This window comes from Mustelus asterias, chromosome 11 (assembly GCF_964213995.1).
Source record: "Mustelus asterias chromosome 11, sMusAst1.hap1.1, whole genome shotgun sequence".
In the NCBI taxonomy this organism is placed as follows: Eukaryota; Metazoa; Chordata; class Chondrichthyes; order Carcharhiniformes; family Triakidae; genus Mustelus; species Mustelus asterias.
In genome coordinates, this window is record NC_135811.1 from 31,731,772 (window position 1) to 31,871,018 (window position 139,247).

At 44.3% G+C, this 139,247-nt stretch overlaps 1 protein-coding gene across 1 annotated transcript; it reads left to right on the top strand.

The window, feature by feature from the left end:
* The first annotated feature begins 58,520 nt into the window (after nt 1-58,520).
* LOC144500829 (G-protein coupled receptor 26-like) lies at nt 58,521-101,324 on the top strand. The gene is made up of 4 exons (XM_078224306.1): nt 58,521-59,188; nt 67,874-67,987; nt 100,509-100,699; nt 101,137-101,324. Exons 1-4 carry the CDS (start codon nt 58,521-58,523, stop codon nt 101,322-101,324), a joined length of 1,161 nt encoding a protein of 386 aa, XP_078080432.1.
* Nucleotides 101,325-139,247: the final 37,923 nt, after the last annotated feature.

Below are 139,247 nucleotides of genomic sequence, written 5' to 3' on the forward strand. Positions count from 1 at the left end.
TAGCGGTAGGCAAAAATTGGGCAGTATCTAACTGGCCACCTGTTTTACACCCTGCTCAATTTCCTTGAAAACTGGTGGGATATAATATGGGAAGCTGATTTGCTGTTGCCCGTTTATTTCCCAACAATAACTGCCTCATTCCCTACTGTCAGGCTGCCTTTGCAAGCCCTGTGTGTTCTATTGGTGTTATGGGAAAAATGATGAGGGGCTGGAGTTCTAGCCTGTCTTAATGTTTTAACTACATTAACTTATCACTTATGACAACATCCCTGTTGTTTGTTTTTCATCAAAAAAACTCAGTTGTAATGATTTAGTGCAAGTTTTTCTCCAAAGTCATTCCCTATACTAAAAAAAACGAATAATTCAGCATTTTGAATTATTCAACACAAAACACAAAGTGAAAATTTAATGCTCAGATGAGAAATATCAGAGAATTTAAATTAAACAAATACAAAACAAAATGAGCAGATGGTGTGTGCATTCGGTTCGTGATAAATTGCTAATGTTTGAACAGCGGGTTAATAGAAAATAACAATTTTAGAGATAAATAACTGAACATGTAAGCTCTGGTTAGAAGGAAATACAATTTATATGGGTAGATTTTAAGTCCATGGTTTCTCAGACATTTGTATTGATTTGCAAACAGTGGATGAATATTTGAGGTGAACTGATTATTGCACATCCGTAGCTTTAAAGCGTTTGCTTATGGCTTGTATAATGATACTGTTTCTAAACAGTATCATTATACAAGCACAGGGTGGCACAGTGGTTAGCACTGCTGCCTCACAGCGCCAGGGACCTGGATTCAATTCCTGGCTTGGGTCACTGTCTGTGTGGAGTTTACACATTCTCCCCATGTCTGCGTGGGTTTCCTCTGAGTGCTCCAGTTTCCTCCCGCAGTCCAAAGATGTGCGGGTTAGGTGGATTGGCCATGCTAAGTTCTCCCTCAGTGTACACGAACAGGTGCCGGAGTGTGGCAACTTGGGGATTTTCACAGTAATTTCATTGCAGTGTTAATGAAAGACTACTTGTGACTAATAAATAAACTTTAACTTTCAACAGTGGAGGAGTTTATTTTTGTCAAATGCCCGCAGATAAAATTGTGGGCAGAAAAATGAAAATGGTAAAGGAACGTGACAGCAAACAAGAACTTCATGTTTCAAATTTTTGACTTCAGGAATAAATTGCCGCTGACTCATAGAATGTAAATAATACATTTAAAAATGAGATCAGTAAATAACAGAGGGCTAGAAATTTGGTTCCAGGCAAGTTGTATGAAAAAATTGACTATTTCACATGGTGCATGGTTGATGGTGCAACAAGGATGGGTTAATTTACTTACCCTAGTTTTTGGGCAGAATTCTCCCAAAATGTTTCCAAGTGTCATAACATTTCACACCATTAGAAAGGGGTCAGGAGAATCTCAAACTGTTCGTTGCCAGGCCACGAAACCAATTTTTCGGCCTGCACACTATTCTCCAGCATCAGTGTGATCTGCTCCAGGCGTGGCGAGATCGGAAAATCACCCCCCTTCACTCCTTTTTTTGATGGTTTGCTTTCCCTTAGATGCCTTTCTTTCCTTTAACAATTGAATACAATTCCATGCTTATCTTCATCATGGAGCCAATTGGCCTGGGTTTAGCTGAGCTACTGGTCCAGAGAGGCACCCTAACTATTCTTATCCTGTCTTACCACTCCAGAACCCATGGACTCAGACACCTGGGGTAGGTCTCTAGATAGTGATTAGTTATAGAATTCCTGGCTGAAGTTTGATTTTCTAAATTAGAGAGCTCAGTACAATTGCAATATCTCCACTGCCAGACACATCTCAGGTATTCCACTTGAGGACAGATTTTCAGGGATGTTATTGTGCATGTTCCCTCCTCAGATGCTGCCTCCCCTCTCCTTCAATACCCATGACCCCTCTCTGTCCTTGCAAGCTTTTTGCTCATTTTGAATATTCCTTTCCTGCCAAAGTCCTTGAACTTTTTGTCATCTCCCAAATTCTCACTCCTCCTTCCCAGGACTCCTTGTTTGCCCTCCAATCATATTTTCACCACCAAAATAAGACTGAAATGGCTGTTAAAGTTGGAAATGGCATCCTATTTGACAGTGACAAAAGTTAACGATTCCTCCTTTTCCTTCTTGACCTGCCTGCAGCCTTTGACATGGTTGACCATGAAACTCTATTCCAGTTGTCTAGCTGAGTAGAATTGCGTTTACCTGCTTTCATTTTTAGCTGTCCCTTTGTCTGACATTCACCTGCCATGGATTCTCTTCCCACACTCATTCCGTTACTTCTGGAGTCCTCCTAGGCCCTTGGCCCCTTTATTTTTCTCAACTACGTGCCGCTCTTGGCAATGTCATCTAAAATTGTGGCCTCACTTCCCATACATACATTGATGATACTGAGATCTACTTCACTATCACAACCGGTGACCCCCTCCTCTGTCTGGCTACTTGTCTGACATCCGGTACTGGATGAGCAGAAATGCCCTCTATTCAAATATTGGGAAAACAGAAGCCATTGTCCTTAGCCCCATGAAAAACTTAATTCCCTCGCCATCAACCCCATCCCTCTCCCTGGAACTTGTCTAAGCCTGAACCAGACCCTTTTCAACCTTGGTATTATACTTGAACCTGCGATGAGCTTCTGACTACATGTTTACTGTATTATTAAGACTGCTTATTTTTACTTCAAAAATAGCACCTGACTTCAACCTTGCCTCAGCATAATGGCTGTTGACACCCTCATCCATGCCTTTGTCATCACTAGACTTGATTATTCCAATGCAGTGCCGTGGGTAGCACTGCTGCCTCACAGCGCCAGGGACACAGGTTCAATTCCAGCCTCGGGCCACTGTCAGTGAGGAATTTGCACTTTCTCCCCGTGTCTATATGGGTTTCCTCCGGGTTCTCCAGTTCCTTCCCACAGTCCAAAGATGTGCAGGTTGGGTTGATTGGCATTACTAAATTGACCCTAGTGTCAGGGGGATTAGCAGGATAAATATATGGGGTTACAGGAATAGGGCTCGAGTGGGATTGTGGTTGGTACAGACTTGATGGGCTGAATGGCCTCCTTCAGTACTGTAGGGATTCTATGAATGCATTCCTGGCGGGCCCTCATGTTCCATCATCCACAAACCCGAGGTCATTCAAAATTCTGTTGCCTGTGACTTGACTTGCACCAAGGTCCATTCACCCACCTCCCTTGTGCTTGCTGATTTACATTGGATACTGGTGAAGTAGTGCCTCAAATTTAACATTCTCATGCTTGTTTCCAAATCCCTCCGTGGCTTCACCCCTCCCTAATGCTATAATCTTCTCAGTCCTGTAACCCCCCTAAACCCTTGTGTCCCACCAACTCTGGCTTGAAGCCTTCCCAAACAAATGACAGGCATCATGTGTGAACACTCCACGTTTGCCAACTGTTTCTTCAACCGTTTAAACCCTACTCGCGTGATGTCCTTCCCTATATCTCTGCAGCTCTCTACCCCATTTTCCTCTTTCCAGGTACTTCTTAAAACCTCCCTCTTTAACCAAACTTTTAGTTAGCCAGCCTAATATCTCCTTATATGGCTCGGTGTCAAATGTTCAGAAATATTCCTATAAATTGGGAGAGCGTGTTGAGCTAAAGGTGCAATTTGGGCAGCATGGCAGCCCCATTGTTAGCATTGCTGGATCACTGCGCTAGGGTCCCAGATTCAATTCTGGCCTCAGGTCACTGTCTGTGTGGAGTTCGCACATCCTCCCTGTGTCTGCGTGGGTTTCCTCCGAGTGCTCCAATTTCCTCCCACAGTCTAAAGATGTGTGGGTTAGGTTGTTTGTCCATGTTAAATTGACCGTAGTATAAGTGGATTAGCAGGGTAAATGTATGGGGTTGCAGGAATAGGGCCAGGGTGGGATTGTGGTCGGTACAGACTCGATGGGCCAAATGGTCTCCTTCTGTACTGTAGGGATTCTATGAAATGCAGACTTTGTTGTTCTTGAATGGTTAACACCCCAAAGTTCCAAGGTTTAAGAAAAACACCTAAATTGTCGCAGTGATAAAAACTACTTTTTTTTTTGAACACCGCGGTAGTGTGAAGTGTGGGTGCGAGATGTCAGGAAACAGATTTTATTTGTGGGTGTGGTGTGGCTTTTCTTATGTGACATTTACAGGATCATTTTTACGTTCAAGATTTTCAGTTTGCTTATTTAAAAAAAAGATTTGTGCTGCTGCCTCACAGTAGGCACAAGCAATTAAGAAATAAATGATGTGTGTATTTTCCCTGCCAGCATATGCTCAATAGACTTTGGCAGGAGAAATGAGTGAGAGTTCAGGGACTGAGGTTATGAAAGTAGAGGCAGCAAATTGTGTTTCAAAAGTCTGAGCAGTGCACGCAACAAAATAATGAATGCCTAAAGCATTAGGCATATTTGTTCTGACACAGCTCATTTAATTCATTATTGGTGAACCTTTTCATTAGGCAAGGGTAATAAAGATAATGGATCTCAGGTGGATCGCGGAAGTTAAAATACAGACCAATCATAGTGTAAAGAAATGACAGTAGAGGCTGACTGGCCTAGTCGTGTTACATTGTTCCTGTGGTCCTATCTTGGCTTTGGATGATTCATGTAGTGTAAGAACATCAGGTATAGACCATGCAGCCCCTCCAGTCTGCTCCCCCGTTCATTAAAGTCATGGCTGACCTACCCGCTCAACTCTAGTTTCTTGCCCGCTCCCCATAACTTAGCTTCCTTTAGTGCCCATAAACATATCAATCTCAGCACTGGATATACTGGATAACTGAATATCCACAGTTCCCTGGGATAGAGAATTCCAAAGATAGACTGCTGTCTGAGTGAAGGAATCTTCCACCCTCTCAGTCCTTAATGGGTGATCAGGATAATCCACTCATCCTGAGACAGTGCTCCCTAATTTTGAACGGTCCATTGGGGAAAGCGGTTTCACGGTATCTAGAGTGTCAAGGCTCTCATTCATCTAAATGCCAGTAAATATTGGCTCATTTTGCACAATCTCACTTCGAAGGATAACCCTCTCCCAAGTGATAGTTGTTACTGTCATCACCGGTCCTTAGATTTGAAGTTAATGTCTACTCAGGGCTGCAGGTTTCTGCCATGGGTCTTTGAGTGGCTAAACAGGCCCATTCTCAACCTGCAGATCTTTGGGCACACAGGGCATGATGCCCCAAAGGTGGTGAGATTTGGAGTACAGGATTTCCTTCCTTTCCTTGCTTTTCCTTTTCTGTCCCCACTGCGCCTCATCGTTATGATGTTGTGACTCAAAAAGTGATGCAGCTTGATGGACAAGTTGTCGCCATTTTGAACAATTGGTAGCAAGCTTCTCCTAGTCATTACTGTCAGGTCTGCTGTGCTTTTAAAAAAGAGTTTTTGAGTGTCTTTGAAACATGTTTTTGTACTTTCCTGGAATGTTGGTGATTTGAAAAAAAAGGACTTGGTGATGGAGATATATTTTGCCATCCAGGCACAGTTTCCAGCTCATCAAAGTTGATTTTTTTTTAGTGATTTTACCTGAATGCAAGTGGCCTTCCATTGAATCCTGATAATGTGGTGGAGGCATTGCTGATGGAATTTTTCTAGTGCTCTTCTGTGTTTCTGATAAAGAGTTCAGGTCTCACTACAGTGCAAGAGTGTGTTGATGATAACTGCTCTGTATGTCAGCTGTAAAGACTCGCATTCCAATTATTATTCATTATCCTGTAAATTGAGTTTGTGTCTTTATATGCCCTATTTACTGTTTGTTAGCAGATCTCCCACTCACCTGATGAAGGAGCAACTCTCCGAAAGCTAGTGGCGTTTGCTACAAATAAACCTGTTGGACTTTAACCTGGTGTTGTTAGACTCCTTACTGTGTTTACCCCAGTCCAACGCCGGCATCTCCACTTCATGACTGTATGTCGGGGCCAGAATTTGATGTTGCTCAGGCGGGTGTACATCTGGAAGTACATGAGGTTACACGAAAAGACATCTGGCATATGCTCTGGCATCATCATGCATTTGCACAATATTTTGGAAGGCAGGCGTATGGGATGCAAGCTCGCCAACAATTAAGCAGGCAATTCAGCCCATTAAGGGGCCAATTGGTCACAACTTTACGTGGCCTGTCTGCTTTTACGATTGGACGGGCCAATTGGCCAGCGGCCTTTACGTTTGAACTTCAATTTCAATCCAGGCGAGGATGAACTGTCCGGGCTGAAATATAATTAAAAAAGGTGTCTGGGGACTGAGGTTTGTGTTTTCAGTGTGTTGCCTGGACACTTTGCATAGTTTTTCTGTCATTATTTATGTCTCACAAGTCAGCAGCTCCCTGAGACAGCTCTGCAGCAGCTGTCCCCCTGAGGGAATACATTCTAAGTGTCAGCCCAGACCATCCCTTTTCCCGTGCCCTCCCCAGCAGCTCTCAATCTTCCCCAGCATGTGTTTCATGCTGGCTGCCTGTTAATTTGCCAACCAGCATGAAACAGCGTTCTAGGGCTAACTGATCCATAAATGGGTTTTATGCACGCTGCCAGGCTCATAGAAATGTAGAAGATAGGAGCAGGAGGAGGCCTTTTGGCCCTTTGAGCCTGCTCCGCCATTCATCACCATCATGGCTGATCATCCAACTCAATAGCCTAGTCCTGCTTTCTCCCCATAACCTTTGATCCCATTCGTCCCATGTGCTATATCTAGCTGCCTCTTGAATACATTCAATGTTTTGGCATTAACTACTTCCTGTGGTAATGAATTCCACAGGCTCACCACTCTTTGGGTGGAAAAATGTCTCCTCCTCCCTGTCCTAAATGGTCTACCCCGAATCCTCAGACTGTCACCCCTGGCTCTGGACACACCCACCAACGGGAACATCCTCCCTGCATATACCCTGTCTAGTCCTGTTAGAATTTTATAAGTCCCTATGAGATCCCCCCTCATTCGTCTTCACTCCAGCGAAAACAATCCTAATCTAGTCGATCTCTCCTCATACATCAGTCCCGTGATCCCTGGAATCAGCCTGGTAAACCTTTGCTGCACTCCCTCGAGAGCAAGAACATCCTTCCTCAGGAAAGGAGACCAAAACTGCGCGCAATGGCCGCGATTCTCCCATCCCACCCCACAACTTTTCTAGCGTGTCGGGGTGGGAGATGCACGTCACCGGCCTTGTTCTGGGATTTGCGCATGCGCTGGGAATGCATGCACATCTCCCAGAGCCGGTGAACAGTCGCAGGCCAGACCATGCTGGAAACCAGCGGGAAGACAGGAAAGTAATTTGAATCTGTTTTTAATATGTTTTAAATGTCTTCTGAATGTAATTATTGGGAACTTATTGGTCCTGATTGAATTTCCCACCCTGCCAGGAGTACTTCATTCTGGCGGGGTTTGGAGTAGCTCCCCACATTCGGAGAACTAGCGGGAGACCCTGCTGGAATTAAGGGGGGCAACTGGGGCCCCCAGGGGGTCAGGCTTTTGGGGGGGGGGGGGGGTGGTGTCCCCTGGGTATGGGCACTCTGGTAGTGCCAGCCTGTGCCCCCTGGCACTGCCCAAGGGGCAAAGTGCCCATGCCCAGGGGGCATCTTGGCACTGCCCATCGAGTAGTGCCAAGGGGGTGTGGCCTACTGTGGGCGGAGCCTAGAGGCAATCGGTGGTGGTGGAGGGTCCCGCTGCCACTCTGCATTGGGATCGGTCTGGGATGGAGGGAGGGCAGCGGCGGGAGGGGGGGGGGCCTGCCCTCTGGGGGGGGTCTGACCCAGGGGAGGGTCAGCAGGGGAGGGGTCTGCCGGGGTGAGGAGGAGGAGACTGACAGATCGGATCCACTGCGCATGTGCAGAGTTCCAGAACTGTCAGACTCCAGCGTGATAGGCCCCACCCCCTGGGTTTTTAATGAGATTCACGATTGTGATCTCTGCAGTGCACAGAGTGTGGAGATTCGGGTGAGAAGTTGAACTGACAAAACAGTCGGGATCTCGAACAGTTTTCCCGCCAATTCAGCGCTTTTGGGAGAATTGCAGCCAATATTCTAGGTGTGGCCTCACCAAGGCCCTGTATAAATGCAACAATGATGTGGAGATGCCGGCGTTGGACTGGGGTAAACACAGTAAGAAGTTTAACAACACCAGGTTAAAGTCCAACAGGTTTATTTGGTAGCAAAAGCCACACAAGCTTTCGGAGCTGAAGAAGGGGCTTGCAGCTCCGAAAGCTTGTGTGGCTTTTGCTACCAAATAAACCTGTTGGACTTTAACCTTGTGTTGTTAAACTTCTTACTGTAAATGCAACAACACATCCCTGCTCCTGCACGCGAAACCTCTTGCAATGAAGGCCAACATACCATTTGCCGCCTTTACCACTTGCTGCACCTGCATGCTTACCTTCAGCGACTGATGCGCAAGAATACCCAGGTCCCACTGCACACTCCCCTCTCCCAATTTACAGCCATTCAGGTAGTAATGACTATCTGTGTAGGCACATCCAATGGACAAAACATTCAGGCCCTGAACTTTCCGAGGTCTTTGAGGTCAAACACTGCTGAGGAGAACAGGAACTCTTCATTCCATTTACTGAACCTATCAAAGCATTTGCCTCAGTAAATGGAGAGGGCTCTGTGGATTATGCCCCAAAGATTTGGATGTCCAAAACCTTCATCACAACCTATAGTAATCCCTTTGTGGTGATATGACTGCAACTGTTCTGATAAAGAGATCTGAAACAGACGCATTCAAAATCTAGACCAGTGTCAAACAAGGTTGTGTGATAGCCCCCAGATTATTTATAATCAATATGAAGTGGTTATTCATCTTATCAAAGATCACCTGCCCTCTGGTTTCAATGTTACATAATGCCTAAATATCAAACGCTTTAACCTCAGTTGCCTCCATGCCAAAACTAAACTGACCACCAGAGGCATACATGATATACAGTTAATGGATGACTGCAGCATTGTTACCCATACTGCACCGGACATGCAAGCCACTCTCAATCTATTCAATTCTGCATAGAGGAAACCTGACCAGTCATTGAATTTTACCAAAACTGAACTTATATATCAATCCACACCCGGGCAGCCAAATGTTCAACCTCCTGTCTGTGTCGATGTTGAGACTCTGGAATATGTTCAGCACTTCCCATACCTTGGCAGGCACTCCTCTCAAAGGAAATCTAACACTGGATCAGCTGCACCAGTTCAGCCTTCTACAAGTTTAAGTTTATTTATTATTGTCACAAGTAGGCTTACATTAACATTGCAATGAAGTTACTGTGAAAATCCCCTAGTCACCACACTTCGGCGCCTATTGGGGTACACTGAGGAAAAATTTAGGATGGCCAATGCACCTAACCTGCACGTCTTTCAGGTGGGAGGAAACCGGAGCACCTGGACCAAACCCACGCAGACATGGGGAGAATGTGCAAAATCCTCTCAGACAGTGACCCAAGTTGGGAATCGAACCTGGGTTTCTGGCACTGAGAGACAGCAGTGCTTACCAGCGTGCCATCGGGCGGTCCCACCATGCCACCCCAAGTGACAGTAATATCACTGAATATATCCAAAAGTTCCATCGTGCATTTGCCATTTGCTTAGACATATGATAATTATCATTATTATTTATTTGCACTGGCAGACCTACTAGGGCATTATAGATGGTGACTGTGAAAGACTAAAATAACAGGGGTGTTATGCCAAATCTTTTTACCAGGGATATACTAAGTCATCTAAATTGGAAAGAGCGACCTCTGACCTGGAAATACTGGGAGGGGTCTCAGGACACAGTCGTATTTTGAAGGGAGATGCGGGACTCAGTAACTATCAGAAAAGAACACTGGGACTTGTCTTGAGATCTGGAATCAGTGAGAGAGGGACCCTGCAATATGGGGGCATTTTGCATGGAGATCCCAAAGCTTAGGATAATTGGGCGATCCCTGGAAATAAAGGGCATTGGAAATGCAGCCTAGGCATTATAGAGGATAATGCTGAGAACTGGAACCATGAAGCCCTAGAATTCAGCAGGACTTGAGAAGGGATGTCAGAACATTGTGAGGGCATAATGTGGCAGAATTGGGGATTATTACAATGTGAGAGTACTGAGGTGGGGTGGGCTTACACTCCCCGCGACTGCCTCTGCATCCCAGTCAGGGGTGGTGATCCTGGCGAGAGGCCTTCTCCTGGATCAGGGGTAAAGTGCATCCTGCTTCTGCTCCACTCCATCCAGAAGTCTGGTCAGGGCTCCCTCTAAGAAACATGGTGCGGGTTTCCTGGCTGCCATCCCCTGCAGTCGCTGTGGAACAAGTGCTGGAAGCTGTTTATATGCAGGTCCCCAGTGATTGGTGTGATTACGCAGAGTGGTGGCAGGTGAATCAAAGGGAGGCCGCTGTGGACGTGGCGTTATTCTTGTGGCCATTAAAACCTTTGTCGATGGGGCTCAAGATCCGGTTAGTAACTACGCCGGAGCCATCACCACGATTCATTCCATTTTGCCCACCTGAGCTGACACTTTGCCAAATTCTGGTATGATTGACCCCACTCTCTCCTGAGAGGAGACACAGTCACTCTGGGGGATTTTCTGGCCTGCCGGAACTGTGTTTCTCACGGTGGGAGGTGGTGCACCATTCGCCGCTGTCAATGGGATTTCCCAGTGATTACAACCCTCGATACCGGGAAACCGGAGGCAGGGATGCACCGTCAGCGAGAGCAGAAAATCCCACCACTGTGAACAGCTGGAAAATTCCAGCCCCTCTCTGTAAACCATCTTCTGATATAACAGACATTGCCACTCTCTCCAAGCTGTTTTTCCTATGGTTACAGAGAGCATTTCTCCTCAGATAAATAACAGTCATAATGTCTGTCCTCCCCAACTGTGTTTGCTGTGACTTTGAACAGAGCTTCAACCCTTCATTTATGTTTTCCTGTTGTTGGCACAGCTTGTTTCTCAATCTCTGTTTGTTTTCTGTTCTGCTTATAACTGTTGCACCATTGCTATTGAATTCCAGAGCATTCAATAGATAATTATTGCAAGCAAAAGCATATCCATTTGAACAGTTTCTTTCAGAACATGTCAGAGTTCCTTCGAAAAATGTTGAAATTAGAGGATCAGTGACGCCAGCATTACCATGTTTACATTATTAATTGAGTGAGATATTAAAGTAGGAGGTGAAGCTGGGCACAATAAGCTAAAAGGGGGTTTCAATATATTTGGGAATTGGGCAGACAGGTGACCATTGAAATATAAGACGTTCATAACTTGTAAAATGTGTCTGTATCTGGCAAATGAATTTCAGCATAAATATGTGTGAGAGTGCATTCTGTTGGAGAAAATAAGGGGATCACACTATCCCTTGGTGTAGATGAGCAAAGGGATCTTGGGGCACAGATACACAAATCGCTCCAAGTAGCGACCCGAAGCAGAGAAAAGCAAATAAAGAACTGTGCTTCATTTCTTGAGGGGTAGCATTCAAAAGCAAAGGTGTTGGCCGGAATTCTCCAGCTGTTCACGCCGGCGGGATTCTTCAGTCCTGTCGGAAGCGCACCCCAGTCACGGGTTTCCTGCCAGCGTGGGGTATATCAATGGGAATTCCCATTGACAATGGAAAGACCAGAAAATCCCACTGCTAGCAAACAACTTGCCACCTCCCGCCAGCAGGAAACATGTGGCTGGGAGGCCAGTGACTCTCGCCTGTTATGTTAAATCTCTGAGCTAGAATTTGTCCTTTTTTGGGTGCAGGATCACAATTTGAGGTAGAGGTAGACAGCATGCACGATGGTGCTGCTTTCCTATTTACCTGATGGTGGCATTGGGACTAGTGGTTCTCGTGTTGAGCTGGCTGCTCAAGCAGTAAGCAATGAGCCAAACAGTGCGTGCTAATAGCAGGTGTTGCAGCCAGCCTCTGTTCTTAAAGACAGCCTGTCCCCCTCAAAGGCAAACTGCACGGGCTGACAAGAGGTTGCTGCTGAACACTAATACTGCAATTGAAAATTAAGGAAACTGGACCACCAGTATATAGAGAGGGCTCCCGGTTCATGGACATGGTGCCGGAGGCCTTGATGGTGAAGGTGAAGAGGAGGAAAGGGATTATGGTCCCACAGTTGGTTGGGGGTGGGGGGGGGGCGGGTGGGTGGTAGTGGAGTGGTGAAGTGGAGAATGGTCAGGAAGCTCTCAAGAACCCACCCTCAACAGAGACTGGGAACAGATGGCCAAGGATATCTGGCCCATGGATTTAGCTGCAATGCCACAAGAAATCTATGTCCTCAAGCATCATCACATGCAATTTCCTACGCAAAATTCCACCCAACCTCTACACGGCTCAATGCACCATACCTCCATCACTATCCATCAAAGGAAGCCTTATGACACGGTAAGGGTGTGAAGATACACAAGAGAGAGAGGGACTCACACAACAGCAATCTCTGGCAATCTAGATTCACACCTAATGTGCAGATATTCCACCTCACCTTCACACGCATTCCAGTGCTGCCATCCTCACACCCAGGTCCCATTGCTTCCATGTACCTCCAGCTATTCAACTGTGGTAGGAACATCAATCAAATTTTGATTTGATTTGATTTATTATTGTCACATGTATTAGCATACAATGAAAAGTATTGTTGCTTGCGCGCTATACAGACAAAGCATACCGTTCATAGAGAAGGAAACGAGAGAGAGAATATAGTGTTATAGTCATAGCTAGGGTATAGAGAAAGATCAACTTAGTGTAAGGTGAGCCCATTCAAAAGTCTGACAGCAGCAGGGAAGAAGCTGTTCTTGAATCAGTTGGTATGTGACCTCAAGAGTTTTGTATCTTTTTCCCGATGGAAGAAGGTGGAAGAGAGAATGTCCGGGGTGCATGGGATCCTTAATTATGCTGGCTGCTTTGCCGAGGCAGCGGCAAGTGTAGACAGAGTCAATGGATGGGAGGTTGGTTTGTGTGATGGATTGGGCTACATTCACAACCTTTTGTAGTTTCTTGCGATCATGGGCAGAGCAGGAGCCATACCAAGCTGTGATGCAACCAGAAAGAATGCTTTCAATGGTGCATCTGTAAAAGTTGGTGAGAGTCATAGCTGACATGCCAAATTTCCTTAGTCTTCTGAGAAGGTAGAGGCGTTTGTGGGCTTCCTTAACTATAGTGTCGGCATGGGGGACCAGGACAGGTTGTTGGTGATCTGGACACCTAAAAACTTGAAGTTCTCGATCCTTCCTACTTTGTCCCCGTTGATGTAGACAGGGGCATGCTCTCCTTTATGCTTCCTGAAGTCAATGACAATCTCCTTCATTTGTTGACATTGAGGGAGAGATTATTGTCGCCATGCTAGTTCACCAGGTTCTCTATCTCATTGCTGTACTCTGTCTCGTCATTGTTTGAGATCCATGACTAGCCGTTCGAAGCACTTCATAATGATAGCTGTCAGAGCCACTGGCTGATAGTCATTAAGGCATGCTGCTTGGTTTTTCTTAGGTACTGGAATGATGGTTGTCTTCTTAAAGTAGATAGGGACCTCAGATTGTTGTAAAGAGAGGTTGAAGATGTCTGCGAATATCCCCGCCAGCTGATCCACGCAGAATCTGTGTGCTCGTCCGGGTATCCCATCCAGGCCAGCCGCTTTCCGTGGGCTGACGTTCGAGAAAGCTTCTCTGACATCTGCAATGGTGACCCCAGATACAGGTTCTTCCAGGGTGGAGCACATACTTTCACTTACCTCTTGCTCAAAACGGGCGTAGAGGCATTGAGCTCATCAGGGAGGGGCGCGTTGGAGCCGACAATTTTACATGCCTTCATCTTGTAGCCTGTTATGTCTTGCAGACCTTGTCAATGTCGGTGGGGTCGATGTGGCTAGCCTGGGACTCGAGCTTGGTCTGGTACTGTCTTTTGGCATCTTTGATGGATCTCCTTAGATCATATCTACATTGCATTAGATCGTAATGCATTGCAACACAATTGCTGACATTCTGCCCTCTTTCTTGCAAGGCAAGTTGGCACACAGGGAACAGAATAGAATTAATGGGTGACAAAGAAGCCTGCATTTCATGAACCCTATGAAGGAGATGGCTCTGAGTATCATGTGGCATCCAACTTCATTGAGAACAGTGAGGATGATGGCATGTTCCTGTCTTGTGCTCTCATCAACATCAAGCTCAGCTTCATCTTGTTCTCTGCCAATGTGAGCAAGCTAAAGATGATGTAACGATGGATTTCCAGAATTCCACCCCACCCCTTTCCCTTATACTAACCTTCCCCTTTGGAGCCCTGCTTTTAGACACCTAAAAGAACTACAACAGAAGCTCCAGGAGGAAGCGGGGCAGCAAGAACATAGCCCTCATGAAGATATACCACAACTTGATCTGACACTTGTGGGCACCAACTCAGATACTGGCACCGTATATACCTTATTCTTGTAAATGGAGATTGCAGAACTCTGTGGCGCAGAAGGGTCTGGGTGTCCTGGTATGTGAATCACAAAAGGTTGGCATGCAGATACAGCAAGTGATCAGGAAGGTGAAGAAATGGTGGTGTTTATTCATTAAATCCCTACAGTTCAGAAGGAGGCCATTTGGCCCATCGAGCCTGCATCGACCCTACGCCACTGCCCTATCCTAGTAACCTCACTTATTTGCCTTGCTAATCCCCCTAGTTTACACATCTCAGGACACTAAGGGGCAATTTAACAGGACCATTCCTAACCTGCACATCTTTGGACTAGGAGAAAATTAGAGTACCTGGAGGAAACCCATGCAGACACTAAGAGAATGTGCAAACTTCACACAGATAGTCACCCAAGGCTGGAATTGAACTCAGGCCCCTGGTGCTGTGAGGCAGCAGTGCTAACCACTGTGCTACCATGGTGTCACAATTATTACAAGTTGACACGAGTATAAAAATACTGTGGAAAAACGTAAGTTGTACAGGACATTGGTGAGACCACATCTGGAGTGCTCTGTAAAGTTTTGTTCTCTTCACTGAAGAAATGATAGAATTGTATTAGAAGTTTAGAGAATGTTCGGTAGACTGATTCCAGGGATGAAGAGGCTATCTTATGAGGATAGGTTGACCAAGTTTGACCTGTATCTACTGGATTTTAGAAGAATGTGAGATGTTCTTATTGAAACATGTAAAATTCTAAGGAACCTTGACACGATGGATGCCGAGAGGATGTTCCTCCTTGTGGGAGAGACTAGAACTAGGGGACACAGTTTATTTATTTATTAATGTCACAAGTAGGCTTACATTAACACTACAATGAAGTTACTGTGAAAATGAAATTACTGTGAAAATCCCATTCTGGTGCCTGTTCGGGTACACTGAGGGAGAATTTAGCATTGCCAATGCACCTAACCAGCACGTCTTTCGGACTGTGGAAGGAAACTGGAGTACCTGTAGGAAACCCACACAGACATGGGGAGAATGTGCCAACTCCGCACAGACAGTGATCCAAGCCGGGAATCGAACCTGGATCCCTGGTGCTGTGAGGCAGCAGTGCGAACCACTCTGCCACCATGGCGACGGGGGAGGGGGGGGAGGGGGGATCGTCTATGCCCCCACGGCATGTTTCACAGTGGCAGGTGTGGCCCACTATTGGCCGGTGGTGAGATCTTCTGGTGTCAACAGGGTCTTCCCATTGTTTGCACCCACCTCTGCCAGGGAACCCACAGCAGGAGTTTGTTGTCAGTGGGACTTGAAGACCTGCCGGCAAGTACAGCTGGGAAATTCAGGCTAAGTGCTCTCCCTTTTAAGACAGAGATGAGGAGAATTTTTTTCTCTCAGAAACTCATTAATCTGTGAAATTGTTTTCCCCAGGGAGTAGTGGAGGCAGGGTCATTGAATATTTTTAAGGTTATATTTTGTAAATTCTTGATTAATATGATGTGGAGATGCCGATGTTGGACTGGGGTGAACAAGATGAGTGGTCACACAACACCAGGTTAGAGTCCAACAGGTTCATTTGAAATCGCAAGCTTTTGGAGCGCTGTTCCTTTATCTGGTCTTCATCAGGCCTCCCCATAGACTTTTACAGCACAAAAAGAAGCACTTTGGCCCTTTATGTGTATCGGCCATTAAGCACTTATCTATTCTAATCCCGATTTCCAGCACTTGGTCCATAGCCTTATATACTATGGCATTTCAAGTGCTCATATAAATGTTTCTTAATTGTTGTGAAGGTTCTCACCTTTACTACCCTTTCAGGCAGTGAGTTCAGATTCTGGGTGAAAACGTTTTTCCTTGAATCCCCTCTAAATCTCCTGCTCCTTACCTTAAATCTCTGCCTCTTGGTTATTGACCCCTCTACTAAGGAGAAAAGATTCTTCCTATTTATGTCCCTCATAATTTTGAATACCTCAATCAGGCCTCCCTCTCACCCTTCTCTGCTCTAAGGAAAACAACCCCAACCTAGTCTGCTCCTCTTCATAGCTGAAATGCTCTAAACCAGGCAACATCCTGGCGAATCGCCTCTTCACCCTTTCTAGTGCAATCCTTCCTATAGTGTTATGACCAGAAATGCACACAGCTGTGGCCTAATGAGCACTTTGTACAGCTTCCTTATAACCTCCATGCTCTTATATTCCATGCCTCAGCTAATAAAGGCAAGTATACTATATGCCGTCTTAACCACCTTATCGATCTGTCCTGCTGACTTCAAGGATCTATGGACATTTAGGAGAGGCAATGACATAGTGCAGATGGTGAAATTTGAATTCAATAAAAAAATTGGAATTGAAAGTCTAACAATGACTATGAAACCATTGTCAATTGTTGTAAAAACCCATGTTCTTTAGGGAAGGAAATTTGCCGTCCTTCCATGGTCTGGCCTACATGTGACTCCAGATCCACATAGAACATAGAACAGTACAGCACAGAACAGGCCCTTTGGCCCACGATATTGTGCCGAGCTTTATCTGAAACCAAGATCAAGCTATCCCACTCCCTATCATCCTGGTGTGCTCCATGTGCCTATCCAATAACCGCTTAAATGTTCCTAAAGTGTCTGACTCCACCATCACTGCAGGCAGTCCATTCCACACCCCAACCACTCTCTGCGTAAAGAACCTACCTCTGATATCCTTCCTATATCTCCCACCACGAACCCTATAGTTATGCCCCCTTGTAATAGCTCCATCCACCCGAGGAAATAGTCTTTGAAACATCTGGTTGAATATCAAGTGCCCTCTGGAATGGTGGGCAGTTAGGGATGGGTAATAAATGCTGCCCAGCCAACAATGCCCACATCCCATAAAATATATAATTTAAAAAATCTCAAGATCCCTTTAGTGCTCTTCAGTTCCTAGCATCCTACTGGTCATTGTGTTATTAGTATTTCCAAAATACACCTCACACTATTCAGGGTTAAACTCCATTTGCCATTGTTCTGCTCATCTGAACTGCCCATCCATATCATCCTGTAATCTAACGCTTTCCTCCTCACTATTTACCACACAGCCAGTGTTCATGCCGTTTGCGAACTTATTGGTCATACCTCCTACTTTCACATCTAGATCATTAATGTACTCTACAAACAGCAAGGAACCCAACACCAATTCCTGTGGTAACACCACTAGATGTGCACTATAAACAGCAAAGGACCCAGCACCGATCCCTGTGGTACACCACTGGACACAGACTTCCAGTCACAAAAACAACCTTCGACCATTGTCCTCTGCTTCCTGCCACTAAGCCAATTTTGGATTCAACTTGCCAAATTGTTTTGGATCCCATGGGCTCTTAGCTTCTTTGACCAGTCTCCCATGCACAATCTTGTCTTGAATTCCATGTAGACTACATCAACTGCACTGTCCTCTTCCTAGTCACCTCCTCGAAAAATGCAATCAAATTTGTAAGACATGATCTCCCCTTGACAAAGGCATGCTGACTATCCTTGATTAATCCTTGCCTTTCCAAGTGGAGATTAATTCTGTCCCTCAGAATTTTTCCAATAGTTTCCCTACTACTATTGGACTCACTGGTCTTTAATAACCTGCATTTTTCCTACTTCCCTTCTTGAATTATAGTATCACATTAGCTGTCCTGCAATCCTCTGGCACCTCTACTGTGGCCAGAGAGGATTTGAAAACTAGCTTCAAAGTCCCTGCAGTCTCCTCCCTTGCCTCACACAGCAGCTCATCTGGGTTTGGTGATTTATCCACTTTTAAGCCACTAGAGCCCGTAATACCTTCTCCCCTCAGAGCTAATTTGTTCAATTATATCACAATCCCCCTCCCTGCTTTCCATACCTACATTGTCCTTCTCCATAGCGAACACAGATGCAAAAAAACCATTTAAAACTTCACTACATCTTCTGGCTCTACACACAATTGCCACTTTGCTAATGGGTCCTACTCTTTCATTGGTTACCCTCTTGCCTTTAATATCTACAGATCTATATCTATAGATATAAAACACTTCGGGATTTTCCTTTATTTTGATGTCCCGTCTTCCCTTTTAAGACCCCCCTTGTACTTTCTGTACTCCTTTGGGGCTCCCACAGTTTTGACCCCCTGTATCTGTCATCAGCCTCCCTTATTTTGCCTTATCCAATCCTGTATATCCCTTGACGTCCAGGGTTCTCTGGACTTGTTGGTCCCATCCTTTATTATTACAGGAACATGTTGGTTCCAGGTAAGAGCTCTGCTCCTCTTTCCCCTCCTTTTCGTAACTTGTCCTGTTTTGTGTGGGATCATTTCGTTTTCTCAGTCAAGTCCAATTCCCAAAGAAAGCCCTAGCAGGCCACACTGGAAGTAACGTTACTCAGCATAAGCTTTTAATGAACAGGACAGCAATTTAACATCTGTCAGATCAATTCCCTGTAGACTATTGAAACTCTAGCCAAGTAAAGAAAAGTTCCAAAAACACTTACAATTGCATCAGCAGCCAGAAGCAGTAATCCAACAATTAATCTGTAAATAGTTCACGATCCCTTTAAATATAGCTAATGGGAATAAGGGACTGTACAGCATTCTATTTACCGTTGCTGTGCAAGATGAAAACAGGATATTGGCTGGATTGTATGGTTGGAAAACAGCAGTGTGGCATCAAATCAATGACATGTGCCATAACCTTCTGGATATGCTGTTGGAAGACTTCCATTGTGTTTGAAAACTTGTTCATGGTGCCCTGTGTACCTCCCATTGAAAACTTGTGCACACATCTTGCACCTAATTTCCAAGCATTTAGTGACTGTGTAGCACCTGAAAAATGAGTTCTACATGAGCTGAATTACCTCCCAAACCTTTTCCTGACTGGAACAGGGACAGCATGTTTGTGTTCACACATGCAGTCTCTCAATCACTTGTCTGGAAGGAATTCATCAATGTATTAATACTTTGATTGCCTGAAGTGAAAATTTTGAGTGATCTTGTTTTCTCAGTCCCTGGGGGAATAAGAAACAAAGGACCCTTCAAATCCTCACTGGATAAAAGGACGTCAGCTGGTTGATGCATAGGTTGTGAAATTTTGCAAATTGTACATGTTCATGTGTGCACAGATGTGATTGGAAGCTGAGAGTGAGAGTATTCAGACTTTTGAAAGGAATTAAGGCCTTGAAGCAAAAACTTTAATGAAGTCACTGAAAGACGCACAAGAAAATTGGGCAATGTAACCATCCCAATGCAAAATACAAAATGATTTGAATAGCTCATTTTTATGCATCACATTTTATTTCCATCTCCATCACATTGTTCCACTTGGGTTTGTGGCTCAGTTCATTTGCTGCTGAAACATTGATTCATGTCTTTGCTACCTCTGGACCTGACTATTCCAATGCACTCCGAATTAGTTGCCCAAGTTCTGCTCTCCGTGAACTTGAGGTCATCCAAAACTTCTGCTCATGTCTTAACTTGTAGCGAGGACCAGGGAGAGAAATCATGGGTGCTGGTATTTCTCCTGTTTCTGGGCCTCTTATTGCTACCCCCCCCCCCCTCCCCCCCCCCCCCCCCCCGCCACCCCCATTTTAACCCTCTCCCCCTGCATGATTTTGTTTTTCCCCTTTCAATATTCACCAATTAATTCACCAGTCACAAAAAGGCCCTAGTAAAATGATAATGCACATCATTGACAATTAGTGACAGTTATCATCTGATATATGTGCAGCATTAATATTAAGAGCAGTGACAATATAATGTAGTATTAGTTTATGTGAACCCACAGGTAATCCCAGTGTGACTATTAGACAACTGAAAGTGTGCAAGTAATACTTCGACAGCATTGTACAAAACTGTGAACTTAGGTGAAAATAATTACGGATGACAAAGGCCATCTAGCCCAGCTTACCTCACGCATCCAGAATGGCATACAAACATATGTATTAAGTTTTGGAGTAGATCATTTGGCCCCTCAAGCCTCCTCTGCCATTTGATAACATTACCTATATCATAGCAGTGACTACAACTCAAAAGTACTTCATTGGCTCTAAATTGATTTTCGATATAGTGAAAGGTCCTGTAGAAATGTGGATTTTGTCTTTCTTCCATTATGCCTATAAGCAGTAGGTAGAGTGACTGGAACAATGGTGAAATTGGAGGCCCAATGCTGATTCTCTAAGGATAATTAATCGCAGAGCAATCAACAGATATTAGAAAAGTGACTACAAAGACATCACAAAATTTACAAAACAGTTTAGCTCTGTAGCTAATATAACTTTACCATTCTGACTTCTTTGGCACCAACCCACTAGGCAGAGTTTTTCCATCATTTGTCAGAGTGTCAGGCTCTAACTGAAAGCTGGCCTGTATCTCTCCAGATATGATGTGGAGATGCTGGCGTTGGACTGGGGTAAACACAGTAAGAAGTCTCACAACACCAGGTTAAAGTCCAACAAGTTTATTTGGTAGCAAAAGCCACTAGCTTTCGGAGCGCTGCCCCTTCGTCAGGTGAGTGGGAGCACCAGGCAAGAGTGTTCTCTTCCTGTTGGGGAATACTTCAGCGGTCACGGGCATTCGGCCTCTGATCTTTGGGTAAGTGTTCTCCAAGGCGGCCTTCATGACACATGACAGCGCAGAGTCGCTGAGCAGAAACTGATAGTCAAGTTCCGCACACATGAGGACAGCCTCAACCGGGATCTTGGGTTCATGTCACACTATCTGTAACCCCCATAACGACTTGCCTGGGCTTGCAAAATCTCACTAACTGTCCTGTCTGGAGACAATGCACATCTCTTTAACCTGTGCTTAACGCTCTCCCCACTCACATTGTCTGTACCTTTAAGACTTGGTTACCTGTAAAGACTCGCATTCCAACCATTATGTTGTAAATTGAGTTTGTGTCTTTATATGCCCTGTTTGTGACGAAGGAGCAGCGCTCCGAAAGCCAGTGGCTTTTGCTACCAAATAAACCTGTTGGACTTTAACCTGGTGTTGTGAGACTTCTTACTGTGTCTCTCCAGATATGATGTGGAGATGCGCAGAGTCGCTGAGCAGAAACTGATAGCCAAGTTCCGCACACATGAGGACGGCCTAAACCGGGATGTTGGATTTTTGTCACATTATCAGTAACCCCCACAGCTTGCCCCCTGGACTTGCAGAATCTCACTAGCTGTTCTGTCTGGAGACAATACACATCTCTTTAACCTGTGTTTAATGCTCCCTCCACCCACATTGTCTGTACCTTTAAGACCTGGCTGGTTGTAGGGATTCGCATTCTAATCAGTATTCTGTAACTTGATTTTTTGTGTCTCTGTGCACTGTTTGAGAGCACATTTCTACTCCATCTGACGAAGGAGCAGCGCTCCGAAAGCTTATGGTATTTGCTACCAAATAAACCTGTTGGACTTTAACCTGGTGTTGTGAGACTTCTTACTGTGGTCTCTCCAGATAAACAGCCAAGTTTTCACGCCAGATCTTAAGCCAATCTGACAAAACAAACTCTGGGGGTGTGTTTTACTCTGGGGGGACGGGGTCTGGTAGAACCAGCAAGGCCAGCTCCGCAGGGATAGGGGCACAATTTTTAAAGGGTGCCCCAATCAACATTTGAAGTCAAACACCACCGACCCCTCCACACGGACATTGAAGACCTCCCCACCACCCCCACGCCCCCCATCACAAGCATTGGGGAGTCAACTCCCCTCCCCTCTCCCCCTCCACCTCAATGGTGTCAGGGGCTCTTTCTACCATCCTCACCCCCAGAACAAGGTACCGGGGGTTCTACCCCCTGCAATATGAAGGTAACGGGGTCTCTCTTCCACTCACCCCCCAGCCTCCCTCCCACACCACAGTAGTATTGCAGGCACTCTACCCCTCAATGGCAAGTTCCCTCTACCCCCACTTCATTCAAAAGACCCCCCCCCCCATTTCACTGGCCAATCTCCACCTTCAAAACGTAATCCTTTACCCTCCTCCTCCCCAAAATGGGCTCCCCAGACGTCCTGCCCCACCACTTCATCTGGCACAGGGTTTGCACTGCCAACCTATGCCAGAGGGAAGTGCTAACCTTTGCCAGGGATAGTACTAACCTGTCATGGGTACCAAGGCACTGCCCAGGCATGTTCCTCTCCCCGAGAGGGCTATACTTAACTTAATGCTTCCGGTTGGATGGCCTCGACTGAATTCCATTCTTCTGAAGCTGTTGTATACCTGGCCAACGTGATGTAACATTGACAAGGTTTGAATACTCAAACGGAGGCCCGTTAATGATATTAAAATTTATTAAAATCCATTTAAATGAGGTTCCCACTCTTTGTGGTTGAGAACCTTGTTACGCCACTGACGGGGTGCAGGGAAAATTGGGGAATGAGATCTCACTGATGACATTCCCATTCTCTGACTCCCACAGGATTTTGCACCTGCATCACTGTTTATGCTCGCAATGAACATTGGCACAAAATTACCCCCAGTGTTGTAGAATTGTGCTGTACACTGTAAATTCACAGCTTATCCACAGGATGTTGCATTATATTTCTATGAAATAAATGTGCAAATAGTATTTTTAAAGAAGTTTTAAATGCTTTTTGAAGTGTGAGAGAAACAAGGAAATTAGATGGAAAATGTAATTAATAAATAAGAACTTCCAACAGTGAGAAAAAGAGTGTGATAGCAAAATTCATATGCTTCTTCCTTAGAGAGCTAGGTCTGGCTGTGCTGGCTGATGCTCATGCATTCACACACAACATAGAGCTTCAGGGGAACTATCCAGCAGATGATATAAACAAGTCTGTACACATAGCTGATCCACTACTGTCATACTTCAGCTGCGAATTGACATTTCATGAACTGATTTATTATCATTTCCTTGTGTTTGTGTAATGTTCTGCTGAATGCCCTCCTCTTCATTATGCATGCCCATCATATTATGCATCAAATTGGGAAGGAGGGCACAGAAGTTATTTATATTAATTGAGCTCCCAGTTTACTGTCAGCACTTTGCCCCATAGGACTGACTGGTGTCAACTATGTATCATTACGAATCTGTTCACATTCACTGATCTTCCCGGGCATGCCTCCAGGACTGTTGGCACTGCTGTCCTTTCAGGTTTTAATTAGTAGATGGTGCTCATTACAAGAATTCCTGACTTCCTATAACATTAGGGCTGAGATCTAAAGAGCTTTGCCAACCCCTTAATGATACATTTTCCATGATTGTTTTAATATGAATAATGCACAGGAACAGGAAATAGAGAAAGAGAAATAAATGCCTGAACTCTCATCACTTGCTAGTGGTACATGATCTGTTTTATCTGTATTTGCTTCAGAATGTGCGGAAGTGATCTACATAGAGACTTTTCTCCATGAGTACAGAACTTTACACAGCTGGGGTAGAATATTTTTAAAGTTTTAAAGTGTATTTATTAGTGTCACAAGTAGACTTACGTTACATTAACACTGCAATGAAGTTACTGTGAAAATCCCCTTGTCACCACACTCCGGGTGTTCGGGCACACTGAGGAAGAATTTAGCATGGCCAATGCACCTAACCAGCACATCTTTCTGGGAGGAAACCAGAGCGCCCAGAGGAAACCCACGCAGACACGGGGAGAACGTGCAGACTCTGCACAGACAGTGACCCAAGCCGGAAATCGGATCTTGGTCCCTGGCGCTATGAGGAAGCAGTGCTAACCACTGTGCCACCATGTCTTGTTTATTGGGAAAGCTGTGATTGTCTTTACAGTATTCTCATTATCATTGGCCCTTAAGAGCATTGAACTGAGACAAATGTTCTTGCTGCCCTTCTCTCCCCCTTGTTCAGGGGTGTCAAATTTAATTTACATTGTGGGTTTCATCTAGCAGTTTAGCACATGGTGTGGCTCGCATTCAACATAGGTTTTTCGGGCATATTGGGGAGATATTTTTCCCCAATTTTGTGGGGTTGAGGAGGGAGGGGCATAAAACAGGCACAATACACAATTTCTGGGTGTCCTGTCTTGAACCTATTCTGTGAGGTGACAGATTAAACCCCATTTATACAGACTGGGTAGCTGGCTGAAATTAGCAGTTGAATCAATTTAAATATATAAAGAAGGATCCTGCACCTTGGCTCTAAAGGAAAGTTTTTGGAGAAACTTATTACAGATCAAAGGCTTCAAGTGCAATAGAGAGGGTTTGAACGATTGCTGGGAAGCCACATCAACTTCAAATCAAAGCGGTGTGCATACATTGGGGCTGAGTGCACAACGGGGCAGACTGAAACCGCGCCCCCCGCAACCCCCCAATGGAATTGACATCTCCTCTCCGTCAGAGGACTTCAAAGGGGTCTGCTCACACTTGCAGCTTCTGACAGGGAGAAAGGAAAATCTCTGCTGCAGAATGGAGTGCTGCAATAATTGAAAATCTTGCCAGGTAATCAGGAGCCATGGAGATTAGAGTGATCTGGCCACTTTAGAATTTGCACAGCTAAGGCAGGAATGCAGAAATTGATTGCAGGCCTGCCTGGAATCATCATTTCAGGAGTGAACTTCAGGTCTACCAGGGCTAAAAGGAGCAGTCCAGCCAGGACACTACCATCCCAGTGGAGAGTGGTGAGGTCAACCCCTTGCCCCAGCTGAGCCCACCCAACCCCCAGGACCCATGAGGGACCCTTCCTCTGCGGGCTGGCAGCAGCAGAGTGGCAAATGGAGACTGGAGCTACTTCCTCATGCCCCCTTGGTGCCCAAAGTGCCAGGCCAGGGTGTCAGTGCCAGGGTGCTGGGGGCAGTGTACTGTTGGCACTCCCAAGGCACATGGCCTCAAAGGGAAGCTGAGTGGGGGTCTAGGAGAGAAGGGAGTTGAGTGGGGGATCTGAGGGGGGAGGGGAGCAGAGTCAGGGGTCTGAGGGAGTAGCGGAGCTGAGTGGGAGGCTCAGGTCAGGTCCTGATGCCTGCGTGATATGGGGGGCATCACCCGTTATTTATGGTTGGGACAGAGGATGTCCCTCTTTGGTGAGGGGTTGGTGGTGCTTCCCTGGTCAGTGGTGGGGAGGTGGGGGGCACCATTTCATTTTTAAGGGGAAGGGAGCCAATAAACAAGCATGGAGATCGGGTTGCCATTTAAAAATAGTGGCCCGGTCTGGGAACCGCGGGGCTGACCGGGGGGTTGCCTGATATGAATAAATTAACTTCTATCAGCTGGGAGAATCCCAGCCGCCCGGCGCTGATAACACCAATGGAAAAACCTCCAGGTTTCCAGCTGGTGTGGGCACTTAGTCCTAATTCAGGAGAAACGCGGTGAACACCAACTAAAACCTTAGGATATTGCAAAGTTTTTCACAGATAATCAAGTACTTCTGAAGTGGAGGCATTGTCATGATGTAGGAAACATGGCAGTCAATTTTCACATAGCAAGCTCCACAAGCAGCAACTAAATCATACTGAACATGTAATCTGTCCTCGTTGCTTTAGCTGAGAGATAAAGGTTGGCAAAGAAATCTGAAATGCCTTGCTCTTCTTCAAATAAGGCTATTTTATATTCACCTGAGTAAGCAGATGAAGCTTCAGTTTAACAGAAGATCTGAAAGGCAGTATTTCCCACAGAGCTGCAATCTCTGAGTATTGCATTGAAATGTCAGCCTAGATTATGTGCTTATTTTCTGGAGGGAACCAGAATGACTCAGAGGCAGGAATGCAGTCACTGAACCGTGACTGACAGTTGCTTTTCAATAATCTAACCATTAACTAAGTTCACACAAACTACCAGCAGTGATGCTTTGCAAATTTATTCTTCTCCCTCGGTGAAATTTTCTGCCACATCCTAAAGTCTAGTCCGCACTAACACAAGCGCAGATGCAGACTTAGCCATCATTGGTTGAATCAGGTTTTTGGTGCATGTATTAAGCAGCGGGAAGGCTCTGGGATTAATCATCTAACCCACAGCACATTTTTTCAATCATCAACAGCAACAACGTGCACAATGCATTTAGAATCCATAGAATCCCTACAGTGCAGAAGGAGGCCATTTGGCCCATCGAGTCTGCACCGACCGCAATCCCACCCAGGCCCTATTCCCGCAACCCCACATATTTACCCTGCTAATCCCCTGACACTAAGGTCAATTTAGCATGGCGAATCAACTTAAACTGCACATCTTTGCACTGCGGGAGGAAACCGGAGCACCCGAAGGAAACACACGCAGACACGGGGAGAATGTGCAAACTCCACACAGACAGTGACCCGAGGCTCGAATTGAACCCGTGCCCTGGCACTGTGAGGTAGCAGTGCCACGGTCCCGCCCCTTGACAAGAACAATGTCAGTAAAAATAAAATTGGGTAGCACAGTGGTTAACACTGCTGCCTCACAGTGCCAGAGACCTGGGTTCGATTCCCGGCTTGGGTGACTGTCTGTGTGGAGTCTGCACGTTCTCCGTGTCCACGTGGGTTTTTTTCGGGTTCTCCAGTTTCCTCCCACACTCCAAAAATGTATGGGTTAGATTGATTGGTCATGCTAAATTGACCCTTAGTGTCAGGGTAATTAGAATGATAAATACATGGGGTTACGGGGATAGGGCCTGGGTTGGATTGTTGACAGTGCAGGCTTGATGGGTCAAAAGGCCTCCTTTTGTACGGTAGGGATTCTGTGAAAAATATTTTTGACACTGAGTCACCGAAGGAGATAACAAACCGATGACCCAAACTATGGTCATAGAGGTCACTTTTAAGGAGCATCTGAAAGCTGGAGAGTGAGGCAGAGGTGCAGAGAAGTTTAGAGAGGGAACACCAGAGCAAAGGGCAAAGGCAACTGAGAGCAGCACCGCCAAGGGTAGAGCCATTCAGGTCAGGGATGTGCAAAATACCAGAATCATTGAATTGAATCATAGAATCCCTACAGTGCAGAAGGAGGCCATTCGACCCATCGAGTCTGTACCGACCACAATCCCACCCAGGCCCTATCCCCGTAAATTGTCAAGAATTGGACCAGCACTGAGATCTTGAAGGCTTGTTAGGATAGAAGAGGTTAAAGAAATAGGGACGACTGAGGCTGTGGAGGAACTTGAAGAGGATTGTGGAGGAAATTCAGGATACTAAACAATAAGGTCGGTTTAGAAAAACTATTGCCGTGATTGGGGCATCAAGAACTAGGGCGCACAAACTAAAAATTAGAACCAAACCTTTCAGGAATACAATTCAGAAACACTTTTTCACAGATAAGTGGTAGACATTTGGAGCTCTTCTTCTGCAACCGGGAATAGATGCTAAATTAATTGTTAATTTTAGAATCACTACAGTGCAGAAGGAGGCCATTCGGCCCATCGAGTCTGCACCAACAAACAATCCCACCCAGGCCCAATCCCCGTAATCCTACGTATTTACCCTGCTAATCCCCCTGACACTAAGGGACAATTTAGCATGGCCAATCAACCTAACCCACACATCTTTGGACTGTGGGAGGAAACTGGAGCACCCAGAGGAAACCCACGCGGAAACAGAGAAAAAGTGCAAACTCCACACAGTCCCCAAGCCGGGAATCAAACCCGGGTCCCTGGCACTCTAAGGCAGCAGTGTTAACCCACTGTGCCACCATGCCACCTGTGGTGAACCATTGTTGGTTCCCACCAGGTAGTGCTGAGCCATGGTCTGGCCAGTACTATGAGTCTGTAGATATGTTACTGTTGGGGTTAGGGTTGGGCTGTTCTACCTGTTAATATAGTCCTGTGGTACACCCCAGTTGGCTCCGCCTCCTGGGAGAGGTATAAAGGTCACTGCTCTGCCTGGTGACCCTTTAGACTGGGATCGTGTACTGTATATAGTAGCTCTGTTATTGTTGGCAATAAAAGCCTTTATTTCCCGAGTACATCCAGCCTCTCGTGTGTTATATCGCACATCACCACCCAATTTTAAAACTGAGTTTGATCGATATTTATTAGCCAAAGCTATTAGAGGCCATGGTGTTGTCAACTGTCGAAAATTGCAGATAGGTCAAGAAGGATGAGGGAGGATAGGTTATCATGTTCATAGTTACACAGAAATACATATCATTTGTGAATTTGGTAAGGGCTGTTTCAGGACTGTGGCAGGGTTGGAAACCTGATTGAAGGTATCAAGCATGGAATTTTGGAAAAGATCAGCGCAGATTTGGGAGATGGCAATGTGATTAAAGGGTTTTGCAAAGGAAAGGGAAGTTGGAGATGGGGGTAGTTGCAAAGGTCATGGCTGGATTTTTTGAGAGTGTGCCAATGACAGATTTGAAATGTGAGGCGGGAGTGCTGAACTAACTTAATACCTGAAAAGAGGGAGGCATTCAGCTAACGTGGGACTCAGGAAGAGAAGCCGGATGGTCAATAGTTTTGTTTGAATAGGATTGAGAGAGCAGGAATTTGGTCTTACAAAATAGCTGAACTCAAAGAGAGCAAGACAGATGATGGGATTAAATCTAGAGAAAGATGTGAGTTTAGGACTAGGGCAGTGGGGAACATCCACTGATGTTTGGTTCAGTGTGATAGGGGAATGGAGGGAAGCAGCTGAACAGATAGTTCCGATCTTTGCATCAAAAAGTCCAGGAACCTCTTACAATTGTTGGAGGCAAAGATGAGGAAGATAGAGGTGGGTGGTTTAAGAAGATTGTGGTGGAAAAGTCAAGGGTTATCATTATATTCCTCCAGGATCTTTGAATAGTGAACAGTTTTAGCAATGCAGAGTAGAAGCTGATAATACCCTATGTTGATCCAACCACACATGGTGATGGATGCCAAAGGCATTCAAATCTGAGTTCTTTGAACTTATGAGAGTGAACATGAGAAGTACACCGGGGGAATGACTCACACTATTACTCTTTCTTAATCTAATCGAGCCAAAGGCATCAAAGATGATGGAGAGGGTGTGAGTTAGCAAACAAGCAGCTGCAGAAGTGTCATGATAAATTGTGGGTCAAAGGCTAAATAGTTGGGATTTTGAAAATGCAGTAAAAAATAAGATCAGCAACTGTCAAACTCATTTATCTGCCTTTGTCCTGATTTCATTTTCTTTGACTCTTTTCTAATCTTCCCTAGTATAAAACCTATCTGAACTTTGGCTTAATTCCAGCTGCATCACACTGTCTTTCTGTATCTGGGACATTATATCCAATATTTGGATCAAATCTCCAGTATGTATTCACTAGATCATCATATTCCTCTGGTTTATTTTGTTTTCTGCTGCAATGCCAATTTAGCAGAACAGTTTGATGCCACAATTGTTCAACAAACGCTTTACACGGTTATTGATGTAATGCCCAGAATTTGCAGTTTAATTAAAATAAATTAAGATTGCTTTGAAATATTTTACATATCTGTATGAAATGGTGAAATTTTGCATTCCATTTCAGTGTACACTTCAGACTGTCATAGAATCATAGAATCCCTGCAGTGCTGAAGAGGCCATTCAGCCCATCGAGTCTGCACTGCTTATCTTACCCTGGCCTCTCCCCTTCCATATCCCTGTAACCCCACATATTTCCCATGTCTGATCTATCTAACCGACACATCTTGGGACACTAAGGGACAATTTTACCATGGCGAATCTGCCTAACCTGTACATCTTTGGACTATGGGAGAAACCCACGCAGACATGGAGCGAATTTACGAACTCCACACAGACAGACATCCAAAGCCAGAATTGAACTCGGGTCCCAGACGCTGTGAGGCAGTAGTGCTAACCACTGTGCCACCTTAACTAGTCCTTGTTTTGTTCTTTGACTTCCTGTTTAAACCTTTAATAGTCTCTCAATGAAGATATTTTCACAGGGACAACCATGAACCATGTGCTGTTTAAGTTTTACGTCTGTCACTATTGGGTAGAGTTCAATGAGAACAGCTTTTCACAAAAATAAATGGCAGAAAACATAGCTCTTGAATATGGAAGTATTATGTTTGAGGTCTGATATTGAGACTAATTATAGACCAAGAGGTTAGTGGTAATAAGCAAACTGGAACAGTTTATTAACATGTCTTTATCCCAGCACAGTTAGCACAAGACTGGTTAGATAAGCTTCACCCAGGGGAGCTTGAGTCCCAGGTCACCTGACCCATTCTCTAAAAGGGGCATGTCCCAACATACATATCAGGAAAAACATATAAAAGAAAGGCTATGTGACACATCTCATCAGTCCTGATCTGCATTTACCCAGAAGTTCCATTCCATTCCATTTTTTCCATAATGTCACTCCTCTTATTTTTACTCAGGTGTTATTCTGCCTGAATTTATTTTTCATATTGTTTCTATTCCGTTAGATTTTGGCAGCTAATGGTTGTGTGAAAATAAATGCCAACACAATTAGATGGTGACGGAATTCAGCGGCTTTGCGAAGCATTCTGTTTCCAACCTGTCAGTTCAGGATTCAGAAAACATGAATCATACTTCAGAGACTCAAAAGTACTGGTCTTCCCAGCAAATAATGTGTGACGGTAAACCAGGCTAGCAATGTACCTTCATACCAGCTTGAAATCGCTGCCTGATTAAGATTACTCAAAGTGGGGAAAGAAGGTGCATAAAATGTTCAAACAGCCTCGCCAAAATTGTCAAAAATGGACATCTATGGAACCCAGCCAAATTTGCAGGGAAGTGGATGTCTCAGCTGTTCCCAAATTACTAGGATTATGGAAGCCGATTTTCTAATTGGAGTACAATAGTGAAGCAATCTGAAGTGCTTGAACTATCTCTTGTAAAACAAGCATTGCACAGATCATGCGATTCAGGTTTTGGGAGACCGACTTGTTTAACTCATTATTAGAATCATAGAATCCCTATAGCCCAGAAGGAGGCTATTTGGCCCATCAAGCTTGCACCGACCACAATCCCACTCAGGTCTTATCCCGTGTTTACCCTGCTAATCCCCCTGACACTAAGTGGCAATTTATCATGGCCAATCCACCTAACCGGCACATCTTTGAACTCGCAGTGTTCAGGTCATACGCTAGGGAAGGTGCAGACTGAGCGACAAAGTACCTAAAGCAGCAGAAAGTTTTAAAGAGCTGCTGCTGCTGAAAGGCTCAACAAAAGTGACAAGAGTGCGAGTTAACATCTACCAGAATTTGGAGAGAGAAATGGCATCCAGCATTGCTAAAACTCAGTGAGGAGGGAAAGAATCGGAGGTAAGGCCGAATGACGTGCACCAAAACAGGATTGCCACCTTTTGGTCTGAAGGGCATCCTTCTCAGGAGTCTGCAACCTGAAACCTGAATCCTTGAGAAGTGGTTACAAAGCAGGTGGGCACTATGTTGAATGTCATGGAGGTCAACAGCAAAGACAAGAAAATGTGGATATTTGACACCTAACCCTAACCCTAAGTCTACCCTGAATGTAGGTGCTTTAACTGTAACACAATGGCATTGATGAAAAACAAGATCACATCCCTGACTTCAGGCATCTGGGACTGGATTTTGTAGTGGGCATAGTGACCCTGACTTCAGGCCCATATGGGGATTCTCTGGTGCAACCTCCCAGAGGCAGCCTCCTAATTTGCTGCCTCTGCGTTCACTGTCCTGTTAAGGATAGCAGATAGACTCCGGCTGCCAGATGGTCTGCAGTGCTGTCAGCCCAGTAACCGTGCCATTGACCCACTGGCTGCCTTCAGCTCATTTGAGACTGCAGTCATTGTACAAGATGGCCGAGCTGCTCCAACATTGATCAAACATCAGCAGCGGCACAAAGTGACCCCTTTGTGGAGTGGGAAGCCAACCCAGTTCCGAGCCTGGAGAAGTCCCCTGGAGATGCAAATACAAGGGGGAAGCCATCCCAAGCTGACTCCACTCTGTTTTACAATGTTCCACCTTCAACCCCCTCTCAGTGGGGCCCAGATATCTGTGACGTTGCTCCAAATAGAGGTGCCAGAACATTGCCATCAGGAACCTTGACCCCTGATCCCATTTCAGTATCAAGGCTCTGAACAATCTTTTCTACTTTTAAGTATTACTGGCAGGTAATCTTTCCAACTCTGATTTCTTCTTGGGTGCTCATCTGAGGCAGGAGCAGATAAAGTCCAAATTACCAAACACTCTCCTGGAACCTATCAAATCCAAGCAAAGCTTAACCCTAACTGAGATGAATATCCTCTAGAAGAACGTGTTTGCACATACTTCCTGAATGTTGAGGTGAAGGCTCAACAAATCAGGTGTTTCCACTTCCAAATGTAACAAATGGATCCTTATCCAGGTGTCAGGTCCTCATGTTAATATTTAAACCAATGCTGCATAAGACCACAAGACCATAGGACGTAGGGGCAGAAGTAGGTCATTCGGTCCATCATGTCCTCTCTGCCATTCAATGAGAACATGACTGGTGTGACATGATAATCCTCAACTCCACTTTCCCGCCTGATCCCCATAACCCTTGATTCCCCGACTGATTAAAAATCTGTCCATCTCAGCTTTGAACCAGTCTCTACAGCACTCTGAGGTAAAGAATTCCAATGATTCACTACCCTCTGAGAGAAGAAATTCCTTATAGGCCATTAAAAAAAATCTCTGGGCCAATTTAGCAATGGTCCTGATGCAAATTGGGCACTGGTTATCGCACTATGCAAATCATCGTTGTTGAGCCTGTTCCACAGTATAAAAATGTGGAACTTAGATCCTTCTGTATCTAGATTATTTATCAATTTAGTGATTTTGAATAGAGCATTCTTCAACCTAACCCTGAGGGAGTAGAGTGTTTGATTAGGAACATTGGGGTCAGTACAAGAGGATCCTCGGAGAGTGACACGTGGACGAAACAGGCTGAATTTAACTTGTTGGGTCATGGTCACAATATTGACGTTGGCCTCACAGCAATGTCCAGCAGCAGACCCAGCGGATTGGTGTGTGCTGCTGAGACAGGCAGGAGACTGCGCAGTCATCTCAAGATTAAACCTCATACGTGACCACAGGGGTCCGGCCATCATTGTCGGGGGGCACCTCCGCAGGATGGCTCGCAGCTATCTGCAACTGTCATGTTCCAGTGGGACTGTGCTGGGTGAGTGAGAGGTCACGGTGATGCCACCCCAATATGCTGCCAGGTCGATACCTCCAGTTAAATGATAGACTCTGAACTCAGCAGGGGGTCCATTGGTATCAGGACAATCCTGACACCACCTTTCTGTCAATTGACCTATCGATGAACTCAATTGCTTACCCACCACTGCCAGACAGATAGTCACTGTCATATTGACTCCACCTCTGACAAAAGTGCTTGGAGCAGGAATGAGTCAGATGGCCAACCCAAATCAATATTTTATAATATTTCTTCTGCTCCTGTCTCCTGACCTGCTTCCCTGGAACCAGAAATATTCAACCCAACATCTCAGGTGTTGTCATATCGTCATTTGCCGTTTTAGTAACCTATCTTTTAGTAACCTATCTTTCCCAGGTAAATCATGGTGCAATAGGATCTCCCAAATGAAGTCCTATCTTCACTATTTTGTTTGCTGCTAGTTTCTTCACTATAGCCAGCAGCAATACACCGTAAACATTGTGAAGCTGTAAAAAAAACAGCACTCAAAAAAAGAGCGGGAAACTTTCCCATTTTCCCGCCCATCCTTGGACTGAGAATTCTTTGGTAAGATTGCCCCCATAATGTCACAGGTGCATCCTGGTATATGCAAATGAAGTGTTTGTCAACTGACCATACATATTCGGCAGTCAATGTTAACTGTGCAATTGATGGGAATGAGGTAAAGATATGGAGTTTGTACAAAAGTACCTTTTACCTCATTACATCATTCTTAATTTAAGGAATTAAACTGTTTCTCAACAGAAATGTGAGTGCCCCATTGAATAAGTTAACCATAATGTGTTGCAGAGAAAACTGTCATGGCAACATGGATAACCCTGATAAGAGCAGGAGACAATTGTCTGGAGACAATACACATCTTTTTAGCCTGTCTTGATGCTCTCTCCACTCCCATTGTTTTGTTTCTTAAAGACTGGATTAGTTGTAAGTATTCGCATTCCAACCATTATTCATGTAAATTGAGTCTGTGTCTTATAAGTTCTGTTTGTGAACAGAATTCCCACTCACCTGAAGAAGGGGCTCAGAGCCTCGAAAGCTTGTGTGGCTTTTGCTACCAAATAAACCTGTTGGACTTTAACCTGGTGTTGTTAAACTTCTTACTGTGTTTACCCCAGTCCAACGCCGGCATCTCCACATCATGAAGAGCAGTGTTCACAGCAACAACTAGGAAATAGTTGAGAGATTGCAATTAAATGGAAACAAATGTCTAATGGAATGATATAATAGACATTAAAACTGGCAGTTAGCTTTTATTGTCCAGAAGCAGATTTATTTATCTTTTCACTGAGTTTTTTTAATTAGCTTCCTACCATTGGCAAGTTAAACAGTGGCCATCAACATAAAGTTGCAATGACGGATGTTTCACTTCAAATTCCTCAAAAAGGGATGAATTATTTTGCAATATTGTCACTAAATTTCAGTACTATTCTGTCACTGAATATTGCCCATTTTGAAAAAAACCACAAACATTTCCATCTGAATAGTTAAGAGAAGATTATGGGTAACTTTGATCTGCATACAGATTGGGAGAGTCAAATTAGTCACAGTACAATAGAGGAGGAATATCTGGAGCGCATATGGGATGGTTTTCTGGAGCAATACGTTGAGGAACCAACAAGGGAACAGGCCATCTTGGACTGGGTATTGTGCAATGAGAAAGGACTAATTGGCAATCTAGTTGTGAGAGAATCCTTGAGGACGAGTGTCCATAATATGGTAGAATTCTTTGTCAAGGTGGATAGTGGTGCATGTAGCTGATTCTGAGACCAGTGTCCTGAATCTCAATAAAGGTAATTATGATGGTATGAGGCATGAATTGGCCATGATGGACTGGGAAACATTACTGAAAGGAAACACAATAGGCAGGCAATGGCAGGCATTTAAAGAACGAATAGGTGAACTCCAGAAGTTGTTTATTCTTGTTTGGCACAAGAGTGGTAAGGGAATTGTGGCCAAACCATTCTGATAGTATCAGATTCAAGGGAGAAGCATACAAATTGGCACGAGAAAGCAATACGCCTGAGGACTGGGAGCAGTTTAGAATTCAGCAAAGGAGGACCAAGGGATTGATTGCAAAGGGAAAAATAGAGTATGAAGGTAAGCTAGCAGGGAACATAAAAGCTGACTGTAAAAGTTTCTATAGGCATATCAAGAGCAAAAGATTGACAAAAATTAATGTAGGCCTCTTACAGTCAAAAATGGGAGAATTCATAACGGGGAATAAAGAAATGTCTGAGGAATTAAATTTGTACTTTGCTTCAGTCTTCACAAGGAAGACATGAATAATGTACCAGAAGTTCTGAAGGAAACAAGTTTTAGTGAGGAGCTGAAGGAAATTAGCATTAATAGAGAAATGGTTTTGGGGAAATTGATGGGATTGAAGATGGATAAATCCCCATGTCCTGATATTCTTCACCCCAGAGTACTTAAGGAAGTGGCCCTGGAAATAGTAGATCTATTGGTGGTCATTTTCCAAAATTCTTTGGACTCTGGACTGGTTCCTGTAGATTGGTGGGTAGCTAATGTAAGCCCGCTGTTCAAAAAGGGAGGTAGGAAGAAAACAGGGAATTATAGACCAGTGAGTCTGACATTGGTACTGGGGAAGTTGCTAGAGTCTATTATCAAGGATTTCACAACTCAGCATTTGGAAGGCAGTGGTATAATCAGCTGAAGTCAGCATGGATTTACAAAAGGGAAATCATGCTTGACGAATCTATTAGAATTTTTTGAGGATGTAACTAGTAGAGTTGACCGAGGAGAACCAGTAGCTGTGATTTATTTGGACTTTCAGAAGGCTTTCGACAAGTTTTCACATAACAGACTACTATGTAAAGTTAAAGCACATTGGATTGCAAGTAATGTCTGGAGATGGATAGAAAGCTGGTTAGCAGACAGGTAGCAAAGAGTTGGCATAAATGGGTCTTTTTCTGATTGGCAGTCAGTGACTAGTGGGGTTCCACAGGGATCTGTGCTGGACCCCAACTGTTCACATTATATACTAATGATTTGGAAGAGGGAACTGAATGTATTGTTGTGGGAAAAGTCACCACTCGGAGATCAGACTTGAGATTCAACACGTAGTTTATTAAATTGAAGCTTCGGGAGGATCTCTGGGCAGAGTTCCTCAATCTGGCTTGGCAGCAAGCGCATTTATGTACGTTAAAACATCGCAAACATCGGCAGTTTCGCATCAAGCTGTAGGCGGTTACATACTTTGGCCAATTGGACCCCTTGACAATAGTTAGTTATCAATAACTCCCAATCACATTTTGTTGAAAATACCTCACTGTTCCAGTTCCCCTTTCAGGCCATCTGCCCCTGAGGTACCTGACTATTTCTGTCCTTTGCTGTCTGACTATTCCTGCTTGCTTTGCACTTTTACACAAAAATGAGACATAGCTCACCCCAGCTTGTCACTAGTCAGGGCTCGAGTGTTTGTGGTTAACCACAGAGTGCAAAGTCACATACACAACTTTTCTTGTCTTAAAAAGTTTTACATTCACAATGATGGCATAATAAGTTTTACATTCACAATAATGGCTTGAACAGTCTCAATTTTACTCCAACAGTATTATCTCCAAATTTGCAGATGATACAAAGTTGGGTGTGTGGGTGAGCTGTGAGGAGGATGCAGAGATGCCTCAGTGCGATTTGGACAGGCTGAACGTGTGGGCATACGCATGGCAGATGTAGGATAATATGGATAAATGTGAGGTTATCCACTTTGGTAGCAATAATAGGAAGACAGATCATTACTTCAATGGGTGTGAATTGAAAGAGGTGGATACTCAACGAAACGTTGGCATCCTCGTGCATCAGTTGCTGAAAGTAAGCGTGCAGGTACAGCCGGCAGTATAAGAGGAAAATCGTATGTTGGTCTTCACAGCAAGAGGATTTGGGTAGAGGGATGTTTTGCTGGAATTGTATAGGGCATTGGTGAGGCTACACCTGGAGCATTGTGTGCAGTTTTGGTGTCCTTATCTGAGGAAGGATGTCCTTGCTATAGAGGGAGTACAGTGAAGGTTTATCAGGCTGATTCCTGGGATGTCAGGTCTGTCATATGAGGAGAGACTAAATCGGTTAAGATTATATTCACTGGAGTTTAGAAGAGTGAGAGGGGATCTTATAGAAACTGATAAAATTCTAACAGGGTTAGACAGGGTAGATTCAGAAAGAATGTTCCCAATGGTGGGAGAGTCTAGAATTAGGCGTCATAGTTTGAGGATAAGAGGGTAAACCTTTTAGGGCTGAGTTGAAGAGAAATTTCTTCACCCAGAGGGTGGTGAATGTGTGGAATTTATTACCATTGAATGTAGTTGAGGCCAAAACGTTGTCTGAGTTCAAGAAGAAATTAGATATAGCTCTTGGAGCTAAAGGGATCAAGGAATGTGGGAGGATCAGGATATTGAATTTAATGATCAGCCATGATCAAAATGAATGGTGGAGCAGGTTCGAAGGGCCGACTAGCGTATTCCTGCTTCTAGTTTCTATGTTTCTATTTAATAATAATGTAGTGGGCAGTTATGCAGGAAATTAAATGTTCAACCCGGATATTGTTTAAAATTAGTGGAGTTTGAAATCATATTGTTTTGCAAAAGCTTGGGTACTTAATGATGGTGGTCAAAACACTTATTCCAAAGAACACAGTTCTGAAACAGAATTATGTTGGACTCAAAATATTAAATCTGTTTCTCTCTTCACAGATGCTGCCAGACCTGCTGAGTTTTCCCAGCATTTCCTATTTAGATTTCAAATTTCCAGCATTTTGCTTTTATGATAACTTGACCTTACTGTGTGCGAAGCTATCTCCTTATTCTCTTTGTTGCTCATTATCCTTTTCTCTTCATGTTCTAAGATGAAGAAACACTAACTATGGCCTTCCACCTGTGAATGCATGATTAAGAATCATCATAAATTTTTTAGGTCCAGAATTTGCTGAAAAGATGCAAGCATTTGAAAGGCGCACCCTGCTCTAAATCTGTAAATCTGACAGCAATTTGTAACAAGGAAGAGATAGCTTGTGAACTGTGAATCACTACAAGTTGCTGCCCAATTTACACTGCTCTAATGTTAGGCTCATGGAAATAACATCTTGCCCTTAACCTCCTGTAATGTTCATGAAGATGCTGCATGAGAATATTAATGACCCATTAAACCTGCCATAGAAAGTGAAGTTTAATAATTAGCAGCAAAAGTATCCTTCTAAAAATAAAATCAGAAGAAACAACAGTCTAGAATTGATTGAAGTGGGGTATTTTAAAGAGTTCCAGATAGTTATGCCTTATTCTTGCATGCCTTGGCTCAAAACATTTTGCAGATAAATTTGTTGGAAGTTTGAGTTGATAAAAACACAGCTGGGATAATAGGGCATCTGGGATCTTCATAAACGATGGGTCAGATGATCTGTCTCTTTAATCAATTAGATTAAAGGATTGAGAAATAAACAGAGAAAGCCTAAATATGACAGTGAATTCAACATCAAACCACGTTCAAAAAGGGAAATAAAGTGAAGGAAAACTGATGGGTTTAAGGAAAAGGGAAAAGTGAGTCAGAAAGGAAAAATAAGACCAAATAATATTAAAGTTTATTTATTAGTCACAAGTAGCCTTACATTGACACTGCAATAACGTTACTGTGAAAACCCCCTAGTTGCCACACTCCGGCATCTGTTTGGGTACAGTGAGGGAGAATTTAGCATGGCCAATGCACCTAACCAGCACGTCTTTCAGACTGTGAGAGGAATCCGGAGTACCTGGAGGAAACCCACGCAGACACAGGGAGAAAGTGCAAACTCCACACAGATGGTGATCCAGGCCGGGAATCGAACCCGGGTCCCTGACGCTGTGAGGCAGCAGTGCTAACCATTGTCCCACCATGCCACCCTTTCGACATCTGACTTCCTTAAAATCGACTTCCTTAAAAATTTCTAAAGCAATGCACAACCGAACGAAGTAAGACTTCACCATTGAATTCCTACAGTGCAGAAGGAAGCCATTTGGTCCTTCGAGTCTGCACAACTCTCGAACAAAGTATCTTATCCATGCCCACCCCCTCGCCCCTTATCCTCATGACCCCACACAGCTACCAGGGCAAATCCCCCTAACCGACACATCTTGGGATACTAAGGAGCAATTTCACATGGCCAAGCCTCCTAACCTGCACATCTTTGGACTGTGGAAGGAAACCCAGAGGAAACCCCTGCAGACACGGGGAGAATGTGCAAATTCCACACAAACAGTCACCCAAGGCCGGAACAGAACCTGGCACTGTAGGTAGCAGCGCTAGCCACTGTGCCCCCAACTCCCCCCCCCCCCCCACCCCCCCCCCACCCCCCCCCCCGAACTCCCCCCCCCACCCCCCCCCCCCACCCCCGCCCCCCCCCCCCCCCTGCCACCCACCCTCCCCCCCACCCCCACATTCATTACTGTTCACTTTTTTTCTGGTTGTCAGCATCAGTTGAAAGAATAAAGCTGAGCCAAACCATTAGCACTGGTGTGGATCAGCCAAATTGTGAAGCCTCGGGTCATGGGGAGCAGACCTCCGAATAACTGAGGTGCAGACCAACAAGGCAGAGCTTATAGCTTTATGCAAATCTATCAACTGTTCACCTCTCACCTTCTTGCTTCCAAAAGCACTCAGTGAGTTAGTCCAATATGACTCTTCTTTAGAACTGTGTTCTTTGGAATAAGTATTCTTCAGAATGCTTTGGTCAATATGGTTTGTTGAAGCAGAGACTCAGATGCCACTACTATTTGGCGACTAACTGAGATGTACGTCAGAACCCTGTGGAAATCCTGAAATGTAGACCCACAGGGGAATTGCCCGGGACGTTTAAACTTTTGAAGGGCAATTCCCTGCTCCCCGGGATCCAGCTTGAATGTCTCTAACTCTGAGGTAGGTCTGGAGACTTGGGACAGTTCCGTGGTACTTACCTGGATTGTTACGCTGTAAATTGGTGGCATGGTGGACAGTGAAGAAAGTTATCTCCAATTGCAATGGGATCTTGATCAATTGGGCCAGTGGGCTGACGAATGGTGGATAGAGTTTAATTTAGACAAATGTGAGGTGAAGCATTTTGGTAGATTGAACCAGGGCAGGACTTACTCAGTTAATGGTAGGACGTTGGGGAGAGTTAGAGAACAAAGAGATCTAGGGGTACATGTTCATAGCTCCTTGAAAGTGGAGTCACAGGTGGACAGAGTGGTGAAGAAGGCATTCGGCATGCTTGGTTTCATCGGTCAGAACATTGAATATAGGAGTTGGGATGTCTTGTTGAAGTTGTACAAGACATTGGTAAGGCCACACTTGGAATACTGTGTGCAATTCTGGTCACCCTATTATAGAAAGGATATTATTAAACTAGAAAGAGTGCAGAAAAGATTTACTAGGATGCTACCGGGACATGGTGGATTGAGTTATAAGGAGAGCCTGAATAGACTGGGACTTTTCTCTCCAGAGCGTAGGAGGCTGGGGGGTGACCTTATAGAGGTCTATAAAATAATGAGGGGCATAGACAAGGTAGATAGTCAATATCTTTTCCCAAAGGTAGGGGAGTCTAAAACTAGAGGGCAAAGGTTTAAGGTGAGGGGGAGAGATACAAAAGTGTCCAGAGGGGCAATTTATTCACACAGAGGTTGGTGAGTGTCTGGAACAAGCTGCCAGAGGTAGTAGTAGAGGCGGGTACAATTTTGTCTTTTAAAAAGCATTTAGATAGTTACATGGGTATGATGGGTATAGAGGGATATGGGCCAAATGCAGGCAATTGGGATTGCTTCAGGGGTTTTTAAAAAAAAAGGGCGGCATGGACAAGTTGGGCCAAAGGTCCTGTTTCCATGCTGTAAACATCTATGACTCTATAAATGTTAGACAGTTTAAAACCTGGTCTAACACTTGGGCAACTCCACATCTGATCCCCCCACAACTACAACAGGGGATCCCTGTGGATCCCCACAGGGATCAGTGTTGGGTCCTCTGCTTTTTGTGATTTTTATCAATGATTTGGAGGAGGGGGCTGAAGGGTGGATCAGTAAATTTGCTGATGACACCAAGATTGGTGGAGTAGTGGATGAGGTGGAGGGCTGTTCTAGGCTGCAAAGAGACATTGATAGGATGCAGAGCTGGGCCAAAAAATGGCAGATGGAGTTTAACCCTGATAAGTGCGAGGTGATTCATTTTGGTCGGACAAATTTAAAGGCGGATTACAGGGTCAACGGTAGGGTTCGAAGGAATGTGGAGGAACAGAGAGATCTTGGGGTTCATTTCCACAGATCTCTGAAAGTTGCCACTCAGGTGGGTAGAGCCATGAAGAAGGCCTATAGTGTGTTAGCGTTTATTAACAGGGGGTTTGAATTTAAGAGCCGTGGGATTATGCTGCAACTGTACAGGACCTTGGTGAGAGAACATTTGGAATATTGTGTGCAGTTCTGGTCACCTCACTATAAGAAGGATGTGGAAGCATTGGAGAGAGTGCAAAGGATATTTACCAGGATGCTGCCTGGTTTGGAGGGTAGGTCTTATGAGAAAAGGTTGAGGGAGCTAGGGCTTTTCTCTTTAGAGCTGAGGAGGTTGAGAGGCGACTTAATAGAGGTTTATAAGATGATGAGGGGGATAGATAGAGTGGACATTCAGAGACTATTTCCTTGGGTGGATGTAGCTGTTACGAGGGGGCATAACTATAAGGTTCATGGTGGGACATATAGGAGGCATGTCCGAGGTAGGTTCTTTACTCAGAGAATGGTTGGGGTGTGGAATGGACTGCCTGCTGTGATAGTGGAGTCGGACACTTTAGGAATTTTCAAGCGGTTATTGGATAGGCGCATGGAGCACACCAGAATGATAAGGAGTGGGATAGCTTAATCTTGGTTTCGAACAAAGCTCGGCATAACATCGAGGGCCGAAGGGCCTGTACTGTGTTGTACTGTTCTATGTTCTATGTTCTATGTACAACCTCAACACCCAATCATCATCTGTCTACCACAACTAGGGCGGCACGGTAGCACAGTGGTTAGCACTGCTGTGGGCGGGGCCTATTTCTGCAGTAGAGGCCAGCAGCATAGCGCTGAACAGGCCACTGCACATACACCAATCTGTCAGCACCGAGATCGGCGCATGCACAGTGGCCCCCCTGATGCACTGCTGGCCTCCTGATTGCTGGCCAGCTCGATTGCTGAGAAAAAAATATTTGTCAGGATATCAGGAGAAACTCTTACCTTTCTTTGAATAATATTATAGAATCTGTAGCACTTACTAATTAAATTCTCAATGATATATAATCCAGCACTCACTCACCACTGTCTCATATTAGACCATATGCTCAATGCCAGAAATAAGTAATTTCACAGGATCACAGAATTGTTATGGTGCAGAAGGAGGCCATTCGGCCCATCATGTCTACACTGGCTCTCCAGGTGACCATTATGGCTAACTATTCTCCTGCCTTTTCCCCTTATCTTTGCACATTGTTTCTATTTAAATAATCATCTAATGCCCTCTTGAATGCCTCGATTGAACTTGCCTCCAACACATTTCCAGGCAGCGCATTCCAGACCCGAACCACTCGCTGTGTGGAAAAGATTTTTCTCATCACATTTGCTTCTTTTGCAAATCGTTTTAAATTGTGGCCTCTCAATCCTTTTATGAGCAGGAACAGTTTTTTCCTACCTACTCTGTCCAGACCCATCATGATTTTGAACATCTCTATCAAATCTCCTCTGAGCCTTTTTCTCTTCAAGAACAGTCCCAACCCCTCCTATCTATCCTCATAACTGAAGTTTCTCATCCCTGGAACTATTCTTGGAAACCTCTTCTGCACTCTCTCCAATGCATTCACATCCTTTCTATAATGTGATGACCAGAACTGTACAGAGTACTCCAGCTGAGGTTTAGCAGGTGTCTTGTAGAGGTTCAGCATAACCTCCTTCTTCTTGTACTCTATGCCTCTATTATTAAATTCCAGAATACTGAATGTTCATATTTCTGTACTCATTTGCACATGGCACTGAGAGTAATCTGGAGATTACTATATTTGAGGTCTTGCTTGGTAATTTTCTACAGGGCTCCCTAAATTCTGCTAACATGACTATATCACCCTTCCTACCTAATTCACTGGTACCAATATGGATCATAATCTCTGGCTGTTCACTCTCCCCCCAGAAGAATGTTCTACAGCCGCTCTGTGACATCCTAAACCCTGACACCAAGGACGCAACATACCATCTTGGAGTTATGTTGACAGCCACAGAAAGGTCTGTCTGTGCCCCTAACTAATTAATTCCTTATCATAAGTATTCTTCCTTTCTTCTTCCTCCCTTCCTACACAGACAAGCTACTCTTGGTGCCACAAACTTGACTCTGACTGTGATCCTGTGAGGAACCAGCTTCCAAAATGGAAAACTGATTTGTGAGAGGGACCCCAAGGGATTTCTACACAATCTGCCTGCTTCTCTTGAACTGCCCAGCAGTCACTCATTTCCTCTCTGCCTCCAGGCTCCTAAGTTGCGGTGTGGCCACTTCTCTGAACATACTATCCACAGAGCTCTGAGCCTTGCAGATGTGTCACATTCCCTCCAGCTGCCGTTCATACTCTAAAACCCGGAGCTCAAATTTTTGCAACTCCCCGCACTTCCTGCATGTGTGCTCATCTGGGACATTGGTAGCTTCCATGACTTCCCACATGTTGTAGGACAGGCATTCCACTTGACCAAGTTACCCTGTCTTGTCTTAACTTTGATTCCCTTAAATTAACCTTATTTTACTTTGGATTACTTGATTACACTGGCCCAGACTTTCCCTTATTCCTGGTGCTTCGCACTTAAATCCAAGTACAGCTACTTTTTTAAAAACATAACACGCTTTTATAATTTCCAGCAATTTAAAAATAATCCCTAACAGCAGTTTCTCATCAACTAATGAACTTATGGTTTTACTCTGATTTCATTAATATGTTTTTTTTCAATCTCCTTTCAAACTCGGTGTGGGCAGTTTCCGAGCAGCTGAATTGTGTTCCTCTCTGATTTCCTAAATGTAGGCTTTGAGCCTCAGCCCCAATTTATAATCTCCTGCTCTGAGATGCTCCCTCACAGCTCTGCTGCCTCTTCAACTCCCAGATAAGCAGCATGTCCTCAAAAATTATCGACATGAGCTGCTGTTGCTTTAACTCTCGTACTTTATAGCAACAGACACCTATAATTGCTTTTCTCTTCTAAATCCATGACATCTCCAGGAGGTTTGCTGGAGCTGCACTCTGCACCATAAGAGTTTCTTTTTCAACTTGATGAAACACAGTAATGGGCACCAAAAACCTGAGGGTCCATAATTGAACAGCAATACTGCAGAAATAACAGCATGCCGTGAACCATGCGTGACTTGCTGGTTATTGGAATTGTTTAGATTGCGTTATGAATTTAGGTGCCTTCAGCTTGCCGTGGCAAAAATCTGGGCACTAAAATATTAAACTTGCAAAATCTAATCCAGGTGAATGAGGATTATCACACAGTGTCAAATAGTATCAAATCCAATGAGGAAATTAACAGAAAGCATTTTGGTTCCAACTTAGCTGTGTTTGGTTTCCATCGACAACAAAATTGTGCATATACAATGACTTTAAAATAGAAATCGTTCATTAGTGTACTTTAAGTTGTCTTTTAGGAATTTTTTATTGTCAACGATTGCATGACCAATTCCCTTTAGTTTTCTGATTTTACCGCAGCAGACACAAGTGCATACAAGCAAGGCAGTGTTTTAAGCATTCTTTTATAAATCTCCTAATGACAACATTAACGCAGCGCCATCAAACATTTTAATTTAAGATCGAATGAATTGCCATTATTAATTGCAGACTGTGGTAGGTGCCATGAAAATAATTCATGCTGAAAGAAGAAGTAGATGATGTCCATGATAAAAGGTTTTTTTATTACAGCAGCGAAAGATTTCTTACAGTGCTGTGTAGATTAATTATTCGATATGCCATTGTATATTATTTGGGTATTTTTTTATACTGAAGGGAAGCTTGGACGAAGGTCGTTCTGATACAACAACAGTATTATGGTGTTTATATCTGTTTGCAGCAGTGCTCATGCTGCTTAGTATAGTTAAAACTATCTTATTAGTTTTACTGAATCATTTGGCGCAGAGGGAAGCTATTCAGTCCTTTGTGTCTATTCTGGCTCTTTGGAAAAAAACTATTCAATTAGTGACATTCCCCCATTCCTTTCCACAGCCTTGTAACTCTGTTCAAGATTATATCCAATTCCCTTTTGAAAATTACTTTAAATCTGTCCTCACTACTCTTTCATTCACATTAATGATAACCCATTGCATTAAAAAGAAAACTCCTTAACTTGCCTTCTGATTATTTTGCCGGTTATCTTGAATTTGTGTCCATTGTTTGCAGATCCTTCTATCGGTGAAAACAGTTACTCCTTTTTTACTCTATAAAAACCTTTTGTAATTTTAAACACCATCTTCCCTTTGCCTTCTCTCCTCCTAAGAGCCTCGCCACATAACTGAAGGCATTCATTCTGGTACCACGCCAGTAAATATTTTTAATGGTACCACGCCAGTAAATTTTTGCATCCTCTCCAAGGCCTTGACTTCTGATGCGCGACAATCAAGCACGAGGTACAAGGCTTCAGCGATTGAAGGCTTTTATTGACAAACAATGGAACTATCTAAACACGAGTACACCATTCCAGACTGGAGGGGTCCCGCCTGAGCAGAGGGTCTTATACCTCTCCCCAGGAGGCGGGGCCCGACCGGGATGTGCCATAACAGCATCCACCACAGGTATATTAATCCCACAGTGTAAACACCCTAACCCAATAACAACATTATAACAACCCCACAGTGTCAACACCCTAACCCAACAGTAGCATTGGAATAACCCCACAGTGGTAACCAACGATGGTTCACCACATTCACCCCTCCTTTGAAAACAAAGGCCGGCGGGGTGCGAAAACAGTTTACATATATACAAAAAAGAATCTACAAATCCAGACGGTCTGGAGGACCGCACCGTCGCTGTGATCTCCTCAACACCGGTTGCGACACCGGAGCAGGTGCTTGCGGTGGCGTTCTCTCCAAAACAGCGTCCGGCTGTCCCCTCGAGGACTCCCGGGCCGGTTGACCCTGGTGAAGCGGTGGTGCAGGGGATCCCGGTAGCTTCTGTGGTGGCGCCGATCTCCGAGTCTCAGGCAAGCTGTACATGGGAGTATAACTGTTATGCACTGGTCCCGGTGCTGACCGCGCCACGTCCGGGGAAGAAAGAAGTGATAGGGGATTCGTGACAGGGGGTATAGGAGCGACAGGAGTTGCTACGTCCCCTGCGGGCGCCAGGTCTCGAATCGAGACCGTGTCCTCTCGCCCGTCAGGATATGCCACATAGGCATACTGAGGGTTGGCGTGGAGGAGTTGGACCGGTTCGACCAAGGGGTCGGACTTGCGGGCCCTCACATGTCGCCGCAGAAGGACGGGTCCTGGGTACGTCAACCAGGCTGGTAAGGAGATCCCCGAGGACGACTTCCGAGGGAATGAGAACATCCTCTCGTGGGGAGTAGCATTGGTTGCCGTACACAGGAGGGAGCGAATGGAATGAAGCGCATTTGGAAGGACCTCCTGCCAACGGGAGACTGGAAGGCCCCTGGACTTCAGCGCCAATAGGACAGCCTTCCAGACTGTAGCATTCTCTCTCTCCACCTGTCCGTTACCCCTAGGGTTGTAGCTCGTGGTTCTACTAGAGGCAATCCCGTATGAGAGCAGGAATTGCCTCAAGTCGTTACTCATGAACGACGAGCCCCTGTCGCTATGTATGTAGCAGGGGTACCCGAACAGGGTAAAAAGATCACTGAATGCCTTAATCACTGTGGCAGTCGACGTGTCCGCACAGGGAACAACAAACGGGAACCGGGAGTATTCATCTATGATATTGAGAAAATACACATTCCGGTCCGTTGAGGGAAGGGGGCCCTTAAAATCCACACTCAGCCTCTCGAAGGGGCGAGTGGCCTTGACCAATTGTGCCCGGTCAGGTCGATAAAAGTGCGGTTTGCATTCCGCGCAAATCCGACAGCTTCTCGTTACAGACCTGACATCCTCCACTGAGTAGGGCAGGTTACGGGCTTTTATGAAGTGGTAGAGCCGAGTGACCCCAGGATGGCACAGGTCATTATGGAGGGCGTTCAAGCGGTCCTCCTGCATGATAGCGCATGTTCCGCGCGAGAGGGCATCCGAGGGCTCATTGAGTTTCCCTGGACGATACATAATATCGTAATTATAGGTGGAGAGCTCAATTCTCCACCGCAAGATCTTATCATTCTTGATCTTGCCCCTCTGCGTATTACTGAACATAAACGCCACGGATCGTTGATCCGTGATCAGGGTGAACCGCTTCCCCGCCAGGTAATGGCGCCAGTGTCTGATGGCCTCCACAATAGCCTGAGCCTCCTTCTCCACCGCTGAATGCCGAATTTCGGGACCTTGAAGGGTGCGGGAAAAAAACGCGACGGGCCTGCCTGCCTGGTTCAGTGTGGCGGCCAGGGCGAAATCCGATGCATCACTTTCCACTTGAAAAGGGATGGATTCATCCACCGCGTGCATCGTGGCTTTCGCAATGTCACTTTTCAAAGCCTTGAAGGCCAATTGGGCCTCCGGCGTGAGTGGGAAAGTCGTGGACTTGATGAGCGGACGGGCTTTGTCCGTGTAGTTGGGGACACACTGCGCATAATAAGAAAAAAAGCCGAGGCATCTCCTCAGTGCTTTTGCGCTAGCGGGCAAGGGAAGTTCAGTAAGGGGGCGCAAACGGTCTTGATCAGGGCCGATGACCCCGTTTTCCACCACGTATCCCAGGATAGCTAACCTGCGCGTACGGAATACACACTTCTCCCTGTTATAGGTCAGATTCAGGCGAGACGCAGTGCGCAGAAAGTTCTGGAGGTTTGTGTCATGGTCCTGCTGGTCATGGCCGCAGATGGTGACGTTATCCAGGTACGGGAAGGTAGCCCGCAACCCGTTCTGGTCCACCATTCGGTCCATAGCACGATGGAAGACCGAGACTCCATTGGTGACACCAAATGGAACCCTAAGAAACTGATACAGACGACCATCCGCCTCAAAAGCCGTATATTGTCGGTCCTCTGGGCGGATGGGGAGTTGGTGGTAGGCGGACTTAAGGTCTATGGTGGAGAACACCCGGTACTGCGCAATCTGATTGACCATATCAGATATGCGCGGGAGAGGATACGCATCCAGCTGCGTGTAACGGTTAATGGTCTGACTGTAGTCGATGACCATCCGGGGTTTGTTCCCGCTTTTAACCACCACGACCTGCGCTCTCCACGGACTAGCACTGGGCTGTATGATCCCTTCTTTGAGGAGCCGCTGAACCTCAGATCTAATGAAGATCCGGTCTTCAGCGCTGTAACGCCTACTTTTAGTAGCGATGGGCTTGCAGCCTGGTACCAGATTCTTAAATAAAGAGGGTGTGGTGATCTTTAGTGTGGAAAGATTGCATGCGGGGCGCTTTGGACAATTTGGAGGCTGCGGCTGATTCCCTACTGCCAGCGAAGGGAGTGGCCCACCGTACTGTAGGATCACGCTCTTCATGTGGACCATAAAGTTTAGTCCGAGGAGAATTGGCGCGCAAAGGTGCGGCAACACAAGGAGCCTGTATCGCTCGTAAATTGTGCCCTGCACCTCCAGGGTTACCACACAACGTCCTTGGATCGGTACAGACCGGGACCGTGATGCCATAGAAATTGTCTGTTTGGCAGGTAGAACCCGGAGTCCACACCTCTTTGCAGTGTCAGGTGAATAAAACTCTCGGTGCTCCCACTGTCAAACAGACAATACACAGTACGACCATTTACCTTGATGTTCATCATCGAACAGTCAAGCCTGTGATGCTTTGTCTGGTCCAGAGAGATCGACGCCACCGTTGGCCCTTGGACGTCACGGCAGGCAGCCGAGGTTGATACTGAGGACCCCTGCTGGTCGCTCCTGGTCGTCGTCGACCATGATGGCCGCCCCCATGAATCGCACGTGGGTGAGGGCGCCAAGCGTAGCGACTCCTGGTGGTCATCCTCCTCCTCCGCCAGCCATGATGGCGTCGTCCTGGATTCGCACGTGGTCGGACCTCGTGGATACTGCGACGCCGAAGGAGATTGTCTCCGCTCTGGAGGGTCACAGGCTGCACTGCCGTTCTTGGGCTTCGATCGGCAGACTTTCGCGTAGTGCCCCTTTTTACCGCACTGACTGCAGATCACCGTTTTAGCTGGACACTGTTGCCGTGGATGCTTGGCTCCTCCGCAAAAATAGCACCGCTGGCCTTCTGGAGCTGCCGCCGTCGTCGGGTCGATATGGGAGCGCGAGCCCGTGGGGCGAGGAGGGATTTGTGCTTGCTCCTGCCACGTTGTCCCCACGTGGTCTTCGGGGTACAGAGCCAAGCTTTTCGACGCTGCCTCCAGCATCTCAGCCATCTCCATCGCTTGGGTCAGGTTGAGGTTCCCTTTCTCCAATAGCTTAAGCCGGATGTACGAGGACCCTACCCCTGCTACAAACGCATCTCGGGCGAGGTCGTACATGTACTGCTCAGCCGACACAGCTTTGCAGTCGCAGCCCCTGGCAAGCTGCAAGAGCTTATTGGCGTAGTCCTCCATGGTTTCGCCCGACTGCCGACGTCGTGTAGCGAGGAGGTAACGAGCGTGAATCTCGTTGGGTGGTCTCGTGTATCGTTTTTTCAAGAGCTCGATAGCCCTCGGGTAAGTGGTGGCCGCACGAATCGCGAGATAGACCGTGTCGCTTACCCTCGCGTGGAGGACCTGGAGTTTGTCGTCGTCCGTAGTAACTGCTGCAGAGGCCGCCAGGTAGTCCTCGAAACACTTCAGCCAGTGGTCGAAGGTGTTAGAGGCACCGACCGCACGTGGGTCCAGCGTCAGACGCTCTGGTTTCAGCATTTGCTCCATACTCTCTTTACTGTCGAGAGTTTTGTGTTTGTCAATAAAATTGATGCGCGACAATCAAGCACGAGGTACAAGGCTTCAGCCATTGAAGGCTTTTATTGACAAACAATGGAACTATCTAAACACGAGTACACCATTCCAGACTGGAGGGGTCCCGCCTGAGCAGAGGGTCTTATACCTCTCCCCAGGAGGCGGGGCCCGACCGGGATGTGCCATAACAGCATCCACCACAGGTATATTAATCCCACAGTGTAAACACCCTAACCCAATAACAACATTATAACAACCCCACAGTGTCAACACCCTAACCCAACAGTAACATTGGAATAACCCCACAGTGGTAACCAACGATGGTTCACCACAACTTCTTAAACTATGGTTGCAATACTCCAACTAAGGCCTAACAAGTGACTGATAAAGGTTTAGCATTACTTATTTGCTTTTGTACTTTATTCCTCTATTTATAAAGCACAGCATCCTGTATGCCTTATCTCTGACAGCCTTTTCCACATTCAAGAATCTTTGTATGTAAAACACCAGCACCGGAAATTTCCACCCTGCCCACCACCGGAATTGGAGCGGACAAGGGGTGGACAATAGGAAGGTCTGTTGACCTCGGGCAGGATTTTCCGGTGTCGGGTCAAGCGAGACTATAAAATCCCGCCCCAGGTCTGTCTTCCAGCACCCTTTTAAGATTATACCATCTAATTTACATTGCTCCTCCTCATTCATCCTTCCAAAATTATTTTCTTTTCATGATACCACAAGTGAAACAGAAGGGGTGATCTTACCAGAAAATTTCTAAATGCCAAATGAGCGTGAAAACAGGAGATAATCACACCCAATTTTAGGGCGAGCTCCCGAACGCTATCTTATGGCACTTAGAAAGACAATGAGGCAAAGTGAGATTCTTGCTAGTAAAGGGAGTGGATGGAGTCTATTCATGCTGGGAAGCCGCCTGCCGACTGCTAGAGGGCACTATTGCACAAATGCCCCGATCTCCCAGTGCTCTGTGTACAAGTGCACTGGAAATCTGTCACTCCCCCCAACCCGCGGACATCGCACCCCGGCCTCTGATCACCACCCTCAATCATGACCACCCCCCGATTCCCTCCCACCAATCACTGCCCCGGCTCCTCCCAGAAATCGCTACCCCCGATTTCACCCTGGCTTTTCACTGCCGCAAATCCACCCCCGGCTGATTGCTACCCATGTCCCCAACCCCCTCCAGATGATCGCCACTCCAGCTATCCCATATGTAGCCCCTACGGAGCTCTCCACGCCCTGCCTCATCTTCAGGCCCTGCCCCTCCTCTTAAGCCCCAACCCTACCCTTGGACCCTGCCCCCCCCATTAAGCTCTGCCCCTAGGCACTTCCCAGTGCCCAGTGGACAGTTTCAGGATACCCGATGGGCACTGCCAGGTCCCAGGCTGGCACTGCAAGGTTGGCATTATCCAAGGGGCATTGTTCACCCCTGCCCTTGATCATCAGGGGGGCTTCAATGGCCTCTGATCCCACCAGTGAGGCCATGATGCCTGGTCCCCATTGCTGGAGACCATACGTGATCCTTGCGGGTGAGGACCTCCACCGGCAAGGTCGTTAAGGCAAGTGAGTCCGGACAATTACATCCCAGGCTCACTAATCATATTAAAATAAGGTAATAAATATTTAAATCAGCCTCATGCCCTTCCCAGAAGAATTGGACCAGTAATATCACGAGAGGCGAGAAACCAGGCACGGACTGGATTTTTTGCCTCTCATGCAGTCTTACCAGCTCGTCACACCAATCAACTGGCGTGACAAGCCAATAAGATCACCACAACATCAAAGCCAAACGCAAATTTCCACTTTGGAATTTTCCAACAGGAACAACCTTAACTAATCCCAAATTTTCATTTGGAGTAGTTGAGCCATCAGTGTCATATTCCAGAAAGTCAGATGGCTTAAAATAGAATTTACAGAGATATACATTACAAATATGCACCGCCTAATCCAACAATCACAATTTAAATTAAAGAGGCTCCTTTTTAATTGGAGCACAAGTGAATCTCCTGTTAATGCCCACAACCTGTATCCAATTAAACACACGTAATTTACAATTAATAATCAGTGTGTAACAATCAATGAACCAATGGGGCCTCACATTAGACATGAGTTATTTCCTGGACAATGACCTTACCTCCTCTGGAGGTCTTTCATGAAAGACCTCCAACTTCAGCCTCCCAACTTAGAACTTGAAACTCATTCTTGTGATCCACAAACATGACTCCTTGGTAAACCCTTTGTTTTGGGCCGTTCGTGCCCCACTGAACTGATTCCTTTCTATCCTGACAGTATTTTCTCTCCCCTTATCTAATCGCTCCCTACCCCGATCTCATCTGTGACTCTTCCAATGCCCTCCATCACTTTGTGGAGATGCCGGCGTTGGACTGGGGTAAACACAGTAAGAAGTTTAACAACACCAGGTTAAAGTCCAACAGGTTTATTTGGTAGCAAAAGCCACACAAGCTTTCGAGGCTCTGAGCCCCTTCTTCAGGTGAGTGGGAATTCTGTTCACAAACAGAATTTATAAGACACAGACTCAATTTACATGAATAATGGTTGGAATGCGAATACTTACAACTAATCCAGTCTTTAAGAAACAAAACAATGGGAGTGGAGAGAGCATCAAGACAGGCTAAAAAGATGTGTATTGTCTCCAGACAAGACAGCCAGTGAAACTCTGCAGGTCCACGCAACTGTGGGAGTTACAAATAGTGTGACATAAATTCTGATTCTAGGATCAGAATTTATGTCACACTTGTCACACTGTGTATACGGAGGGCTTGTCCCCTACGGACAAGCCCTCCGTATACACAGGATCTGCTCGGATGAGGAGGATCGCAACAGACACCTCCAGACGCTGAAAGATGCCCTCATAAGAACAGGATATGGCGCTAGACTCATTGATCAACAGTTCCAACGCGCCACAGCGAAAAACCGCACCGACCTCCTCAGAAGACAAACACGGGACACAGTGGACAGAGTACCCTTCGTTGTCCAGTACTTCCCCGGAGCGGAGAAGCTACGGCATCTCCTCCGGAGCCTTCAACATGTCATTGATGAAGACGAACATCTCGCCAAGGCCATCCCCACACCCCCACTTCTTGCCTTCAAACAACCGCACAACCTCAAACAGACCATTGTCCGCAGCAAACTACCCAGCCTTCAGGAGAACAGTGACCAAGACACCACACAACCCTGCCACAGCAACCTCTGCAAGACGTGCCGGATCATCGACACAGATGCCATCATCTCACGTGAGAACACCATCCACCAGGTACACGGTACATACTCTTGCAACTCGGCCAACGTTGTCTACCTGATACGCTGCAAGAAAGGATGTCCCGAGGCATGGTACATTGGGGAAACTATGCAGACGCTGCGACAACGGATGAATGAACACCGCTCGACAATCACCAGGCAAGACTGTTCTCTTCCTGTTGGGGAGCACTTCAGCGGTCACGGGCATTCGGCCTCTGATATTCGGGTAAGCGTTCTCCAAGGCGGCCTTCGCGACACACGACAGCGCAGAGTCGCGGAGCAGAAACTGATAGCCAGGTTCCGCACACACAAGGACGGCCTCAACCGGGATATTGGGTTTATGTCACACTATTTCACATAAATATTTCTGCTTTTTTCCTCCTGAGTCTTTATCATGCGATCCTAGAATCAGAATTTATGTCACACTATTTGTAACTCCCACAGTTGCGTGGACCTGCAGAGTTTCACTGGCTGTCTTGTCTGGAGACAATACACATCTTTTTAGCCTGTCTTGATGCTCTCTCCACTCCCATTGTTTTGTTTCTTAAAGACTGGATTAGTTGTAAGTATTCGCATTCCAACCATTATTCATGTAAATTGAGTCTGTGTCTTATAAATTCTGTTTGTGAACAGAATTCCCACTCACCTGAAGAAGGGGCTCAGAGCCTCGAAAGCTTGTGTGGCTTTTGCTACCAAATAAACCTGTTGGACTTTAACCTGGTGTTGTTAAACTTCTTACTCCATCACTTTAACAGTTTTAATGACCTGGTCCTAACTATCTCCTTTTCATCATGGATGTTGAATCCGTCTATACCCCCAGCCCCTACCAGAATGGACCGAGAGCCCTCCCTGCTTCTTCCTTGAGGAAAGATCCAACCAATCACTTTCCACAATCACTCTATTCCACTTCATTGAACTTGTTGTCACATTGAATGACTTTTCCTTCAATTCCAATCATTTCCTCCAAATAAAAGATGCTGCTATAGGTACCCACATGGGTCCTAGCTATGCCTGCCTTTCTGTAGGGTATATGGAACATTCTTTGTTCTTCTTCTCCAGGCCCTCTCCCTTACCTCAGGTACATTGATGACTAAATTGGTGCTGTTCCCTACTCGCCCTGAACTGGAAAAATAAATCAACTTTACTTCCATTTTCAACCTTTCCCTTGCTTTCAAATGGTATATCTACAATACTTTTCTTCACTTCTTTGACTTCTCTGCCTCTGTTTCTGAGAATAGGTTAACGATCAATATTTATATAAGCCTACTGACTCCAACAGTAACCTTGATTACATTTCCTCACACCTTGCTTCTTGTAAGGACATATACAATTCTCCCAGTTTCTGTATCTCCATTGCAGGTTATCTGGAGTTGTGACCTTCCATATTGACACTTCTGATATGTATTCCCTTTTCACAGAATTGTTACAACACAGGAGGCCAGTTGACCCATCATGTGTGTAGTGGCACTTTTCCATACCTCTGCACATTGTTTCTATTCAAATAATCATCTAATGCCCTCTTAGATACCTTGATTGAATGTGACACCACCGCACTTCCAGACAGTGCATTCCGGACCAAACCAATCAAGAATTCTCCTCTCCCCAAACATGTGTATGTGGGTATATGCATGGCAGATGCAGTATAATGTGGATAAATGCAAGGTTATTCACTTTGGTAGCAATAAAGAAAGACAGATTATTACTCGAATGGGTGTAAATTGAGAGGTGGATACTCAGTGATGTCTGCGTGCATCAGTCGCTCAAGTAAGCATGCAGGTACAGCAGATGGTAAAGAAGGCAAATGATATGTATGTTGGCCTTCATAGTGAGCGGACTTGAGTACAGGGATAGGGATGTTTTGCTGCAATTGTATAGGGTATTGCTGAGGCCACACCTGGAGTATTGTGTGCAGTTTTGGTGTCCTTATCTGGGGAAGGATGTCCTTGCTATAAAGGGAGTACAGCAAAGATTTACCAGGCTGATTCCTGGGATGGCAGGTCTGTCATATGAGGAGAGGCTAACTCAGTTAGGATTAGATTCACTGGAGTTTAGAAGAATGAGAGAGGATCTCATAGAAACTTATAAAATTCTAACAGGGTTAGACAGGGTAGATTCAGAAAGAATGTTCCCAATGGTGGGGGAGTCCAGAACTTGGGGTCATAGTTTGAGGATAAGGGGTGAACCTTTTAGAACTAAGGTAAGGAGAGATTTCTTCACCCAGAGGATGGTGAATGTATGGAATTCATTATCACAGAAAGCATTTGAGGCCAAAACATTGTCTGATTTCAAAAAGAAATTAGATATATCTCTAGGAACTAAAGGGATCAAGGGATATGGGGGAAGGGGGCATCAGGATATTGAATTCAATGATCAGCCATGATCAAAATTAATGGTGGTGCAGGCTTGAAGGACCGAATGGCCTACTCCTGCTTCAAGTTCCCATGTTTCTATGATTGACAGGGTCCTCCACCAGATCTGTTCCATTTCCTGCATTCTACTCTCAACCTTTCTCCTCCCTCCCAGAAAACACTGATAAAGTTCCCCTTATTTTCATAGAATCATACAGTGCAGAAGGAGGCCAGTCGGCCCATCGAGTCTGCACCGACCACAATCCCATCCAGGCCCTCTCCCCATAATCCCGTGCATTTACCCTTGCCAGTCCCCCTGACCCTAAGGGACAATTTAGCATGGCCAATTCACCTGACCCCCACATTTTTGGATTGTGGGAGGAAACCAGAGCACCCGGAGGAAACTCACCCAGACACTGTGAGAATGTGCAAACTCCCACACAGACAGTGACCCAAGCCAGGAATCGAACCCGGGTCCCTGGCGCTGTGAGGCAGCAGTGCTAACCATTATACCATTGTGCCGCCCTCATCTTCCACACCACCAGTCTTTATATTCAAGAGATCATCTTTTGCCATTTCCACCATCTCTAATATGCTGCTTCCAGCAAACATGTCTTTCTTTCCCCTCCCCTTTCAGCATTCTGAAGTGCCGTTCACTCTGCGATTGATACGTTGATCAACTCCTCAGTCATCCGCCACACCCTTCCTATGGCACGTTTCCATGCAAGTGTTTTCAGAATATCAATCAATTCAACACCTTGTTTTTCTGCCCTCGGCAGATTTAAAAGTACAAGCAAAGGCAACTAGCCTCATGCCTATCCCTACAGTAAATTCTAGCCCAGGTTTGATAGCCCAGTGGGGAGTGGTGACCGTTTTGCCTAATTGCTTGTGATCACTTGTGAGCTTGGATGAGTTTTTTTTTGCCCCATGGTAAGGATATCTGATCATTACCTATATTCATGAGTTCAATCTGATCTTATAACTAATCCATCAGTGCTATAAGAGGCTTACCAAGAATGTAAACACAAAGTACTACTGGTGCTGGAATCTGAAACACAAACTGAAAATGATGGAAAAGCTCAGCAGCTCTGACTAAGGGTCATCCAGACTCGAAACGTTGGCTCTATTCTCTCTCCATAGATGCTGTCAGGCCTGCTGAGATTTTCCAGCATTTTTTGTTTTTGTTTACCAAGAAGGGCTGCTTTGTCCACCGTAATCTTGCAATGAAGGCTTTAGAATTGGACTTAGAGCCTTATACTTGACCAGATACCCTGTAAAATGTACTTAGAGGTCCCCAGAGCGTTGTTTCCCTGCCAGTTTCATCAACATTTGGATTCCCCCGCACAAAAATAAATTTCATCTAAAATTGCAAATTGTTTCCAACATATTCGGTTATAAGCGAAATGAAATCCACTCTTGCAATCGCGTATTGCCTACATCATATGCTCCTGCCGATGTAAATGACATCTTGTTGATAAGATGCACTATGCAATCTTTCTAGCATTGAATCAGCACTTGATATCGGCAAAAGCTATAATATCAGTGGAGGCTTGTGTTCATTTACTTCGCATCTGACTTGTGATAAATGATGTATGAATGTTGACTATTTCCTGGTGAAATATGAACCTGCTGTTGTTAAAACTCTTGCTAGACTATTTCCTGTGCAGATAGTGACCATTACCACATGTTGCACCTCTGAAATCTATCTAATAGGGGGTTTGACTGGAGCGCACGTGATGTATGTGTGTTATGCAAACTAGTGCCAACTTGTACGCGTTGTGTAATATATCTCCTGGGTGAAATGACATTACTGAGTGGCTGCCAGGCTGAGGGAACCACAGCTCTATCTGAATGGAGGGGTTTCCTGCTAATATCCTTCAGTTTTCTCAAAGCATGTTTGAATGGGATGGCTTATTGCTCGGTTAACTGCAGTGCAAGGCTATTATTAGATTAAATATCATATCTTAATGAGTTAGTATCTAATATTCAAGTTATGATATTGATTGTTATATAATTCGATTAATCCGATAGTTAAATATGACAAGGTAAGTATTAGCTAATGATCTGGTATTCTGATAGCAAACACACATCTTACTGTGCCTATCGCTAGCGTGACTGTTACGTTGCTCTGTATTAGGAGACGCTTTAGTTCTCTTGTGGTGGGCACTTTTGACCACACATGTTCAGTGACTCAGATGTTCATGTGATAAATAGACCCAATAAATCTTCCCACCACTCAAGGCAGCGCGGGGATTTAAGCCAGTGTGTCAATTTTAGCCTGTGTGTCTTCAATAGCCACTGCTGATTGGGCTCTGGGAAGAGCCCCGTGAACACTTTGGAAGGAGCAGCCAGCCAGTGGTCCGATCATTACAGACCCTCAGCGGCATGGACTTTCCTCTTTCTCGGCGGATCCAAGCGAGCCAGTGACGTGGAGCAAACAAACCTCCCCAGCAAACTGTAACTCGGCTGCGAAAATAACAGCGGGACCCACTGGAGTGGAAGCGAGGAGAAATCTGCACAAAGATGTCTTTTCTGGGATGTGGGAATAACGGGGCTGGCTGCGAGAGACACTGAGCGGTGAGCACCATGGGCACAGTGGAGGTGATCCTATCTCTCTTCCTAAGCGCTCTGATGGTCGTGTCGTTGCTGTCCAATGTCTTGGTGCTGATCTGCTTTCTCTATAGTGCTGAAATCCGGAAACAGGTCCCCGGGATGTTTATCATTAATCTGACCCTCAGCAACTTGCTGATGACAGTCCTGAACATGCCCTTGACTCTCGTGGGGATTATCAACGCAGAGCAGCCGGGAGCCGACTCCGTGTGCCGGATCGTGGGCTTCTTGGAGACTTTTCTGGTGACCAACTCCATGCTGAGCATGGCTGCTCTAAGTACTGACAGATGGATTGCGGTGGTTTTCCCTTTAAGTTACAATTCCAAAATGCGCTACAAGGACGCTGCCATTATGCTGGGTTACACGTGGTTCCACTCTCTGTCCTTTCCTATAGTGGCAGTCTGTCTGTCCTGGGTCGGATACAGCCACCTGTACGCCTCCTGCACTCTTTGCCAGACCCGGACTGACGATCGGACCCAGTTTGTGGTTTTTACGGTAGCTTTTCACAGCCTCAGTTTTCTCCTTTCGCTCATAGTGCTATGTTTCACCTATCTGAAAGTGCTGAAAGTGGCGCGATTTCACTGCAAGAGGATAGATGTTATCACCATGCAGACACTAGTGTTACTAGTGGACATTCATCCAAGGTAGGCAAGCCAGACCGTGGGTCATGTCCGCCAGAATGTACTGAATATGTACTGAATATAACTAAATGTGAATGAATATATCTTTTCTGCGGAAATTTTCCCAGGAACCTCACACACACACACACATGGCAAAGAGCAAACTGAGATGTTCTGACCATTGTGTGTGCAGCTTTTGTGACTAAGATCTTGCTTGAACTGTATAAACATCTTCGGATTTTAGGGTATGGATATTTTGAGAAGCATTGGTTACTTGTAATTCTAACATTATATTCCCTCCCTTTTAAAATTTACTTAATTATGTTTGCATTCTATTTTGAAGATACACCCTTTAGACTATTCGCCGAGAAATGACGGCTATGTTGGAGAAAGTTATTGACTATGAAGTATTACCCTTCTGGATGCTATGTTAATTCTGCAGATTTATGCGTCAACTGACGTATCCGTTCAGCCTCCGCAATCTTAACACTGACAAATTATAAAAATAAAACCGAGTCTACACGCACGTTGCAACAAGCTAGAAGGTGTAAGACAAAGAATCATTTCTGACGGCCCAAGTGGTTTTACAATCCAGTTTTCTTTTATTTAATATAGGCAACGAACTGAACAAGCATGCATAAAGATTGCACACTCGATATAGAGTAAGATGCCTTGACACAATAACCTATGTGTAATAGTGACTTAATCCCTGAGTATCCAAAATAAGAATAAAAATCCAATGATCATATTTGAAACTATTTGCCATGATGGACACTATAATGTTGCTGGGCTGGAAGGGCTTTCCCCTGAAAGGTCAGTTTCAGTAGTTCTAATCGATGATTTCAGGATACTGGTGAGAAAAATATTGTTCTGCAATGGAATATTCCCCAGTGCAATTTCATTTAATCACACTCGCTAAAACTGCAGAGCGACAAAATACAAAGCGGGGACTATTCCATGGCCACGTTTCTAATGAAAGGCATGCACCGATAAATTCGCATTTTTTCACTAACCCCCAAGTAAAGAATTCATTAAATCTATTTGCTGCAGTGGGAATTATTGGTTTTGGCTTATCACAGTTCTTTGCCGCAATTAAGTGCCACTAAATCTATACAGTCCCCATGATGGTCATTGTTGTGACAGTTTACGGTGGATTTTGGACTTTTCAGCTGTTTGTCAACAAGTAGTTTAGTTTTTGTTTTGAATGGGGTTTATTGGACTTTAATACTTCCCCTTTTTCTTGTTCCATATTTCTAAACTCTCTTTCCAAGGCACCAGAAGGAAATTGGCCTTCCTCGCAATAGAATATGTCCAAATTAAGTGTAGCCAATAGCCACGATTGGCATTTAAGATTTACACTCTAAACTAAGAAAGTTTCAGCTTGAGATGAAGTGTTTTTAACTCAGAATAAACCATTTTGTGTGTGTGATTTATATTTATATTCATATGGAAAAACACAGGGTAGTAATTAGACTTTGAATGTGTCAAAGTTTGTGAAATTGGCTCAGTGATTTTCTTGTTATAAGGATTAGGTCCCTCAGATCAAAAATTGCAAACCACACCCCTGTTCTATAAACATAATTTTCAAACTTTGAATAAACAAAAGTCAAGGTTTTAATAAAGTCAATAACTAAAAAAATAATGTTGAGAATGGAGTGCTGGGTCAAAGGGGTGGATTGGGGACGAAATATTTCAGGATCCCAGGTGTTCAGGAAAGATAGTGAAGGGAAGATCAGGGGAGGGGGGTAGTAGTATTGATTGAGATGAATATTCTAGAGCTAGGGGGGAGGATGTCCCAAAGGGCTCAAGGGCAGAATCTATTTGGTTAAAGTTAAGAAACAATAAGGGCACCATTGCATTACTGGAGGTATTCTATAGGACACCAATTAGTGGGAAAGATATAGAGGAACTCTTTTCAATGAAATTACACTGAGGCATAAGAAGTATAGAGTTGCAATTGCGGGGTGGCGGGGGTGGGGGTGGGGGTGGGGGGTGGCTCTACTTATCTGAATACAGCCTGGGATACTAGGTTAGGAAGGGGCATAGTTCCTTGAGTGTGTTCAGGAAAATTTTCTACAGCTGTATGCTTCCATTCCAATGAGAAAGGAATTGTTGTTAGACCTGGTTCTTGGGAATGAGGTGAGCCAAGTGGATCAATTATCAGTAGGTGAACACCATAGGGACTATTCTCACTCTGGATTGTTCCTTGTCCTTTTCCATAAATCTTAGTATATAATGTTCACTTCCCCTGATGTTCCCTACTGACACTTGATCCACTTGGCCCACCTCATTCCCAAGGACCAGGTCGAACAACGATTCCTTTCTCATTGGAATTGAAGCATCATTGTATAATAAGATTTATGGAAAAGGACAGGGAACAATCCAGACGAAGAATAGTTAACTGCACAAAAGCCAATTTCAATGGGGTAACAATGGACCGGGGCTGAATTAATTGGAATCAAAGGTTCCAACAGGAAAAACAGTAGCAGAACAATGGGCTACTTTCAAAGAGGAGATAGTTTGAGCACAGTCAAGGTATATCCCCTCGAAGGGGAAAGGTTGGACAAACAAATCAAGAGCTCCTCGAATGACAAAATAAATAGAGATTGAGTTGAAGTAGAAAAAGGGTGTATGACTGATATAATGTGAATTAAACAATTGTGAACCAAACGCAATATAGAAGGTTCAGCGGGGAAATGAGAAAAGCAAATAAGAAAAGAGAGTGTATGAAAAGAGACTGGCAGCTAACACAAAAGGGAATCTAAAGTTTTCTATGGGAATATAAATAGTAAATAGTATGGTAATAGGTGGAATGAGGCCAATTATGAACCAAAAAAGGAATTTACAACATGGAGCTACTAAATTAATACTTTGCTGTTGTCTTTATCAAGGAAGAAGATGCTGCCAAGTTATAGTGAAAGACAAGGTAGTTGGTTCACTTGCTGAGCAAAAAATTGGCAAAGAGAAGGCACTTAAAAGTTATTAATTCTTCAGGGCCAGATGAAATGTATCTAAGAATACTGAGGGAAGTAAGTGTGGAAATTGCAGAGGAACCTGCCATAATTTTACAATCCCGTTTAGATACAGAGGTGGTGCCAGAGACTAGGGGATTATAAATATTATATTCTTGTGCAAAAAAAGGATAAACTCAGATACATACAGACTCGTCACTTCAACCTCAGTGTTGTGGAAGCCATTAAAAAAGAGAATTCAGGATGAAATTAACAGTCACTTGGACAAATAAAGATGAATTAAGGAAAACAAGCACAGATTTGTTCAGGCAAATCATGTTTAACAAACTTGTTGTGGTAACAAAGTGCGTAGATGAGATTCATATGGTTGATGTGATATACACGGACTGTTAAAGGACATTTATTTGATAAGTTTAGTTATTAGTCACTTACATTAACACTGCAATGAAGTTACTGTGAAATTCCCCTAGTCGCCACAGTCTGGCGCCTGTTCGGGTCAATGCACCTAACCAGCATGTCTTTCAGAGTGTGGGAGGAAACCGGAGCACCCGGAGGAAACCCACACAGACACAGGGAAAATGTGCAAACTCCACACAGACAGTGACCCAAGCTGGGAATCAAACCCGGGTCCCTGGCGCTGTGAAGCTGCAGTGCTAACCACTGTGCTACCATGCCACCCTGCCACTGTGCTACCGTGCCGCCCCACCACTGTGCTACCGTGCCACCCCGCCACTGTGCTACCGTGCCGCCCCACCACTGTGCTACCGTGCCACCCTGCCATTGTGCTACCGTGCCTCCCCACCACTGTGCTACCATGCTGCCCCACCACTGTGCTACCGTGCTGCCCCACCACTGTGCTACCGTGCCACCCTGCCATTGTGCTACCGTGCCGCCCCACCACTGTGCTACCGTGCTGCCCCACCACTGTGCTACCGTGCCACCCTGCCATTGTGCTACCGTGCCGCCCCACCACTGTGCTACCGTGCTGCCCCACCACTGTGCTACCGTGCTGCCCCACCACTGTGCTACCGTGCTGCCCCACCACTGTGCTACCGTGCCGCCCCACCACTGTGCTACCGTGCTGCCCCACCACTGTGCTACCGTGCTGCCCCACCACTGTGCTACCGTGCTGCCCCACCACTGTGCTACCGTGCCACCCCACCACTGTGCTACCGTGCTGCCCCACCACTGTGCTACCGTGCCACCCTGCCATTGTGCTACCGTGCTGCCCCACCACTGTGCTACCGTGCCACCCTGCCATTGTGCTACCGTGCCGCCCCACCACTGTGCTACCGTGCCACCCTGCCACTGTGCTACCGTGCCACCCCACCACTGTGCTACCGTGCCACCCCATAACAGGCTTGTTAGCAAAGTTAATGTTTATGGAATAAAAGGAACAGTAACAGCATGGATTACAAATTTGACTGGCTAACACGAAGCAGAGGTTGTGGTGAACATTTGTTTTTTGGATTGAAGGGAGATTTATTGTGGGATTCCCCATGTATCAGTGTTAGGGCCTCTGTTTTTCTTGTTATATATCAATGACTTAGACTTGAATGTACAGGGCACAAGTTCAAAATTTGCAAATGAGAAAACCTTGCAAGTATTGTGAACCGTAAAGAGGGTGGAGTTAAATTCCAAAAGACTGGTGAAATTAATGGACAGGTGACATTTGGTGCAGAGAAGTGTGAATTGATTAATTTGGATCAGCAGAATGAGGAGAGACAATAAATAAAGGGTGCAATTCCAAAGAGAGTGCAGGAACAGAGGAACCTAGGGACATATAAAAGGATAGGTTGAGAAAGCAGTTAATAAGGCACATGGGATCCTGAACTTTATAATTATCTGCATAGAGTAGAAAGGCAAGGAAGTTATGATAAACTGGTTTAAAACCCAGTTTCAGCCTCAACTGGAGTATTGTGTCCAGTTCTGGGCACTACAGTTCAGGATGGATGTGAAAGCATTAGAAAGAGTGCAAAAAGGGATTCAAAAGAATGATTCCAGGGATGAGGAGTTAAGGAAAAGCTGGAGCTATTGTCCTTGGAAGAGAGAAGAGTAAGTGGAGATTTGATAGAGGTTTTAAAATCGTGAGAGGTCTGGACAAAGTGAATAGAGAGAAATTGTTTGCATTGATAGAAAGATCAAGAGCCACAAGACATTGCTTTTTCTGGCAATCACCTTAAATCAATGATGAGAGGAGAAAAAACATTTTGTACAGCAAGTTGTTAGGATCTGGAATGCACTGCCTGAGAGTGTGGTGGAGGCACTTTCAGCGGATGCTTTCAAAAGGAAATTGAATAATTATTTGAACAGAAAAAACTTGCAGAGCTACAGGGGAAAAACTAGTGTGGAACGAGGTGAGTTTTTTGTTGTAGAGAGCTGACACAGATCTGATGGGCAAAATGGCTACCTCTATGATATACTTCAGGTTTATGGGTAATGCACACTATTATTGAGCAACTATCCACGGTCAATCACTTTATTGCATATACCATGCAATGAATCGTTTTGACTTCAAACCTTCAGGAAGAGAAAATGCTTCAGAATCACAGAATTCCTACAGTGCAGAAGGAGGCCATTCAATCCATCGAGCCTACACTGACAGTAATCCAACCCAGGTTCTATCCCCGTAAACCCAAGTATTTATCCTGCTAGTCTCCTGACACTAAGGGGCAATTTAGCACGGCCAATCAACCGAACCCGCACATCTTTGAACTGTGGGAGGAAACCGGAGCACCTGGAGGAAACCCACGCAGACACGAGGAGAATGTGCAAACTCCACACACCCGAGTCACCCGAGGCCAGAAATGAAGCCTGTCCCTGGCGCTGGCGCTGTGAGGCAGCAGTGCTAACCACTTTGCCACTGTGCTACCCAATTTAACTGTTTCATATTCCATCCTTTTTTGAGTTCTCATTAAGCATCATTTCAAGCCACAAAGTAAACCATTTTGGTAATTTTGTAGTCATTGAGTTACACTTATTTCCAGTATTTCTCCTGCACCTGAGTTTAACTATAGGTTTTTAATAGTCAAAGAAAAATATATCAACAACTGGCATTTATACTGTGCCTTTAATTTAGTAAAACACCCCATGGTGCTTCATAGGAGTGTTATATAACAAGAATGCTACCAAGTCAAAGATGTTAGAATAGGTGACCAGAAGCTTAGTCAATGAGGTTTTAAGTAAAGGAGAAAAAAGAGATTGAAATGTAGAAATGTTTAAAGAGAAATCCATGTTTTTGTAACTTAGCCAGCTGAAGGGTGGTTATTAATATTAGCGTAATTAAAATTCAGGATAGGCAAGAGACCAGAACTGGAAAACCACAGCAACCTTGGAAAATTGTAGGGCTGGAGGAAGTTCCAGAGATAGGGAGGATGTAATTATGGAGGAATTTGACAACAGGGATGAGAATTTTAAAATCAAGATATTGCGGGACCAGGAACCAACATAGGTCAGCAAGAACTGAGGTAATGGGTAATCTGAATTTGATGGGAGCTAGAATACAGGCAGAAAATAACTCCAGTTTACAGGGTGGAAGGTGGGAGCTCAAATAACAAAGAACAAAGAAAATTACAGCACAGGAACAGGCCCTTCGGCCCTCCAAGCCTGCACCGACCGTGCTGCCCGACTTAACTAAAACCCCCTACCTTTCCGGGGACCATATCCCTCTATTCCCATCCTATTCATGTACTTGTCAAGACGCCCCTTAAAAGTCACTAACGCATCCGCTTCCACTACCTTCCCCGGCAATGAGTTCCAGGCACCCACTACTCTCTGTGTAAAAAATCTGCCTCGTACATCTGCTTTAAACCTTGCCCCTTGCACCTTAAACCTATACCCCCTAGTAATTGACTCTTCCACCCTGGGAAAAAGCTTCTGACTACCCACTCTGTCCGTGCCTCTCATAATCTTGTAGACTTCTATCAGGTCGCCCCTCAACCTCCGTCGCTCCAGTGAGGACAAACCAAGTTTCTCCAACCTCTCCTCATAGCTAATGCCCTCCATACCAGGCAACATCCTGGTAAATCTTTTCTCTACCCTGAAGAATATGGAATAGTCAGCCAGAAGAACATTGGAATAGTCAAGTTTAGAGGTAATAAAGACATAGGTGAAGGTTTCAGCATCAGATGAGCTGAGGTAAGGTGGAGTTGCGTTTTGTTACAGAGGTCAAAGTAGGCAGACTTGGTGACGGAGGTGATATGGGGTCAGAAGCTTAGCACAGGGTTCAAATAGAATGCTGAAATTGCAAACAGTCTGGGTCAACCTCAGACTTTGGCTAGGAAGAAAGATGGAGCTGGTGGTGAGGGAATGGAGTTGGAGGCGGGGATTGCCGACAATAATTTAGTCTTTCCCAAAATGTAATTGGAGGAAATTTAAGTTCATCCAATACTAGATGACAGATAAGCATGGCATGGCATGGACAAGATGGGCCGAATGGCCTCCTTCCATGCTGTAACTTTTCTATGGTTCTAAGCAGCATGTCAAATCCAAGGCAGGGAAAGAGTTGAGAGCGTTGGTCATGACATAGAGCTGGATGTTGTCAGCTTATATCTGAAACCTAAGATTGTAATTTTTAGATACCAAAGCAATGTAACGCACTGTTTATGTCTGGGGGGAAAATGAACTTATCAACTCAGTAGTTTATAATTTGCTTGTGTAAGATAGTTTGTTCTGCCTTGGGAGAAATAAATGGCTGAGTATGCTGCAGTCTGCAACAAGTTGGATTCTCATCATGCAATTAAAAAAAAGAACACTCGCAGAATGTTGAGCCCAGTCACAATCGGTGCAAGACATGCTTCAGTAGTGATATATTCGTCACATGTTATAGTGAGGCCATGTTATGCCAAGGTGGCACCTGGGGAAAAAAAAACTTTTGACAAATGATTCAGCAAATAGCCTGTCTGCTGAAATCTTGAAAATGAAACAAACATATGCTGCAGCAAGACTTGTTTTCCTCTCCATCATAGCTGAAATCAATTTGATGAAATTAGTGAAATAGGTTATATGCAGTTAGAAGCACTTCCACCAATTTTCAATATTTATTAGGTTCAATAACATTGAAAAACTCTTTTTCCTGGAACCATGTTGAATAATATTGCTATTTCTATATATTTATCAGATTGTATTACTCTAGCTCAGAATAGTGAAGAATTAAATTTAGTGCACACCATTTTTAATGTTTTCTCATGCATACAATTATAAATATATGGTCATATTTGTCACAAACGTATCAGAATTCCGAAATAACATTTTACATAAAATACATATTACATTGCTAGTAAGGATTCCGAATATATGTATGTAATGTTTGTTCCAATTAAAGATATATTCATACTGATTAATAATTAAATGTCAAGTAAGTTCATTCTTATTGCCCTTATTGTTTCTGTAAGATGATGTGTGTCATCTGTAAATCTGATAGCTGTGGTGATAAACAGAAAAGCATATTTGAAGCAATTTTGCCTATTTTAAAATAATACATTTCTTGTGACAGTTGCATATTGACTGGAGCTGACCACTTTTAATATTGATAGCAATGAACTACTTATAAGCTGCATCTTCCCATCTCTGTGGTCGTTCTTGTTTTAAAGCACTTTATAAATAATCCTTTTAGAACCTGCTACTGATGACTAAGAGTCAGAAAAGCAAGCTGATATTTTCTTCTGTAATTTTACTGGCAAATGCTTCTGACTTCATGGTATATCATACATAATCGCTCGCCTATATTCCTTTGCAGTGTAAGACAACGCTGCCTAGAAGAACAGAAGCGGCGAAGACAGCGGGCAACAAAGAAGATCAGTACTTTCATTGGTACCTTTATACTGTGCTTCGCACCTTATGTCATTACAAGGTGTGTATAGTAATATAGTCTCATGCCATAGCAAATGATGCAGCACTTTGGTGATCATGTGCCAGGTGTAAATATTTTGCAGAAAACAATATTCATGAGGCTTGAAAAGTCGAATTTAATGTTTTCCAGATACATTGTTGTCTTATTTATTCACACTTTGTTATCAAGCTTTATGTTGTTCTAGTTTGGCTTTAGTTGATCAAGGAATAAGACTTTGATTTTTCATCATTCATTGCCTTGAAGTATTAGAATTCAAATTGCTTTTGGGGATATTGTACAGGATGCTTTTAAAAAGCAACAACACTATGGGCAGTTTTACACAATCCCCAAGGTGGGTTCTGAGGAGGCAGGGGAGTGTAAAATTGAATGGAATGGATCCCCCCTGGGAACCACCCAAATCCAGAAGCAATTTCACACTTGAGTGGATAGGGCCATGGCTGGGAAACCCGTCTATTCAGTGATTAAATCCCTTAGGTGAGAATTCAGGTGTTTCTCGCGTGTTGGTGCACACTCGATGGGCCGAAGGGCCTCTTCTACACTGTATGATTCTAAAGGGCCACTTAATGGCCGCTTAAGGGCCTTATCCCACCCGATCTCAATTTTCAGGCAGGAGGGTGAGGGTAGGGTACAGTTAGGTGCCGACTCTCAGAATGGGGAGCACTGATTTGCTCGCCATCCTTAAAATTCTACCCACAAATAATATTTTCAAGAGACGTAACTGCTGTCAGCATTCCAAATAATAGCTGTACTATTTGTGGGTTACAAGGAAGTAATCTCAGTAGCACAGAGCTCCCACACAAGTTTCATGTGTTGCCAGATTGCTATTCTGAAAAAGTGGATTGCTGAACTGAAGATGTTGATTAGGCTATTATTGGTAACATAATAAACGTAATGTAGAAAGTACTCCAATACTGACTTATTGCCTATGCTGTGAATTACTAGTTCTCATATGCAGAAGCTACACTTGGCTTGCTGATTCTGATAGATGAACTGTGACATATTTGAGCTGCAAATTACACTTTTTTGTATCGGGTAAGTATTGGTTTCTGAGCTATACGATTGCTGCTATCGGCAGAGAGGTCCACCCATGATGCCAGGTGGCACAAGACAGAATACCAGATCCTGCTGGTAAACAACATACCTGGTCTAAGCCCTATACCCAAATAATGTGATGATTAGAGTGACAGCATTGTGCCATCTTGCTCATGAATATCTTGGGCACAATCAAAAAACAGTATCAGTGGCTGCCAAAGGCAACTCAGCACTTGATCTTGATACATTGACTTTTTCCAAGCTAACACTGGTGCCATTGTCATGGCCAGCCAGTTATTTGTCTACAAATACTTTAAGGGGGCCACAAGATACCTTATTCAGCAAAGTCAATAACTTAATCACTTTCACCACAGAATAACAACAAAGTGGAAAGGGTAACTTAATTCTATATGTCAAAAAAGTTTCCAAGATTCTAGAGGTTCATTGATTTTACCGAGCCCATCAAGCACAGAATCACAGAATTATTATAGTGAAGATGTCGTCCGTTCAGCCCATTGTATCTGCACTGCTTCTCTGAAATAGCAATAGCAACTTAGTGCCAATCCCCCACACCATCTCCCCATAACCTTACACACCCTTCCTTTTTAAATCACAGTCTTATTTCCTGCTGAATGCCCCAATTGAATCTGCCTCCATCACACTCAGGCAGTGCATTTCAAACCCCAATAGCTTGCTTTGTGAATAAGTTTTTTTTCCAAATTGCTTTTGCTTCTTTTGTCAATTATGTTAAATCTGTGCCTTCTCCTTCTTGATCCACTCATAAGTAAGAACAATTTTTACCTAACTACCTTCCAAACCCATGACCATTACCATCTAGAAGGTCAAGGGCAGCAGACACATGGGAACACCACCTCCTAGAAGTTCCCCTCCAAGCCACACACCATCCTGACTTGGGAATAATACGCCGTTCCCTCACTGTTACTTTGGGTGTAACTACATGACATGGGTTACAGCAGTTCAAGAAGGCAGCTCACCACCACCTTCTCAAGGGCAATTAGGGATGGATAATAATCTTTTTTTCAAGATGGCGCCAAAGCGAGGCGACTCTTTGCAAGCTGTGCTCAGCATACCTTCTAATTCTATCTTTTACTCTTGTTCTATGCTTCTAAAACTTCATTCTAACTCTTTTCTATGACTGTAACACTACATTCTGCACTCTCTCATTACCTTCTCTATGAACGGTATGCTTGTCCGTCTAACGCAAGAAACAATACTTTTCGCTGTATACTAATACATGTGACAATAATAAATCAAATCAAATAATAAATCAAACCAAACCAAATCAATTGCTGGCCCAGTCAATGACACACCCACATCCCATGAATGCATTAAGAAACTCTGTCTAGACTCCTCTTGAGTTTGAGTATCTTGATCAAATCTCCTCTCAGCCTCCTTTTCTGCAACAAAAATATTACTAACTTATGCAATCTCTCTTCATAACTGAAGTTTCTCAGCCCTGGAACCATTCTTGTGAATCTTTTCTGTACTCTCTCCAACGCCTTCAGATCCTTCCTAAAGTGCAGTGCTCAGAACAAAGTGCAATACTCCAGCTGAGACCGAACTACAATTTAATCATAACCTATGCTCTTGTACACAATGCTGCTATTAATGAAGCCTAGGATATTGTATTCTTTATTAAACCCTCTCTCAACCTGTCCTGCCTCTTTCAATGTCTTAACATACATATACATCTCGGTCCCTCTTCGCCTGCATCTTTTTTAGACTTGTGTCCTTTATTTTGTCCCTCCAGTTTCTTTCTGCCAAAATGAATCACTTAACATTTCTCCACATTGAACTTTATCTGCCAACTGTCCACCAATTCCATCAACTTGTCGATGCTCTTATCAAATTCGACACTATTTCCCTCACCGGTCACATTGCTTCCAAGTTTCAAATAACCTGCAAATTTTAAAATAGCACTCTGAATACCAAAGTCTAGATCATTAATGTACATCATGAAAAGCAAAAGTCCCAAAACTGACCCCTGGGCAACTCCACTACAAACTTTCCTCCAAAAAGAATCCATTAACCCCTTTCCTGCCACCCAACCAATTCCATATCCATGTTGCTACTGTCTCTTTTATTCCATGAGCCATAATTTTGCTTGCAAGTCTGTTATGTGGCACTGTATCAAATGCTGCTTGCCAGTCCATGTACACCTTGTCAACCACATTGACCTTATCCCCCCCTTTCGGTTACTTCTTCAAAAGACTCCAGCAAGTTAGGTAAACACAATTTTCCCTTCTGAAATCCATGCTGGCTTCCCTTAATTAACCTTTAGTCCATGTGACTATTAACTTTGTCCCAAATTATTGTTTGTAGAACTTTCCCCACCACCAAACCTAATATGACTGGTCTGTAGTTGCTGACCTTATCATTTTCTGAACAAGGATGTAACATATGCAATTCTCCAGTACTCTGACACCACACTGAGTCTATGGAAGGCTGAAAAATTCTGGCCAGTCATCCACAATTTGCATTCTCACTTCCTTCAGTATCCTTGAAAGCATCCCATCTGGTCCTGGTTCCATATCAACTTTATGTACAGACAGCCTATCCCATACCACCTCCTCATCTATTTTAAACCATTCTAGTGTCTTTCACCATGGCCTGGGTGGCATCTTTTCCCTCTGTAAAGACAGATACAAAATATTCGCTTAATACCTTGCCTTTGGTTCCATGTGTAAGTCCCCTTTTTGGTCCTGAAAGAGCCCTACTCCTCCTGTTGCTATTTATGTGCCGAATGAAGATGTGGGATTCCCTTGTATGTTGGCTGCTGAAGTCTTTTCATATTCCCTCTTTGCTTCTCTTATTTGCTTTTCCACTTTCCGCTCTATATTTAGCCTGGTTCTCACTTATATTTTTTATCTGACAGCCATCATAAGCACTCTTTTTCTTCCTTATCTTAATTTTTATATCTTTTGTCATCCAAGGAGCTCTGGATTTGTTTGCCTTACCTTGAAGAAATATAGCTTTGACAAAGGGTCATCTGGACTCAAAACGTCAGCTCTTTTCTCTCCTTACAGATGCTGCCACAAACTATTGAGATTTTCCAGCATTTTCTCTGTTGGCTTGAAGAAATATACCTTGACTGTTCCCAAACTATCCCTTCTTTAAGGGTAGCCCAGTGTTCAGCTATTATTTTTCCTGCCAGCCTTTGATTGTAAATTATTTGGCCCAGATCTGTTCTTACCCCATTGAAGTTGGTTTACCCACAGATAATTGTTCTTACTCTGGATTGTTCTTTGTCTTTTTCCATAGCCAGTCTAAATTTTATAATGTGACCCATATCAGCTGTTAAGGGATTTTATTCGTTGTGTCCAACTGTACACAAGCACAATTACAAAACAATGCAGAGAATGTCTGTTTCCTTTGGAAATGTCGTAATGCCTTAATTTTAATGCAAAAACCTGTGCTATATTTATTCTAAGAAGAAGAATGGGAGAATTGCTACTGAGAGATTAGGGCAAACTACTGCAGCCATAATTTATGGTCCTCTTGTGTTAGCCATGCAAGAAGCAAAGCATAGATACAATAAAATTATGCAACAAACATACTAATTATGAAATGCTTGGATCTTAAAACAGCACTGCAGCTGTCTTGACTTATAAGGGGTGTTGCACCGTATAACCTTGTCCAAGTGTTACAAATACCAAGTCTGCTCTACATATTCATCTTGGGTTCAGCATCACTGGGTTTCCCTCTAGGTGGACACCCCCATCTGTTATGAACAGATGTTTCAGCTGAGTATCTGGTCATATCATAATGTGACCTGTAACAACAAAAGCTCAGTGTTTTACAAACTGGATGCTCTAACACTGCTTGTGTGACCACATCATTTTGCAATCTCCTGAGAGGTGAGCTGTTTGACGCTTTGGTGAGACAAAGCCTAGTACAAATCGTGACAGTGCTTTATTTTGCTGACAGTGATTTAAAGGCTGCTTAGCACAATTAACGGATGCTGGCTTGTTGGCTCTCATCGCTGATCTTGCCTGGCGGACTGCTCGTGTAGACTTACAATGCATTTTCTTTATGTTCTTTAAAACAGGGTTAACAGGAATGCTGCATAAACCTTAAAGAACATAAGCCACAGTGAGTTAGCTCTTGATTAGCGCACCGTCAGTAAGTTTCAGGCAATATCTTATTTAGAATCTGCCATAATATTGTGTGAAATTCTTTACCTTCCACAACTGCAATTATTCACAATCATAATTAATGGGATTAATTTATATTTTTCATATGTATTAGGATTATGTCATGTGTGTTTGCATACGCGCAACTCATTGAATCAGGTGAGTAGTCCGGACCATCCAAGCTGTCAAACACCAAGGACAAGATTTTCCGGCTGCACTCACTCAGAGGCCGGAAATTCCCGCCCGAGGTCAACGCACCTTTGCATGGTCCACCCCCGCCTGCTGCGATTCCCATGGCAGGCGGGATGGGAAAATACCCCCCACCCCCGCCCCCCCCTCCAAAGTTGACTGTTTGCATCCTTATATCTTTTAAAGGCCTCATATGGTGCATGTGGGGATCTCAATATACCTCTTAACTACAGTGATCCTTATATAAGTTGATTCCAAGCCAAACCCTGTAATCATTTTCAACTGTTCACTTTTTTATCATTGATTGTTTAAAATCCAAACCACTGCAAGTTCCTGTTTGGACATTAAGAACTTTGATTCTTAAAGCCTGCGTGACTGTTCCCGATATTTTTAATTTTACACATCAGCAGTTCAGCATTTACTTTGGTGCATTGCTCTGCTGTTGGCTGGTGCATTTGTGCATTGTAAGACCTCTTTGCGGATCCTTTTGCTACAGCGCTGTTCCTGAAAAAACACCTGCTTCATCAGCAGTAACCCCATAGTGCTCACAGCTTGGGATTTCCACTGGGCCTTCCAGTGACAATGGTGGATTTGGAGGTGGATGATGGATTTAGACAGATAATGTGTCAGGCATTTAGCACCCATTAGTTTGTCGCCCAGCAGCCAAGTTGTCAGATCTATTCACACCTACTCAGGCATGTATGAGGAGATCTGCCATTGTCACCTACCCTTCATGAGGGAAGCTGTCACAGAACTAGACAATTTGAAGGAGCAGCTCCAGTCAACATTTATCACAGAAAAAGCCTTGTTCAATGTTGTGGAGGACTTCATAGCATTAACCATTACACCATCAGATGTTCCCAAGCCATTTGTTTAAAAGTTTCAAGTTTAATGTTTAAAGTTTATTTATTAGTGTCACAAGTAGGCTTACATTGCAATGAAGTTACTGTGAAAATCCCCTAGTTGCCACACTCTGGCGCCTGTTCGGGTATACTGAGGGAGAATTTACAATGGCCAATACACCTAACTAGCAGATTGTGGGAGGAAACCGGAGCACCCGGAGGAAACCTACGCAGACACGGGGGGAATGTGCAGCCTCCAATTCGACAGTGACCCAAACTAGGAATTGAACCCAGGTCCCTGGTGCTGTTGCAGTGCTTTTGCAGCATCTATTAGACTCCAGTTCCCTAATGCTTAAAACTAGTGGTAAGAATCTTATTATGCCAAATAAAACACTTTCATTACATCCTGAATAGAATGGAGCAGCAGAACAAGGCAGCACAGTCCTTTTACCAGGTAGAGAATCTTCTGCAAATACATGACTTTACTGATAGTGGGTATCGAGGCTTCTAGAAACAACACCAAAACATAAATGAACAGAAAAAGTTTAGGAACTGTGATAAACCACTGTTAGCTTATTGCCTGTGTGTGTGACATACCTGGACACATCCCTGCCGGCCCTACCCGAGACTCCTCCCCACCCAGGTCCAGGTATAAAGGCGACTGCTCCCCTCCCCCCTGCTTCAATCTGGACCAGTTCATCGGCATGGGTGTGCTCCAAGTCTTTTGCTAATAAAAGCCTATTTGTTGAAGCATATAAACTAGTCTTTGCTTGATTGATGGTGCATCAGGAACACAACATGGCACACAGCAATTAAATTGATGCAAAGTCTACCAACAGCACCCATGGTGATTTTATTTTTAAATCACTTTGTCACCACAGTGTGAAAGGAGAAACTTGATGGGGGTTTGCTCTGGAACCAAGGAAACCCACTGTAACCCTTGGCTGCAAGTAGAATTAAAAGCTGAGCAAAGGCAGAGCTCAGACACAATGCCTTCACCCAGTTAGTTTGCTAAGGTAGTGATATAAGGAAAGTATTGTTCGATAGTCATGGTAGAGTAACAAAGATTATTATAACCTTTTGTAAGGTTCCCGATAGGGAAAACAAGAGCAGAGGGTGAGTCTACCTGAAATCTTCATGGATGTACAGCGAGAAGCCATTGATTGATGTGGTCTTTAGTTGAATTTGTAAATGTGTTCTTCCTGAATAATTTTCACCATAATATATTGTCTCTACGGAGAGTATGCTGTGCCTTTATTACCTTACCTGCTTAGATCCACAGCTTGTAACATTCAGATGCTCCTTCTGAAAATAAATTTACTGACTAGGCCACCAACCTTATTTTGGAGCCACAGTTTTGTAGATGAGCTGTCCTCCCTGACTTTCCTGTTATTTATCCTTGGTGTGAGTTTGTGGTGTGTGACAACTAATATTATGCCCCTTACCAAATGTTATCTCAGGAAGAGGAGAAAGTGTGGTGGCAACCTGTCACTCTGCAATGGAGGTCTCTTGCCATGGCAGAAATAAAATAGAGGGGAACCATTTCCTCTGGGACACAACCTGAAGATTGTTAGTGCGCTGTTCAGGGGTGTTTTCAGCAAAGATTTGGGCGGCACGGTAGCACAGTGGTTAGCACTGCTACTTCACAGCTCCAGGGACCTGGGTTCGATTCCCAGCTTGGGTCACTGTCTGTGGGGAGTTTGCACATTCTCCTCGTGTCTGCGTAGGTTTCCTCCGGGTGCTCCGGTTTCCTCCCACAGTCCAAAGATGTGCGGGTTAGGTTGATTGGCCAGGTTAAAAATTGCCCCTTAGTGTCCTGGGATGCATAGATTAGAGGGATCAGCGGATAAAATATGTAGGGATATGGGGGTAGGGCCTGGGTGGGATTGTGGTCGGTGCAGACTCGATGGACCGAATGGTCTCTTTCTGTGCTGTAGGGTTTCTATGATTTCTTCACATAAAAGGTAGAGGAAATCTGGAACTCTCTCTTGCAGGAAAAATGTTGAGGTTGGGTCAATTGCAACACTGAACACTGATTTTTGTTAAGTGAGGGTATTAAGGAATATTGAACAAAGACAGGTTGATAGAGTCGAGGTACAGATCACCCATGACCTAATTAAATGGAAGAAGTGGCTTTAGGAATTGAATGGTCCACTCCTGTAACAATATAATTTTTACGCAGATATGAAATCAACCTACAATTATTATTGCCAATAATTTGCCCCCTACATGGGCTGTTCCTTCTTTCATCCTCTGAAGACCAGCTGAAATAAGCACAAAATATAACCATTTGCGAGGTTCTGCATTCCGGCACATTCCAGCTGCCAAGTGTTCCTTGCGAGTGACTTTGAATCAATATGGGAATCAACCATTTGGTACTTTAGGTGTGTGAGACTGACGTCAAGTTTCTCTTCAGTTGGTTCTCTGCTCTCAAACCATATCAGAGAGATCCTGCAAATTAGAATCCTGGATCTCCATATCTCCACTTACAACATCCTTATGAGAAGTTACAAGTAGAATTCATGCTTGGGGAAGCCCAGAACCACATCCCAGATCTCATCCCCACTTGGATCAAACCTTTACATTCCAGTTACTGTATATGGGAACAGGGGGTAGTTGAGGGGGCAAGATTGCAGTGGGGTGGTGGGGGAACACGGTACAGCCAGATATTTCCTACAGTTTACATTAAGAGATCATATTAGGGTGAATTCCTGATCTTCCCTGGGTCTGCAGAGCACTCTGCTCTACTTTTAAAAGGGTGGCTCTCTCCAGTTGTACAAATGTTGGCCATGGGTGAGGGAGAGAGAACATGAGCTTTCTCTGTCTCATACATGTCATCAGAATGGATGTCAGGAACAGTCAGACCACATTGTCTGCAACTTCTATCTTTCCAGGTTTCCTTGCAGATAGCTAGGAAGCTATTACTCTATGGTATCCTACAGATTTCCCAATCATTCTTGTATGACCACGCACATGTTAGAATAGTACTTTTGCAGATTTTTTAACATATCATGCAGGAACCTCTGAATACTCTCATTAATGTTTTGTAGTCAGCATCTCTGAAATAAGAACACATAGGCCTCACAACAGATGATGATGCAGCCCTGGATCTTTATCCGCTGTGTAGATGTTCATCTGCTGCCTGCAATTGCTCCTCCTCAGTTGTGCTCTATAATTTTAGGTACTTCCTTTTCCGCCTTTCTTTCTAAGTGCACTTGCATGGTAAGGTGTGTTGTAGGTTTCTATTAAGACTCGTATTCATCTATGGTGGCAGGCACAGCATCTTGCGCATCCCTACAAAGAGAAAAAAGAAACATGGATTTGCTTTGATGGTAGTTGAAGTAATTTTGCACCCAGATACGTTGTTGGAAGCTAAGGTTATGCTGTTGATGAGGAGTCATTACTGAGTGAATTTGTTGGCTTGCTACCAAGTCACATCCTTGGTTCACACCATCTCCATCAATTTGAGGTCTGCCTCCTCGCGTGGTGATTCAGGATGAAGAAAGTTGGCAGCCCTGCCACCAGTCCAGTTTCTGCCTCTCCAGTTATATACAACCTTCTCATTTATCAACAGACAAAATGTACACTGTCAATATTTGGAAATTTCCTCAGAATCCAACCTATGTTTGGTGATTCCTGACCACGCAAAGGTACGAGTTGTTAGAAGTGGCAAATTGTTTTGCTGTTGCAAAGACCAAATTGAATTATTATGGAAATAATGGGCAAGATGAGATGGGTTACGTCGGTGCGACTCAAGTTCCATGGCTGATCCTGCACCATGTTGGGGACACAATGAGTGAAGACTCAATTTGCATTAGATAATCTTTATTATATCACTATTCCTCAGGCTTAACAATTTCTTCCTCTTCTGTGCATGTAACTAAAGGACGTGATAAACAGTATTCACTCGGTTCACCAGTTCCTGCTACACATTTGCATACATAGAAGGGTTCCCTCTCTCTGAAATAGTATTGTTCTTTACTTCTTAGGGACCATCTTCAATCTCACTTTCAAAGATGGCAGTTCTGACCACTTTTCCTTGACAACCCTCTGTTCTTGTTATCCACGCAACAACAAACAAATGAAGCACTGGCCCTTTTAAGATTCTTCCTTCATTGTCTGCACCTTTTCATCGAAAGCATTCCTGCAATCAGGAATAAGACACATACGGCACATTAGACCTGTTGAAGCAAGCTCTTTGATCCTCATGCATGAAGCATCATGTTCACACAATGATCGTAGATCCAATTTGATTGAAATTGTAGAATTATCGCTATTGCTCACAATAAGCATTTCAGTCATTGTATCTGACATTAATGAAGGGGCTTGTTAGCTTAGTTGAGTGGACAGCTAGTGTGTGGTTTATAATAATGTAAACAGCATGGGTTTTAATCCCCATTCTAGCTGAGGTAGACTTGGGCCTGCCCCCTTGATCTGCCTCATTAGTAATAGCGCAGCCCAGGCCTTGATTCAATAACCCTCGAATAATCAAGGAGAAGAAGAAATCTTTTTTGTGACAGATATAAAGTAAGATCAATAAGCTCACAACACATGTTTGAGAAATACCTCACACCCAGTATTTTGCTCAACTACTCTACCAAGTGCACCAATTGATAGAAATAGTTTTCACCGGGCAGCACGGCGGCACAGTGGTTAGCACTGCTGCCTCACAACGCCAGAGACCTGGGTTCAATTCCGGCCTCATGTGACTGTCTGTGTGGAGTTTGCACATTCTCCCTGTGTCAGTGTGGGTTTCCTCCGGGTGCTCCAGTTTCCTCCCACAGTCCAAATAGGTTTATTGTCCATGATAGATGCGGGGTTATGGGGATAGGACAGGACCTGGTGGGATTGTTGTCAGTGTAGGCTCAATGGGCCACATGGCCTCCTTCTGCACTGTAGATTCTATGATGATGCTTGTTTGAAAAGCAACATTTTACTTAGGCATAACTCAATGCCATGACACAATAACATATTTGCTTAAAAAGAACCACTAGACAAACATTTGGGGCAGAATTTTGCTGTCCTGCTTGCCACGGGAACTAAGTAGGCGGGACATGAACCATGCAAAGGTCCATTGACCTCGGGTGGGATTTCCCGGCCTTAGGGCGAGCACAGCTGAAAAATCCCACCCTTGATATTAAGTTAGCATTACGAAACTTGAGTATTGCTGAGAAAAGAGACATGCCAATGAAGCTTTTCATCTTGCACTCATCAGGACAGCTCACAAGATAAACCAGCAGTAAAGGGAACAACAATGTATCATGCATGGGAAGAGCATGTTAATTGGCTGGCAGATGGACTCTGATTGGTAGAGGTGTCGCCATGAAGAATGTAGCAGAGAACTGTTAACTGCCAAGCTATTGTTCAAATTTAAACCCAGTCATAGAGTCATAGAGGTTTACAGCATGGAAACAGGCCCTTCGGCCCAAGTTGTCCATGCCGCCCTTTTTTTAAACCCCGAAGCTAGCCCCAATTGCTCGCATTTGGCCCCTATCCCTCTATACCCATTTTACCCATGTAACTGTCTAAATGTTTTTTAAAAGACAACATTGTACCCGCCTCTACCACTGCCTCTGGCAGCTTGATGTGGAGATGCTGGCGTTGGACTGGGGTAAACACAGTAAGAGTTTTAACAACACCAGGTCAAAGTCCAACAGGTTTATTTGGTAGCAAATACCATTACCAGGCCAAATAAACCTGTTGGACCTTAACCTGGTGTTGTTAAAACTCTTACTGGCAGCTTGTTCCAGACACTCACCACCCTCTGTGTGACAAAATTGCCCCTCTGGACACTTTTGTATCTCTTCCCTCTCACCTTAAACCTATGCCCTCTAGTTTTAGACTCCCCTATCTTTGGGAAAAGATATTGATTATCTAGCTGATCTATGGCCCTCATTATTTTATAGACCTCTATAAGATCACCCCTCAGCCTCCTACGCTCCAGAGAAAAATTCCCAGTCTATCCAGCCTCTCCTTATAATTCAAACCATCAAGTCCCGGTCGCATCCTTGTAAATTTATTCTGCACTCTTTCACGTTTGATAACATCCTTCCTGTAATAGGGTGACCAGTCAGGTCCACTTTGATTCGTCAAGGCATTGTCATGGGGTAATTTGGGTTCAGATTTCATCTGCAGGCTAGATTGTAAGCCTATTATCCTGCTGTCAGACAAATAACTACATTTTGCAAATTGGAAGTTTGAAAAAAGAAAAAAAAACAATGATAGTCGAAAGCCAGGGATGAAAGCAAGAAAAGTTCAATAAATAGCACTCAAAGAACAAGGGGGACAATTCTCCCAGCCGCTGCGCTGCTTTAGCAGGTTGGGAGATTCTAGCGGGGTTCCCGCTGGGCGCTATGGCAGCCACGCATCTCTGGGCCACCAGATCTCCGGTGCCATTAGCTTCATGCCAGAAATGGGTCGGAGCTGCATAATTTATTTTAATAGTGATTTAAATATAATTAGCGAGCCTGGGACTGAAGTCTCCAGGAACACTGTAGCTTCCCCCCCTGCCACCACGACTGTTTCACTCTCGCGGGGTTTACAATAGCTCCCCACTAGTGGGCAGCTGGTGGCCCACCCCTGCTGGAGTGAAAGGGGGCCATCGAGGCCCCCAGGAGTATGGGGTAAGGGGGGGTGCCCCCTGGGCATTGCCAGCTTGACAGTGCCAACCAGGCATGGGGCCAGCGGGGGATGGGGCCTAATGGGGGGGCAGGGCCTGTGGGGGGGAGATCAGTAGGGGTAGTATCCCATTGCCACTCTGCACTCGGCAGTGACAGATGTAGGGAAGGGCTAATGGGGGCTGGCCATCGGGGTGGGGTGGGGTGGGGGGGGGAGGGGGAGGGTCAGCCTGCCAGAGGGGTCAGGACTGTTGGGGAGGGGGATGGGGCAGTTGGTGGCGGGGGGGGGGGCGGGAATGGGAGATCGGGACTGCCGGGGAGGACCAAGTGGGCCGGAAGGGGTGGTTGGCAGCAGTCGAGACTTGCCCATACATGCCCTGGGGGCCAGCGATTGTGGCATGGTGAGTCACATGGCCAGCGATGGGGGGGGGGGTGGTCAGCAATTGGAAGGCCAGCAATGTGGGGCTACTGCGCATGCGCCAATCTCAGCGCTGAAAGATCAGCATGTACACAGCAACCTGCTCAGCGCTATTCTGCCGGCCTCTCCAGTGGGAAGAGGCCCCGCGTCCTGATTTTTAATGATATTCACGCTAGTGACCTTTGCACTGCACAAAGTGTGGGAGATTCATTTTGAAAATCCTGTTGAAAAAACTAACATGATTTACTCCAGTTTTTACGCGAATTGGCAGTTAGAATTGTTTTGGGAGAATCCCACTCTCAGCGTCTCCACTTGGAGAATAGTTTGAAGTGGTGAAAAGTTTCACAGTCTGTGATGTAAATATTCCCACAACCATCTTCACATCAACTGATAGGGAATAATTAGTTCAATATGACAGGAAGGTTCTATTGACTGGGAGAAGGGGTGTCCACCGAGGTATTTCACTATGGGCCCGATTGTGCCAAAACTTGGGCGCGAAATCGCGGTAAAGTTGGGCGTCGGGCCTATACCGCGATCTGCACCCGATTCCGAGCAGATTGCGGCTTTACCGACACCCGATTCGGCTGCGGGTCCGGCCCGTGCCCGAATCGGGCGGCCCGATGATTTAAATGCATTAGCATGCATTTAAATCGACTTAATGAACCGTGCACCCAACCCTACCATCAAATCCCACTTTACCGTCTTCTGACCCGTTCTGGATCCGCGCTTTTAGCGACCTGCAGAATAAAAGTCCGAAGGGGATTTCTATTCTGCAGGGGAACCTCCGAAGCCCTCTCTGCCCTTGTGAAGTCACCATCCTCCTCAACCATCCTTTGCGGACCCCCCCGCTAACCACCCCGGAAGACCCCCCCCGGATCAGACCCCCCTGGGAGGCAGGTCCACCCGGCAGACCCCCCCCCCCCCCAACCGGGATCAGACCCCCCCTGGGAGGCAGGCCCCCCATCGCAGAGCTCACCGCCAACCTACCTCGATCTCTGGTCTCCCTCCACCATCCTTCCATTAGCAAGATAAGCTGTATGTTCCTCAGCTAGATCCACTTTGGTCAACACGAAGATGGTGCTTCTGCCTTGTGGGTCCATCTGGCTCACCAAGTCAGTTACAATACTGCGTTCAGCATCCACTGAACCATCTTGGATACAAAGGATAATGAATGGTACTGGTCGATCGTCCTGGTGTTATCAGTACTGTAACATCAGGAATGGCTGCTGACACCAAGGATGTAATTTTTAGCATAAGCAAGGCTTACATGCAGTACCCTAATGCCATTATCCTTTGTATCCAAAATGGTTCAGTAGATGCTGAACACAGTATTGTAATTGACTTGGTGAGCCAGATGGACCCGTCACACCCTGTCTCCTCCTTCCACCTCCCCCCCCCCCACCTCCCCCCCCCCCCCCCCCCCCCCCCCCCCCCCCCCGCCCCAGATGATCTGGGTCAGAGAGCTGCTCTCTCTGATTTTTTCTCCCCGCCCGGGAGCGCTGCTTCGGATTTTTTTTCGAACTGCGCATGCACAGTTCAGAACTCTGATCGTTCTGGCAGCGCTAAGCCCCGCCCACAGCGCGAATCGGACCGGAGCCGGCAAAAAGCGTATGGGCACGCTGGAAAGAGGATTCCAGACTCGGATCTATTTGATGCCTGGATTCGGCACTTAGACTCAAAATGGTAAAATCAGGCCCGATATATCAATACTGAACTCCAATCTGTAGCTCCACTTTACTTGGAGTGAGATTAGAAACCTGCACCTTTTAGAACAAAAAACAAAGAACAGTACAGCACGGGAACAGGCACTTCGGCCTCCCAAGCTTGCGCCGTCACATGATGCCTTTCTAAACTAAAGACCTTTTGACTCTACGTGCTCCGTATCCCTCTATTCCTGCCTATTCATGTATCTGTCAAGATGCCTCTGAAATTTTGCTATTGTATCAGCTTCTACCACCTCCTCTGGCAGTGCATTCCAGGCACTTACCGCCCTCTGTGTAAAAAAAAACTTGCCTCTTACATCTCCTTTAAACTTTCCCCCTTTTACTATAAACCTATGTCCCCTAGCAATTGACATTTCTGCCCTGGGAAAAAGATTCCGACTACCCATTCTACCCATGTCTTTCAGAATTTTGTAAACTTCTATCAGGTCACGCCTCAGCCTCTGACATTCAGGTGAAAACAAATCAAGTTTGTCCAATCTCTCCTCATAGCCTCATATCCCCGCCCCCACCCCTGGCCCCGTCCCTCCCCCTATCACCACCACCTCCCTGGGCTGATTCTTTGAGTTTTCTAGGAAAGCTCATAGATGTGAAAAAAGTGCAGTGTTAAAAGAGTGAGTTTGAGTGAACAGTTGTGGTGAAAAGAGGAAGTTCTTGAGTCTTATTGGATTTTACAACAATGAAACAATGAACTGTTTGATCTGCTCTGAGGTTGTCAATCAAGAGTAGTTCAAAGTGGCCAGACAGCACCTGCTGCTCATTCAGGCAAAAAAGGGGACTCCCCTGGTGAAACTGACATCTCCTGTCAGTCAAAGGACTTCATAGGGATCTGCTCACACCTGGGACTCTGTAGGGAGAGAAAGGGAATCCTTTCTGCCGAATGGCGTGCTGCTGTGATTTTGGAGGTTTCCAAGTGTCCAAGGGGCCTGAATATTAAAGTGACCAGGCCACTTCAAAAGTTTCATAGTACACAGCCAAGAACCAAGATTTTGAACAGAGAAAATTTCAGAGATCACCATGCCAAGGGTGAACTCAACTTTTTCCAGGGCAAGACGAGGCAGTCCAGCCATGATACCCCCATCCCAGAGAGTCCTGAGGTCCACCCTTTCCCCCTAGCCCGAGCCCACCCAATGTCTAGGACCCTTGGGGCACCCTGCAGCTTGGCAGTGGCAGAGGGGCACATGGGTACAAAACCTACCTCCTTGTTCCCCCCGGGAGTCCAAGGCATCAGGTCCACGCTTGTCAGGACCTGGTACCCATTGTTGTGGGGGGCGGGAGAATACCGGGAGGCTAGAGCAGTTGGCCTCAAACTCGGTAATAATATAGTATATTCATCAGGTTTCTGCCCGGTCCTGGTCCCACTCCGGTGGGGTGGACCACAAGAATTGTAACGGGTTGATGCCCAACACGATTCCCATTTTGACCCTGATGCCTGATTCAATGAGCCATCACATTTCCGACCAGAGGCTAGCGGCCCCAGAGAATTGTCCCCTAAGTCCGGTTGGGGGTGGGGGGGGGGGGGGGGGTGGGAACAGCGGGGGGAATGTCAACATAGAGAGGAGAACACAAATGAGCATCTCTGACATCCAGTCACCTCAGAATTATTGGGGTGTCCCTCTAGTCAGCCACCTTTAATTCCACCCACCCGGGAAGAGCCTCCTTCCACCTTGAGTTATCTCATTGACTAACTGCGAGATCAAAGTCAGTCTGGAAAATGGGGCATATCACCTTTCAAACTCAGCCCACCACCTTCTACCTTCGCCATGTCACCCACCAGCTTTCCCCATCACCATAACCCACTCAATATCACCATCCCTCTCCCCTCTGTCATCCCTTCAACTTCCCTCCATTACCATGGACCCTATCATGATCCACCATCTCATGCCTTTCCTTCCCTCAGAACCAACACCCATTACCATCCCTATCCCATTGACCCTGCCCCATCCCATTACTGAGCCATCTGTTTGGTCCCTTTCCGTGACCCACCCAATGAGACCTTCACCCACCTGGACCTGTCAGCCTATCATGTTGCATAACCTTTGGCTGCCTCCCTTGTTCTACTTTGCTGCAGTGTTTGCTACAGCACTCGAGTGAAGTTATGCGAGGTCCCCAAGAAGGAAGAAGAACATCTATGGACATCAAAATCTTAGAAGAGGTGAAGCTCGCCAGTTGTACGCCACTTAAATACAGTCTAGAACTGAATGTTCTCAATTCCCGCTGGTACGGAACGTAATTTGGAGGGCAAACTAAATTCTAGTGAGGTGGCCTGTTAATGTGCATGCACGAGATGCTAATGCATTTCACTGGAGTTCCCGACATTGTTCGCCAGGAAGCTCAATCTGCGCTTAACCCATCTTGAGAGATGGGGAAACATAATTCCAACAATTTATCTCACCTTTGGGAAACAGATGTTTTGCCGCCTGCCAAACTATGTGTGCCCAGCAATCACAAATCCCACTGCTGGGGAGAACAGAAAGTTCCAGCCATTGAGTCTATCGAAACAAATATCATGTAATCATCGAATCTTAGAATCCCTACAATGCAGAAGGATGCCATTCATCCCAATGAGTCTTCACCGACTCTCTGACAGAGTATCACACCCAGGTCCTCTCCCCTGCTCTATCCCCGTAACCCCACACTTATTAACCCCGCTAATCCCCTTAACCGACACATCTTTGGAGTGTGGGAGGAAACCGGAGCACCCAGAGGAAACCCACGCAGTCATGGGGAGAATGTGCAAACTCCACACAGTCACCTAAGGCCAGAATTGAATGACGTTGTGAGGCAGCAGTGCTAACTACTGTGCCACCGAGTCGCTTCATGTCTTTGCAAACAAAAGTGATCATACATTTTGTAATGAAAGTAGTGCTTGTTCAAAATAAATTCTCCTCACCAATTTTCCTTCTTTTTTTGATGGCAGTGATCGCTAGTTGGGTATGGTTCCTTGAGTAACAGCGCATGACAGATAGCCATTGAACTTTTTACACATATATAAAGAGCAAGAGGGTAGCCAGGGAGAGGGCTGGCCCATTCAAGGACAGGGGAGAGGGAATCTATGCATGGAGCGGAGGAAATGGGCAAGGTATTAAATTAATACTTTGCGTCAGTATTTACCAAAGAGAAGGACTTAGTGGATGATGAGTCTCGGGAAGGGTGTGTAGATAGTTTGGGTCATGTTGAGATCAAAAAGGAAGTGGTATTGGGGGTCTTGAAAAACATTAAGATGGACAAGTTCCCAGGGCCTGATGGGATATACCCCAGAATACTGAGAGAGGCAAGGGAGGAAATTGCTGGGGCTCTGAGAGGAATCTTTGTATCCTCACTGGCTACAGATGAGGTCCCAGAAGATTGGAGCATAGTCAGTGTTGTTCCTTTGTTTAAGAAAGGTAGCAAGGATAATCCAGGTAATTACAGGCTTGTGAGCCTTACGTCAGTTGTAGGGTAATTATTGGAGAGGATTCTTCGAGACAGGATTTACTCCCACTTGGAAATAAGTGGACGTATTAGCAAGTGGCAACATGGTTTTGTGAAGGGGAGGTTGTGGTCTCACTAACTTGATCGAGTTTTTCGAGGAAGTGACGAAGATGATTGATGAGGGTAGGGCAGTGGATGTTGTCTACATGGACCTCAGTAAGGCCTTTGACAGGGTCCCTCATGGCAGACTGGTACAGAAGGTGAAATCGCACAGGATCAGAGGTGAGCTAGCAAGGTGGATACAAAACTGGCTCGGTCAAATAAAACAGAGGGTAGCAGTGGAAGGGTGCGTTTCTGAATGGAAGGCTATGACTCAGGGATCAGTGCAGAGACCTTTGCTGTTTGTAATATATATATAAATGATTTGGAGGAAAATGTAACTGGTTTGATTAGTAAGTTTGCGGACGACATTAAGGTTGGTGGAATTGCGGATAGCGATGAGGACCATCAGAGGATACAGCAGGATATCGATCAGTTGAAGACTTGGGCGGAGAGATGGCATATGGAGTTTATCCTGGACAAATGTGAGATAATGCATTTTGGAAGGTCTAATACAGATGGGAAATATACAGTAAATGGCAGAACCCTTCAGAGTATTGATAGACAGAGGGACCTGTGTGTACAGGTACACGGGTCACTGAAAGTGGTAATGCAGGTGGAGAAGGTAGTCAAGAAGGCATACGGCATGCTTGCCTTCATCGGCCGGGGCATTGAGTTTAAAAATTGACAAGTCATGTTGCAGCTTTATAGAAGCTTAGTTGGGCTGCACCTGGAATATAGTGTTCAATTCTAGTCGCCACACTACCAGAAGGATGTGGAGGCTTTGGAGAAGGTACAAAAAAGATTTACCAGGATGGTATGGAGGGCATTAGCTATAAGGAGAGTTTGGAGAAGCTTGGTTTGTTCTCACTGGAACGACGGAGGTTGAGGGGCGACCTGATAGAAATCTACAAGATTATGAGGGGCATGGAAAGAGTGGATAGTTAGAAGCTTTTTCCCAGGGTGGAAGAGCCAATTACTAGAGGCATAGTTTTAAAATGCAAGGGGCAAGGTTTAAAGGAGATGTATGAGGCAAGTTTTTTATACAGAGAGTAGTGGGTGCCTGGAACTCACTGCTGGGGGTGGTAGTGGAAGCAGATACAATAGTGACTTTTAGGGGGTGGCTGGACAAATGCATGAATAGGATGGGAATAGAGGAATATGGTCCCTGGAAGGGTAGGGGGTTTTAGTTAAGTTGGGCAGCATGGTCGGTGCAGGCTTGGAGGGCCATAGGGCCTGTTCCTGTGCTGTATTTTTCTTTGTTTTTTGTTCTTTCTTCTTTGAACTGTGGTGGTATCACTTCAGATCTGGTCCTCTGCTTACCTGATGTTGAATTGCCATAGTAAATACTTGTATTATTATTGTTGACTATAGTGTCAGTCCATCAATATAGTTGCTGCCTTAAATATTCTGACAGTCTTCTGAATTATAAATTCTTATGAGCTTATTGCATTTCATAAAACTATCAAGTTATCCTGATGTTAACTTCAGCTGCATTTAATAAACAAACATATATATGAACATACGAATTAGGATCAGGAATAAGCTACTCGCCCCCTGAGCCTGCTCCACCATTCACATCATCATTCCTGCCTACCCCCAATAACCCCTTTGCTTATCAAGCAGGGATGGTTGTGGGTTGTGGAGCAGTAAATAGGCCTGGACTATTTTAGCTCCCAGGTCTCATTAATATGTTGAGATTCACTTGGGGTGGAAGTGGGCAGGAAGCAGTCGCTGGCCTGTGGAAAATTAGGCATCCATGCGTCTCACTGACATGCAGATAGGTGTGAGGAAAGGGGTGCCAGAATAGCCTTGCAGGAGGAAAGGAAGAGATTAGGAAAGGAGTCTCAGGATGAAGATGCCTGAATTATTTTTCTGAGGCCTTCAAGGAAATAACAAATGTACCATAAAATGGCCACTTCTAAGTCTGGAGTCTCTTTTCATTCAACTTTAAATGGCAGGAAAAGAATAGGGGCTTCCCTATTGAGCTGACATTAAAATAGCATCAGTCTGCTGCCTACACAGAAGCCTGAGTCAAAATCATGGGATCGTGCACAATGGGATCGAGACAGCTCTATAATAGGAATTAACCCAGGGAAATTTAACTGCTGAACCAATCAGACTTTGTACTGGATGATGAGGGTTAAAATTGCCTCAGAGTAGTTGTGATGCAAAGCATTTTAAAATGATGCCAATTAACCGTAAGATAAATATTACTTTTTAATAGTTGCATAAAATTCAAACTTAAGCCTCTTAGAACTAATTGGAAATCTGTCTTGCTTTCCTGATTGATTACATCTGATTTAAGTGCTCATTCCTACCAATAGCCCTCAAAATTAGTTTTATATTCACTACCCTACAGAGGCCATCACTCATCATTGGAGAAGATGAGTCCATGGCAAACATATATATGTTCACAATTTTAAAATGAGTGTACACTTGTTTTAATTACTTGCTAGGATTCTACGTTTGCACAGATTCCATAGAAAGTAGCATTCACATGCAGCATGGGAGAGGCTTTCTGATAGGTTGTGGTTTTCCCGTGTGTACTTTCCTCTTTCAAGTGCAGATTATTTCCAGTGTAAAACGAGCTATTCGATCTTTTGCACTGGTTTAAAAAAACATTGTTCTGGAAGTTAGTCCTGTCCACAGAACTGGCCACAGTTTTAGATCAGATTAATCACCATGGTGAGTTTCAACTAACTTAGTCTGTCTGCGGCTCTTCAACCAAGATCTTAAAATTAAACCATTTTTTCAGCACAAAATCACCAGAATTATCGAAGCTTACAGCACAGAAGGAGGCCACTCCATCATTCCTGTGCTGGCTTTTTGTAAGGGCAGCCATGGTTAAGTCCACACCCCTACTTCTGACCCTCACCCTGTAATTTTCTCATCCTCAAGTACTTATCCAACTCCTTTTCAAATTATTTATGGAATCAGCTTCAACAATCTTTAGAGGTGGAGTGTTCCAAATCCTGACTATTCTCTGAGTAAAAAGTGTTTCTTCTCTCGACCATTTGCCAACCAACTGACCCACTCACCAGAGGGGATAATCTTTCTCTACTCTATCAAAAACCTATCATCTTAAAACCGCTGATAGGTCATTTCTTCATCTTCTCTGTTCCAAGAGGAACAACCCTAACTTTCAGAACCTCTCCTCATAACTCAAGTCCCTCAGCTCTGGGAACCCTCCTCTGTACCATTTCTGAGTTTTTATACCTTTCTTGGGATGGAATTACTGAATTGTCTGAGGCCTAACCGCCAACTAGTGAAGTTCAAACTTGATTTCTTTGCTGGGAAGGGTGCTCATCCATTGGCACATAGAAATACAGAAACATAGAAACTAGAAACAGGAGTAGGCCATTTGGCCCTTCGAGCCTCTTCGCCATTCATTTTGATCATGGCTTATCATCGAATCCAAAATCCTGATTTCCCCTCTTTCCCCCCATATCCCTCAATCCCTTTAGCCCAAGAGCTATATCTAATTTATTCTTGAAATCAGGCAACGTTTGACCTCAGCTACACTCTGTGGTAGTGCATTCCATACATTCACCACCCTCTGAATGAAGAAATTTCTCCTCAGTTCAGTTCTAAAAGGTTTAGCCCTTATCCTCAAACTATTACCCCTAGTTCTGGATGCCCTCACCATTGGGAACATTCTTTCTGAATCTACCCTGTGTTATCCTGTTAGAATTTTATAAGTTTCTATGAGATCCCCTTTCACTCTTCCAAATTCCAGTGAATATAATCCTATAATCCTAACTGACTTAGTCTCTCTTTATGTGACAGACCTGCCATCCCAGAAATCAGCCTGGTAAACCTTCGCTGTACTCCCTCAGATAAGGACACCAGAACTGCACACAATACTCCAGGTGTGGCCTCACCAACGCCCTATACAATTGCAGCAAAAAATCACTATCCCTGTGCTCAAATCCTCTCGCTATGAATGCCAACATGCCATTTGCTTTCTTTAATGCCTGCTGTTCCTGTGCACTTACTTTCAGCAACTGATGCATGAGAACTACAAGGTCTCGCTAAGTATCCACCTCTCTCAGGTTACACCCATTCAAGTAATAATCTGTCTTCCTATTATTGCTGCCAAAGTGGATAACCTCACATTTATCCACATTATACTGCATCTGCCATGCATATGCCCACACACTCAGCCTGTATAAATCACGCTGAAGCATCTCTGCGCCCTACCACCCAACTTTGCATCATCTGCAAATTTGGAGATAATACATTCAGTTCCCTCTTCCAAACATTAATATATAATGTGAACAGTTGGAGTCATGGCACAGATCCACACAGAACTCCACTAGTCACTGAATGCCAATCAGAAAAAGACCCATTTATGCCAACTCTTTGCTTTCTATCTGCTAACCAGCTTTCTATCCATCTCAAGACATTACCTGCAATCCCATGTGCTTTAACTTTACATAGTAGTCTGTTATGTGAGACCTTGTTGAAAGCCTTCTGAAAGTCTAAACAAACCAATCCACTGGTTCTCCTTGTCAACTCTACTGGTTCCATCCTCAAGGAGGGAGGTGATAGCCTAGTGGTATTATCACTAGACTATTAATCCAGAAGCTCAGCTAATGTTCTGGGGATGCGGGTTCAAATCCCGCCACGGCAGATTGTGGAATTTGAATTCAATAAAAAATATCTGGAGTTAAGAATCTACTGATGACCATGAAACCATTGTTGATTGTCGGAAAAACCCATCTAGATCACTAACATCCTTCAGGGAAGGAAATCTGCCATCCTTACCTGGTCTAGCCTACATTTGACTCCAGAGCCACAGCAATGTGGTTGACTCTCAACTGCCCTCGGGCAACTAGGGATGAACAATAAATTCTGGCCAGCCAGCGACGCCCATGTCCCACAAATGAATTTTTAAAAGTTGTGCTTTTCAATCACCTTTTAAAAGCTTTTAAATATTAAAATACATTTATTACACCAGATGATGAGTCTTAACTATATCAAGGTTTAATGCAAGGGGGAAAAATGAATGATTACGTTATGAAACATTGCCCAATTGCTCTGGTTTGTGGAAGATTGCCTGCTTGTGATTATGCAAATGAGTTTGAGTGGAAACTTGAACTTCTTTGGAAAGCAGGCACTAATTTAATTGTTGCTTTCTCCTGGATGGCTGATTTCCCCCAGCGTGGGAACTGTATCTTAGCAAATGGCAAGCTGGCAATCCATGACTTTCTATCCATTTTGAAAGAGAGAACGATTTCACGTCCATCACTTGGGTGCCTTTTATCGATTGCGAGAAGAAACTTCCCTAATATCTCCCAATGCTCCCCAAGCTGATTCAACACTGTTGGACTTACCCCACTATGTCAATTGGATGCTTAATAAAATATTAGCAATGACTATTGGTGATATGAGTGAATTGGAATTAATAGTGAGCAACACCGAGAAAAATGTTTTGGGGGTTATTGCTACAGTACCTTAAGATATTAAAATCTATGAAATGGTACCATGTGATATCAGCATACGAAATTGCTCGCTGCCAAATTTTAACAGAGTTCTTAGATTACACTTCTATTAAACTGATGGGCAAACTTTGTGGCGAAGCTTTGCAATTTGTTTCCAAAAGGATAATGATACATTTTGAACAGTTTATATTATGTAATATTTTCTTTCAATTGGTACCTAATGATATGATAGCAATACCCATAGTGGTGAGGTTGAGGACATTCATCTGAAGGATGTAAGAACTGGGTCTGAAGGGGTTATTGCCGCCGGGAAGGAGAGCTGATGCAAACAAAATGTTGTTGGAAAATATAATGCTGGCAGCCAGCAGGATTGGTGGTCCTTGGACTTTCTTTGCATTCTGCTGTTCTTCTTGCACCTCTGTGCCTTCCTCCCCAAGAGATTGTAAGAGTATCCCCCCTTGCAGGATAAGGTTATGGAGCTAACAGCAAACTACAACTAATGGAAGGGCTGTCAGAGTTATATTGCAGGATACCTGTGAGCATTTCCAAGGAGCAATACAGCTGTTTAAAGGTGCTGATGGTTTGAGCACTGAGAGGGTTATGACTCTGATTTTGATTCTTCTCTCTGTCTGCTTTCGGGTTCAAGATGGGTGATGTTTCAGCCATGGATTAAGGGGATACACCTTGTCCTCAAACCGCCAGATCAAACACTTGATTGTCTCGGTGGAAGTCAGGGGGATTGCGAACTGCTGCAGCAAAAGGTTAACATTATAACTGGCAGGAAACTGCGGTCAGGCCTGCATCATGCAATTCCTGCCATCACACACAAGGTACATTTCAAATCAATATAAGTCTATCCTGTTTAAGTTCAGGTCTTGCTTAAAGGTCGGTTTAGCTCAGTTGGCTGAATGGCTGGCTTATGATTTGGATGACGCCAACAGCACAGGTTCAATTCCTGTACCAGCTGAGATTATTCATGGAGGCCCACCTTCTCAACTCCTTGTGGTGATCCTCAGGTTAAATCAACACCATAAGGAGTCTCACAACACCAGGTTAAAGTCCAACAGGTTTATTTGGTAGCAAAAGCCACTAGCTTGCGGAGCGCTGCCCCTTCATCAGGTGAGTGGGAGTTCTATTCACAAACAGGGCATATAAAGACACAAACTCAATTCACAAAATAATGGTTGGAATGCAAGTCTTTACAGGTAATCAAGTCTTAAAGGTGCAGACAATGTGAGTGGAGAGAGGGTTAAGCACAGGTTAAACAGATGTGTATCGTCTCCAGCCAGGACAGTTAGTGAGATTATACTCATGTAATCTGGAGACAGTTGTTCCTCCCCCTTATTTGACTAGGCCTTTTCAATTGACCCAGCTCACCAAATTCAGGCATACTGAATGTATCTGTCTAGCATCAGAGAGAGGTGATCAGGGAAAATAAGTCCCAGTATCACCTAATTGATACAAATTTAATTTCATCATAAATTATTCTGTAGATTGGGTCAAAATTTTGGAACTCATCGAATCATACAGAAGCCACTCATCCCATCGAGTCTGTTCCAGCAGAGACCCTCCCTAACAGATCTGTGGGTGTACCTGCATGGACTGCAATGGTTGAAGAAGGCAGCTCACCACCACCTTCTCAAGGACAATTAGGGATGGGCAATAAATGCTGGCCTAGCCAGTGATGCTCACATCCCCTGAATGAATAAAAAAGAGTTACACAGTTAGGAATCACTGTCAATTAATGTTCCTGTCTGCTTGTTTCCTGAAGGTGTTAACCCATTTAATGTAAACAGATTCAGACATCCGACGGAGGAATGCTGCACAAACACATGAGTGATCATTTGTTGATCTAACAAGCACTGAGATTATTATTCTTTATTGATGTTTTTCTGTATTTTCTCCTGAAAATCTTTTTTCCACTCACCTACATGGCCTGGGGATAGAGGTGGGGTTGTGGGGGTGGGGAGTGGGGGCGGAGGCAGGGGGTGGGGAGGGGGGGGGGTTGGTGGGTGTGAGAGAATGTGACAGACGTCTTCAATGTAGCTCCTTGACAGGTTTGCCAAGAGGTGCGTATCAGCAATTCTGGAAGGTTCTTTTTCATCAATCCTCCATATGCCTTAAATAAAACTGACAACATTTACACATCTGCGTGCAAATGTTGGTCAAGAATTTAATGAACTTAAGCCTAATCAGATGTAAAGTGCTGTCATTAAGGAGGCACCTTCAACCAGATCATAACAACACAGGAACATTTAAAAAAATGCTTTATTCTTAATATTCCATCTTTTTAATAAATATTGGCCAATTGCTCAAAACGTCATATTGATATCATTATATTTTCTACAGATTAGACCAGTTCCATTGGCTACATGCATTTTAATTAGATATTCAATGGGTAAATATCAATAGTCTCTAGAAATGGAATCAGGCACCATGATGTTACTTCCACTGTGGGCAGTGAGCAAACTTCAGGCTAACTGGTATTTTGTATGATTGCTGCATGCAGCCAGAACTAAACACACTGTTCAGTGGCTGCATACCTCAGCAGGGAGCTCAAGTTTGTATGAGGCTAACACCACTTAAAGCTAAGCTGCATAACTTAAAGCTGCGGTGCATTCTGGCTGGAGCAGGTGCTGAAGCTGTTTGTGGAAGAGTGCCTGAACATGGTACAAGAGATAATTATGGTGCAGCAGAGGAAAGAATGGGCTCCACGGTTCCCTAGGACTGTATCGCATGTAGTGGTCCAGGAGGTGGAGAGGAGAGAGATGCCATCTGCCACAGGAGGACAGGAAGCCCTCCAGACAAACATTTAAGGCACTGGGAGCAGATAGTCATGGTGACCCACACTAGGAGTCAAGCCCAAAGAACTTGGATGCAGTGTAACAAAAAGTTTGCTGAGCTCATGTGGGCGGTCAAGGTCAGGGAATGTTTCTTCAAACATCAAATCCCACCACCTTGCATCATTGATCTTACATGCTGCACAATGCACCACACCATCATCACTTACCTACCAACAATCTCTATTAATCACGACTCATACCTAATCTTCATAGCTTCTCTTATACTGGAACAGCAGAAATTTCACTCCATTTGTCTATTGGGAAGACTGAAATAATTGTTTTTGGACTCTACTCCAAACTCTTCCCTAGCTCCCAGCTCGATCCTTTTTCTTTGCATCAGTCTAACACTATAGCAGTTCATTCACAACCTCAAAGTCTTATTTGACCCCAAGCAAAGCTTTGCACCATATTTCCATACCATTGCTAAGGCCACCTTTCTCCACATCCATAACATTGCCTAAGTTCACCCCTGTCTCAGCCCAGCTGCTGCTGAAACCCTCATTCATGTCACCATTACCTCTAAACTTGACTATTTCAATCCACTCTTGACTGGCTTCTCACATTTTACCCTCTGTAAACTTGAGATCATCCTAAACTCTGTTGCCTATGTCTTTACTCAAAGTCCCATTCATTTATCGCTGCTCTGCTCACTGACCTACATCAGCTTCCATTCAAGCAACATCTTAATTTTAACATTCTGCCATGTTTTCAGTCCCTGCATAGCATCGTCCCTCCCTGTCTCTGTAAGGCTCTGTCATGCGCCAGTCCTCTTCTCTATCTCCCTCGCTGCAATACTGTACCTCACATCCAACAAACTGCCTACAGGCATGGAAATAGTTTTCAGAGCAGGCAGAAAACTATTCAAGCCACCCACAGTGCAAATTCAAAGCCATTCCAACCTTGGCCATTGACCTTCAGCAGACAAATAATCTTTGTGTTTGCCCTCACTCAAAAACTGAGCTGCTGGTCACTGTTGACTCCTTCTCTGAAGTATATGAGAAGATGGGAACTTTGACTAAACACCTGGAAAACTGAGGTCCTCTTGCAGCCAGGTCCCACAGAAAAGCACCTCGCCACTTCAATTAAGATTAACAGTGAGATCCTGGAAAATGTGGACCATTTTCCATTTCTTGGTAGCCTCCTCTCGATGAAAGCAAACATTGACAAGTAAGCTCATCATCACCTTCAATGTGCCAGCTCAGCCCTCAGCTGACTGAGGAAAAGATTATTTGAGGACCAGACCTCAAACTCAAGACTAGGTTATAGTTTACTGGGAAGCAGTGATCCCCATGCTTCAGAACCTAGGAGAACTTGCAACAGACACTTCAAAACACTGGAGTTGTACCACCAGCTCTGCAAGATCCTCCAAATCCAGTGACTTGAAAGGCAGTCCAACAGCAGTGTCCTCTCCCAAGCCACTTTGCTCAGCGTTAAGGTGCTAAAGACTCAAACCCAGCTCTGCTGGATAGGACTTGTCATTCGTAAGCCTGACACCTGAAATTCCCTCCCTACAGCTTTCCAGTTCTCTACCTTGTTTTCCTCCTTAGGGACACTCCCCAAAACCTGCCTACTTGATGAAGCCTTTGGTTATTGCACCTAATGGCTGCAATGTTATGGCTGTACGCATCAGTGGGATTTTTCCATCTCGCTGCAGTGAATGGAGATTTGGCTGGGCGCCAAATTCTCTGACCTTGCCACAACGGGAGCATAGAGTGAACAGCTAGTAAGATCATGCCCAATATCTCCTAATGTGACTCACTGTCAAATTTTGTTTTACAGTGTTCCAGTGAAACGCCTTCTAATGTTTTATTACACTAAAGGCACTATTGAAAGCTAAGTTGTTGTTATGTGACTTGTTGTCACACTTTGTATTGTATTGCATCTGAGTCGTGCTTTGGGACGCATTATTATGTTAAATAAATTCAAGTTGTTTTGTTGTTGATCGAAGGCAGCAGGAGTTAACTGGAGAGGATACCAGATGTACCTGCATACTGATGGTGAGCAGGTGGTCTGTATCACTGGAGTGCTGAGGCTGTGGCCAGCTTTGGGGCTGAAACCATGAAAGTTGATGGTATCCTGATGCCTAATCCTCCTTCTCACATCCTTCTTAGCCCACAAACTTTTACCAGTGACAAACTGCAACTGGTATGAGCATGTAGCTTGTGCTTTCCAACACCTCCCACATCCTTGGTCCCATCATAACCTTACCTTGACCTTGTACCCTTTACCTTTCAGAGACCCAAGAACTGCCATTGGGTTTTAAGGATGGTCCTAAAGGAAGAGATATAAGAATATAAGAACATAAGAACGAGGAGCAGGAGTAGGCCATCTGGCCCCTCAAGCCTGCTCTGCCATTCAATAAGATCATGGCTGATCTTTTTGTGGACTCAGCTCCACTCACCATAACTCTTAATTCCTTTACTGTTCAAAATTTATCTATCCTTTCCTTTCTTAAAAGCATTCAATGAGGTAGCCTCAACTGCTTCACTGGGCAGGGAATTCCACAGATTCACAACCTTTTGGGTGAAGAAGTTCCTCCTCAACTCAGTCCTAAATCTGCTCCCCCTTATCTTGAGGCCATGCCCCCTAGTTTTAGTTTCACCCACCAATGGAAACAACTTCCCTGCTTCTATCTTATCTATTCCCTTCATAATCTTATATGTTTCTATAAGATCGCCCCCTTGCAACATAACCTTGCTGTTTTTAAACTCCATCCCTCTCATTTACCTTCTTAATTACCCGTTGCACCTGCAAACTAACTTTTTGTGATTCATGCACAAGGACACCCTTTGCACAGCAGCATGCTGCAATTTTTTACCATTTAAATAATAGTCCATTTTGCTGTTATTCCGACCAAAATGGATGACTTCACATTTGCCAACATTGTACTCCATCTGCCAGACCCTCGCCCACTCACTTAGACTATCTATATCCCTTTGCAGACTTTCAGCGTCCTCTGCACACTTTACTCTGCCACTCATCTTAGTGTCATCTGTGAATTTTGACACACTACACTTGGTCCCCAACTCCAAATCATCTATGTAAATCGTAAACAATTGTGGTCTCAACACTGATCCCTGAGGTACACCACTAGTCACTGATTGCCATCCAGAAAAACACCCATTTACCCCTACTCTTTGCTTTCTATTAGTTAACCAATCCTCTATCCATGCTAATACATTACCCGTAACATCATGCACCATTGCAGCAGCCTTTAGTGTGGCACCTTCTCAAATGCCTTCTGGAAATCCAGATACACCACATCCACAGGTTCCCCATTGTCCACTGTGCATGTAATGTTTTCAAAGAATTCCACCAAATTAGTCAAACATGACCTTCCCTTCATGAACCCATCTCCCCAATGGGCCAATTTATATCCAGATGTCTCCCTTTTTCTTCCTTGATGAGAGATTCAAGCATTTTCCCTACTATAGAAGTTAAACTAACCGGCCGATAGTTACCCACCTTTTATCTACCTCCTTTTTTTGAACAGTGACGTCACATTTGCTGTTTTCCAATCTGCGGGATTGGAAAAAAGCATTTGGATGGGTTTAGGGAGAAAATTCCAAGATTTGGTCCCGGATCAAAATTGAAAACCTGGCTGCAACTGGGAAGAGAGAATGGGCACACTAGAGCTCAGAGGGTGAAGATGGCCCAGTGGTATTATTGCTAGACTATTAATCCAGAAACCCTGCTAATATTCTGGGGACACGGGTTCAAATCCCGCCACAGCAGGTGGTGGAATTTGAATTCAAGAAAAGAATCTGTGGAATTACAAATCTACTGATGACCATGAAACCATTGTCAATTGTCAGAAAAACCCATTTGGTTCATTCATGTCCTTTAAGGCCGAAAATCTGCTGTCCTTACCTGGTCTGGCCTCTATGTGACTCCAGAGCCACAGCAATGTAGTTGACTCTCAACTTCCCTTGGGCTACTAGGGATGGGCCAACCAACGACAACCAAGTTCCACAAATGAATTTTAAAAAGTCAAAAGAATGGACAGTTAAGAGTGCGTTTTAAGTCAAGGTTGGGGGAAGGTGGAGGGGATAGAAAAAGGAATAAAATAAGTTACTGAGGTGGGATGGTGTGAGGCTACGAATGATGTAAAAATGAGGGTGGGAATTTTCCAATTTTGAGCAATGACACAGGCCAGCAAGGAAAGGGATGGGGATAGGGAATGAACAGAAGACTTGGAGATGAAAAAACATTAATGGGCAGCGCAGGATGTTCAAATACCTCCACTCAGATTGTTACGATCAGGCAAGGAGGGATGAACCAGCTCCTCTCTATTCAATCTCCTTGGTTGGTCACAATAAAGGTTTATATTTCTTTATACAAGGATATGCTCTTGTCCAAATCAGAATGTAGTTAACTATTTAAGCTATGAGCATTAACGAGACAATCAAATAAGGTTTAGTGAGTCCAAGAAAGAGCAAATTTATTAACCCCGAAACCTGAAAAAAATAAAAACATTACAAGTATTCAGACCTTATGTGGCCATTAGGGCTACACACACACACGCATCAGAAATAAGGGGAGTTGGAGTCAAACAAAGAAAATTAAATGAATATACTGTTAAGTTTCCTGTGATTGAGCTTGAGATGTAGATTTTAAACATTGCAGCAAATTTGGGTTTGCTGGTTTCTTGGGTGCAGTAAGATATAGATGATGTTGCAATTATTACGAGATCTCTGTTCGCTGGCAGGTTTCAGGTAGAGTTGGCTTCTCGAACCGCACGACATGCTTATTCCAAAAGACAACAAGGGAGCAAATGAGCAACCCTCAGTTAATTTTCTCTGCTGAAGGCTTTCTGGATACTTGCAAAGCCTCGCGAGTGGCTGGCAACCTTGTCTTGAAATACTTCACCCATTGTGTGTTTCCAAGAGGTTTTGGGCAGGTCTGCCTGTGGCAGCTATTGTTTCAGTATCCCGTACTTTGCATTTTTAATGTTGCTTGTACAGACAACTATGATTTTTGATTGGTGTCTGGATTATAGAAAATACTCTCTCTTCACACTCCCCTGAGAGTGATTTGTTGGGTTCTCACCCTCACTGTGGAACCTGGCCTTGCATTTTTAAGCAGTTTGCTCTTTCTGAGTTCCAATTGCAAATTTTACAGTCAGTTAAAGTTGAAAAATTATATTTTCAAAAATAAAGGGGCATAGCCTAATAACAAGATATTAATACAATATTAAATAACTATTGATTCAACTTGCAATTGTAGCTTGACTACTGCATGGAAACAAAGATTAAGCCTGTTTAATATAACCAAACAGGAGTCTCCTTTCATACTTGTGAGAAAATTGGCAGAATTACAAGAAATGACAAAAAGAACATTTTTTCTTCCATGCATGCAGTTTCTTCAGTAATTGCATTAAATGGGAGACCATCATTAGCAAACCCTTTGAAATATTGAGTAGCAATGAGTTGTTGATTTGCCTAATTTTTGCCCTTATCGTAAAGTTGAACGCCATGGTTAATGAATATCTGAATCTATGATTCATTTCATTATTTGGTTCAATGGGAAGCAATGCTAACATACATGTCTTTTCCTATATACTGTGCTCCGCTTATTAGGTGGAATTAACTTTCAAAGCCAGAGTGAAACTAGTTTCCCGATGGTGCATCTCGAAAGAGTCTTCACTTGAGTGACAAAGGGGAGTGTTTATAAATTTACAGCTGAAATGTAATCTCTGAAAACGTTTCGTTGGAAGATTCCTGTTAACATTTTGTTTTTTGGCAGGCTGGTGGAGTTGGCTGTCTCAGTACCAATCAATCCATATTGGGGAGTCCTTTCCAAATGTTTGGCTTATAGCAAGGCTGTCTCAGACCCCTTTGTGTACTCTTTGCTGCGTCATCAGTATAAGAAGACATGGATGGACATTATTAATAGACTGCTTAAACGACGCTCCTTAAACTCCTCTGCACTGACAGGTGAAATGCTAAACAGCAATTATGTACATACAGCTGAATGAAATAAACTTTGTGAATGGAACAGTTTGACAGATACCTGCATTGGGATTTTTATTGGAATACGTGTCTTATGGAACTTCTAACTTTACTCTGCTTTCTACTACTTTAGACAATTATTTTGGTTAATGTTCAAAGGAAAATTCTCACAGCTCACCTTTACACTTTTGTAATTGTAATTTTTATTTGGTTCTTTTTCTTAAGTGTACTTGGATGCTTGGCGTGTACTTTAGGTAAGGCCCTGTAAGCTCACAAGCAAAGTCACTTTGTAATGTCGGTGGGTATGTGTGGGCGCACCAGTAACTGGATATGATAAGAGCTGAAATATTATAATTAGAGGGTTATCATTGTCAACTAATTCTGATATCAGCAACTATCACTGATTATCTTTCTTTTTTAAGTTGGAGCCTTCACCATGTATGTCACAAAATGGAAATCACTGAGGGAACTATTATTAGAGAAGTACAAACAGAAAATGCCAAAAATATTCAACAGGTGTGCCAGCAGCGATGGAAAGAGAAAAACAGTCAAAGTTTCAGGTCGATTAATTTTCTCCACAGATGCTGCAAGGTCGGCTGTGTACTTTTAGCATTTTCTATTTTATTTCAGATTCCCAGCACCTGCAGTCATTTGCTTTTTGTTTATTTGAGAAGTTGCTTTCTGAGAATAATTTCATTTGATGTCCTCACTTCAGTAGTGAACACTGAGTTTTATAGGCATCATCAGCTCAAGCTTTATCTTTCTTAGCACCCATATAATCATTGTAATGAATTAGCCCTATTTATCAATGCAGTGTTTTTAAAACTAGGGGAGACAGCGGTGTAGTGGTATTGTCACTGGTCTAGTAATCCAGAGCCCAGGGTAATGTTCCTGGGACCCAGGTTCGAATCCCAGATGGTGAAATTTCAAATCTGGAATTAAACTCTAATGATGACCATGAAGCTATTGTTGATTGTTGTAAAAATCCATCTGGCTCACTAATGTCCTTTAGGGAAATAAATTTGTTGTCCTTACCTGGTCTGGCCTACATGGGATTCCAGATGCACAGCAATGTGATTGACTCTTAAATGCCCTCTGAAATGACCTAGCACTCAGTTCCAGGGCAATAAATACTGGCCTAGCCAGCCAGCCCCAATCCCCTGAATGAATCAAAGAAAATCATAAGAACTTGAATATTTTCAGGCATCCCAGCAAAAATGAGTTAGTCTTGAAGACTATTGGTGAATAAATTGGCTTCATTCTTCATACCTTGATTAACATTGAAATATGTAAAGGACATGTCTGCATACGCCTTCCTTTTCTCAATTAGAGAGGCAGGAGAAAAACAAATAAGTTTTTAATATTCAACACGTATTCAACATAATTTATTTGAGAAGGAATATAATTAAAGCTTTTAGCTTGACTGGCAGTCACTTCAGAATTAAATTTATTGGTAAACAATGTTAACTTTACCGCTGTTATTTTTGTATAATCGCATAAATGTACCCAGAAACATATCCGTTATCTGTCTGTATGACATATCAGCCAATCAATCTGAAGTCAGTAAGCAATGGTGACATTTGGTGATAGAAAGGTACTCAGAATGAGTTACACACATCATACTCACTAACCTTCAAGATGATCATTATGACGTATGTTCGCAACTTTCCAGCTAGTCCACTGTGAGATGTAAAAGCTGGAAATGAACAATTTAAGTCAGCTATTCAGTCAGTCACAATGATGGGTGACCTTTTGACTATGTGATAATTTTCTCGTGAAAAGGATTGATACTATTATCTTTCTTGAAGGCCCCTAGCTCCAAAGTACAATGGATGATAATACTCAGGCCCATAAATACTTTCCCATTAACCACTCCACAATTAGTATAAGAAATCAACAAAAGCAGGTTGAAGTCAAAATCTTATATAAAGTTGATGTTGCCGACTTTATCCTTTCAGTGTAGCTATGCTTTAAATCGTTCTTCAATGAAAACTAATAGAGAACATCAGAATGTAAATCTAACTCCAAGCAGCATAATCTCTTGTGGCCTACATTGATAATTACAGGGTTCATAATGAGCGCTTTGTGCAAAAAAAAACACACACATGAACCTTGCTCAAACAAGAGCTCACAGGAAAGCAAATTCCAAAAGTTTTCTGTTCACCACACTATGGGGGTGATTTTCATAAAAGCTAAATGCTGCAGATATTGAAGATCTGAAATAAAAACAGAATGTGCTGGAAAAACTCTGCCGGTCTGGCAGCATCTGTGCAGAGAGAAACAGAGCTAACGGATGGAAACTTATCACTGTTCATGCCGGCAGGATTTTCCCATCCCGCTGCAGTGAACAGAGATTTGGCTTGCTGCCAACTTCTCCGTCCTCGCTACAGTGGGAGCATGGCGTGAATGGCAGGTAAGATTGCGCCCAACGTTTTCAGATGAGTATGACTCTTCTTTGGAACTGAGCCGCACCCAAAGCTGACATTTGTCAGTGTAAATAAACACAATAAAATCTAGTCTCCTGAAGTTGCCATTTAAAGTGTCAGCATGCGGCCCCTGCCTGATTGCAGTTCTCTGACAGTAACACAGATAACGTGAAACTAGTGTAGCTTTTTACATAGTAACAAGCCCTTTTCACCTATCGCCCTGAAGGGATTGGACAGGGTCACTCCTGCTGAGGTCCTTCTTAACATAGATATGTCAGCTCTAAGTGACATCACGAGGACTTGAGTGCAGCTTATTCTTGAGTGGTCTGAGTGGGAAGTGGCAGGTAATTACCCTCCTCAGGCCAAAACTGTGGCAAAGAAGTGCCCTTACTTTCTTTTTTTTTTACTTTCCTTCTTGTACCAGGAGAAGTAGGATGCTCCTCTGGTCCCCACAAGGGAAGTATAGGCCCTCCCTACTGTAACTTCACCTCCCACCAAGCCCAATCACAAGACTCTTGACAGATGGTCTGGCAGCCGATCCCGCTACTTAGCTGCTGTTGGCAAGTGATCACTGGACTATATGCTTTTCCGCCAAATGTTGCTCAGAATCGGCTTACGGGATTTAAACCAAGCCCAACCATTAGAGCAGGCCATGATTCTTCCACTGGCAGTTATAATCCAAACCAAAGAGTTTATAGCTTCAAATAATAAAAGCATAATTTGTTTGGTAACTGAAATATTTGAAGCTGGTATAATTTCAGACTTGTTATTTATGGCAGTGCATTGTATTCAATATAGATTCGTAGAGGAGAATACTTACCTGCCAATGTTCATTCTACTCAAATTTAGTTGCATATATTTGGGGTTTTTGGACCTTTATTTCTATTAGATCAAATTGGAACATTTACCTCTTGGTAACGTACATTTCCAAGTTCAAGCAATCATTTGAAAATTGTGAAGATTCTGTCAGGGTAGGAATTACTTTTCAAATTGGAAAGTTGAGACCAAAACAATGGCCCAATAAATCTTTGCTGCTTTTTAAATACCCCAAAATATTAATTACCTCTATAACATGAAATGAAAGGTAAATTCATTGCAAGTAATACTTTATTAAAGTGTTTATTTTTCATCCACATGAGAGTGGCTTGACAGTGTGAATATAATAACTTTTCCACAATGATTATTCTAATAAGTTACCAGAGGAATTGAATCAGTGTGGTCTTATGCAAGATGCTGAATGCTGTGACCTTTGCAGTTGTGAAGTATTTGAAGATTTACAATCTAAAAGGTCCCATTTTACAGAGGGGTGGGTTATGCCCCCCCCCCCCACCCACCCACCCCCCCCCCCCCTCCCACCCACCCCCCCGCCCCCCCCACACCCCCGACTGAAAACTCTACTGGCACCGTGTTGAGCAGAAACCCAATTGCCTTGCCAGGGCCTAATTTGTTGTGAGGGGGTCTTCTGCCCTCAACAAGCAGGAGGTCCCACCCTAGAGAGCTGCTGGCTCATCTGATTAGCTGGCAGTTCTGTAGCCCCAGCAGCATCAGAAGTAAGTAGTGGCTCCTACAAGCAGTCCAGGAAGGAGAAGAGCTATAGATCTCCAGCTTCAGGTAGGTCAGGAATTTTTGGTCAGGCTTGCCTGGCAGACCTCAGCGAGGGGGGTATGAGGGAGGGAGTTTGGGTTTAGAGACCAACAGGAGAGGAATTAAGTGGGCAGAGGTATTATTTTGGAAGGGTACCTCCAAAAGCCGCTGGTGCTCCCAATAGCCACAGGAGCCTTCCCAAAGGAGGTATCCTTTCTTCCTGCCGCACTGAAGCCTATGCAATGAAAACTCCTGGGCTGCTCGCCTTGCCTCCACCTTCCAAATAAGCAATTACTGTGGAGGCCGAATGAGGCCCATAAATGGCCATTAACTCCAAGGATAGACGGGATGCTTTATGTCTTCCTCGTCCACCATAATGTGGGAGACAGGTCGAGGGTGGGTGGAACGCGGCAGAGGCAGGCTGTTGTTTTATTTTACCTTCCTCAACCCCCCCCCCCCCCCGCCCTCAAAATATTTTGATTGTAAAGTTCAGTGAAGAAGTATTTTCAGCCACTTCTTTGTATTTGCAAATAAGCTCTTTAGTTTTCTTTGAAAAGGCAAAACTTTATGTGTGTATAGCTTCGAGGTTCCGTTTGGAATGTTTTACGTTCCGTACAGCAACTAAAACTGCCAAAAGTTACATGATAAACTGTTTTCCTTTTAATGACACTTTGGCTTTTGTGAGCCTCTTAAATGAAGTGAACGTCAAAGATCTCATGTCACTGAAAAAATAGGAATTCAAACAACAACATTTGCTAAGTCTAAACTGCATTTGAGTAATTGTATTTATGCATTGCATTGATGGTTGATGATTGACGGTAGTGATATGAGTTCAATCGCAATGTCTTGGTTACAGGGGAGAATAGATTTATTAGTCACTGTTCCCCACCTACTCAACCTGCTGTTACAATGTGCATGTGGCACCAGGAAGTCATTATTGTCGGTTACCCATGCACTTGTAATTGCACTTTTAATTTCAGAGAAAACTAGATTGCTGATAGTATGAGCAAGCGTAAATCTTCCAGTATAAGTGAAAGAGTGTTAGTTAATACACATTGCTAGACGAGCATTGTAGCCAAATGGCAGGAGAAACCATATTCTATTCTTCCAGTGATTTAAGATGCATAATGTTTTCATGATTCCAATATACGGGTAGAAACTAAAACAGCAAATGCATCCCTTACTCTTTTTTGATTCCACTCTACCATTCTAGGGAAGTATGTAATGGAGCCCATCCGTGAGGGCGTGATGACAGGGTGTGGGGACAATCAGGCAGGAGTACCCACGATGGATTCCCGGCGTCCGTAATATTGTCCCCAGTTAAGTGGGGTAGGAAGGTCCCTGAGGCACGAACCCTGCCCGATGGTGGTAGGATGTCAATTAGACTCATTTGTGAGCCATTTGACTCCAATTATCCCTGAACCCACCAGAATTTAGTTTAGTTTAGTTTTAGTTTATTTATTAGAGTCACAAATAGGCTTGCATTAACACTGCAATGAAGTTACTGTGAAAATCCCTACTGTGAATTTAGTGGTGGCTCAGGAAATAGTTGAAAGTTACACGACTTTCCCCTGCCTCTTGAAGGCCACTGGCCATTGGCCTCATAGGGTGTCCCTCATTCACTGGCATTGAGAAGGGAGGAGTGTTGCTGAAAGCCACTCCCTGCCCTTGCCTCTGACCCCCTGCACCCTTCCTCCACCTCCAGGGACTCCATCCCTGCGATACTCACTCCACCCCCACTCCCCTGTGGAGCCAGTGTTGATCATTGGGCTGTCTCTTGAAGAATTATTGTCAACAATCATCACTTCCACTGCCACAGCCAGCAATGGAGGGCTGGAAGTCTCTGATTGACTTGCAGTTCTAAATGGGTGGGATTTCCACACTATGGTCTGAAGTGCCTCAGGGCAGGCCTGATGTTAGCAGGTTAAGTAACATGGTATTCTGACCAGTTCTCCAACTGGTGGGGACGCTCTGTCACAGGAACAAAATCCCAACCCTAATTTCAGGGACAAGTAGGTTTCATAATCGTGTTATTAATCTCTCTTCTTAGATGTTAGGTTCCTGTAATTTTACATTAAGGAGCATCAACTGGAATTAGCAGTGTAAACACACAAACCATATGGGCGTGATCTTAGTGCCACACTCCTGCTGCAGCGAGGTCAGAGAATTTGACAGCCATCCAAATCTTCGTTCACAGCGGCAGGATGGGAAATTTCCACCGGCATGAACAGTGGTAAGATTCTGGCCCAAGTCTCTGAAACTAGTCTCTGTTGTGAAAACTTAAACAGGTCAATTGGTTAAAGAGATTATAAAGGTATGGAGTTAGAAGAAATTGGGATGCATTTAATGAAACTATTTTTTTAAGTGTATCTTCACACCCACACTTTTAGAGCTTTTATCTGATCACTTGTTATGAGATTGGTTAGCTCCTTCTATCACATGTTACTTCTGCTGTTTATCATATATGTAGTCCTGTGTTGTAGTTTCACCAGATTAGCACTGTATTTTTAGTTGTTCCTGGCATTGTCTCCTGCATGCCTCATTGAGGTAAACTGTTTACCCCAGTCCAACGCCGGCATCTCCACATCATGCCTCATTGAACCAGGGCTGATCCCCTGGCTTTATGGTAATTGTAGAGTGAGGGAGATTTGGGCCATGAAATTACAGATTGTAGTTTTATACAATTCTTCTGCTGCTAATGGCCTGCAATGTCTCATAGATGCCAGATTTTGAGCTGATGTACTTGTTCTGATTCTATCTCATTTAGCACAGTGCTAATTAATCACAGCATGGTGGAGTGTATCCTCAAGGTGGATCTTCATCTCCACAAGGACAGTGTGATAGGTACTCCTAACAATACTGTTACAGACAGATGCATCTGTGACAGGAAGATTGGTAAGGGTGAGCTCAAGTAGATTTTTTTTCTTTTATTAGTTCTCTCATTACCTGCCACGGGTCCTGTCTGTCAGGTATGTCCATTGGGACTGAGCCAGCTCGGTTAGCAACTCTTGGTGATGGACATTGAGGACTCCCACCCAGAGTGCATCTGTGCTCTTGCTACCCTCAGTGCTTCAAGTGGTGCTCAGTATGGATGAGTACTGATGGAAGGAAGGTATCAACAGCAGATTGCCTTGACAATGTTTGACCAGGGGTGGAATTTTCCCATCCGGCCCGCCACGGGAATCGCTGTGGGAGGGGGCAGACCATACAAAGGTCCATTGATCTTGGGTGGGATTTTCCGGTCTTGGGGCAAGCACGGCCAAAAAATCTCGCTCCAAGTGTCTGAGACTTCATGGGGTCCAGAGACATGTTGAGGACTCTGAGTGCTGCTCCCCCTGACTGTATTGCACTGTGCTGCTGCCACATGGGATGGATGATGGGGTGTGTCTGAGACATGATTGGTTGTAAGGTATAATTCAGTGAGTATAACTATGCCAGGCTGTTGCAAATTGTCTGTAGGACAGGTCTCCCACTTTTGACACTAACCCCCACATGTTAGTAAGAAGGACTTTGCCGAACCAATAGGGCAGAGTGTGCCTTTGTTGTTTCCGGTGCCTGGGTCGATGCCAGTTTTATTGACTTTTCTGTAGCTATTTGATATAACTAAGTGGCTTGCTAGGCTATTTCAGCTGGCAGTTAAGAGTCAATCACATTGCTGTGAGTCTAGAGTCAGAACTGATAAGGAGAGCAGGTTTCCTTCTCTGAGAGGCATTAATGTTTAAAGTTTATTTATTTACTAAAGTTTTAAGTTTATTTATTATTGTCACAAGTAGGGTTACATTAACACTGCAGTGAAGTTACTGTGAAAATCCCCTAGTTGCCACACTCCAGTGCCTGTTCGGGTACACTGAGGGAGAATTTAGCATGGCCAATGTACCTAACCAGCACGTCTTTGGACTGTGGGAGGAAACCGGAGGAAACCCACACAGACAGGGGGGGAACGTGCAGGCTCCACACAGACAGTGACCCAAGCCGGGATTTGAATCTGGGTCCCTGGCACTGTGCCACCATGCCGCCCATTAGTGAACCTGATGGGTTATCCTAACAATTTGGTAGTTTCATGACCGTCATTATTGATACTAGTTTCTTTATTAATTCCAAGTTTATTAATTCAGCTGCTATGGTGAGATTTGAGCTAATGTCTCCAGAGATTAGACTAGGCCTCAAGATTACTAGCCTTGTGACATTACTATTATGCTATTGTTCCCTCTCTTTGCAGGCTGCAAGTTTTTCCAATTTTCAGCTAACAGTGAAACTCGGTGAGAGTTTCTTTAACATGAAATGAAGCACATCCCATTTTCTCCATGATAGATTAACTAATTAATACTCACTGAAATGCATTGAGAATTCCCTGCTGATATCACAAAACATAACCATTTAGCTGAAACATCTTCTGCATTAATTGTTGTTATTCATAACTAGAAGACTACTGAGAAAGAAGAATCTATGGGGGAATTTTCCTGTCCCGCCTGCCACAGGAATCGTAGCGGGCAAGGGGCGGACCATGGAAAGATCCGTTGATCTCGGGCGGGATTTTGGGACAAACACGGCTGGAAGATCCCATCCTATGATGTACACAAGTTGCTAAATACAGTGATAGTACTTCTCACTGTACGGTTTAAGTGCAGACATTTTATAGAATCATAGAATCCTACAGTGCAGAAGGAGGTCACTCAGCCCATCAAGTCCACACTGACCACAATCCCACCTAGGCCCTATCCCCATAACCCCATGCATTTACCCTAGCTAGTCCTCCTGACACTAAGGGGCAATTTAGCATGGCCAATCCACCTAGCCCGCACATCTTTGGACTGTGGGAGGAAACCAGAGCACCCGGAGCAAACCCACGCAGACACGGGGTGAACGTGCAAACTCCACACAGACAGTGACCCAAGCTGAGAATCGAACCCGGGTCCCTGGCGCTGTGAGGCAGCTGTGCTAACCACTGTGCCACCGTGTCGCCCTTGTCAAATTGGGACATCATTAAACTGAACATGCACCCAGTTAAATTCTGCAGATGTTGACCACGGACACTTTGTATAATTTATTGTTCTTAATTTATTCCTAATTTTATCTATAAGCACAATATGCATGGTAAGAAATGCATTGTTTTCAGTGAATAACACAAGGTATGAAACTCGATACACTAACTGAAGAGACTCCACATTCCCTGAGAATCACTGAACCACCTGGCGTGAACTATTGCCCTCAAGGGAAAGGAAAGTTGGGGAGACAGGGATTAAAGCTTTCACAGCAAAACTTTATTTTCAAGTCCAAATATCAGGAAATATGATTTTGGATACCTCATTGCAACATGTAACAAGATAAAGTTAACATGTGGGCCAGAACTATATTAGTTTCTCCCCCAACCCCCATGTAGTTATTTCACCTCTTGTCCTCATTCTATAGTTACAACTTCACAGCAGCTCTTCCTAACCCCACAATTTGCTGCGAAAGGAATAATAGTCTGCCACTGCAAAATATCACAGCAATCCAGTACACCTGTAGTATAGCAGCAATTCATAGCAATGTAATATTTTATTTTGTACTCTAATATTGAACACTCCTTCAATGATCATCAGACCAATAAGTGTTGTGAATCTCAAATATATTTGGTGTGGCTTTTTTCTAACAATTGATATATAATTGTTATTGGGGTTCCCTCATATAATGAGGCTATCAAAAACAATGAAGGCATCGGCAACCTCTTTGAAATGTTTAGTCTCTGTGGACCCTTTACATGTGGGTGGAAAGTAAATCTCTTCCATATGGGAGATAAGAGCATAATGACTATTGATTATCCTACTATTCAAGTGTAGGTTGCAAAAACGTTTTTTGTTTTATCTTTTGTTCCCTTACATTCAGAATTTTCTTGAGGTTGTTTCAAATATTCCAGTGAGATTCCTGCATTTTGTCCAATGTATGAATTCCGATAAGTTAAGATATTATTATCAATCATTAGAGTGTTTAAAAGGTTTATCACATGTACAGTAGTTTTATTTTTCATAACTTGACAAACTGGCTAATGTATTTGTCATAAAATTCTACTGCAACTCAATTTGTGAAAAAGTTTATGTACAGCAGTGCAGATTATTCACAGCAATGCTTATTGAGTACTGTTGTCTGAGTTATATCCTCAGCTTAATGTTTTTCAGCCCCAACAGCTGAAAAGTGACCTTGTTCATAATGACCAAAGCACCAGGAAGCCTGATTGTGACTGTAGCAACTGAATTCATTGATAATAATGAGTTGTCAGTGTGGCAGTGCATTCATCTCAAAGGCACATCTAAACAGCCAAACCTGAACTGCCAAACAAGACATGGGCTGGAAAGTGTTAAACACAAATGAGTATGATGTATGTTACATCTGTGATATTGGAAGTGATTCTGTGTATGCATAAAGAAATATTAGATACTGTATTCTATTTTTAATATATGGGAATGTTGTTTGAATTTGCAAAAAATATTTATTGTGATTTTATTAAATTAAATCTGAATGTTGAATAACATTGCGTCAGAGTAATTTGTCCCAGTCACCAGATGATTTTTTTCACTGCGCCCTTTATATGAACTTTATTGGCCTCCACTTTACCTCACTAGATTTATTTTTGCTTAAGGATCCCTATTCCTTTGAGTATTAACGTGCATTTTATCACAGAAAGGTCAGAACCCGAGTGTGAAATAATCAATGACAAAAATCCATGATACATTACAGACTGTAAATACCTTGCCACGCTGCAATTGTGGAACATTGCTTCAACATGTCTTTAGAATCACTCTGGGTTTGAGGCATGTACAATAAATATCTTACTGCCTGTAATGCAAATCATACAATAATCTCAGTGCTAAAACACTTAATTTGTTATAAATTGTAATCCTCAAAATGTCTAAAGAAGCCAATTTAGAAACTTGCAAAATTAAATTTTTATAATAGGTAATGAGAATCTGCTAAATATTTATCGGATGCACAGATTTGCTTAAAAGGCAGAAAGACCAGAAAACCTCTATATTTGAACAACAATTAGATCAGCCGGCCTTTTCCACCAACCTCTGTGCCTCTATTCCCATCTGTATAAAATGTTATTCCAAAAATTGATGTCAGGTTTAATCTTCATGAATCAAAAGACTCTTAATAGTTTCATGAGATAATTGAAACAGTTAAATGTGTCAAAATGTTTAAACAGTGATTACATATCAAATTCTGTATTTTATACTCTGGAAAGCCCACAGGACTTGACAGCAGTCGTTGGCAAATTGTCCAGTGATCAAAATGGCTCCTCAGAAATGTCAACAATATTGTCTTCAATCATGGATCCTGTGAACATGTTTTAATGCACATAAAGGAACATTATGTGGCATCCAGCATAATTTACAAATATGACAAAATTAATGCAGTGATATTTGTTTTCTTTTTCATTTTTTATATTTTTCTCATTTTACATAATCTATTTGTCTCTCCAGTTGATTTGACTAAGGATTTATTCCAACTCCATAACTAAGATGTTGGAAATATTCACTATAAAATGTTGAAATTAATGCACATGATAATAAAATGATACCGGTCCATATCCTGCATCTCAGTAAGCCATTCTTATCCTTGCTGACTTCAAGTCCACAGATCCTTGAAGGTGACGTCACAGGTGGAGAAGGTAGTGAATAAGGCATATGGCATGCTTGCCTTTATAGGACGGGGCATAGAGTATAAAAGTTGGGGTCTGATGTTGCAGTTGTATAGAACGTTGGTTCGGCCGCATTTGGAATACTGCGCCCAGTTCTGGTCGCCACACTACCAGAAAGATGTGGAGGCTTTAGAGAGAGTGCAGAGGAGGTATACCAGGATGTTGCCTGGTATGGAAGGGCTTAGTTATGAGGAGAGATTGGGTAAACTGGGGTTTTTCTCACTGGAAAGACGGAGGATGAAGGGTGACCTAATAGAGGTGTATAAAATTATGAAAGGCATAGATAGGGTGAACGGTGGGAAGCTTTTTCCCAGGTCGGTGGTGACGTTCACGAGGGGTCATAGGTTCAAGGTGAGGGGGGGGACGGGGGGGGGGAGGTTTAACACGGATATCAGAAGGACGTATTTTACACAGAGAGTGGTGGGGGCCTGGAATGCGCTGCTGGGCAAGGTGGTGGAGGCAGACACACTGGGAATGTTTAAGACTTATCTAGATAGCCACATGAATGGAGTGGGAATGGAGGGATACAAAAGAATGGTCTAGTTTGGACCAGGGAGCGGCGTGGGCTTGGAGGGCTGATGGGCCTGTTCCTGTGCTGTATTGTTCTTTGTTCTTTGTTATATCCTTGCTTTCATTTGATGAACAAACAGCCCATTCGATAACTCTGAATTGACCGGGCTAAAGATTGGATAGGGTCCATTAGTAGGTACAAGGATCATGATGTGTGATTACCCTGCATCTGATGGCAATGCTATAAGCAGCACATAAACTTTGTGCTGTTTGATCATCTACATGACTGTGGTATTTAGCCCCATGCTAACTGCACTGCTGTCAAGCTGCACACTCAGCATGTGGACCAACTCAGTGTGAGGCCAATATCACTTAAAACTAGCCTTCAATTCTTAAAGAGAACTGCAGCCTGGCCTCTGGTAGTGGAAGTCATTCTATGACAATTGGAGACCAGGAGGAGATTGCATGCTAAATTGTACAATGATCAAGATAGCACATAGTAAGGTTCCCCGATGCAGGCTGGAGGCCTTAGTGCTGGAGGTACCCAAGAGGACACAAGTCCTCATCCCTCAGAGGGCCAAGAGACTCTCTTGGGACACATTGTGAAAGACAAGATAGCCACAAAGTTTATCCCAGGACTGTGATCCCAAGGCCTCCAATGCCATAAGAGGTTTAATAAATTCATGTGACAGGTCAAGATTAGAGAAATAATGTTTATTAGCATATGATACCACTACTGTTACACACTGACCCATTCACACACCCTTCACTCAGCTACCAGCAATCACGATGCATAATCTATATTCATAGACTTATCCCACCCTCACAAACCTAGCATTGCCCCAAACCTCATGGTCACATCACACCGCTTCCAAATACTGCCAGCTATTCAACTGTGCCAGCCACATCACCCAAATTCATTGCACCACACTCACTGACACGCTTTCCTCCCTCTTGTAGGAGGAGCAGAAACAAAAGTGGTAGAGGACAGGCGTGGCTATGTGCCCCCACCTTCTTGGATGAGACAGTGATGGAGGGCTATCAATGAAACTATGGCAACCGCAGGATTGAAAACATAGAGGATAGCGGTAAGCTCTTACTTAAGCATCTTCTTGCATATCACTCCACCCTTTTCACACAACCCCTTCTAATATACAAGCTACGGTTGGTATCACCACATAGTTCTTACCTTCCCACACTTCTCTCATCTCAATCTTCCTATTCTGCCTTTTCCTATTCACTGGTGTCTGGTCAGACTGCAATACGGGAGACTCATGTCCAAGTGGAGCAAAGGCAGTGATGATCAGAAGCAACACTTGTTCAGCTGACACTTGCAGCCACCAGCTCAGATACTGCTATAGTTTGTCCAATGGAAGGGAGTAGTATTGAGGCAGGATTTGCATGTGGTGAGTCATTGGGCAGAAGCATATCGTAACCAAGCCAGGGGAAAAGGATAGTTTAGGCACTGACTTCCCAGAGAATGACATCACAGGCAAGTTCTGCTGCTGAGGACTCAGGTGTGGGCCTTGCTGTGGAGGTGTACAGGAAAAGGCTGCTAGACATTTCCAGCAAAATGCTTGGAGCAATGGCATACCTGCCAGAGAGCTTTTTATCATGGAGCGTGACAGCTCCAACTTGGCATAGGATCTCATGAAGAGCTTGCAGCTCGCCCTTTCCAATATAGAGATGGTGACTGACACCATGCAAACACTTCTGGACATAACCCATGATACAGTATGTGATGTCCGATGTCTTAGCTTCCATTGCAGCACAAGCAACATCTGAGTGTTGCAATGAACTTAAAAATTATCACTGGAGCCGAATTAAACCATTCGGTACCTTGAGTCAGCTCTGTTTTTCAATACGTTCATGGCTAATATTCTATCTCATTTTCATGTTCCTGCTTATATCCTATACCCTTTTATTCCTTGGGAGATAAAAAGTCTATCAAACTCCATCTTGAATATACTCAATGATGGAGCATACCCAACGTGCTAGAGTAGACAATTCTAAAGGCTCATAATTCACAGAGTTAAGAAATTTCTTCTCATCTCAGTCCTCAATGGTTAACCATTTATCCTGAGGCTGGGGCCCAGGGTCTAGATGCTCCTAGGGACCCTTTAGAACTGAGATGAGGAGGAATTTCTTCTGCCAAAGGGTGGTGAATCTGTGTAATTCATTGCCACAGAAGGCTGTGGAGGCCAGTTCATTGAGTGCACTTAACACAGAGATAGATAGGTTCTTGATTGGTAAAGGGATCAAAGGTTATGGGGAATAGGCGGGAGCATGGGGTTGAGAAACATATCAGCCATGATCGAATGGTGGAGCAGACACGATGGGCCAAATGGCCTAATTCTGTTCCTATATCTTATGGTCTTATGGTCTTAACAATCTCTCAGTGCTGACCCTGTCAAACCCCATTCAGAATCTAGTATGTTTCAATGAACTCGCCACTCTCAACTCTAGAGAGTATAGGACCAATTTATTCAGCCTCTCACCTCAGGGAAATCCTCTCTTGCCACAAACCAATCTACTGAATCTTCACTGCCCTGCCTGCAAGTCAAGTGTAACTTTCCTTAGCTTTGGAGACCAAAACTGTACACAGTACTCCAGGTATGGTCTCACCAAAGCACTATAGAATTGCAGCAAGTCATCGTATTCTTGTACTCCAATCCGCTTCCAATAATGGCGAATGTATCATGCGCCTTCCTAATTGCTTGTTGTATCTGCATGCTAGCTTTCTGTGATTAAACCCAAATCACTCTGAACATCAACATTTAAAAGTTAAGTGCGTTTTATAAAAGTTCTGTTTGGTTATCCTTACTACCAAATTGCATAACCTCACATTTTCCCATGTTATACTCCAACTGCCACTTAATTGCCCATTCATCAACCTGTCCATATCTCTTTGCAGCCTCATCATGTCTTTTTCATAGTTTATATTCCCAACTAGCTTTGCTATCATACCAAGTTAGGTATATTATTCACAGTTTCTTTGTCTAAGTCATTAATATAGAATGTAACAGGAGTTAGAGCATCCGGTAGAGGTGGCTGAAGGACTTCACAGGTGCATTCTGGGAGAAGTCGGACCAGCAACATCTACCAAGAAGTGGGAAGCAGAAGATCTGGTGTCAAGGAGTGTCAAGGAGAAGGGTAGCAAGAATAATCCAAGTAATTACAGGCTGGTGAGCTTTACATCAGTGGTAGGGAAATTATTGGAGTATTAATGAGAGGCAACATGGTTTTGTGGAGGGGAGGTCATGTCTCACGAACTTGATCAAGTTTTTCGAGGAAGTGACGAAGATGATTGATGAGGGTAGGGCAGTAGATGTTATCTACATGGACGATGTAGATAACATCTACTTCTGCACCAGTCTGCCATGAGGTGCAGAAGGTGAAGTCGCATGGGATCAAAGGTGAGTTGGCAAGGTGGATACAAAACTGGCTTGGTCAAAGAAGACAGAGGGTAGTAGTGGAAGGGTGCGTTTTTGAATGGAGGGCTGTGACAAGTGATGTTCCTCAGGGATCAGTGCTGGGACCTTTGCTGTTTGTAATATTAATAAATGATTTGGAGGAAAATGTAACTGGATTGATTAGTAAGTTTGCGGACGACACAAAGGTTGGTGGATTTGCGGATAGCGATGAGGACCATCAGAGGATACAGCAGGATACAGATCATTGGGAGACTTGGGCGGAGAGATGGCAGATGGAGTTTAATCTGGAGAAATGTGAGGTAATGCATTTTGGAAGGTCTAATACAGATAGGAAATATACAGTAAATGGCAAAACCCTTAAGAGTATTGATAGGCAGAGGGATCTTGGTGTACAGGTACACAGGTCACTGAAAGTGGCAATGCAGGTGGAGAAGGTAGTCAAGAAGGCATACGGCATGCCTGCCTTCATCGGCCGGGGTATTGAATTTAAAAATTGGCAAGTCATGTTGCAGCTTTATAGAACCTTAGTTAGGCCGCACTTGGAATATAGTGTTCAATTCTGGTCGCCACACTACCAGAAGGATGTGGAGGCTTTGGAGAGGGTACAGAGAAGATTTATCAGGGTGTTGCCTGGTATGGAGGGCATTAGCTATGAGGAGAGGTTGGAGAAACTTGGTTTGTTCTCACTGGAGCGACGGAGGTTGAGGGGAGACCTGATAGAAGTCTACAAGATTATGAGAGGCATGGACAGTGTGGATAGTCAGAAGCTTTTACCCAGGGTGGAAGAGTCAATTACTGGGGGGCATAGGTTTAAGGTGCGAGGGGCAAGGTTTAAAACAGATGTACGAGGCAGATTTTTTACACAGACAGTAGTGGGTGCCTGGAGCATATTTCTGGGGGAGGTAGTGGAAGCGGATACAGTAGTAACTTTTAAGGGGCGTCTTGACAAGTAGATGAATAGGATGGTAATAGAGGGATATGGTCCCCGGAAGGGTAGGGGGTTTTAGTTCGGTCGGGCAGCATGGTCGGTGTAGGCTTGGAGGGCTGAAGGGCCTGTTCCTGTGCTGTAATTTTCTTTGTTCTTTGTACTTTGTATATAGCTTAGGCCCCAGTGCTGATCCTCATAGCACTCCACTAGTTAAAGCCTTACCAACATGAAAATGCTAAGTTTATCCCTACTCTCTGCTTCCTGTCCATTAAACATTGCTCCATCTATGTTAATTATTGCCCTTATTATTTTCAATAATTCTTGGGATATGGGTGTCACTGGCTAGGCCAACATTTATTGCCCATCCCTACTTTCCCTTGAGAAAGTGGTGATGAGCTGCCTTCTTGAACTGCTGCAGTCATGTGTTGTAGGTACACCCACGGTGCTGTTAGGGAGGGAGTTCAAGGATTTTGGCACAGCCACAGGGAAGGGCAATATATTTCAAAGTCAGGCTGGTGAGTGACTTGGAGGGGAACTTCCAGGTGATGGTGTTCCTCTGTATCTGCTGCCTTTGTCCTAGGCGGTAGCCGTCGCAGGTTTGGAAGGTGCTGTCTGAGGATGCTTGGTGAGTTAAGCATTCCTAGCATAGTCATAGTGTATACCAATTCCTAGCAATGCTCCCTTTATTCTAAGCACTAATAAATGTGAAGCTAAACTTAAGTTAATCAGCCTCAAATCTCTTTCTGAGATTCCAACCATTTTGCAGTCTTCCAATTAAACATCATCAGTCTTGAACTCCTGTAGATCAAAAATGAGATCCCTATTTATAAAATAAACAGAGGGATTGGAAAATTATGGTAATTACAAATATGGTATTACTGTATATGCTGGTACAGTGAGGACCCTATTTAGCAATGTTCAGGGCAGCCAGGGAATAGGCGCCAAGCTTTCACATGCAAAATGGGCAGGAGGCTGGTTACATGTGCAAACCTACAATGGTGGTAGGACCCCATTTGCAATTTTGACCTACAGATGCACAGAGTGTGAGTGACATTATCACAATATCACAATATCTACAACAATTGAAGGGACTGCTGGAGACATCTTCAAAAACAGTGTGGAATATTTTGGGGGAAATTTGGTGAATGCTCCTCCAGGACCCACTGCATTACTGAGGTATGTGCTGACTGCTGGGTAGACGTGCTCCTGGTGCATCTTCCCCCTCATTTTACTGATGAATCCTGATTTAAGAACATAAAAACGTAGAAAATAGGAGTAGGGAATGGATCACACGGCCATTCAGATCCTTCCACCATTCAATACGATCCTGGCTGCTCTGCCTCAACTTCACTTTCCTGCTTGCTGCCCACATCACTTGTTTCCCTGAGAGATTATCCATCTCAATCTTAAATCTACTCAGTGATAGAGCATTCATAATCCTCTGCAACAGTGAATTCTAAAGCTTCACAACCCTGAGTGAAGACATTTCTACTCGTCTCAGTTCTAAATAATTGACCACTTATCCTGAGACTGTGCCCCCATGTTTTAGATCCCCCGGCCAAGGGGAAACAGCCTCTCAGTGTCTACCCTGCTGCACCTTCACAACTACACTCCACAGAATACAGGCCCCTATTTACTCCGTGTGTTACCATAGGACAACCCTCTCATCCCAGGAACCAATCTAGTGAATCTTTGCTTGACCTCCTCCAATGTAAGTATATCCTTCCATACATATGGAGGTAAAAGCTGCACTCATACTCTGGGTGTGGTCTCTCCAAAACCCTGTACTATTACAGCTAGGCCTGCACTCAAACCCCTTGCAATAAAGGTCAACAAGCCATATGCCTTCTTAATTATTTGCTGCATCTCTGTGCTAACTTTCTGTGCTCTTCGTGGGAGTAGGCCCTTGTTTCTCTGGATAACATAACTTAAAAGATTCATGCAGTTTTTTAAAAAAAATCCTGCTTTTTTCACACTTCCTCACATTGTATGCCACCTGACACTTTGTTGCCCACTTGTGTAATGTGCCTATATCACTTTGCAGCCTCTTTATGTCTTCTTCACAGCTTGTATTCCCAAATAATCCTGCATCATCAGCAAACATAGACGCATTATTCTTGGTCTCTTCACCTTAGTTATGAACATGGATTGAAAATAGGCCCCAGCACAGATCCTTACAGCACTCCATTAGTCACGGTCTGTCAACTTGAAAATGCCAAGTTAACCTTTTTTCTTTGCTTCCTTGTTCATTAACTGATTCTCCATCCATGCTAAGATATTGCCCCCAACTCCACGGGCTCTTAGGTTGTGTATTACCATTTGCATGTAGCTTATCAAATAGAAATCCAAGTATGCCTCTTCTATTGGCTCCCCTATATCTACCCCATTAATATATTCTTAAATAAGTTTGTCAAACAAAATTCCTCTTTTGGAAATCCATGCTGACTTTCTCTAATCACACTTTGATTTCCTGGCTGCATTGTTAAGTCTTCCTTAACACCAGCTTCCATCATTTCTGCCACAACTGAGGTCAGATTGAGTGGCTTGTAGTTCCCAGTTTTCTCTTTCTCTATTTTCTTGAATATATTTACAACTTCAATCCATTGGTATCATTCTAGCATCTAGAGAATTTTCCAAAATCATAACCGGTGCATCCATTATCTCCACAGCTACCTCTTTTACAACCCCAGGATGTAGGCTATTAGGTCAAAAAAGTAAAAGCCCATGCGGTACAGGGTAATGTGGCAAACTGGATCAAAAATTGGCTTAGTAACAGGAAACAAAGAGTAATGGTCAATGGATGCCCTTGCGAATGGAAAGTTGTTTCAAGTGGTGTTCCACAGGGCTTTGTGTTGGGTCCCTTGCTGTTTGTGTTACATATTAACGATTTGCATGTGAATGTGGGGGTTACAATTGGAAAATTTGCAGGCAACAGAAAGATTGGCTAAAAACGTGGATAGTGTAGAGGATAGCTATAGTCTCCAAAATGATATCGATGTGTTGATGGAGTGGGCAGTAAATTGGCAGATGGATTTTAACATCGAGAAGTGTGAGGTAATGCATTTACGGAGATTGAAACAGTGATAGGGAATACACAATAAATGGGAATAAGAGGTGTAGATGAAGTGAGAGATCTTGGTGTACAAGTACACAGGTCCCTAAGGTAGCAGTTCAAATAGACAACATTGTAAAGAAAGCATATGGAACGTTCTCCCTTATTGGCAGAGGTATAGAATATGAAAGTAAGGATATTAGAATTGTATAAAGCACTGGTGAGGCCACAACTGGAGCATTGTGTGCAGTTCTGGTGATCACATTACAGGAAGGATGTAATTGCTCTGGAGAGAGTGCAGAGGAAGTTTACAAGAATGTTGCCAGGGCTAAAAAAGTATAGTTATGAGGAAAGATTGGATAGGTTGGGGTCATTTTCCTTGGAACAAAGAAGGCTGAAGGTTGACTTGATAGAGGTGTACAGAATTATGAGGGGAAGAGATAGAGTGGACAAAGTAAAATTGTTTCCTTTGATGGATAATTCTGGAACCAGGGGACAAAGATTCAAAGTGGCAGTAGGTGTAGAGGGGACATGAGGAATAATTTTTTTACACAAAGGGTGGGTGGGTGTTGGGAATTTGCTGTTTGAATTGGTGGTGGAGGATAGAGACCCTAACTCTTTTAAAAAGTACCTGGACCTGCACCTTAGGTAAGCTACAGGGCTATGGGCCGGGGGCAGGAAGGTGGGATTAGAAAGGGTACCTGGGTGTCCCTGGTCTGGCATGGACAGGATGGGCCAAATGGCCTCCTACTGTGCTGTAACTTTTCAGTGGTTCTATGGTCCTGACGATTTGTTGGATTTTAGTCTCTCAAGTGCCTCCAATGCTTTTTCTCTGCTGGTATTAATTCCCTGATGTTCCTATCTCTTACTAGTCCCTTCATTATGCTGTATTTCCAGTATGTAATTTGTATCTTAGCTGCTTGTCTGGAGTCACAGGATTTTCAGCCTCCCAGTTTGGAAGCCATTTGTTGCCTCTATTGAATGCTCGGTGACTTTAATTAGGATTGAACCTAAACACAGTGCAGGTTCCTGCTAGGAGTGCCCATGGGTGCAGCCAAATTCACACCCTTTTCAATATATGTTTAAAATCACCTCCTTAATCTTTCTGGATCTGACTTTGCAAATCAGCAAAAGTTGGATCAAACTAAAAAGCTCTTAACATGATGTGATAAAATATTTAGCCCTAAGCAACATGACTCTAAGACTCAAAGCCATGAAACACCTGCTTCTTCCCTGATCCCAACAAAACACAGACTTTTCGAAGCCAGCTCAATTATGATTCTGATCCAACTGAGTGAAGTCTAGAGGATGTGTATAGTTTGAAATGACCCGAGCATTAATTATTCACTGGAAAGAGTTAAAAGAGAAAAAATAGACACATCACATGCCAAGGCAAAGTCTGCAGCTGAGTTTCACACTTACAAATTTAGGGAGCAATAATGACACGGGAGAATTGCCTTGGAAATTCATTGCGCTCCATTCTGTTGACATAAATATGATGGACCGAAAACCCTTCTTCAAAACTCAGAGATTTTGTCCCAAATCTCAGGGACAGTCATTCGCTTGCTACGCCAATCTAGAATCAGCTGCCAGGAGGCAGCTACACTAGCTTGAATCCAGTCATTCCCAGAATCCAATCATTCCCAGAATCCATCCATTCTTGTAATCCATCCATTCTTGGAATCCATTCATTCCCAGAATCCAGGCACTACCAGAATCCATCTGTAACCTGAATCCACCGACAACTGGGATCTACCTACAACTAGGATCCACCCACAGTCTGAGCCCATCTCGAAACTGATATAAAACTTTGATTAGGTCGCGTTTAGAATATTGCATGCAGTTCTGGTCACCTTCATTAGAATATCATGGAAGCTTTGGAGAGAGTGCAAAGAAGCTCACCAAGGTGTTGCCTGGTCTCGAGGGTGTTGACTATGAGGAGAGGTTTAATAAACTAGGATTGTTTTCACTGGAAAGACGGAGGCTGAGGGTAGACCTGATAGAAGACTATAAAATTATGAGAGGCATAGCCAGGGTGAATAGTCAGAGGCTTTTTCCCAGGGTGGAAGTGTCTATTACAAGGGGGCACAGGTTCAAAATGAGAGGGAGAAAGTTTAAGGGAGATGTGCGGGGGAAGTTTTTCATGCAGAAAATGGTGGGCGCCTGGAACGCGCAGACAGAAGAGGTGGTGGACCAGGCACATTAACAACATTAACAACATTTAAGAGGCATCTGGATGGGTACATGGATAGGGAGGGAATAGAGGGATACGGACCGAGTAAGGACAGAAGGTTATTTTTTAGTTTAGTTAGGGCACCATGATCAGCACAGGAGGGCTAAGGGGCCTGTTCCTGTGCTGTACTTTTCTTTGTTCTTTGTTCTTTGTTCACCCTCAGCATGAGTTCAATCACAGCCTGTTCCCATCCCTGGCCTGTTCACACCCCTGATTTGACCAATGGCCTGTTCCCACCAATGGCCTGTTCCAACCTAAAGCCTGAGCCCACCCATTGTTTCCTGCAACCTGACACCAGACACTACCTCAGCCCTGCCACTTTATAGGGCTGAGCTAAGTTCCATCGAGACCAAAATAAATTAAAACAGAAAGGGGTGATCTTACCAAAAAAGTCTAAGTGCCAAACAAGGGTAGAAACGGAAGAGAATTGAGCCCATTTTTTGGGAGCTCTCAGGCATGATCCTATGCCACTTAGTGCAAAGAAAGAGGCAAAGTGTGATTCATGCCAGTCAGGGGAGTGGACAGAGTGCATTCTCACCAGAAAACTGGTTGTTGACAACTAGAGGGCACATTTGAGCATGTACCTTGATTTCTCTGTGGTTCCAGCTAACACTGTTGACCAGCTGCCCACCTCATCATTCATATCTCTCTCTTACACCCAGCATCTCAGAAATGTCACCAAACTGTAGTGTAGAAGATTGACACACAGTGAGAAATAGAGACACAAAGAAGCCAGAGGACGAAGACATGGAAATGCCACCTTACGTAGTTGATTGGAGATGTAGTATATGTCAGTCCTGGCTTCATAGCGACATGTTCTTGAAATTAAAAGTTCTGCCAAGATGTAGAGAATCTAGCAAGTGCATCAGATACAGCTTTTATTTACTCCATCCTTAAAGGTACAAAGCCAATGCTCAGAATCGACTGGGTAAACCCAAATCATTTCCTTGCTTGCTCCAAAAACCAAATTCAAATTCCAGTTGAAGCCGATTCCTGGTCTTCACAAGAGGGACAAACAAGATCCAAGCTGACAAGATAAGACATTGCGTTCCATCGTGGGCTTGACCTGATGCTTGACCTTAGCCAAGCGACCAAGAAGATACAGAGGGAGATATTATTTGCCCTCCTCCAGGATGGTTGGAGGTGCTGTCCACAATCCCAGGGTGTGCTAACGTGATGCATTTTGTGGTGGAACTACCTGCCCACATTCCTGTCTGTGTTACACATGGCATTTAGGTGTTAAACCAATGGAGCCAAAACTAAGCATGAATCATCATCCCCATGGAGGAGAGGAGAAAATTGTGAAGGAATTGGTGCGAATTAAAAATAAGATAGCAGACAAAGAACCTTAGGGTCCAACATCTCAGTATGCACAAATACATAATCCAAGCAAACAAAGGATCTGCTCTATCCATCCAGGGAGCATGAACTGTCAGTAAAATGACACACAATGGAGGTTTCTTTCTGAAAATCCATCTCATGGGGCAGTGTTCACAAGTTTAAAGAAGGTAGGAGTAAGGAAGGAATACTGTTTCAATGTGAAGTACATTTATGAGGTAAGTCATATCGAAATGGTAAAGAAATCTTAACTGAAACGAAACAGTTGAATTTCACCACCACCTGGTGTTGCCACAGACGCCTGGGAGCTTTGTCACTGACATCAAGGACAAATTAGGTCCCGTCCACCATCATCTGCAAGAGGAATTCTCACTTCTTCCTACAAAGATCTAGAAACTAAAGCAGCTGGACAATAATTTTGTTTCGCGCAATCAGTAGGAAGGTAGCTGGATAGATTAAACAACAAAAAGGGGGATGACTGATTTGGTGACTCAATGATTAAGAACACCATTTAGTGTGGCACTGAGTCACAGAAACTATTAAAGTCCCAGGTTTGATTTATGTCCACTATTGACTTTGCTCATCTTCAGCCTCAATCACCTAGAGTTAGCATTGCTGACCGTTAACTAATGACCATATCAGAAACTGTCTGTTTGTGGATGTCAAATCAGGATTCCTATGTCATGTTTCCCATAGCTGAATAACCTGCCAAAACTCACTGTCTAGATTCACAAATATAGGGGCCCCTTGGGTGAGGTGCTGGAGAACTGCCAGTGCCTTGAATCAATATGAATCAGTGGCTTCAATCAGTGAAAGAAAGAAAAACATTGTAGGAGAGAATATTCTTCATACAGGAGCAAGTGGACAGAACAGACAAAATCTGCTGAATAGCCTTTTTAATTGATCTATCTTTGTACCTGTACATGTTTCTGTAAAGATCGCAGTGAAAATAAACAATAGCCAAAAGACTGTAAAATTAAACATAAAAATAAATAATCGAAGGTTTCAAAATTGAATGATGCGATGTTGTGGTAGGAATAAAACAGCCAGGTGAAGATTTGGAGTGTGTGCCTGTGAAGGAATCCAGCCAATTTCTTTCCTATTAATTGAAATGGAAGGAATATCATGCAGGTTCCTTTATAGACACGCACTCTGACCCACCCAATGTTCTGACATTTGCGATGCCGTGACTAACCAGTGCAGTTGGCTACCGAGCCAGGGAAGTGTCTCCTCTTGAGATTTCATGAATAAGTCCATGGAATGAAAGAAATATTCACTGGTATGAGATAGTTAATTGACTGGAGTATGGAGAAAAATGAATTCAGCAGATTCAGTCAAATTTATAATAATCTTCCATTAAAGTAATCTGTGTCAGCATATGAGAATCCTATTACTTCTCAAGACCCTCTGAATTGAGATGTGATGCCCTGGCAACATATCACCGCTTTAAGATCAGGGATACAAGTGGTGGAGGCGGGTTGCCTCACATCCTTTAAAAAATATCTGCATGAGCATTTTGCATGTCTTAACATTCAGGGCTATGGGCCAAGTGCTGGCAGATGAAATTAGGTGGGAGTTCAGGTGTTTCTAATGTGTCGATGCAGACTCGATGGGCCGAAGGGCCTCTTCTGTCCTGTATGATTCTATGATTCAATGAAAATGTATGCCATTGTGTGAAGTTGAGATGCTATTAGGCACCATGATAACTCAAATATAATATATTCATGAGTTCTAAAAATTGGACCAAATTTAACAATGCAAAATATAAATTGCACTTCCTTACTGAAAATTTCTCCCACAGGAAGAATTCTGTTTAAATGTTCATTTACATAAGCTGGATAGCACTGCCGCAATTTCAGTACATCCCTTCCAGCTGACAATAGTAATGTATGAGCAGGACTGTGTTTGTTATGCAAAACTGTTGCCAGTTTAGTTTCTGGATAGCAAATCCCTTGATAATGACATTCAGGTTAGTAGTTTCTGTCGGTGCTTTTATTATTCTGTAATCTTTGGGCTACAGAACAGAAACAGCTTCAATTATCTTCTTTAATGTTTACAGAATTCTACCAGATACAGATCAAAGTGACGAACTCTAAAGTCTAGCCACCAGCTCTCCCTATACTCCAACCCTTCCCCAGGTCACAATTCAATGCTCCACACTGCTGCTTTCTGGACCAGCTGATCTGCCACCATCAGAGATAAGGGTTTCAAAAGCAGAATGGGTGTAGGAGCAGAGTTGGGAATTTTGAAGGTATACGGTGTGATGGATTTGAAAGAGCAAGTAAAAAGAGTTCAGTGAACCAGGTAACGGAGGAAGAAGGCAGGTGTTGTGGTGTCATGGAATTTTGAAGGCTGCAGAGAAGCTAAAGATATCTCATAGGGATAATGTACCACAGTCACAGAATTCTTGGCTCTGGATCAGGTCCTCTTGTTCTAAACTACCCCCACTAGAGGCAATAGCTTCTCTGCACTTGGCCTATCAAATCCCTTTATCATTTTGACTACCTAGATTTGATCATCTGTCAACATTCTAAATGCAAGAGGATACAAGCCAAGTTTATGACACTGGTCTTCACTTCATTTCACAAGATCACTGGGAGTGCACCTCATTTATATGGCATGACAAGTGAACAGTGGCAGTGCTGCTTTGACACCCACTGGTCCCGGGACAAGGAAAGTCCTTTCAGTGGACTAACACCAGTAGCTCTGATTGGTCCCAAAGCATCGGCATCGTCAGGAATTTTATTGTTGCCAACCTGCACTCTCAGTGAGGCTTTTATATCTCATCCTATTCAGCGTGCTGGCCTCCATGGAAACTCTGGATCTCCATTTAGAGACAGGAGTGGGAACTCATGACTTGGAGTGTCCTAGTTGACAGTCCTGCCACCGGACAATCAGTTGCGGTGAAAGGTGACAGATGAGAGTTGAACTCGCTAAAAGGTAACTAGAAAACTCACAGGAATAATAGTGTCATCATGTATCCCCTGCTTCCTTGGATTGGTTGGTGTCTGTGGACAGTCGAACTGCAACAACAATGTTTTGCTGCAAAAATTATTTATAAGTAAAATGAATTCTCAGACATGACCACTTATGTTTGAGTGGCCTAAGGTAAAATTACATTTGGATGATTATTGCTTGGCTGTATCTCTGGGTATTTGTCATTATAAGTACCAAATCTGCAGACAAACACAACACAGCAAGACAGGAACAGTAAGACTCAGGAAAGGATAAGAAGCTTTTGTGTGAACAATGAAACTAATTTTTTAATGATGTTTTGCTCAGTCTCACACATATTCTCACAGTACATTTTGGATTTTTCTCTGTGCAAAACCATCTGCTGTGATCAGTGACTGATGTAATCAATAGCCTCCCACACAATCCATTCTTATCTGTCTTTGCTGTTGCAATTGTCTGAGGTCCTTAATTTCTTGATTTTTCTTTCTCGATCTCATAACTTCTAAGGAAAAGTTTTAAAGTGAAGCAGGATGTGAAAGTATTGCAGGTTGAAGCTTTATGTTCTGTGATGCAAGCGTAAAATATTCAGCTACATTAATTGCAAAATAAAATGAAGATTCGAAGCAGGAATATCATAGAAAAGGGCAGTTATATTAAATATGTGGGCAGAAATTCTTTAAATTGTGATTCTCTTTGAAAGAAATATTAATTCTTAAAAGGCGTGTTCGTGAATTTGTAAAAGTACAATAAAATCAGTATTATATTTACCCCAGAAAATGTATTTTGTCCCACATTATACGCAAAACCTTCTCTCAATTAAAGATTCTTCTCTCAAAGCAGCTTTGACAAAGGGTTATCTGGACTCAAAACGGCAGCTCGTTTCTCTCCTTACAGATGCTGCCAGACCTGCTGAGATTTTCCAGCATTTTTTTCTTTTGGTTTCAGATTTCAGCATCCGCAGTAATTTGCTTTTATCTCAATTAAAAATGCTTTAACCGACTGCTAACCTGATGTCTTGGGATTATCTTCCAATAATCACACAGGCTGCAGACTGAAGGGAAATAAATTCCGTGCCATTATCCCAAAATAAGTGTAATCTGCTAACTACATAACAATGACAACTACGAAGGTACAGGTAGTAGTTAAAGCTAATCATTATGGGAAATTGGTTTGTCAGTATTTATTCACAAGCATCTGCCTGTGATTGAAGGAGAGATTCATTACAGTTATCACTGCGATGACAGTGCATTCAATTATCACTATTTTTGTGGGTGGCAGTGCGCAGTGTGGGTGTCGCAGGAAGGCCACATCTGTATATCTGGTACTGAATTTAAGAGCATGGGAGAAATTACCAAAATAGTGCTTTCTACAGACTGAAGTCATTCTCATTTCTTGTGACAGCCCAATCTTTCGTCGCCTTTATTGTTTCAGAAATGAGGTCATTTTCTGAGCATGTAAGCAGCAGACTGATTTGAAAGCTGCTCTGCCATTGTCAAACCGTTTGCTGCTCTAACAAAAGGCTGGCAATATCTTGTCAAAGGACAGGACATACAAAGAATCATCCATGTGATATAAGGAAGATGAGGGAAAATTTTAACTCTTGGGCAACTGGGGAGAAAATTGCCCAATCCTGCTGATGGTGGGCCCCCACCATCATGCCATTGGAGTCCTGCCTCGAGCTTCTGTTGTTCCTTGCACCATCAAAAAAGAACATTTATTTCACTTTGTGGGTTTGTGCTTTCACGACTGGGCAGTGTGATGAACTTGCTGCCCCAGCGTCCCTCGAAATTAAATCAGGGTTCCATGTACTTCTTCAGGACTCTGATTTGCAAAATGTTTGATGCAGTGGGTATTTACTTATTATTTATTCATTAGTCACAGTAAGGCTTATTGCAATGAAGTTACTGTGAAATTCCCGTAGTTGCCACAATCCGGCACCTGTTCAGGTCACTGCATCTAACCAGCGCGTCTTTCAGACTGTGGGAGGAAACCGCAGCACCCGGAGGAAACCCACACAGACACGGGGAAAACGTGCAAACTCCACACAGACAGTGACCCAAGCCGGGAATCGAACCCGGGTCCCTGGCGCTGTGAGGCAGTAGTGCTAACCACTGTGCCACCGTGCCGCCCTGGGCTGCCCATTGAAAGGCTCCAGTGAATATAGTTACAGCAGATTGAGGTGGCTGTTCTCACGTGAGAACACCATCCACCAGGTACACGGTACATACTCTTGCAACTCGGCCAACGTTGTCTACCTGATACGCTGCAAGAAAGGATGTCCCGAGGCATGGTACATTGGGGAAACTATGCAGACGCTGCGACAACGGATGAATGAACACCGCTCGACAATCACCAGGCAAGACTGTTCTCTTCCTGTTGGGGAGCACTTCAGCGGTCACGGGCATTCGGCCTCTGATATTCGGGTAAGCGTTCTCCAAGGCGGCCTTCGCGACACACGACAGTGCAGAGTCGCGGAGCAGAAACTGATAGCCAGGTTCCGCACACACAAGGACGGCCTCAACCGGGATATTGGGTTTATGTCACACTATTTCACATAAATATTTCTGCTTTTTTCCTCCTGAGTCTTTATCATGCGATCCTAGAATCAGAATTTATGTCACACTATTTGTAACTCCCACAGTTGCGTGGACCTGCAGAGTTTCACTGGCTGTCTTGTCTGGAGACAATACACATCTTTTTAGCCTGTCTTGATGCTCTCTCCACTCCCATTGTTTTGTTTCTTAAAGACTGGATTAGTTGTAAGTATTCGCATTCCAACCATTATTCATGTAAATTGAGTCTGTGTCTTATAAGTTCTGTTTGTGAACAGAATTCCCACTCACCTGAAGAAGGGGCTCAGAGCCTCGAAAGCTTGTGTGGCTTTTGCTACCAAATAAACCTGTTGGACTTTAACCTGGTGTTGTTAAACTTCTTACTGTGCTCTACCATTGCCAGCCAAGCATGGAAAAATTCCAGAGGTGAGGCGAGTTGAGAGTGACTGATCTCCACAGCATTTGACTCGGTGTGGCACAAAGGAATCATGACAAAATTGATGTCAGTGAATTGGGGGAAACACTCCAGCGAGGAACAGGCAGAGGGTACACCTTTCTTCACCCGAAATAACACACCTTTCCAGAGTGGAGGGTAAAAATGACTGTACACATGATGCTTTACAGGCACCAATTGTAAATTTGGAGAATTACTACAATCTCAAGGGGTTTCACACCTTCAATTTTAGGCTGCTGTGTAAAAGATCAGTGAGGTCATTGCTATACAAGACCATGGGGGCCATTCTCCCAGCCCGCTGCGCTGCTTTTGCTGTGCGGTGGGCCAGGGGACTCAAGCGGAGGCTGTTTAGTGGGCTTCCCGCTGGGCACCACAGCCACCGTGAGTCTCTGGGCACTGGATTTTCGGCGCTGTCAGCTTCGCACCAAAAATCGACGCAGAGCTGTATAATTTGTTTAAATTTGAATTTGCATGTAATTAGCGGGTCCAGGACTGACGTCTCCGGGCCCACTAGAGGCTCCCCCTCCAACCCTCCCCCCCCCAAACCCCATTCCCCACCCCCCCCCCCCCCCCCCCCCCCCGGCACTCCCACTGGTGTTTCACTCCAGCAGGGTGTGCAATAGGTCCCCACTTGCAAGGAGCTGGCGGCCCAACCCAAATGGAGTGAAGGGGGAGGGGCATGGAGGCCCCCCCAGGAGGTCAGTGTTAAGGGAGGGGTGCACCCTGGGCATTGCCAGCTTGGCAGTGCCAGCCTGGCCCCTTGGCACTGCCCAAGGGGCAAAGTGGAAATGCCCAGGGTTTCACATTGGTACTGTCCCTGGACATTGGGCAGTGCCAAGGGGGCGACACTAGAGGGAATGGGGCCTATATGGGCAGGGCCTCTGGGGTGGAGATCAGTGGGGGTTGGGGATCCCAGAGCCGCTCTGCACTCAGCAGTGACAGAGGGAGGGAGGCCAACAATTGGGGTTGGGCATTGCAGGGGGGGGGGGTGGTCAGGACTGTGGGGGGGATGGGGTCCGGATTGGGGGGTGGCGTGGAGGAGGGAAATCAGGACTGATGGAGGGGTGGGGTGGATAGAAGCGGGGCTGGGGCGGTGGTGGGGGGGGGGGCGTCAAGGCTGGCGCTGACACGTTCAGGGGGGCCAGCGATCGGGGGGGTGTGGGGTGGTCGGAGGGGCAGCAGTGCAGGGTCGCGGGGCTGGCTAGCAATCAGGCTGGCCAGTGATCGGCACCGATTTTGGCACTGACAGATCGGTGTATGTGCAGTGGCCCGCTCAGCGCTGTGCTGCCAGCATCCCAGGCGAGAATAGGCTCCACCCACTGATTTGTTATGTGATTCACGCTAGTAACACTCTGCAGTGCACAGAGTGTGGGAGATTCATTTTGAAACTTCTGCTGAAAAAAGCACTGGGATTTACTCCAGTTTCTCCGTGAATTTGACACTTAAGAATTGTTTTGGCAAAATCTCACCCCAGATGGTGGCAACAGGGCGGCATGGGCTATTTGCTGCCACCTGGCTCGTGAATCTGGTACCCAACCCATGCATGGGTGGGCAGCATAAATATATATTTGTTATTCATTCATGGCATGTGGACATTGCAGACATTTGTTCCCCTTCCCTAACTGTGCTTGAGAAGGTGGTGGTGAGCTGTCTTCTTGAACCGCTGCAGTTCATGTAGTGTCAGTACACCCGCAGTGCTATTAGGAAGGGAATTCTAGGATTTTGACCCAGTAACATTGAAGGAACGGTGACATATTTCCAGGTTAGGGTGGTGTATGCCTTGGAGGGAAACTTGGTGTTCCCATGCATCTGCTACCCATATCCTCCTAGTGATTGAGGTTGTGGGTTTTGAAGGTGCTGTCGAAGGAGGCTTGATGAGTTGCTGCAGAGCATCTTGTGGATGGTACACACTGCTGCCCTTGTGCTTCTGTAGTGGAGGGAGTGAATGTTTAGGGTGGTGGGAGGGATAGCAATTAAGTGGACTCCTTTGTCCTGGATGGTGTTAAGCTTCTTGAGTTTTATTGGAGCTGCACTCATCCAGGTAAATGGAACGTATTCCATCACACTCCCCAGATTGTGCCTTGTAGATGCTGCACCAGCTTTGGGGACTCAGGAGATTACCAGCCTCCGACCTGCTTGTGTAACCACAGTTTGATTCAGTTTAGTTTTTGATCAATGGTAATCCCTATGTTGTTGATAATGGGGAATCAGTGATGGCAATGGCACTGAGTTTCAAGAGGGGACAGTTAGGTTCATGACACATCTGTCTTCTCCAAGGTACATCTGTGCTTGTAACAGGTAGGCACTGCCAACTCATCTTATCCCACTAGAGAGAGGGAATTGTGTCAGTGAGTGCGCAATAAGCTTGGATAATGTGTCACAATCAAATAGCTGGCAGTGTGTGGAGGTTGTGACTATGTGGATGTGAGACTTGCAGCAATGCGTGAGGGTGAGGTGAAGTGATGAATGTGCTGTAGTGCGATGATTGATAGAGATTGCTGGTGGGTGAGTGACGGGCTGGAATGCATTGAGCAGCATGTGAGGCTGGTGGTTTAGTTGTGAGGAATGCCATTTGAAGATGAAATCACTGACCTTGACCACTTGTGTCAGGTTATTGAACTTCTCAGGTATCCCAACTCCTCGGGATCACACTGCTTAAATTAACCATGGAAGACATCTGCTCCCATTTACCTTCTGAGAGTTTGGATGGCTTCATAGTCCCTATGGATGAAGAGCAACTCTTCTGCTGTCCACCGTTTGCATCAAGGTCTTCAGTGCTGCATCTGAGAGTTATGGAACATGTTCTCTCCCTTGTTTTGCCATTTGTTGCTCTTCTTCAAGGTCAGACACTGGTCCCCAGCCATTTCCACCAGCTCCAGCCAGCTCCTCTCCTTTAAGAGGTGCAGTCTAGCTTTGAGCAGTGCACACGAGCTTTAACTTGCGCTCGGCTCGCAGGAGTTCACCCACACCCCATTTGAGAAGAGAAGCCACTCCACAGTGAACATATCACTGGGCCACACACAGCTCCCATGCAAATAAGCAATCAGCACAAAGTTTGTGTGCTACTTTTATTGGAGGGAGCGTGCGCAGTTTAATCATGCATCATGATTGTCACCCACCTTTTCACTGTCAAGCTGGGAAAAGCACATTTCAGGGTCCTGTGAAATCATAGAAACCCTACAATGCAGAAGGAGGCCATTTGGCCCATCGAGTCTGCACCAACAACAATCCCACCCCAGGCCCTATCCCCACAGCCCCACATATTTACCCTGCTGATCCCTCTAACCTACACATCCCGGGACAGTAAGGGGCAATTTAGCATGGGCAATCAACCTAACCCGCATATCTTTGGAAGCTCAATGTCTTTCCGTGATTGCTACAAACCCAAAACCTTCTCTCTCAGATTTCTCGAGAGAAAATAAATTATACCTGAAGCACTGTAAACATGGTAATCATTTTGTTACCAGGTACACTTGGAACCAATATAATCCCTACAGTGCAGGAGGCCATTCATCCCATCGAGCTTACACCGACTCTCTGACAGAGCATCTTAGTCTGAAAGATCTGCTGGTTAGGTGCATTGGTCATGTTAAATTCTCCCTCAGTGTACCCGAACAGGTGGCCGAGTGTTGTGACTAGGTAACTTCATTGCAGGCTGGAGAAGAAATAATAGGAAACAAAGAAATGGCGGAGGAACTGAATAATTATTCTGTATCCGCCTTCATGGGGGAAGACACCAGTGGGATGCCAGAGCTCCAGGAGAATCAGGGGGCGCGGGTGAGTGTAGTGGCCATCACTCAGGAGAAGGTTCTGGGGAAACTGAAAGGTCCGAAGGTGGATATATCACCTGGACCAGATGGACTACACCCCAGGGCTCTAAAAGAGATAGCTGGGGAAATTGTGAAGGCATTGATGGTGATCTTTCAGGAATCATTGGAGGCACGGAGGATACAAGTCCAACATGTTTATTTGGTAGCAAATGCCACTAGCTTTCGGAGCGCTGCCGCTTCATCAGGTGGAGTGGAGATCTGCTCACAAACAGGGCATACAGAGACACAAACTCAATTTACAGAATAATGATTGGAATGCAGTCTTTACAGATAATCAAGTCTTAAAGGTACAAACAATGTGAGTGGAGAGAGCATTAAGCACAGGTTAAAGAGATGTGTATTGTCTCCAGACAGGACAGCCAGTGAGATTCTGCAAGTCCAGGCAAGCTGTGGGGGTTACAGATACTGTGACATGAACCCAAGATCCTGGTTGAGGCCGTCCTCATGTGTGCGGAACTTGGCTATCAGTTTCTGTTCAGCGACTCTGCGCTGACATGTGTCGTGAAGGCTGCCTTGGAGAACGCTTATGCGAAGATCAGAGGCCGAATGCCCGTGACCGCTGACGTGCTCCCCAACAGGAAGAGAACACTCTTGCCTGGTGATTGTCGAGCGGCGTTCATTCATCCGTTGTCGCAGCGTCTGCATGGTTTCCCCAATGTACCATGCCTCGGGACATCCTTTCCTGCAGCGCATCAGGTAGACAACGCTGGCCGAGTTGCAAGAGTAGGTACCGTGTACCTGGTGGATGGTGTTCTCACGTGAGATGATGGCATCTGTGTCAATGATCCGGCACGTCTTGCAGAGGTTGCTGTGGCAGGGTTGTGTGGTGTCGTGGTCACTGTACTCCTGAAGGCTGGGTAGTTTGCTGCGGACAATGGTCTGTTTGAGGTTGTGCGGTTGTTTGAAGGCAAGAAGTGGGGGTGTGGGGATGGCCTTGGCGAGATGTTCGTCTTCATCAATGACATGTTGAAGGCTCCGGAGGAGATTCCGTAGCTTCTCCGCTCCGGGGAAGTACTGGACGACGAAGGGTACTCTGTCCACTGTGTCCCGTGTTTGTCTTCTGAGGAGGTCGGTGCGGTTTTTCACTGTGGCACGTCGGAACTGTCGGAATACACATGAGGACGGCCTCAACCGGGATCTTGGGTTCATGTCACACTATCTGTAACCCCCACAGCTTGCCTGGACTTGCAGAATCTCACTGGCTGTCCTGTCTGGAGACAATACACATCTCTTTAACCTGTGCTTAATGCTCTCTCCACTCACATTGTCTGTACCTTTAAGACTTGATTATCTGTAATAATAAGAGAGGAAAAAAAAGTGATGCCCCCCCTTCCACAACTGGTCCTGCCAGGAAGGATTGCACTCCATCTCCTTCATCGAGAGAATTCAATTGTTTTTCAGCCTTTCCTCCAAGCATTTCTCCATCACCCGTTTATTCAGACAGCGCCACCCTCATGAAGTCCATGCTGCCTGATCCGGAGTAGTGAGGAGGGCGAGTGGGAGTACTCCACCTCACGTGCTGTTATGACCAAGTAAGGACAATTGAATGGCTTCCCTCTTTTCCCTCCCTCTTGTTTGGCCGCAACAGCTTTTTTGGAAAGGATATCCTTGCCAGTTCTGAGAATTTATGTGGTCATAGAAGTCACTATCACAGGTTTGCTTGAGTTTTTTGTAAAAAAATAAGATAGTTTTTTATTGTACTTAACCCAGTCTTAGTAAAATAACAAATGATTCTTCAACTTACACACACACACACACACACACACACACACACAATATACAACACACACAATATACAACACACACAATATACAACACACATACACAACACACGCAATATACAACACACATACACAACACACACACACAACGCACACACAATATACAACACACATACACAACACACACACACAACACACACACACAATATACAACACATATACACAACACACATACACAACACACACACAATATACAACACACATACACAACACACACACACATACACTCAAAATACACACAACAGACGCACACACACAACACACACACACAATATACAACACATACACAACACACATACACAACACACACACACATACACTCAAAATACACACAACAGACGCACACACACAACACACACAGCACACACACACAACACACACACAAGACATAGCACACACACACACACATACACTCAACACGTACACAAACACACATACATTCAACACATACACAACAGGCGCACACACACATACACAATGCACACAACACAGGCAGACACAACACACACACACGTGCGCGCACACGTGCTGATGGGTCAGTAATTGTCCTTGACACAAAATCGGTGTCATGTTCAGGAGCTGAATCCACCCTCAGGCTGTTCACCGGTGTGTGCACTGCTTACTGCAGAGCTGGAACCCTGTCATCTGGCTGTTGTGTTGAATTCAGCTTGCCAGAATGAAAATCATTGTAAAATAATAGTTTTTAATTGTACTTAATCCAGTCTTAGTAACAATTGATGCTTCAACTTGCACACACATACACGCACACACGCACAAACATGCGCATACACACACACACACACACACACATGCACAAACACGTGTGCACACACCACACACACAGACAAGCACGCACTCACGCAAGTATGCACACACAGTTTAAGGCTCTGGTGATTTAGCTGGCTTCAGACTGAACTCAGTTGTCCTGCCACTTTTAAAGTAGAAGTGGGTTAAAGCTGCAGACGGGTGATTAATCTGTTCTTCCAGAGACCTCTGTGCTGAGTTGAGTTATATTTAAATCTCTGCTGTGGCACCTGGATAGGCGGAATTAGCAGATAGGGTTCAAAAACTTGAAAGTCAGATGGAATGAAAGAGGGAAAGAAAAGGAACCCACTCAGCATCTTATTCCTTCAGCATCCCAGATTCTTGTCCTTCTCTTCAGAGAAAACACACAAAGGGTTGGCTAGTCACATGATCTTTCCTCATCGACAGCCCAGTTTCCAAATGATATCGTGTATTCCAATTGTGACTTGATTAGATTATGACTGAGAATTCCTCACTCAGCAAGAGTCCGATTGTTTAAGTGATTACATCCAATGGTTTATTACTCCAATTAAATACCCAGATGATAGTCTGGACACTTAGCTAATGGAATAGGAGATGGTCCCCATCCAACCTCTTTCAAGGACTTCGATCCTGATGTGACTTTTCAACAGGTGAACTCCATTTCAATGGTTTTTTGAATGTGGAACTTAGAGCAATGCCAATGTGCTGTCATTGTTGACTGTGATGCAAAGTGACTGGAACGTGGCTTCAGTCATTTTGTAAAATTCGATTCGTGGTTTCCAGTCAGTAAATTCAAAATAATGTTTTATAAAAAATGAATTCATATTAGTCCCTTCTCTCTGATATTCTGCAAGGACGAAAGAGCCATAGATGTGGCAATTCTGGCTTCTCTCAACAATTCCAATGGCTCATTAAAATAAGAAGCTGCAACACTGCCAGGTCCTCATATCACAAAGGCTCTGACCCTTGCTGATGGGTCAGTAATTACCCTTGGCACACATTGCTGTCAGGTTCAGAATCCACCCTCACTGGTGTGTACACTGCTTACTGCAGAGCTGGAACCCTGTCATCTGGCTGTTGTGTTGGATTCAGCTTGCCAGACTGAAAATCATTAAATCTTTTGCATCACTACATTCTTTTCCTCCCAGACAACACTGCAGCGAATGACATGTTCTGCCAACTCCAGCCATGCCGGCTTACATGGTCTTTTCCTGCACCCTTTCTGAGAACAAGACTCTTAACCTCTTGCGCACTGCCCGAAGATCACCTTATGGGTTGAATTGCTAAACTGTGGGACAGTCACGCCAAGGGTGCCAGGTATCTGTTTTATCTCCAGTGATTTCTGCCTCCTGCTGATTTGCAAGATGGCTGTTACAATAATGGCTGCCGTCACGCCTTTAAATCAAGCCCACACTTTCCACCCACATACCACTGCTAATTGGCCATCAAACCTACCCAAGTAGGACCAGCCTCAGGCAAAGTAATGGCTGTGAGTACTTTCCCATCAGAGCCAAGCTGGGAAATTGAAATTGTTCCACTATCGGGGTCCTGACCCAAACAGAAAATCCTCCCCATAATGTCAAATTACCATTAATCATAATTTTACTTTTGTGCTTTCTGATATATTAGAATATAAAATAAATTAAATGCAAGGTTTTTCTTGGTTCACTGTGCTGGCCAATATACTATCTGATTGACATATGATTTCCAACCCACACACACAAGCAATCTGCAATCTGTAAACATTCATGCGAATCCTACCTTCCACAGACCATCTTGTGTGAGATAGAGGAGATATTAATACATATGCTTGCGAACTGACAAGACTCCAAAGCTGGTATTGATCCAATAGATACTTGACGTTGATTTTATGCTTGATATTTTCTTATGAAATCTTAATTATATATCGAGGAAATGATGTGTGTAGCAGTACAATGTGCTAGGTATCTCAAGGAAAATGATTTGTCAAGTGTTGAGATATGGTTAGACACAAAGGTTTTTTATCATATCACACAGTTGATCCTGAATACTTCCTGCTTATGACACTTGAAGAAAAGGAGTGTTGCCGAATAGTTCAGTAGTTTTGTTGTCACAAGGAAATTATTTGAAATGATCTTGTTAGATTGCTTTGTCTTTGCAAAGTTGATTCTTTATTTCCATTGTTATTTCTCTCCTCATGCTCTCCAGTCGGAATTCTCCACCTCCAAGACTAAAGGGGCAATTCTCCAACCTCTTCAGATGGCCAGTGGAAATGGTGCAGCAACCAAAAATCAGGATTCCCGACAGGCGTGAAGGCTATTGGGATTCACCTGCCCAGTCCTGCTGGCCCCGATCGGGTTTCCGTCCAGAGGGGGTGGCAAACCGATAGCTTGAATGTCATTATCAGGTTTGTCAGGCCATTCATCCAACCCGCCAGTGGGAACGGCATTGGGCTGGCTTTACATGTGCTACCCACAAGCGGGGACTTGCGTACTGGATCCTGAGGGTCCAGGAGAACACCAGCAACCCCTCAGGAAAGAGGGGCATCCTTCCACCCCCCTCCTCACCACTCAAATCACAGGTCACCCCCACCCTCCCCCAACACACGCACACCACGCAAGCATGAAGGTAACCCGCTCCGACCTCCCCCGTCAACTTTCTTTCTCCCTCAGAGCCCCCACTCAGACTCCCCTTCAGACCACGTGCCTCTGGCAGTGCCCATGGTGGCCTGGCACCTTGGACCCCAAGGGGGCTTTGGGAGGTATGACCAGTGGCCATTTGCCCCTCTGCTGCTGCCAGACTGCAGGGGAAAGGTCCCTCACGGGTACTGGGGATTGGGATGGCTCAGGCTGGGGGCAAGGGGTTGACCTCACCACTCTCTGTCGGGATGGGGGTGTCGTGGCTGAACTGACCCTTCTGACCTTGGCAGCACTGAAGATCATCCCTGGCATGGTGATTTCAGGCAGCTGATGCTTGCTATCGCATGGGGCCCTGGATGCCACCATCCTATGCT

Coding starts and splice junctions, on each gene's coding strand:
- LOC144500829 (XM_078224306.1), top strand. CDS start 58,521: ATGGGCACAGTGGAGGTGATCCTATCTCTCTTCCTAAGCGCTCTGATG. Junction 59,189..67,873: donor CTAGTGGACATTCATCCAAG/GTAGGCAAGCCA, acceptor ATTCCTTTGCAG/TGTAAGACAACGCTGCCTAG. Junction 100,700..101,136: donor AAACTCCTCTGCACTGACAG/GTGAAATGCTAA, acceptor TTCTTTTTTAAG/TTGGAGCCTTCACCATGTAT.